This window comes from Phocoena phocoena, chromosome 12, assembly GCF_963924675.1.
Source record: "Phocoena phocoena chromosome 12, mPhoPho1.1, whole genome shotgun sequence".
Classification (NCBI taxonomy): domain Eukaryota; kingdom Metazoa; phylum Chordata; class Mammalia; order Artiodactyla; family Phocoenidae; genus Phocoena; species Phocoena phocoena.
In genome coordinates this window covers 79,173,461-79,292,941 of record NC_089230.1, presented here as the reverse complement: position 1 = coordinate 79,292,941, position 119,481 = coordinate 79,173,461, and the positions used below count along the sequence as shown (strand labels likewise).

At 41.1% G+C, this 119,481-nt stretch overlaps 1 protein-coding gene across 1 annotated transcript; it reads right to left on the bottom strand.

The window, feature by feature from the left end:
• Positions 1 to 21,950: 21,950 nt before the first annotated feature.
• Positions 21,951 to 114,986, bottom strand: FILIP1 (filamin A interacting protein 1). The gene is made up of 5 exons (XM_065888971.1): positions 114,711 to 114,986; positions 71,391 to 71,564; positions 62,891 to 63,069; positions 26,084 to 28,889; positions 21,951 to 22,770 (listed from the first exon to the last, which is right to left on the bottom strand). The coding sequence occupies exons 1-5, from the start codon at positions 114,984 to 114,986 to the stop codon at positions 22,564 to 22,566; spliced, it is 3,642 nt and encodes a 1,213-aa protein (XP_065745043.1). The 3' UTR covers positions 21,951 to 22,563.
• Positions 114,987 to 119,481: the final 4,495 nt, after the last annotated feature.

Here is a 119,481-nt window from a genome sequence, read left to right as displayed (position 1 = left end):
TAGGTTTACCAGAAGTCAAATAAGATCTTATTATTCCTGTTACAATATTTGTCAACAAGAAAAATAACTTGAATGATGAACCTTTTAAGTAAATTGAATGTAAATGAGATGACAGATTGATAGCAGACTGTAAAGTTTCTTTACCTTTTAAGTTATGTGTTGTTATAACTTTATTAGCTTTTGAAATCTTTTATTGTTACTTTGGTTAAGCGAATAAGTATTGATCCACAATGACCTATGATCTTATTTGACTAAGTGTTTTGAAACCTTTTTGATATTTTTGAAACTTCCCAAAGATCAAATTCTAATTGAAATTTGTTTGACCTCTAGCTACCTTTGATGCTTTCTAAAGGGCCCCTGGAACACCTCACGAGAATTGTTTTCTCTCCTTACCAAAGAATAATATTAAACTAATTGGACTTATTTGGTATGTTAAATTACATGACAAACATTGTCCAATGAGTGCTAATAAAACTTCTTAGGTTATATTGTATGGGTAAATGTCATTATTATGAACGTCCTAGAGATTATATGAAATTTCTAAAAGTTGACTATGTCCTAGTAAAATGTTATCAGTAATAATTCTAGTTATTATCTAAATGTTGTTTGCCTCAACAATAACCAGCTTTCTTTGTCAACTGCATCATAATCAGATCTTTGACCTTGCCTTTTTAAGTCTTCTGTCATTTATAGATAGTTATTGATGTACTCTAATGCTTTTGCAAAAGAAATGCTTTGTCTTCAAGAAGATTCATATAAAGGACTTTTTGACAAATACAGGCTTCTGATAACTTTTAGATCATACTGCTGAACTGGGTAAGAAATTAAACAATTCTAATGGAAAAGCTGATGGCTTCATAAAACTCTTAACAGAATATTAAGATCAGGGATTAGTTACATAAGACTGAGGGAGCTGATGAATATGGTTATAATTTTTTTTGTTTTTTTATCTGAAATATTACTGGTGTTTAATCTGTGTTTTCCAGATATAAGGAAACCCTTCCCCTCAAGCTATAATTATAACATAGCAATTTGGTAAATTATACCTTTATAAGTAGAATTGTAACATTTATCTTTTCTCTCTACCTGTTCTCTCCAGAAATTGGAGACTCTTAGGTTCCCAGCAGCCTTATCAGGTGGATAAGAAAGGCCACCTCCTGGCAGGTGCAGGAATCTCGAGATATTTGGGGGACCTTGAGAAGAGAGGAATACACTGGAGTTTATAGATGTTGCAGGCAGAATCTGATGGCAAGCCCTTGACATGGCTTTCCCGGCCTTGATGCCTTTTAAAAGTTTAATTTGAGATTCCTTATAAAAATTTCCAGCACAGCCAACTTAAAAGAGCCTATATGATCGATTACACTTGTGTAAATAATTAAGCCAAATTTATTGAAACCAGACTTATTTTGCAAATAAACTAGTCTTAATTTGGCTACCTTTGATAGAAATAACGATCATTTTAGAGAGAAAAAAAATTATGTTTCAGTGGACATTAAATTCTAGGTCTTTGAGGGCTTTTTATATTTACTACCAATGATGTGCTTTTTCAGATGGCTCCTTGTTTCTATGTTGCATTACTGTGAAGTTTGTTTCTGAAGCTTATCACAGTAATCCATCTTTGGATGAAGATCAGATGCCCCATGACCTACAACCAGAAGATTACGCATACTGGAAAAGACATCAGATAAAGGACTCTTTACAGCCAAGTTGGAGGAGGCCATATTAGGCCTTGTTTCCTGAATAAACTGCAATCCTATTTCTGACACCCAACTTTGACTAACTTAGACCAGCACGACCAGACCAGGACAAGATGAAGATGACATCTGAAGTAGACAGCTGACCCAAGATACTGGACCAGGACTGTATTGTGCTTATGAACCAAATGTATTTATTCCTTGGGCTCACTCATTTGCAAGTTTCAAAAAATTAATGTAGTTGCTGGGTTTGTGGCCAATTACCTACTTCCGGTACTCCTAGATTACCGTGGTAGTTTTCTCCTCTCCAAAGCTCTAATGGGATGGTCCTTAGAAATTTTATTTTAAAAGAAAGAAACCATGCAAGCTACCATTACTGCCAATATTACCAAGTGGGATCTTCTTACCTGGCCAATTTAATGACACCTCCTCTGAACCTGGCCATAAATACTCCTTTTCATTAGATATTAAATATTGGGTGGCTCCTAATGGGACCAATGGATTTGTGGAACAAGTTTATGGCCGTGGCTCTCCCCAGGTTGGTTGGGAAGATGCACAGTTGGTTTCTTTTGGGCTCAAGATCACCTGTGTGTAGCCATGGACACAGCCCCTGTAATCTGCTTTTAATGTGAGCATGCTGGGTTTCAATCAGTTTTCCAATGGTGTGACCATTTGGCCGGTGTATTCATTTCTTTACTTGGAATAGAAGATATCATTAATCACATAGTAGTTTTAACAAAATTTACTGAGCAAACTTTAAATGATAGTCATCAAGCCAATAGCTTACTCACTTCTGAAGTCTCCATAATGAGGAAAGTGGTCTTACAAAATCACATGGTCCTTGATACTCTAACTGCTTCCCAAGGGGGAACTTGTGATATAATGCATACAGAATTTTGGGGTTTTGTTTGTTTGTTTGTTTGTTTAACATCTTTATTGGAGTATAATTGCTTTACAATGGCGTGTTAGTTTCTGCTTTATAACAAAGTGAATCAGTTATACATACACATATGTTCCCATATCTCTTCCCTCTTGCGTTTTTATACCTGATCTGTCTTCTGATGTAACTCATCTTATGATACATATGAAGAATCAAGTTTCTGCTCTGAATGATCCTCTTCCCATTTTAGGGGAAGATTAGGAAAACGGTCTGATTTAGAAGGATCTTGACTTAAACATGTACGTAATGACATCATTACTTCTACTGGCAATTTTGATTACAGTTTGTGTAACTTATAAATTGGCAGCTTCTTGCCCCTTTTGTGCTGTATATTACCTACTTCTAACAAGATAATGATATCTAGACAACTTGAAACTACTGATCACATCCACGGGTCTCAATAAATTAATGAACATGCAAAACGCACATATGAGGTAAAATTGGCATAAGTCCTATTGGACAACTTGGAATTTATTATTAATTCTTGCCAGACATCTTACTAGTACAACCCCCTAAAAGGAAAGAAAGAACCAGGCTATTAAGACCCAATATCAAGGGACATGATAGACCCAGAGCATGTAAGCAACCATCCTGGCCTCAAGGGACCAAATGTTTGATCACGTAATGCCTTGCATCAAAAGATTAATGATCAAAAAGGGGAAATTGGGCTTCCCTGGTGGCGCAGTGGTTGACAGTCCGCCTGCCGATGCAGGGGACACGGGTTCGTGCCCCGGTCCGGGAGGATCCCACATGCCGCGGGGCGGCTGGGCCCGTGAGCCATGGCCGCTGGGCCTGCGCGTCCGGAGCCTGTGCTCCGCAACGGGAGAGGCCACAGCAGTGAGAGGCCCGCGTACCGCAAAAAAAAAAAAAAAAAAAAAGGGAGGGGGCAATTGATGAAATAAAATTCATATTTTATGGCATCTTAATCTTGTAAAAGGTCAGAATGATCCACTACTCCCTTTGTACGAGCAGATCTGGATTGTATAAACTGGCAATACCGTACATCATTTGACACATAACGCTTTGTCTCAAAAACTTATATGACTGTACTTTGACCTCTAACAGATGGAACAGTCCTCAGAGTTTTCTAAAAGATTGCCTCCCAGGTTATAATCCTCAGATTGACTCAAATAAAATTTACCATTTTTTTCTTAGATTGACTATTGATTAATTTTTCATCTACTGTATGATAAAGTTGATTTCTTGTATTTATTGCATCAGAGATTGATCCAGATTGATTTTAAAGTTGACCTTCTCCTGATTTTTACGTAGTGTATTTATTAAACTTCTTCAGTTAGGCATTTAAGAAAATCCTTTTGTTCTCACACTGAGATTCTCTGATTAGCCTGAGGTCATTGGTGCTGCGATGAAGATTTTGCAAGTTCACAAATAACCACAGTCAGTAATCAGAAATACAGGTCAAGCAAGATATTTTAATGGTTAATCTCATTAGAGGAAAGACAATGACACCAAAATTCCTTAGTAGACAGTCTAAGAACTTCTTTTTGGGAAGGAAATAAGGTTTCATTTCTCATAATTCCACACTTTCTTTAAATGAAAGAACATAACTCCAATGAGACCTCAGACTTCATAACTTCCACTGTATAGAACCTCAGTCAATTACATACCATGGCACATAGTTTTCCATCATTTATCTATTACGGGTGCCATCAATTATAGATAAGGTCTTCCTTTCAAATACAGTGTTGCAATGTCTTGTTTGACAGCCAACTGACACATGTGTAACAGTGAAATTATTTTTTAAAGGGGAGGGGCCGTGGAGGAAAGAGACTTTCCTTACTCCACGAGAAAGACAATTTGCCAGCAAGTAATTGAAACATAACGAGGTCAGTGCCACATAAAATGTGTGCACAGGGACTTACAGAGCGTCTGGGGAGGTACCACACCTTATCCTCTTTATGATGTCAAAAACCAAATTGTGAGGAAATTGGTCCTAAGGTCTAAGTGATATTGTGGTTCTCTACCCAGGAGAGAAGAGAATCAAAATTAAAGGGACGTAGAGAAAGTTGAATCTTATACTACACTTATTATTAATAATTTGCAAAACCGTATACCCTGGCTGATCATGTTCTTTTTCTCAAGCAAGATCTTAGCAGATTGCCATTGCCCTAGAAACAGAGATCTCTGGCTCCTTCCACTTCTGGGAGATGCCCAGTTTGTTAGCTTATGTAGTCCATTTGTCCCACTGCCTACGTGCACCAGTGCTCTATGTGGGAACCGGTGCTTAGCCTCTTTGTGAATCAAAAATGACGGACCACAACTCTCTTGTCATGATAGCACAGACCATCTGGTGATCTGATAAGATGAGGGCCCTTTGTCCTTGCAGAGAGCATATCTTCCCTTAGAATCAGTGAGTATTGAGAGTTTTCTCTTGTTAAATCAGATACTCTGCATCTGAAACCTTCAGTGGGTACAGAGGCTTCTGCAGGGGTAGAATCACCAGGCAGGTCAATTTGCTGAGGAAGATCTGGCACAGAACACCCTGCTAAAGGAGCAACCCTTTGGGATTAGGAGTCAATAATTAACTGCCTATAAAACACCCTGCCATTTTGACTATGCATATACCTTGTTCTCGAGGAGGAGAAAGAAATGGGAGTAAGAGTCAGAACAAAACTGAGTATGTGTTTATGGTCATGGAAAACTTCTGTGAAGATTAGGAGACAGAGCAGTTGGAAGAAGAGATTATATTGCCTTTTGCCAACGTTTATCCAGTATATTCTATTCACTGTGAGGAATATGCAAGTCCTGCCTCTGAGAAGCTTACAGTCAAACTAGGGAGACAGCGTTTTACACTAATGCTGGTCAATATAAGGCAGAATGGGACAAATGGACTCCTGAAGAGAAAGAAGAAAATTATTTTATCCTTAGAGATACCTATCTCTGAAAGAGATGCTGGAAATAATGCCAGGGAGAACTAAAGGACGACTGATTATCTTTAAAAAAAATAAGGATCTGGGAACTGCAGGGAACTGGGTTCCTGCCATCATCTGTGGATCGGGTTGCTGTGCCTGGGACCATGCAGTCACTAGGGTTGCCCCAGCTGAAGACAGACCTCAGTGTTTGACATTTTGCATACGTTCCTTGGGATTCATTGAATACAAATTCCAAAAGCAGACTTTAATGACATTCAGAGAAAGAAAAGAGTTTGGTGCAGTGTGCCCTATTGCCAGCAAACATGGGGCCCAGAGAAGTCACTCCGGTTTCTCTACCTGGGGGAAAAGCCTGTCCTCACTAAAAGTGACTCTAGCCCAGGACTCAAAGGCAATAATCCATTTGAACGTATATGATGGAAAGCCTGAGACCCCTTCTCCCAGGAAGTCATGAAATAACAGTGCTCTTAAACCATGTGCCCCAAAGGGCTCCCCTCCTCCAAGAAGAGAAGCCAAAGAGCTGCGATTATGGGCAAGACCCCTAACATCTGCAGCTTTCCTGTGGAAGGCATCTTTGGGTAGACATCAGCCTTGCCTGCTTTTTGGATATGTGTATCTTTAAATAATAGGAGAAACCCATTCCTCTGTCCCCAGTAAGGCAAAGATACATTCGGATTGGCTATGGCAATGGACCACCATTTCTGGCACAAGGCTGACAAATAAGAGGTCAGAGCACAACCCCACAGTCACCCCCCAGAACACTCTGCTGAAACCATTACCCAACTGCCCATGTAGAGGCTGGCTGAGGACTGCTGGAAAACCTCAGGAGCGTTCACTCTACCGAGTAATCTCCCTTTAGACGGACAGCGGAACGCAGTGGGAAATATCTGTATGTTGATGGACAAAGCACTTGGGGAGGCTAAAGGGGCGAGGGAAGCCCTGCAACCAGCTGTGTCTCTTGGTGTCTTGCAGTTTTCATCTCACTAAGGAATCAAACTATGATGTAACTCCAAGGAAAAGCGTCTCTCGTTTTGGCAGATCTGCTGTACCGCTTCTGCATATTCTCAGTGAAAAACACTGCATTTTAAAGAAAACACAAAATGCAGAAGGGAAAACTATTTTAAAGCAAACAATTTTAAGTAAAAAGAAAGTTGAATACTCATTTTAAATGATTTTAATTTGATGAATATTATGTTCCAACTCAAAAAAGAATATTGCACAATGCTTTCATATCACAATTATTGTTCTCACTCTGGTGAGATTTTGATAAACATAGTTGGCTTTGGAAATAATACAGAAAATGTCTTAGTTGGTTAAATAATTTCAATAGCCTGTGAAGAACTGAAAGTAGGATATTACATTCATAGAAAAAACAAGTACATATCCATAAATTCACTCGGCTGTAGTGAAAAATAATAAACTTCTCATGGATTTAACAAAACTTAAAGGAAACAAAATTGAGAATGCTGTGAAAATAGAATGTAGCTCCAAATTTTTTCAATGCAATCTTTTGCTTTTGAAAATCCATTAAACCTTGCAAGACTTCTAAGAATACCTGATCACATTGTAAGTCTCTTACATTGGAAGAGCTAACATCTGATATTTTTAAAGCAAAATCTAAAGAAATACAGATCTGAATTGTTAAAATAACAAAATCTGTGAATGGTGAGGTAAAATTACCCAAATAACATAAACAAACAAAAAGAAAACAACACCAGAAAATAAATGAATCATGTCATGGCACCTATAAATATTTCTGTGTAAATTTATGAATCTATGGCATTTTCCCTAAGTAACAAACACAGTTTTCATCATTTAGTTATGGAGTAAATGCTGAAAATTTAAGAAAATAAAATTTTAGTGGTCACTAAGCAAAATTAATTCCATGAAACTCTCCCAATTTTTATGAATTTGTTACAACAATTTTTGTCATTTTTCCTTTTTGCCTTCTCATTAGTATTTTTAGCAGAGGCGTAAATGTGGGCGTCCGGAGGGGCGTATAGGCCTCAGGTGCCAGATAGGCTTTTTTTTAAACTGCCATCTTGCATTTTTGTTGTTTTTAGAATTGTTGCTCATCAAATTCATGAACACACCCTACTTTTGCTATGTTTTTTATTTATTTCCAGGAAAATTCAACCACAGTGTAAATAGAAAAGGCACAAACATATTAAAGGCAGTGTCTGATACACCATTTACTCCTCGTCACTGGTTTTTAGAAGCTGTGAATTATTTCAATAGTGTTGGTGTCTCTGTTAATGTTTAAGCTAGATATTCCACACCATGATTTTTTTTCAAATGGTTGTCCTAAGATGCAGTTCATTCTGTACATTTTGTGGCCATTCCGGACATCTAATATCTGGAATATTTCCTCTACCACTAACTTCATCACACCCTAATATTTTATGACATACTTGAAAAAAAATCTTTGTAGAAGATACCCTCAAAAAACATTCTCTTCTCAAAAAGAAAAGGGCAACATAATAGATTAGTTCAATTATATGCCTTAACCTGGAAACACTGATTATGACTATACTTCAGAAAACCTAATTATTCCATTCAAAACTGATTCTCATTCATACTGATGATTGGAGATTTCCTTATAATAAAAGATATAGAAATCATGTGAGTCTGGGATGGTGCCAGGATTGCACATGGGGGGCAATGTTTTCAATTGGATGTTGATATTGGAATATGACTATTTATGATCTTGTTTGTTTATTCATTAGATAAGGATATGACTATTTGCTGTTTTCTATTTTCTGTTAATTTTTAATATTCTATTATTTTATTTCAAGACAACTTTTTTATTAATTTAGGTTAATTTTACTCATCTGTCACTCAGATTTCATTAGAGTTTAAAGAAAGGACTTAACCATAGCAGAGGCAGAAAAGAGCTCTGTATCCATCTGAATGACTTGGATCACACCATCACCCTCACTCTGCTTTGCAAGTACCAAATTTCATTATAAATGCAGGAGAAATAAAAACTTTCGATCCAAATGTATATAAATTATTTGTAATATTTTAAATTAAAGTCAAGAAGTATTTAAAGTTTTATCCTCTAGCCTGTTCACTCTTAGTGCAATAAAACTCCCACATGTTCAGAAAGTTATTTGCGTCAGACGCTAGTTTGTGATATATCGGAATATTTTTGCCGTCAGAAGTATAAGCATTGGCAAACAGGGAACCTAACTGTGAGTCAAAAAATACAACAATACTAAATAAAACCCTTTTCTCATAGAAATCGTCTTTACAGTTCAGAAACGTTTTCAGAAATCAAAAGCCATAACAATTTTTAAAATCTTCACACATACACACTCTAGTTTTCTTAATCAGTAACGAAAGGCTTGCAGGTCTGTGATGCATTCACAATCATTCATGCTAGGACAAACCTACTGTAGCATTTCTTTTACTTACAAAAATCAAAACTAATTTTACATAAAATATAGTTATTTAATTTATAATAGCTACTGAATATGATTTGCTAATTCCACAAGGTATACCTTAAAACCTAATGTTTCTGTTCCAGAGATGAAGTGTGGATTTCCCTCTTGGCCTTAGGAACCTGGATAAAGCTGTGGACTGGAGAAACGGGCCAATAGTATTACTTGTGTACTTTCTAGTTATCCTTGTGACACTCAGAAGCATTCTTTCTTTAATCTCAGTAAAGTGACATGATACATGATTTCTGCACCTAGAAAATGTGTCAACTCTTCAGTTATCTTTCAGTTATCTTTTTAAAGACCTTACTGAAAACATGTCGATATTAACAAAGTCTTTTTAAAAAAAAACCTATACTATTAGGGTTTCAAGTAGATTTCTGATGCATATTTTCACATAAACCTAAATTCAACAGCAGGTCTGACACTGAGATTTGAGTAATGTATGTTTGCTTTGAATCTTTAAAGAACGTATTCTCTAACCTATATGTGGTTAGAGATTATCCTGTCCAAATCCTAGCTATCAAGAAAAAAAAAAAGTTATCTATCTTGGGATTTCTCCTACCATATTTTAAAAAGATGCTGATAGCATCTAGGTCAGTTTTTATTTTCAGGCTTTCATTTGGGTAGATTGTGAGAAATATCCTGATATCACAGTCCTTATTATAAGTCCTGTACATATAAGTAAACAATGCAAACAGAAATATAATTGAACTGTCAGTAGACGGTGTTCCTGTAAGTCTTACTGGTTAAACTCATACAGCTCCTTCTATTAATTTCTTCCATATGAAAACCAATTCATCCAAGGTTTTGGGCACAGAGCACTAGAAAGATCAACTTTAAAAACTGGCTTAAGTATTTAAGCTCTTAAGTCAGTGTTATTTGTTAGTGTTGTATCATGGTCAGAAGCACAGCATTGTACAAACAATAATAACACCTCTTCCAGAATCTCCTGCTTTGGATTCACCTCTTGAATTTACCCCAGGAAATACGTAGAGTGTTGTACTTTCTTTCTTTTTTTTCAGAAATAACAAATTGATGAAAGAAAATAAGTATAGGTTACCATTTTGAATGCACCACTACCAATACTTTGAAGAACTGACAGTGTATTCTACAGATACATGTGCCATAGACTATGAAAAAGGAAACACTTTAGTAAAACATCACATTACAAAGTGTATTATAAAAATAAATTACACAGCATGTGCCCATGGACCTGAAAGCTTTGCAAAAGGAAGAGAAATTTATTTTGACATAAAGATTGAGTTGCTCTCATGCTACGTATTTTTATATTGTTCAGTTTTTACATTTGTATCCTCAAAAAAATACACTGGAAGTAGAAAATTATTTCCAGTCATGATCAGTAGCATAGAGGACCTTAGTGATGGTGGAGAGCTGGAGAAATACTATCCGTTCAACAGGGACTCAGAAGAAGTGCACACACCCAGTGTGTGCTCGGTTTACCATTTCATCTGGAGTTCATACGTAACTGGTGGATGATGATGCTTTCTACAAAGAGAAGAAAGACACGGCATTTTCAATTAAACTGAGACTCAAATCAGTAGTTTATGTGAGGGTCAATACCATATCATTTCACTAAAAGACCATAGGTGTTAAACAAGAAAACAAACAAAAATAGGTTCATGAGCCCAATAGCTTCTCCCGCAAATCTTTCCTATTCTTGGGTAAGTTCTTTATATTGACATAGGAGCTTTACCCCTAAATTCTTGAAGATTTTTAGAAACCATGTCTAATATTCTAACAATATTCGATTGATTTTCCCCAAGCAAAGCACTGAACACAAAGACAGTCATTACTATACACAAGCCCCATAGTGGAAACCAGACTGTTGCCTCGAATTTCTGTTCTGAACCATAGTCACATACTTTTACTTGTTTATGGGTGTAGATTTGAGTTTTAATAAGGAAATATTCATTATTCCCAAGAAGTCACTAAATACAGATGACTCATTTTTGTCTCTGACTGCTGCTTTTTGCATAATTCTGCATATGCTCTTAAATCTGAATTCATTTTTATAAAAGTGAATAAAAATAGATTCAGAAATAGCAATTAGAACAGTACCAGCCACAATGAGTAATATTTATATTTATTTGATTGATTTCACTTTTAACCTTTATGCCTTTGTGAACATTTATCATCTTTTTTTTCATTATGTCATCGAGGCCTTACTACATGCCCATCAGGGTGCTGGGCATGGAACTACTGGTGAGCAAAGTGAAGCAGGGCCCTGCCTTTGCTGAGATAAAGAGCAGAGGAAAGAAATAACTAAGCCTCAAATTGTTTCTTTGTCTGAAAAATGTATTACCTCCGGGTCAACTACTGTCAATGTTCATGAATAGCGTGAGGAAATTTCCACCTATTATGTTCATGTTGGTCTCAAATTCTTACTATTTACATTTTTTAACATGGATAATTAATATCTAAGTAAACATTAATTAAAGCTCATTATGTCATAGACCTAGAGGTTTACTTCACACTGACCACTAGGTGGAGATATTTCCATTCCTTCCCTTGACCTTTCCGAATCGAATTTGGGATAAAACAGATAAAGTAAATACATAAATGTTTTATATACTTAATAATAACTAGCTATGAAGGTTTTTAAAAGCTTTTAAGACATAGGTATGATTTTTTACTGTACCAGAAACCCATAAAAACCATTATCTCGTTTTATCTTTGGAAAATTGTTCTAGCCTCAAATTTGTTCAGGCCTAAAATTGTATCAAAACCTTCAGGTAAAAACTAAAAACACTAAATAAAATATTATGCAGGTAAAAATCAGGGTCTCACATTAAAATGTTATTTCCCACTCAACACTTTTTCTTTTTAAAAATTTCTATGGTAGGTTTCAAAGAGGGAAAAGACGTAGGTCTCAAACCTCCTTAATAGAATTAAAGTATCTTCCCCATTTGCCTCCCTTAAGAGATCATAGGAAACATATATTTAAAAGAGTGAAGTCTAGAATTGTTCTTATTGTAGACGTAATTCAGAATGCCTGTGCCTTTGTTTCCTCATTACAAAATGAGGGTATCAGAAATCATCTCTCAAATCCCTGGCAGGGCTAGGGATTTTTACTACAGTAAAAATCAGTACAGTACCTTCTTTACTACAGTACCTTCTTCTCTCCCCTTGAGTGTGCAAACCTCTAAATTCCTAGAGTTGCCTTCTCCTAATCCTAGCATTTTATAGTTTCCGTAATAATAATGGCTTTTCAAGATACATGCACCCCAATGTTCACTGCAGCTCTATTTACAATAGCCAGGACATGGAAGCAACCTAAGTGTCCATTGACAGATGAATGGATAAAGAAGATGTGGTACATATATACAATGGACTATTTATTACTCAGCCATAAAAAGGAAAATGAAGTTGTGCCATTTGCAGCAACATGGATGGACCTAGAGACTGTCATACTGAGTGAAGTAAGTCAGACAGAGAAAGACAAATATCATATGATATCACCTGTATGTGGAATCTAAAAAACTGGTACAAACAAATTTATTTACAAAACAGAAATAAAGTCACAGATGTAGAAAACAATTTTATGGTTACCAGGGGGGAAGGGGGGAGGGAGGGATAAACTGGGAGATTGGGATTGACATATACACACAACTATATATAAAATAGATAACTAATAAGAACCTACTGTATAGCACAGGGAACTCTACTCAATACTCTGTAATGACCTATATGGGAAAAGAATCTAAAAAAGAGTGGATATACATGTATGTATAACTGATTCTCTTTGCTGTACAGTAGAAAGCAACACAACATTGTAAGTCAACTATACTCCAATTTAGAAAAATAATAATAATAGCTTTACAGAATTAGTATTTGGTGAAAATACATATGGCAAGAGTACATACATAGAAACAATGTCTTGGTTGGCCCATTACATCTTATTATTATTTTTAAGGTAGCAAACTGGTAATCCCTGAATGATATATATATTAATGCTATTAATCAGATTATGTTACTAAAAAGACTATCTCAAAAATATTTGACAATGCCAAATAAGAGAGTTTATTTTATTTTATTCAACTTCAATAATAAAAGATGGGGTTTAATATTTATGTACATAAAATTTACTTAAAGTAAAACAAGCCCAAGTTATTTTATTTTATAACATAGAGACATATTTCATCTTGTTTCTAAAGACAGTGAGATAAGATCTATAGGATAGTGGCTCTAGCATTTGAAACTTATTAAGCATATTTGTTAAATCTCTGTTTGCTTATTATCTATGTTTTCCCCAAATCTGTAAACTGACTCAGATAAGAATCACCCAGCCAATACACAAACTTACGAGAAATAAAAAAGGTTGTTTTAAGGTATTAAATTTTGAGGTGACATTACACAGCAAAACTATCTGATCCATAAGGAGTTCATGGTTGCCAACAAAAATAATAATGAAATAAAAATGCTTTGGGGATTAATGCCATTATTTGTGCATTTTGTTTTTTTAAAGACAGAATTCCCAAGTCCCTTCCTTTTTTTTTTTTTATGATTTAGTACAATAAAATAATGTTATAGATTTTATTGAAGTTACAAAGTCAGCGAGCAAATCTTTTTTCCATCTACTACTCTGTCTTCATTTCATCTCAGAATAAGACCCAAATAAGTCATTAAGGACCTCTAAGGTGACATCAGATGTCATTCTGTAATCTAAATTTTACTCTTTTTACAGATACCACTTTTCTGACATTAGTAATCTATAGAATATATGAGGAAGATTGAGACCAAAGCCACACTTATTACCACCTCTATCAGCAAACTCAAAATAGCAGAGCATTTAAATTTGGGGCCCTCTGTTGTGTAGATATTTAATAACAATCTCCATTTTTCTAACTGGAAGAAGAAAAAAACCCTCTAAATCTTAATCAGCATATGTACATGGGGACACTGGATTTTTACATATATTTTTTATATTAACAGTTGACCAAAGCACTTTTTCCTCTATGTGTTTCTCTCAAGTGTTATCTTGAAGTTTTTTTTTCTTGAGAAGCTTCATGTAACACATTAAATACATTGTTTTCATAATATTATTGTGAAATGAATTCAATCTTTTATTACACTAGCTATTAGATAACTTCCATGGAAAGGAAGTTTAACGGATTATCAATTCCTAATTACACTTGATCTCTGACCTTACAAAGATGACTTATTTATCCTACTTGGGTGGTATCCCCAAAACTACTGGCCAGCCAGATGACTTGAGATCCAAAGTTGTATACGTAAGACAGGATTTGGGGAGAAATCTGGGGGAGAATGTCTCTTGAGTGCTACAGCGGGGCAACCTGGTAACACAATGGAATTCTGATTCCTCCCAGGAGAACCCCTTAGCTGTGGAGTAAGAAAGATGTATTCCCTGAAAAGTCAGTGCCTTCCTCCAGAGCAGTGCCTATGTTTATGCCCTGCCAAGTCTCAAGGGGACTCTTGAGCTCTGAATTTTAAAAATCAACTCTAGTAAATGAGACCACATCACTTTGATAGCCTCCAAATTCATATACCAAAGACAAAGCAAAGCAGAAGTTCAATTTATAGCAGGACTTTGCATCAGCAAAGGAGGGCTGCTTTATTCACAGGAAACTGTACACCAGCGTTACAGAAAACATTTCCTGTTGGATTCTGCATCAGTTTGGCCGGCATATGGCCTGTTCCCTGTTCCATGGCTCCTACCCCCAGGAGCTCTGTCTGGAGAGCAAGGCACTGGCTTAGGGCTCTGCCTTTCTTCCTCCACCAGCTACCAAACCCCAGCTTTGACCTTGCTGCCTGCTGGGGGGTTTATCCTCCTGCAAAAATGTCCGCATTCTCTACACCTTTCAGAAGTAGGAGTGCCTAGATATTGTTTACTTTTAAGGTTCATTTTAAGAAACTGCTTCAGTATTCAGTCCTGTTCCTATCACACTCAGACGTTAATCAGAGCTCTGATAAAACATCTGTTTTAAATAGGAAATCCAATAAACTTCCCCTGTTGATTTGGACTTGTATTCTTCTTTTGGATTCAGCTCGGCTAATTAAAAATACTTCCGCTAATCAGTTCTGTCATTTGCTTCAGGAAACTTTGGAATCAGATGATACAAACTCTCTTGAGGTTTCTCAACCACCTAAGAGTTTATTTGCTTCCTTGCAGAACATTTTCCACTCCATCATCAGGCCAAATCTTCCCCTCGCCTGCCCCCCCAGGTTGCAGGAGTTACCAATCATCGCAGTTATGATTGGTAGATTTTTTTTCAGGCAAGCTAATTGTTACCTCTCACACAGATTACAGTTCCCCAGATACAAGCAAACTGGAACTAGTTATCCCATAGATAACATTAATTATAAATAAAAACTAAGTGGTGGGAAAATAGCTGAGTACCTGAGCCAAACATGCTCAGGCTCTACTTTTTAGACACAGGTGTTAGATGCTAGATGCTGAGATCAGCTTAGGGTGATCTAAGTCTACGGTGGGTCACAGGATAGCATGGAATATTACATTATGTGTGAAAATTGAGAAGGGCGCTCTGTTTTCTAGATAAGGAGAATGTTCATCAAATTGCCGTTTTGAGAACTTTGACACACAGGGTTTCTATGTAGAGAGCTCAATATCTCAAATCCTTTGGCAATGTTATTTTGGCCCATTGAGCGGGTATTTTTAGTCTATGTATGAATATACACTTTGCTCACTTGAAGTGGTTTACTCGTATGAAATCCTGAATAAGGTACTGGGAGAAACTGAAGCCCTGGTTTCATCATTAATGAGACACTCTAAGCGTTGGGGGTTTTCTTGTTTTGTTTTTGTTTTCATCTTTAATAAAAGGGATAATTATCTTCTTGACCGCTAAAGTCTAGTTCATTTCTAAACAGTCCTTGGTCTTGGCTCTGCAATTCTGTCCATCACACGTACATAATATTAGCACAAGTAGAGAGGCCAAAACTACTTTTACCAGATAAGCAATTATTAGTTCTTAGGAAAAGCATTAGGGCAGACTCTTTGAAGTAGCTCACTGAACAAGAGTGAAGCGTCTCACCTTATCACGCTAAGGAGGAATGCCGGAATCATAAAGGATCATAGCTGAATGCTAAGCCATAAGCCAAGCTAAGGTGGTTTGCCAAAGGTTACACAGACTTCCTCTGATCTCCTGGTCAGTCCTACGTCAGGAATCTAGTCCGCAGTTCAGCAATCCACCTTCTCTCCATGTTCACCTTAATATCTATCCTCAATCTAAATCCTGCTTCTGGATGGTGGTGTTTGATCCCTTAAAACAGAAGCCTCTCTGATCTATTTTAGAGGGTCCTTCATGAAACTGAAGAGCATGATAAATCACCTGGAACTTTTTCTTTCCTGAAGTGCTTTCATGCTCCTCTGGGGGAGTAAGAGAGGATGAGCCATTCGTAAATAATTCAAGTACGTTTGTGCTTCACAGGAAGCTCCGAGACCCCCTTAGCTCTCCACACGTGTGATAGCTTCAGAGGCAAGAACTCCCCAGTCCGGGACTCCTGGCTGTTTTGCATCCATTACCTGCCACGGAGCCTTTGGAGGGACATAGCAGTAACTTACACCGTCTAGAATGGCAGCACCCGGATTTCCCCTAACTCTGCTCCCTCTTTCCCTCTGTGCTCTCATGCACGATGTGTCAGTACCCTCCTTATCATTCTCACAGGTTTGTATTGCAAACTAAGGAGGAAGCAGGAACACCTCTTTCTTCTCCAACTCCCAGCCGTCCTCTGTTAGTTTTCTTTCTCTACAGTATAAGTACCAAGTTTTTTACAGCATTTGCTGTAAAAATGTAAAAAATGACAGGCTTTAAACCTTGGCTTAGATTCTGAAATAATGTCTTGTCTTGTTCATGGAGGCAAAGTTCTTAAAAGAGATTTTGAACAGAGGACAGAACCACCAGAAGGAAGTGTCGGAGGAAGGGCAACCCAGGGAGAAGAAACAAGTTGAGATAGTCAAGGGAAGGTGATCTGGCCACTGTGCGGGGCATTCTGTGGGCCTGGGGGTGGGAGTCCAGGCGAGGGGAAGGGAGGGTGGGGAGGCAGGGGGCCAGATCACAGAGCCTTGAGTGCCGCACCAGGGAGCTGGCTTTGCACGCTGTGGATAACGATTGGGAGGGCTTCGAATGGAGGAGTGAGATGATCAACTTGCACTTTGAAAAACAAAATGAAAAATGAATCAGGAAATGTTGAGGCTGGAGATTATGGGATCGGTTGGGAGAGTCTTAGAGTCATCCAGATGAGAAGTAGTTAGAACCTCCACTCAGGCAGTGATGGGGAAAATGGAGATGTGGGTGCAGCTGCCTCAGGTGTCAGGGGTCTGACAGGGGTACGAGAGACTTGCTGAATGAGTCTCCTTGGTGGGCGAGGGGGAAGGAGGGGCCTGAAGTGGCTTCTGGCTTTCTTGAGTGACTGGGTAGCTCGGGACGCTCCTCCCGAGGTGGAGAATTATAGGAGAAGGAAAAAACTTGGAAGAGGGATGGAGGGGTTGTTGAGAATGGCTTTGAGACGGACTAAGTTGGAGATGTACAGTGCCACGTTGAGTGCATGGTTGGAGATAGAGGTTTGGTCGTCATCAGCACATGGGAGATAACTGAAGCCATGGGAGTGAATAAAGTAACCAGAATAAGCATGTAGTGTAGGCAAATGGTTTTTGAAAAGATAAGGAGAACAGCAACCCTCCAGATGCATGCACAAGCAACACGGATGGACCTAGAGATGCTTATACTAAGTGAAGTAAGTCAGACAGAGAGAGACAAATATCATACGATATCGCTTCTATGTGGAATCTAAAATATGATGCAAATGAACTTATTGATGAAACAGAATCATGTACACAGAGAACAGACCGGTGGTTGCCAAGGGGAGGGGAGGTGGGGGAGGGATGGATTGGGAGTGTGGGATGAGCAGATGCAAATGATTATGTATGGGATGGATAAACAACAAGGTCCTACTGTAGAGCGCAGGGAACTCTATTCAATATCCTGTGATAAACCGTACTGGAAAAGAGTATTATAAAAAGAATGTATATATGTGTGTAACTGAACCACTCTGCTGTACAGCAGTAATTAACACAACATTGTAAATCAACTCTACTTCAATAAAAAAAAAAATGTATGCATACAATAAGGAGCCAGCAAGGGAGACTGAGGCAGGGCAGTCAGAGAAGTTCAAGGAATCCAAAGGAGATTAGATGTCTCAGTCACAGAGGGAGAGGCGCATGGCCTCACTCTACTTTCACCCTTACAGAGATCCGGGGTTTATTCTCTGAAAAAACTGACCTAACAAGTTCTGGACCTAGGCACAAGAAGGGGCTGAACGCAAGGGAGTGCCTAAACTGTGAGATTCTCCACTTCATCTCCCTGATCTCTTCCCGGAATGCAGGTAGCCTGCCTCAGGAAGGTTACTGGAGGATTTTTCTCTGTAGAAACTACTGGAAGATGCGCTTCGATAGGTAGATAGATAGATAGATAGGTGATAGATAGATAGATAGACAGATAGATAGATAGACAGACAGACAAACAGGTAAGCAAAAGAAGTAGAAGATAAGAAATCCAGGAAACAGAGGATTCAATGTAGGCAATAGGACCACAGCTGAGCAGCAGACGTAAAGGACAAGCGTTCCAGACTAAGTAGGGGAGCAGAGGGTTGAACTAGTAAGGCCTCCAGGGAAAAGTATGAAACTGATGTGCTTAAGTGTTTGGAAAAATTACTCATAGGTGTTTGGTAGATCTATTGGAGCATCTGGAAAAAATACAGATAGATACATAGAAAAGCACGCAGACGAAAAATTAAAGCAACTATTCTTTTGAAGGGGGAACGTGGTAAGAGGAAGGAAACATAATCATAGTACACTAGTTGGCTCAGCAGGGAACAATATTTAAAGTTACATTGTAAACATATGAACATGAAACATGCTGGCTGCTGGCTGCTGATTTATCAAAAAATGTGTGATGCAGTCATATTGTGAGGATGGGGAAAAGGGAAGGGAGGAGACATGTAAGAGGACTAAATTCTCAAACATCAAAACAATAATGGGAAGAAAAAGATATCCAAAATGTATCAATTTAGAGTGAGAAATAATTTTCTCTAAGGAGTAGAGCTGAGTTTGGAAAGGGGGTGTGAGGTGATGAATAGCTGTTTTCATGTCTTTTAGCACTGGCTTGTATTTTAACTGTATATGAGTTACTTTCACAAAAATAAAGAATAATTAAAGAATCAATGGGAACAGTGGGAGTGGAGGCAGAAAAGGCCGAGCGTTGTGTCAGTGGCTCCACCGGGCAGGCAGGGAAGGGCTCAGGGCGGTAGCTATAGAGGGCTGCGTGGCTGAAGGAAAAACTGTGCTGAAACGGAAGAGGCCAGAGCATACTTACATCCTGTGTGGAGGTAACAGGTGAAAAGGAGAAGCTGAGAGAGCAGAGGGTGAGGAGATAACCAAGGATGAGACTGGAGGAGGAAGTATGGGGGAAACACTGACCATCGGCTGGGTTAGGGAGGTTTGGGAATAATGCATCCCTGTTTACTGGGAAGCCCTCTCTGTTCTCATCCTGTTACCTCTTCCTCTCTCTCTCTGCCCTCCTGCTGCCCACATAAACATGCCCTTCTCATCTAATATCCCTGGGGTTTTCCCAATCGGGAAAGTTTTGCTCTCTCCCCAGTATTCCAAATCTATGAAAGGCATGAAAAATTCAAATCTTTGCGCATCTCCCATTCTCGGACAGGTTTTTGTTTCCCTGAAATGATACTCTTCCCACACTGCACATCAAAGCTATGTCTTCACTTGCTTCTCCAAGACATTCAACTAAGAGATCCAGTAACACCCTACCCTTAAGGAGTACACTATAACCTCCAGACAGCCCAACTGTTCCCCGTTAACCTGTCCTCAATGAAAATATAATAAAGATGCCAGTAGAAACTGAATGACTCTGTTTAAGCAGGTGACCTAGACAGGAAAGTCATTTTCAAGAAATGATAAATACCTTTTGGGCCGTGTCCCATCTTGGAATGTCTCTGGTACCATGCATGCTACATGGCCACCCTCGTAGAATGTGGAAACAGCCAACACACAAAAATTATTCTCAGGAGGGTAAGACCGGGGCTGCCTCTGTAGCTGTGTGGATGGGGCCCTGCCTGTTCCCAGAGGGAGCCGTCACACTGAAATCTGTGGAAATGGCACCCCTCCCTCCCCAGGACGGGACCTGACAGCAGCTGTTCATAGCTGCCCTAGTGAGACCCCTGCTATTTCACTACACAGTACTGTTTCAGGACAGGGAAAAGACTCTAACTTTTTCATCCCATTCACTCTTATAAAAGCACATGAAACTGCGTCTTAAAAACATGTTATACTCACACATAGAAGCCGGAGTAGGAGTGCATTGAATCCTCCATCTCCAGTCCTTGGTGGCTTTCATTTCTAATAGGCAGTTTAAAACCAAGCTAGCCAATAAATGTGGCGTTGGTTCTAAAATTACAAAGGAAAACTGCCACGGCAGTCGCACTTTATCATTTCTGAAAAGTGAATATGTGTCGTGCCGCCAAGTTTTCTTAGCGGTTGTCCTCTGCAGGTGGCTGCATTCCAAGATCCAGATGTATAAACATCCTGTCCACTCACGGTTAAGCTCTTACAGCCTCTCCCTGCAGATGGAATGAGCTTCCGGGCAGAACCGACATAAGCATGGTGTGAGCAGGTAAAAAAGAAAACAGCCGCAGTGACACTCGATTAGGATAAGGGTCACTGAAGAATGGCAGGTAGTATAAAACAGAACACAGTGTTTCGTTCTCCTGACGCCTTCGTTTGCTCAAATACAGCATGTGCAGTAACACTGAATAGCCTAAATGCCAGGGAGGCATTTGAAAAACAGTGGAGCGTCCTTGTTTCTGAAAGGGATAATGTCCACTTTACAAAAGGGGGGAAATTCCCTTTCAAAAAGACACGAGTCAGTATTCGAAATGGCAAGATCTGTTGTTTAAACTTGTTCAAAATCGTATTTCATAAAGCCTTTTTTTCTCAGACTCCCTCTCCTTCCGCCTTGAAATTCCATTATTAGGGCATGTCTCCCGTAGTTGCTCAATATTTTAAAATACATTTGCTGAGAACTGAGCTGTAGGCAACAGTGATCTGATTAAGTAAGTGTGAATATTGTGAGGGGTCTATCTCCTTCATCCACAATTTGAGCCCAAGTTCTACAAGGGACAGGAAGAACAGTGTGGGAAGAACTCAGAGGACAGTCTCTATACCATGAAGCACGGTGACTCCCGGGGCTAAAAACCAAACATGTGTCTTTAAAAAAAAATCTACCTTTTACCAAATATCAGGACTATTCAATGATTCTGGAACCTTCACAATTTCAAGGTAGAAAATAGCAACCTGTAACTTAATACTCGTTGTGTTATTGTGAAGTTCACCCAATTGCCTCAAAGATTTCGACAAAGGTGCTGCCTACCTGAGACCTCAGATGCCAAGCTGGGGGTTATCAGCCTTGAGCTCATTTGTGGTTATTTGACTACCAAGCACCACGTCCACGTCAACATGGTTAATCTCCTCACAGACACTGGCATTCTGCATTCACACACTCTTCATGCTTATGAAATCATGCTTAAAATTAACAATGATACAAACACAGGTAATAATAATACACTTCACACCACACACACACACACACACACACACACACACACAATCATGAACTGGTTCTATACTTGCAAAGTCAAGTCCACACGTGACTGTGAAAATGTTTCAATTCAATTAAGCTATGCATGATGTCATTTTATTTCTTGGCAACAATGTATCAAAATTTACTGTCGCTATTTTCTATCCATTGCAACCTCTCTTGAGCTGTAAAGGCCGTTTGGCAGCTCTATTCAAACTGCTCCACGATTTAAATCAGTTGCACACTTAAATAGAGCGTGAGTCTGACATTAACGGTTCTAAAATTCCAAGATCTTTACAATACACACTCACACAAATAAGTAAAACTCTGTTTTTAGTATTCCATATTTCGTTTCCATTTTATTTCACATTCAAATTGTTTCCTGAAATCGTCTCAGAGGCTTTTGTTTCTGCAAAACCTTAGAGGTCCAGGCCCTGTGATAACTAGGAGATGGGTTTTGTTTGGGGGGTTTTATTTGTTTGTTTCTTTCCAGCACATGAAGCAAATATGGAATCTGATAGAGGCAAATGACAATTGTTAACCTATTTCCTGTTTCATAAAAGAGTTTTTGAAAAATCAATTATGGTGGAACAAAGCCTATTATATTTGATTTACAATTAGGAGCCGGCTTTGGCGAGGCTGTGACCCAGCCCCCATATCTTACTGATTTAACTAATGGGTCCACTTTCTAGAAGCAAAACTGGGTCTAGACGTCGGGCCCTGCCTCGGGCCCAGCACCCTCCGCAAAGCACACAGCACACGGTAGTTTTGCTGGTTAGTTCTGTTCCCCGGCATCAAAACAAATCCACAAAATAGGAAAGACACATGGCTATTAGTTGATTATTTTATGAACAAGATATTGAAAACTTAAATTAGTACATGTAGAGAGTTGGCACGAACAGAGGGCAGCAGTAGCACCTGCACGACATACCCCCTCCGCCACTGCCCTCAGCCCTTCCCCCCTCCAGGAGAGGTAGCGCTGCCGGCTGCAGATTTCTTCAGCTCTATTTTCATAGACTGAGTCTCAGCTCGAGGCTCGAATTTGGTCAGATTTCCTGCTCCTGGGGCTGCCACTACTGCCTTTCCTGCTTTCATACCTTTTGACATAGGAATGCGGGTGGGTGTAGGCCGCTGGGATGACCCGTCTTGTCCCGACTGTAAGAGAGAAAATACAGAAATGCAAGGGCAGTGTTGGTGAGTTTCCCCCGGAAATGCCGTCAGTCTGCGCATAAGCAGGGCTCTTGCCACAGAACTACCCACAGACGACCCCTCTCCAGATCAGATTATCGTTAGCAAGTTGGAGTTGGTGTCCAGTCCACTTCAGTCGCCCCCCTTCCCCTCTCCCGGAACATCTGTGCACCCTTCGTTCTCTTCTCAAGCCCCTGACCTACCTCCTCTACCCTTACTGGAGACAGCCTTCACTCCTACTTCACAGAGAAGCTGCAGGACACCCTGCGTATACTCAGCCATCTTTACTCCTACTGTCCCCCAAATCACCTCACTTGCTTTACATGAAGCAGCTCTCCTTTCCCCTCCTAAGGAGGCCAGATCTTCTCTTTTTTGTATTGTCACTGCTGACCACACCCTCTTTTTTTTTTTTTTTGCCATGCCGCATGGCATGCAGCATCTTAGTTCCTCGGCCAGGGAAGAACCCGTGCCCCCTGCAGTGAAAGCTCAGAGTCCTAACCACTGGACTGCCACAGAATTCCCCCACAGCGCCCTTCTTGAAGTGCTCCTAAAACTCTCCTGCTGTGATTTCTTACTTGGGTCTCACCCATCCCCCTCCTGTCTCTGACACTCCTTTTCACTCTGGTGCTGGCTCCAGGTTCCAGCTTGCCTGCCTTCTAAATGTGGGTGTCACCATGCTCCATCCTTGGCCCTCTTTTCATTTTTCACATTCACCCTGAGAATCGCCTCAGTTGTCACCCACATGTTGCTGAGTCCCAGGACCTCGAGTCTTCAGTGCTCTCCTTAAACGCAGATCCAGATTTCCAACCGCGTGCTAGACATTTTCAGTGTCCCTCAGGCATCTCAATTATAACAGGCCCCAAACATTACTTAACTTCTCCCCCAAACAGTAGTCACCCTGAGTTTCTCATTTTATCCACCTCTACAGCCAAGCCAGAAACCTCAGAGCTGCCCTCTGTACTCAGTTTGTCACGAAATCTTCAATTCCGTCTTCAATATATGTCTGTCCTCATTATTGCTACCACAGTTCAAGCATACACCATCTCCAGCCTACAGAATTGCAACAGTATCCCCGTCCTCGGCCTCTATTTCCTCCAATTTATCCTTTAAATGGTTTTACAGACATACCTAACACATAAATAATGTAGTTTTAAAAATCATTACCTTGTTTCTGGGTCCCTTTGTCTACTCTCTGAGATTAAATGTCAGTTTCATAAAAAGACCCACCCATCTTCAGTATCTGACCCCAGTGTGCCTCTCCTTTTCTGCTCCTGCATTTTGTCTCCAGCCCCAGCCGCTGCAGCGCAAAGGGACTGCTCACCTTCCCCAACAAGCCAGTTCCTCCCATCGCCATCGCCATCGCCATCGCCGGGCCTGTGCACACGCTGCCCTCTCTCTGCATCTGTGAAGACCTCTTCCCCCGGTGAAGCCTTCTCTGCTTGTTCCTTTGTACATACCCCTCTCACAGAACCACTAAGGAGGTTTCAATCCTGCCTCTCCCACTCAGCCAAGAACTTCGACAGGTCCTCTTTACAGTCGGCACCTAACCCCATGCCTAAAGTGCCGCTAATGGTCAATAAATGTTGAATAAATGCACAAATGAACTAACCACACTATTCGATTTCTAAGAGGGGTATTCCCAAACTTTTTGTTGCCCTTGATCTCATGGGATCTGATATACCTGAAGGACGTGAATCATCATTTAGGCCTTAGAAATTTTAGACAGTTGTTTTGAAATCCTGTTTGTGTCGGGGCTTTAGTCAGTAATCCAAAATGTTGCTGCAGGAGGGAAGCCTAGCTTGACCTGACCCATAAGATGGGAATAAGATGTTCCAGCAGAAGATCTGCTCTAAATTACAACAATTACACCTCCACTAGCTTTTATAAAAATCCAAGCTACGCTGTGGTGCTTAAATAAAAGCAGCATTGAACCATTTGAGAAGGGTGAGCAGTGCTGAATGCTATTCAGCTCCCATGGAGCCAATAACAAAAAGCTTTACTGGCAAAGCAGTTAGTAAGTAATTCACACTTTGGAGCCTGTCTTGGGTCTATGCTCGTGCACAGAGAATTAAAGTAAATTATAGTGAAGATATGGGAAAATGAGCCACAGTTTCTATACTTAAATAATAAGCTTCCTCTCCTTCTTAAGAGTTTCTAATATATGCTGCAGAATTTATTCAGAGATTGGAAATCATAACTTCTAGTCTATTAGTTTAAACTAATATCTAAGTAATGCATGCTCTTCTATAATTTCATCTACCAGTTGTCTTCAATAAATGAAGAAAATCACTGGATGTATTTTGAAAAATAGAATTTATTTTTAAGTTCTGGCCTTTATACTTCGGATGTGCTTTTTTATAACCCTTCATTTAGCCTCCCAGCAGGTATTAACCAAATATTTATCGAGCACCTGCTCTCTGCACGATACTATTAATACAATGTACTGTTTAGAAATATAAACTCACTTCTTTTTTACTTTAAAAAATGTTTTGGATATAATAATCTTTTAATCTTACTTTTCGAATAAAGTATGACTATGACCATATGTAAATGTATTTTAAATATTTTAGGTTCTAGAAATATAACCCAGGACTAGTTATTTATTTATTTATTTTTATTTTTTGGCTGCATTGGGTCTTAGTTGCTGCAGGCGGGCTTTCTCTAGTTGCGGCGAGTGGGGGCTACTCTGCCTTGCAGTGCGAGGGCTTCTCACTGTGGTGGCTTCTGTTGTTGCGAAGCACGGGCTCTAGGCACGCGGGCTTCAGTAGTTGTGGTGCTCAGGGCTCAGTAGCTGTGGCGCACGGGCTTCGTTGCTCCGCGGCATGAGGGATCTTCCCGGACCAGGGCTCGAACCCGTGTCCCCTGCATTGGCGGGTGGATTCTTAACCACTGCGCCACCAGGGAAGCCCAACCCAGTAACGGTTTTAATTATTTTCTGCATATTGACCATTTCTCCCCAGTCTCCATTTTTCAAAATACTGTAAACATAAAAACCAAATTATTCCCATATGCTGACACTGCAAGAGGCCATCTTTGCAAGGATTTTTGGAGTCTCCATAATTGATGTGAAAGAAAAATTATCCCTCATAATTGGCTCAAATTCATAAAGTACTAGGCCACTTTTTACTCCTATTTCTTGATGTAGACAGTCCCCTAGGAAACAGCTCATAGTGGGTTCGGGTGGAGCCGAGGCACGTGCTTTTGCTGTATTTTGGGCACTGCGTTGTTCACCCCTGCGCCCCCCCGCCTTGGCGTGAACTTTGGAGCCCCCTCTACTCACCACTGACTGGGTTCCTCTGGCCGATGAGGTCGTGACCGGTGTAATGGTGATGGTGCTGGTCACTTTGCTCGCGCCAGGGCGAGGCGAGACGTGGCTCCTGGGCGAGCGAAGGACTGTGCCGGTGGACACCTCCTTCTCCGCGGCCACGCTGACAGGTCGGACAGTAATCACCGGGCTTGCTCCCTCAGCCGCAGTCCCAGGGGCACGCTTAAACTGAGAACCTAAGTGAATGTGAATTTTATTGTCTTCCGTGGTTATGATATTGGCATTGGAGTTGTACTTCCGGACTGGGGCTGGCACAGTCTGCTTCTCCGGGGTGACCTTGAGGACAGTCCTTCCCACGGGCATTTCCTGGGATTCGGAAGGGACGGTGATGTCCGCCGGGGCCGCCGATGTGGACACGGTCATGATCTGAATGGGGGACGTGGGCCTATCCGCAAACGGCCCTCTTCCGCTTTCTGGTGTCTTCTCTCTGGAGAAGGTAGTAATTGTGACTGGGGACATGGCGCGCTCCGCGCTGAGAGTAGCATCTCCGCTTTTCTGTTTCTGAGACATGACATTTGGTGACGGGATAATGGTTATCCTCGGTTTCTGATTCCCTAGGGTGGGAATGACGGTGGTACTGGAAAAAAATTCTTCTGCCGTGGGGCTCGTAATCTCCAAAGTGGCAGTGCTGTTCTCATGGTCCGGCGTCACTCGAATGTGCAGGGGCTGGCCCTGCTTGGGCGAAAGAACCAGCTCTCCCGGGTGCCCCGGGCTGGAACCGGCTCGAGGCCCCTTCTCTTGAGTCACCGCGGGCCCATTCTCCCTTTTTCTCATCCATGGAATCCAAGACTTCCTCATGGTGAGCTCGTTGGCCGCGGGCGGATACCTGTCTAGGACAGAGGAACGTTCCACAGGTTTCTTCAGCCCCACCTGTCGAAGGTTACTCATGATATGGTTTTCTTCTTGAAAGGATTTGCGTATAAACACTGCTGGCGTGTCCTCCTCCGCCGCTTCGCTGCCGACAGCATCCGTCTGGACGCCGGTGGACGTCACGGGGACATCCACCATCCTCCTCCCGTTCACGCTGGGTCGGAGAGCGCGGCTGTACCGCTTGGACAGCTCCAACTCTTTGGTCAGATTGAGGACCTCCTGCCCCATGTTCTTGTTCTTGTTTTCTTCTTCCATAAATCTTTGCTGAAGGACAGAATAATCCACTTGGAGCTGAGAAAGCTGATCTTCTTTGTTCATCAATTCATGAATCTTCTCTTTAAGGGCTTGGACTTCTGCTTTTAAGTCTCGACTTTTAGCTTCTTCCAGCCGAAACCTGTGTCTCAGCTCAGCTTCCTGGCTCACCGCCTCACCTTTCTCTATTGCTTTATTCTTGGCGATTTGGTGTTTTATCTCCTCCAGCTGCTGAGAGAGGAAGTTGGCCTTATCCTGCTCGCTTCTAAACTTCTGCTCCAGCTGGCCGTACTCATCTTCCGTCTTCATCAGATCCCCTTCCACCACCTCCAGTTGCTGGAGACGTTTCTTCAGTCTCTCGATTTCAAGTGTTAGCTCCTTAATTTTGTTACCTTCTGGGCAGGTGAGCTCAGGTCCTTTTCGAGACCTTCCTCTTGTTATTTCTCTCTCCACCTCTTCTATCCCATCAAGTCTCTTCTTTAATAAGTCAACACTGCAGCTTAATTCAGAGGATTTTTCTTCTTCACTTTTCAGTTTGCCTATTAACTCATCTCTCTCTTTTGTCAAATTGTATACCTTTTCCTCCATTTCGGATTTCAGTTTTAGAAGCTTCTTACTTTCTTCGATGAGCTTTTCCGTCACATCCATAACTTTGCCTTGTTCCACCTTAAAATTTTTATTGAGTCCATCCACTTTTCTCTCTTCTTGCTTTATTTTTTCCATCATGTTTTTCCTTTCATCAACCAGCATCACGGTAAAGGACTTCAACTTTGTCAGATCGTCTTTCAGGCTTAATTCAGCCTTTTCCAATCGACTTTCAGAACATTCCAGTTCTTTAACCCGACTCTTGACTACCTCCAACTCATTGAGCAGGTCCTTGGTTAAGTTCTTTTCTTTCTCCAGATTTAAATGCAGCTGGGTGCACTCCGATTTACTCTTGCTGAATGCTTCTTCCAACTTCTCCAGTTCAGACATTCTCACCTGTAACTTCTCGACTTCAAGTCTGAGCTCTCGGCTATGGTGCTCCTCCTCCTGCAGCTTCTTCCTCAGCCCCCTGCACTGGGATTCGGTTTTCGTGATCTCCTCATCTTTACCCTCCATCTCAAGTACGCGCTTCCGAAGCTTTTCCACCTCTGCCATGAGACTGGAGTTACCACATTCCCCTTTGGCAATTTTATCTCTTAGCTCCTGAAGTTCTACTTCTGCCTTTTGAAGATTTTTGTTGGTCTCTTCCAGCTCCTCGATTCGTTGAGTCAAGCCAACCAGCCTAAGTCTGAGCTGCCTGTTGTGAGACTCCTGATTGGCCAACTTGGCGCTCATCTCTTCATGCTCCTGGGAAAACCTCGAAGCCTTGTGTTCAAAATCCACTTCCAACTTGAGCAATTTCTGCCTGTCTTCTTTGGATTTAGAAGTGATGGCTTTGAGCTTTTCTTCCTCCTCCCTCAGTTTCTGAGTCAGGTCCTGTACTTTCTGGCTTTGCAGGCCGAGTTGCTCGATATGCATCTGCCTTTCATCCACCAGCATGAGTGCGAAGGACTTGAGTTTCACAAGCTCATCTCTCAGTTTGTTGAGCCGCTTGGCATTTTCCTTTTCTTTGCGGGCTTGGTAAGCCTTTTCTTGTTCAAGGAGTTTTTTCAACCTAGAAAACAAAATATATTAAAACATTCTATTTTATTGCATTAAACTTTATGTATTATATCATACATAAATATTTCATATACATATTAAAAGATTAGCCTGCAAATAAGTTTCTCTTAGGTATTACATAAAAACAAAATAAGATGCTGTTACAATAAATCCCTTATCAATTACTGCAGGATGAAGGTTTAACAAATAGCCATTAATGAAGCTAATCAGAAGGCAGGATGCTGGCTACCGGTACTGAAGGGTAGCGACTAGAAGGGGGCATGAAGAGGGCTTTTCAGGTACTAGTTTCTGTTTCATAATTTGTGTGTGCAGGGCATTAGCGATGAATTGTGACAACTTTGCAAAAGATAACGTGGACTTTGTGACTGCTTACTAACTGGTAGGAAGGGAGAGAGAGAGAGAGAAAAAGATGACTTCAACGCTTTGGGTCTGAATAATTACAAACAGTAATACTTTTAACAGAAACAGGAAAAACAGGTGAGAAAGGGTATTGACAGAAGTTGAGAACCGAAGCAACAGCAAGTTGAAAAGTATACCAGACAATAGTTAACAATACTGTACTGTATACTTAAAATTTTTTAAAGAGGGTAGATCTCATGTTAAGTGTTCTTACCATGATTGAGACAAACAAACAAATAAATAAACGTGCCAATAATTAGAAATGTAGTGCTTTGAAAATAAGTCCTATAAATTTTACAGCTCATGTACACCTTAACCCATAGCCTTAATGCCTCCCCACTGTCTCTACTCCAGTCCAAGTACTCAGCATCGGCTGATAATTCTGCAACAGCCTCCAAACTGGTCCCCTCACAACCTCAGCTGTGCCACTTCCCAGCTGTATGATCTTGGAGAAGTTATATAACCTCTGTGTATCTCACTTTTCTCACTTATAAACTGAGCATCAAAATAGTAGCTAATTCATAAGGTTTGTCTGAGGTGCATATCAGTTAATATATGGAAAGCACGTATAACAGTGCCTGGCCCATAGTAAGTGTAGCTAAAACTACACTTTTTATTATAAATTTATAATTATATTATTATTATGTTTATGTTATCATTATTATTATTACTACTTCCTCTCACCCAAATTCTAATATAATCATGTCACTCCTGGTAAATGGAATATTTATAAATGGCATATTTCCTGCCACGTCAATAAACAAAGGGGTGTCACAGTCATCAACAACTGCAGCCCTCCAACGTGAGCCAGTGAGCCCTGAGGAAACTCAGGGCTGAAAAGAATACCTGCCATCTAGCAGCCATAAGACTGCAGCCACTCCCTGAAGTGAGCCCTGAGGAGACTCAGGATGTGCAAATACAGGATACTGGCCCTAGGTAGCTGAGGTGCCTATCAAAGGAATGATTTCAGTGAGCCCAGACTCTTGCATCTTCCCATACACAGAAAAGCGCCACATTCCTTAACTTGAGATACCTGGTTTTCTTTAATTAACAATAATCTTTTGATGTTCCGACTACCTGCCCTTTTGTTGCAAAACTCCTATATGTCCTGGCTCACCCCTCGCCTCCTTGGAGCAGTTTCTCAGTTATCTGAAACGCTGTCTCGGGGCTGTAGTCCTCATTTTACAGCCAGTAAAGCTTAATTTGCAACTCTCACGTTGTGCATTTTTTTAAGTCAACACTCCCATGGCTTCCTATTGCTTTAAGAATAGAGGCATGAAATCCATAACAAGGCCCAGACTGATGTGATTCCAGGTTGATCTCAAGCTGATCTCACCTGTTACCTAAGCTCCACACATTCCTCAAATATGCTGGACCCTCTGCTTAGAAGTACCTCCCTGCTCTTCCTTTCTCCCTGACACATACACACACACACACATGAACATATCTGGTTGACTTTTTATCCTTTGAGTCTCACTCAAATGTCACTCCCTTCAGGAAGCCTTCCCTGACCAAACTAAGCCAGAGCCTCTTAGAAACTCTCATAATACCCTGCAGTCTTCTCTTATAACACTTATCAACTTATAAGTTTTTCATGTCTGCCTACCTCTGTTCATGAAAGTTCTGTGAGAGTGGGTGCCAGGTCCTTGTTCACCCCCTATCGCAATGCCTGGCACATAGGAGGTGCTCAAGAAATATTGACTGAATGGATAAATGGAAGAAAGAACAAATAAATAAGCTTGAGCTAGAAATACAGCTCAAGCCACCTACATAGGGCTGTGCGAACTAAAGTCCTTACAATGCTGAGCCGAGGATAAATTTTTGTCGAATGTATGTCATGGTTGTTACTAGGCCAGTAATTGGATATTACTAGTGGCTATTAGACAATGAATGTGACTGATCTCATTAGCAATGCCCTCTCTTAAAGAATATGGTCATCCTAGTCATCAGCTCTGGGAGAAGAGGAGTTTCTCTTAAGTGGGAAACCTCACATGAGAGAGGGAGCCTTCTCTGTATGGACTGGAAAGATATCCTAATGGTCTGTCTATCCTTAGTTCTGGTGGGTGAACAACCTTTTCATCTACCTTTCCAGTCAATTTGGCATTCCACTTTCAGGTGTGTTTTTTCTTCTTCCCCCATATCTAGAAATCCTCTTTTTTTTACATCAAACAAGCATTCAGAAGCATTATCACATCATCGTGCAACTATTCACAAAGCGTAATGACTATCGCACAAACAATTTTCTAATAGTTACAATTTCCCTTTGTGCTTTAAACACTTAATTTACTGTACATTATGGGGCATTTCCATGTAATTATGCTATTGAAGGAGCAAAATAAGAGGATTTCGGTGTTCTGACTGTTATGGTGTACACATTTATCAAAACTCATCAAAATGTATAATTAAAATTGGTGAATTTTGTAATATATAAATTATATCTCAATTCTAAAATAGATTAAGAAAAATTATATTAAAAGCCCTGCCAAGTGTTCTAAGATGTCAGATAAAGGGAGAAAAGTTGTAAACAAATATAAAAGAGTGACTTAAAATATGATTGAAAACATAAAATAGCTTATTAATCTTAAAGCAGAAAGAGGTAAAAGCAGAAGTTGTAAAAATAAAGAGAAGACAGCTAACTTTTTCAGGTGGAATTCCGGCTGACGAGAAAACTTGTTCCAGGAAAATAATGTTTCAGGTATGAGAAAACCTTGAGTCCTAATATTATTTCAAGAGGCTCGTGAAAGCCCACTCCAAACTCAAGTATTTACTAATACTTAATTTTTTAAAAAATAAAGGATAGGAAGAAAGGTCTTTTGATAATAAAACATTTTATTTACCAACTATCTGTTACATCCTAGGCTGTGTGTTTTATTATTTCATATCATTTTCATAACAACACTTTGAGCACTTATTTTTATAAATAAAAGTGTTTTATAAAACACTTTGAACACTTATTTTTATAAATAAGGAAGTCATTTGCCCTAATCACGGGAACAGGACTAAGGGGCAGGTTGGGATTTTGGACCAGATCTGTTTGACCACAGTGTGCTTTTAACAATGCTATTGCTTGAACAGCTGAAATTCACAAGACTTTGTGTTTGTTTAGGTTAACTTCATCTTACTTGATTCACCTATCCTTCTGGAATTGTCAAGATCCTCCTTGGACTGTTTTGTCACCCAATATATCAGTTTATATGTAGCATTGTGTCAATGGTAACACAACCCCAGTGATTAATAGAAAGACAGGTCAATGTACAGAGCCCTTCAAATACAGTCAAGCCCTCCCTGCTGCTGACTTCAACCCATTCAGCAGCAGGGACGTTGTCATCAGTCACCCATGAGCCTGTGGGGCTGTTAGTCATCATCTCTCTGCGTTCCCAGCCCTCCCTTGCACCTGTTCCAACCACATCCTCCTCACGTCAGTCAACTACAACCAAATTCTTCCAGATGCTTGGGCTCCAGATCTAGAGTCATCCTTGAGTTCTGTCCTCTCTCACAAGCCCACATTCAGTTCTTCAATAAATCTTGTCAACTCTACCTTCAAAATAAATCTCGAATCCAATTACTTCTCATCCCGCTATTGCTCTTACCCTGGCCCACGCCACCGTCATCCCTTATCTGTATTATTGCAATAGCGACCTAACCTGACTCTCAACTTCCACTTTTGCTCACCCTCATCTGTCCTCTGCCCAGGAGCCAGCGTGATTTAAAAAGGATGAATCAGCTCGGTGCTTTGTGACGGCCTGGAGGGGTGGGATAGGGAGGGTGGGAGGGAGGGAGATGCAAGAGGGAAGAGATATGGGAACATATGTATATGTATAACTGATTCACTTTGTTATAGAGCAGAAACTAACACACCATTGTAAAGCAATTATACTCTAATAAAGATGTAAAAAAAATAAAAAAATAAAAAGGGTGAATCAGATCCCGTCACTCCTCAGCTCCAAGCCCAAATCATCACAATGGCCTAAAAGGCCCCACATCATTACTCTTTTCCTCCTACTTCTGTGACTTTATCTCTTAAAACTCTTTCTTTTATCCTTGAGATATTCTACTAGAGCACTGCTTCATTTCCTTCAAGTCTTTGTACAATCATCCCCTCTCAGGGAGGTCTGCTTTGCCAACCTTATTTGTCTTGTGCATTTCATGGTAGAACTTCCTATTTTCTTCTTCTGCTGTCTTTTTCTCCAGAGCACTTATTACCATCTAATACACTATACGTTTTACTTATTCTTTTTTTTTTTAATTGACTGTCATTCTTCTCTAAACTGTAAACACCTTGAAAGGAGGGTTTTTGTGTATTTTATTCACTGCTGCAGCCCCAGCACCTAGAATGTGGCCGATGGTGAGCTCTTTCCACGTTTGTTGAAGATGACCGCAAAAGGCCTTCTCAAAAGTCTTGCTGCAATTCGAATGTGCTCGGCCAAATCCTTAACTTCTTTGTGCCTCTGTTGTGAAGACTAAAGCAAACAGCCTCTGTAAAGTGCTTAGACAGTGGTCAGCCCACAGAATGTTCTCAGTAAATGCCATCCGCCAGTGCTGTTGGTCACACCTCTTCTTGTTTACTCATTTGACAATCATTTACTGAACACTTACTTTGTGCAGGGCACTCTGCTAGGCATATAAAGTTAAAAAAAGACACAGTTCTTGCCCATAAGGCATTTGCTCTCTAAAGATGAGAACAATTAAACCAATACAGAGAACAAAGACATGCAGAGGAAGCATCTACCTCTGTGGGAAACCAGAGGAAGGGCAGCTAAGTCATATCAGGGGAGTGTAGTCAGGGAGGCTTCTAGGAGGAGGTGACTCTTAACCTGAGTATTAAAAGCTAAGTAGGAGCTAAGTAAGTAAAGAAGGCAGGGAAAGGACCCTCTAGACCAGGGGTTAGCAGTATTGTCTGTGGGCCAAATCTAGATCAAGGCCAGTATCTGGACAGTCCTAGAGCTAAAAATTGTTCTTACATTTTTAAAGGCTTGTAAAACATAACGAAGAAGAAGAGGCAGACACTGTAAGTGGCCTGCAAGGCCTAAAATAGGAGTGTAGTGGAAACGGCATGTAAAAGCACAGAACTGGGAAATAGACCCCAAAGGTAACTCAACTAAAGTGAAGGGTACCTGTGGGAACAGTGGAAGGAAAGGAGGTTGGAAAGGAAGGCCAAGCAAACAAAGCCCCCAGCGGGCTAAGAGGATGATTCTGAACTTGGGATTCAGAATATGAGGAAGTTCGACAGGTGTGGAGAAGCTGGAGATCAGTTAGGAGCTCCTGAGAAAGCAGGAGTTGAGGAACGGAGTCTGAACTAAGGTTATGTCATTGAATAAAAAGAGAAGGGGGTTCACGTGGTGATATTCAGGAGACAGAAGTCATAGGGTTTGGTAACAGACTGAGTGAGGATGGAGAGGGAGAAATTTGGACAGACTCCACTGCTTCTGGACAGGGTTATTTGTTGGCTGTCAGTGCTTATCACATATAGGCTAATAGAAGAGAAACAGCCTTGGAGGGGATGACCGTGATGCTCCAAAAAAGGTACATCGGGGCTTCCCTGCTGGTGCAACTATTAAGAATCTGCCTGCCAATGCAGGGGACACGGGTTCAAGCCCTGGTCCAGGAAGATCCCACGTGCCACAGAGCAACTAAGCCTGTGCGCCGCAACTACTGAGCCTGTGCTCTAGAGCCCACGTGCCACAACTACTGAGCCCGTGTGACACAACTACTGAAGCCCGCGTGCCTAGAGCCCATGCTCCACAACAAGAGAAGCCACCGCAGTGAGAAGCCCGCACACCGCAGGGGAGAGGAGCCCCCACTCGCCGCAACTAGAGAAAGCCCGCGTGCAGCAACGAAGACTCAACGCGACCAAAAACAGAATAAAACTTTAAAAAGGCACGTTGACTTTGAGGTTGTTGGAACCTACAAGTGAAGTGCTTATTGGTACTCAGGAGTTCAGGAGATGGATCTGGGCCAAAGTTACAGACTGGGAGTGTCCAGTGACAGGTGCAATCTAAAGCCATGAGAGAGGATGAGATGAGTAAGAGGTGTGAGACATCAGAGAGAAAGAGGACCAAGGATAGAAAAAAGACACTGAGATGAGAAAACATCAAGGAACTTAATGAGAGAGGCTGAGCGGGGAGAGCCAGAGAGTCAGGAGGGAATCCACGCAATAGTGGATTTGCAGACCCCAAGAGGGCAGGAATGGGGCATGTCCATACTGCAATGCTCTGGAGGGACCAAGTGAGAGACAGGAAAATGTTCCTTGTTTTCATTTAAACTCAAATTTAAAGAAAACTTCTTCCATTTGATATGTCAACACGGATATCGACAGTACTTCACTCGAGCAGTTTTAGTGGGGTTAGGGATCAAAATACAAAATAAAGCTTAGCTGAAGAAAAATCAAAGCGAAAAAAAAAAATGGAGACAAGTACCTGAGACTAATGACTTGAGATCTTGATTGTGAAAGGAAGGAGAAACAGGGATGTGGACATAGGACACAGGTAGGGCAGGGTCAACATTTTTAACCTCATATGTATATGAGAGATATTAGCATGTTCCCACTTAACTTTAAAGCTCTTTATTTTTCTTTATAGATATAGTCCAGTTAATAAATAATGATAGAATAATAAATAAAGAAGTAATTATACAATACCACCATTTTGCAATCCCCAATAAAATAATGGGTGTGGGCAATGCTCATTAATGTCTCCCAAAAGAGAGACAGCCAGATACTGTATACATATATATAGACCTCCACCCAAGAAACTTTCTTACCAAAAAAATTGAACCTGAATCAGATCGAGCTTCTATAACCATTAGTTTACAGAAAAGACAGGGGCAAGAAACATACTAAATGACACTGTGATGATGCAATCAGAAAAGTCCAAAATGTAGGGGACTATACAGGATAAAAAACCTAGTTTCTTCAATAAATAAATTCCAAAAAAAAAGAATGGGGGAGGGGAAACTATAGATTAAAAGAAATTTAGAAGACATACCAACCAATTATAATCTGTTTGGAGTCTCATTCAAATTATTAAAAATAAGACAATTGGAAAAATTATGTTAAGGAATTATTATTAAATTTTAGGTGTGATAAAGGATTTTGACAATATCTTTAAAAGAATCCTTACATTTTAGAAATACATATTGAAATATTTATGAATGAAATGATATGTCTGGAATTTACATTACAGTAATCCAGCAGAGTTAGGATAGATGAAACCAGATTGGTCAAGAGTTGATTAATTGTTGAAGTTAAGTGCTGGGTACATAGGAGATCATTACACTATTCTTTTTATTTTGTAGATGTTTGAAATTTTCCATAATAAGATTTAACCCTCTTTTGTAATGTTTAGCTTTTCTCCACCCACGTCTCAGCTAGTTTGGAGTCTGGTCATATTTTCATTTTCCTTACTCTATGATGTGACTCTCATATTTCTAGGATTGTGGGTGACTCTTTCATTCCTTTCCACATCTATAATTAAGCTTGTTAGAGACTTCTACTTTTTCTTCCTCACTGGGATCTGTTCATTCTTACTCAAACTTATGCTAGAAAAAGCAGTTCATTCTGATCTGTTCCACAGATATTTGTTAATTTAGCTTTCCTTTTAGAGTCTAAAGATAAATTGTTTTGGAGGGGAAAGGGAAAGCGAAAGATTTTTTTAAAACCCTCTCCTGGATATCCATCTTCGAGATAAACACCTTCCCTGGAACAGTTGTCAATCCGTGCTCCTGAAGACTCGGGGCCTCACTGGACTTTTTTTCCTTGAACCATTTCTCCAAATTTCTCAGCATTAGCCCCAGAGCAGCAATCCTCTCTTTGCTTCCCTTGTCACTTGTCACCCTTTTAATCCATCAGACCCCATTTGAAACCCTGATGTCATCCTAGGTTTGTTTCTCAGCCAGACCACGCTAATTTCCCTTCTCACTGTTTCCTTCCCCTCCACTGTTTTTGTACTTCTTCAGCTCTCCCTGTGTGTATGCCTCTCTGTTAAGAGAAAAGGCAGGTTAAAACTAGCAAGGGCGTGAGAGTGATTAGAGATGAATGAACCTCAAAAGAGTTAAGCTTTCCTGCAGTTTGAAACCTTGAATCACAATGCATTTTTCCCCAACTAGAGCCTATAGTAGAGAACTAAGCAGCTTGGTAACATGATAGGACATGGTTTTACCAGATGACCCAGGAAGAAGTGTTACTCTTTCATAAATCACCTCAGTTCCTCAACATGGTGACTATTATAATCATTCTGCCGAATTAATCTAATGTCCCCAATATACTGTGCAGGGCGGGGATTAGGGTGAAGTGGAGGAGACTGGGTTTGCAGCTGCAGAGTCAGGTCCTGTTCTCATCTGAAATTTTGATATATTTGTTCATCATGGATTTTTTTGCATTCATTTTAATTTTTAAAAATAGTGCATTAAAATATTACGTATCTTGATTACTGAGTTTTTTTGGCATCCCCTTAAATTTTGCGCCCAAGGCTGAGAGTCTCATTTGCCTCACCCTAGTCCCAGCCCTGGGCACCGAGTGCTAGATAACCATATTTTACATATACAGAAATGGTGGGTCCTTTATCACAGGGCACAGACTTTTTTGAGCTTTGTCTCTGTTTTGTGTTTCTTAGTAGTGGGGTTGAGTTTACAAAGCCCTTGTGCACTTTTTTCTTTTCCCCTATTGTGAAGACCAGCAGTATTGTAGGGTACCTATCTGATCTCAAACTTGTATCACTATCCCACTGTTGTGGGATGGGGCCTAGCTCACCCGTTCTCATGAAAAAGAACTTGGTGATAAAAATTAAAAGAAAAGAAAAGAAGTAAACTTTTTGCTAGAGCCTTTTATGAACTGCTTTTATGTCGCAAGAGAAGACCCTGAACTTATACACATGATTTCATGTTATAAAACTTTACCCTATAAATGTATAAATAATCCAGTAATCTCACTACATTCAATTCAAGAGTATAATCCAAGTAATTCAAATAGCATTCAGGCACCCTCTCAAGCAGATCATTACAAATGAAGGTTCACTCTCCAGATGTTGAGGGGATTATGTATAATTCTGCTGTAGAATAGGTACCTTGAGGTCTAGTTGTGAAAAATTAGAAAGCAAGGATATGCATTATGACTCCTCTCTGGCTTAGCCCAACAACAGACGATAAACTAAGCTGATTATGAAGTTTAACTGATAATAATCTATCTTTAAAAGGCACATCTGGTAGCAACTGAAAGCCGTGAAAATCTCGCGGCTGACACTAAATTATTCTTCTTGGAGACTGTGAGATTTCCTACTACCAGGTGAGCACAGGCTCAGTGCTTGCCATGATTTGGTAACAACCGGACTCCACGGTGAGATACAAATTTAGTCTTCGAGAAAATCCAGTAACATGCTAATTTAAGTTTACAAATGCTGAATTCAGAAATAAATCACTTACTCTACTACTAGTAGATTGTTCTGTCATCGGAGAAATTAAAGTCTGGGGAATTGTTTGTTTTTCACCTAAAACCATTGAAACAACTATTTTTTCCCTGATAGTTTGCTGCCCAACAGGAGACCCTTATCTGAGAATCACTATTTGAGAACAAGCTCTCTAATCAAACGCTCTAGTATGAAGCTTCCCGACTCATACAGAATACAGCCATGATTCATTAATTCACTCACTGATTCAGCGAGGATGGGTTGAATACTCTACCACTGTTAAATAATGTACCACGTGCTTGGAATTAAAAAAAAATTGCAATCCTTTGTAAAAAGTGCCATTTATGCTTTAAATATAGGCTACTCCATCCAAGGGTGGAGATGTGATTGGAGGAAGTAATTGCTCAAAGCTTTTGTAACTGTTTTTCCCTATAATGTTCCCCCACTGTCAGGGGGTAGCCCATACGGCCCCTCTGGGAGGCCTAGATAAGGGTTGCCCTCCTCCTTAGGGAACGAGGCCCGTGCAGGGGTGCCTGGCTTGATACGCTGAAGGAAGACTGGATTTCAGCCCCAGTTCTTCCTGGTCAGGGGCTACTACCTGCACAACCACACCCCATGGTCCCAGGGGCTCTTTTTTCTCATCCTTTGGGTTTCAGTTCACATGTCTTCTCCCCAGAGAGGCATTCTCTGATTAGCCTATTGAAAACAGCTTCCCCAGCCGCACGCCATCATGGTACCGTATTTATTTCTTTTACTGCACTTTCACTGTCTGAAATGATCTGGTTCATTCATTCGTGTACTTAGGTATTGTCTGTCTTTCCACCTCTGCACAGAAGAAAAATGCCATAAGAGCAGAGTCCAGCCCTGAACACCAGCCCCGCCCCCCGCCAGCACAGTGCCTAACACACAGTAGGTGCTCAGTCAGTATTTGTTCGATGAATGAATAAGCAAAGTCATCCAGATGAAGAATGGGGAAAATGCGGTGCCACGTAAAGCGAAAAGGGTGTGCAGACGGAAGAACACAGGACACACAGAGCAGCAGTCAACCTCAGGGCACACGGTAGGAGATGGGACAATGTCAAGAGGTAAGGCTCCAGTGGAAGGTGGAGGTCAGATCGTCAAGCAATCGTTTGGGTGTCATCCCAAGCAGTCAGGCACCTCCTGAGGATTATACCGAGTTCTCGAAGGACTTTAAGAATGGCGATAATATACAATTTCAATATTAGGACAGTCTGATGACAGCATGGTATATGGACTACAGAAAGGGGAGGCTGGAGGCAGGGAGACCCGTTATGTTGAAATTTTCCCAAACCAAAAAAAAAAAAAAAAAAAAGACAAAACTAAGATCACGTTGCAACGTGAGAAAAGGAGATTATAGGAATAGTTAGGGTGTAGAATTGTCTGGTTTGGGCGAAGGTTAAGGTAGAAAGAATTAGATGGGATTATTCCTGCATTTTGATACGGGTGAGTGTGTGAATGGTAGTCTCTCCTTGACCACACTGGCTTCAGTAGCACCGCAATCTAGCCAGCTGATCTAACTGGTACCTCGGGGAATCTTAGTATGTAATGATGGACCCATTGCCCTGTTTTTTCTCAAGGCTCTACTGACTTGAGCTGAGGGCAAAACTATCTTTTTGAAAAACTCAACTGAATCAGCGTGGGCAAGACAAGTTTTTTACGACTTTTTGAAGTGTTCTCTTTTAGATCTCACTTTTCTTCAGCTTTGAAAAAAAATATATAGTTTTCTCTTATAAACTTGTAAGGGATGCAAATTAGGGCTCCAGACCTCTTGGTTAGAAAGTGTTTTTGAATAGGGACCTTGATTCACTCTATGAGATCAATGTTATATACAGCTGTAGAAAAAAAAAATTGTTATTGAAGTTACTAAAGTACCAAGCCATTAATGTGTATACTTAATAACATAAAATTCTATGCTTCTTATTATTATCCTTTGTACTAGGCATTGTAGTAACAAACTCCTTCTAGTAAATCAACTACACTCCAATAAACATATAAAAATAAAAAAATAAAAAGCAAATAGGACAAATCCAAGAAGAGAGGAGCCACAGAGAGCAGTGGTCAATAGTGGGTCAATGAAGAGTTGAGGAAAAAGAAGAATGACCGGTGATAGCACGCGTACACATTGCTAAGGATGGAGAACAGCAACAAGAATGAAAAGGAAGCTGAAGCAAGAAGCGGGAGTCACTGGGGCCAGATACGGACCAGACCCCAAGGGGTCTCATCTGTTCCTGCCCTTAGGCTGGGCAGCAGGGAAGGGACTTGCCTTGGATCCCAGCGCAACGATCTTGAAGCCTAGCTCTTTACCCTTTACAATTTTGCACTGCAGATTCTTTAGAGCTAGAAAATTTCTGGTTGATAAAGGAGAAAGACCACAGATACTGAAAACTGAACGGGAACATTCAGGAAAATAAAAAAGGATAATTCCTGATAGGGGACCAAATATGAAATCATGGGTAGTAATTTGTGTATGTAATCAATGTAACTCTACGTAACTCTGTGTAACTCAATCATGCCAATAATTTTCATTGACAGAAAATAAATGTATTTTGGGGGGCACTCGTCATTTCAAAGCTGACCCTCTGTTCAGTGTAGTAGTTCTGAGCACATGCTCTAGAGCCAGACCATCTGGTTTGAATCCAGTCCTGCCCCCTCCTAACTTGAGTAAGTTTCTTAATTTATATTTCCTCCTCAGTTTCCTCCTCTATCAAAGTGGGATAATAGTATCTGTGCGCAGGGATGTTGTCAGAATCACAGAATTATTATATGTAAAAGGATAAGTACTCAATAAATGTTAGATACTATTAGCAATAATGCTAAATTGAAATTTACTGCCAATCTGTATCTTTCCCCTCCAACAGAACGAATTCTTCAAACACAGTGGCGGGGGGAGGGTGTTGGTACATCTACTGGTGCAGTGGGAAAGACCACTTCATTCTTGAAACTTGAAACTGTTGTTTGCAGGCATGGATGAGTAGTTTCTACCCACAGTAATATACCGTTTATTGTGTTTTCATATTTCCTGAGTTGTTCAAAATACTATTCAGACACCCTCAGATTGATCAGATGAATATTTGTAAAACAGTAGAAAGAAGATATCATCCTTTCCCTTTGATGTTTACGAAGAATCAGCCAGGTGCATAAATTTGCGGAATGATTTTCAGGAGAAACAGAAAAAGCCACGAAGCAGAGAAGTTTGTCACCTAACTGTGTGGCCTTGGGCTCTTTATTCCAGCTGGCCCCCTCACCTTCCCTCACTCAATCCCAAAGACTTCTCCCATCCGCAAAGAAGGTGTCACCGAGGTGTATCACACCTAATGATGCAATGCTCCATCTAGGTAACACTGTGCATTACCACAGGAAACGCTCGCCCTCAGACAATAAGCTCAACAAAGTGATTTCCCAGGGAAGCCAGAGAGTAGGGAGGGTCTTCTGGGGCAGGTGGGTTTTGAGGGTCCCTGCGACCACAGTGTGACGGGTCCTCCCACAGGCCTGGGTAGAGGCCTCTCCTGTGTTCACTCAGAACACAGGAGGGAGGAATGGCAGCAGGAATCAGATTTCCTGAGACGATTCAAGACAATCCATAAAGGTACAAATATACCCCACTTTACTCTGTACATGTATTTATAGAGTGCTGGGCAAAAGTCACATTCTAAGCTTATAAATTATGGGAACTCATAATATAAAAACATATCCTGTTGTAAAGCCTTTTATTAAGATACGATTAATCTGTCTCTTGGGCACATCTATTTTCATAAATAAGATTTGTTTAAAATAATACAGACGTGAAATAAGCAGTGAATTAACTTAAGTACATAAATCACTGATAGCAGTGCATTCGCTTGCATTTATTTACTCAGAAAAACGACCCCCTCCCTTTTTAAAATGGCAGTAGAATTTATTGCCGTTGTATCTAAAGGTCTTTTTTTTAAAAGCTTTTAAATATAAGCATATGTGAAATTTTACTAAATACTTTAAAAATTATGTTGACGTTTATCTAATAATTACTTTATCCAGTTTTTAAATAACTTTAAAGCTAATTTTAAAAATAAAAAGTCAAAATAATAAGTAAAACTCCAAAACCCCAGACTTAATTTTGTATTGATCCTGACTATTGTTGACCAAGAGAGAAAAGAAATGTGCACACGCCCTTCTGTTGTGGAAAGGATATTTGGTTTTACAAGCAAACAGAAGTTCATCAGGTCACATGCAATTAAGAATACAGGCAGATCAATGTAGTGAACCCAAGATTTTCATCACAGTTGAACTCAAGATTTTTGTCACTTTAAACACAGAGACAAAATATTAACAATCAATGTTACACAAAATTAAATCTACACAAATGAAAACCATACCATCTGCCCTTATGTTCAAATTTCTGTACAACAGGTCATATGAATCTGAAATCACGCTATAAAAATTAGATTTTGGCCAAGTGAAGTTCTTTTGTGAAAGACTTACACTACCCTCCAGCCCTACTGAGCACTAAATACTAGTTATTTATTTTATATACTCCGCTAAATTCAGACACTGTTTTTGGCAGTTTGAAAAACTACTAAAGTTGAACCTTTTACACAATTGTTTAACACAGTCCAAATTTTAATGCCATTTACACTTTAAAATAAAACCTCCTGTCTGCTTTGTTATTCTTGTTATCACTGCCACACTGACTGTTTCAGAACAAAAACGGCTTTCTTTAGATCACTGTACAATCTAATTCATTGCCAACTTTTACAAGCCTTCTCTGCATATGCAAAGAGAGATCTGCAGAAAATCCACATAACAATAACAAAAACTTTGAAAATAATATTTTCACCTCGAATTAGTTTTTTGCTCACCAAGAAATCATAAGTTAGAAGAGACATTTACAGCACATGGAAAGGTTGTTAAAAGCCTTCAGAACATATTAGTAGGACTGATGGCAGCAAGATAAGAGATTTTTCCGTTCTTATACAAACTCCCCAAGTTTCTGTAGGATGAGATTACTGTTCCCCTCCATAGAAAAACAGGAGCACGCTTCATACCGCAAGTTGCATCTTGGCCAGTTCCAATCAAGAAGCCTGAGGTATTAAGGAAAGTCACAGTACGCTGGTCATTTTCAAGGGTTGTCACCGTCCACACTCAGTAAAACCTGTAGCCGAAAGTTGAAAGGTTGTCGAGTCCTTACAGCCCTGGTCAGATTAGTCAAGTCTCTACAAATGTCCAAACTCAGCTTCCAAGATGCTCTTTGCAGCCACACTAAGAAATGAGTTTACTGCCAAGTGAGCCTATGAACAAATGAAGTGCGCATGGACCAAAGTGACTAGCTTTGCTTAAATCAAAACAGATCTTGACTTCCTTACCTTAATACTAGGAAGCATGGTAGCTTTTGTTTTTGTTTTTGTTTTTTATAAGGGGGTACTGAAGTTTGTTCAACAGCAGCGGGCCCTGCTCAGCCCCCTACTCCACAGGGAATTAACCGTCACATTCCAGCCCTGTCATCAGAACAATGAAAGGTGAATGTTGTGCAAAACAGCTCGGGACCACTAACTGGTGATGTCATTCCTCCCTTCCACGGTTCATTATTGTGCAGATTTACTTCGGTCGGTCGGTGAAAAGGGGTGGAGCTGCCCAGGACGGGAAGAGAAGGCAGCTCTTAAGAATGGGAATTACGCCCTACACTGAGGAAAATGCGCTTGGGGAGGGGGTTGAAGTTGGGGAGAAGGGAAAAGTTAAAGAAAAGATATGCATAAAATGTCAGATGGGCCTCACTCCTGATTTCTGATTTTTCAAACTAGTTAAATTCCATACAGATCTATTCAACGCACGCTGGAATTGAACTAAACAGGGATCCCACTAGAGCCTTCTCTACGATTCGGCCAACAGGAGGAGATTCACGTTTCAAGCAAAGTGCCAGTTAATTTACATGTTATCTAAATGAAAACACTACAGCTTGGGCCAAAGAATGCCAAGTACCCATTAGTTTAAGGATCATTGTGTCTTAAAAAAAATTTTTTTTTTACCTGAATTTGTTTCTTTCCTAAAAGTGTTTTTCTCTCTTCTCTTTCTTTTATTCCCTCTTCTTTCTTTCTTTCTTTTTTCCTTGTTTCCTTTCTTTTCTTTCCTGAGTCTGTGGGTGAGTGATAATTCAGCCGAAAAACCGTTGGGTAACTTAAAAGTTCCAGTATAAGTTTTTCTAACCCACATGTATAGAATTTGTATATCATTTGTGTTAAATTCTGTTTTAATTATAGAATAAAAGCATATTACCAGGTAAATTAGTCAAATTAACTTTGAAGTTAACAGAATGAAATGTTTGCAGAGCATTTTTTAAAAAAATAATTTTATTTTTGGCTGTGTTGGGTCTTCGTTGCTGAGTGTAGGCTTTCTCTAGTCGCAGCGAGTGGGGGCTACTCTTCGTTGCAGGCTTCTCATTGTGGTGGCTTCTCTTGTTGCGGAGCACGGACTCTGGGCACGCGGGCTTCAGTAGTTGTGGCACACGGGCTTCAGTAGTTGTGGCTCGCGGGCTCTAGAGAGCAGGCTCAGTAGTTGTGGCGCACGGGCTCAGTTGCTCCGCGGCATGTGGGATCTTCCCTGACCAGGGCTCGAACCCGTGTCCCCTACATTGGCAGGCAGATTCTTAACCACTGTGCCACCAGGGAAGTCCCTGCAGAGCATTTTTAAGTCCTCAGATAACTTTTATATTATATTTAAGCTATTATGTTATGGCATACAAAAATATGAAAGAAAAATAAGTTAAAGATAATTGCTTTCTTACCTCCCTAATGTTCAATCATGCCTTTTGCTTTAAGAACATGTCTATCTTCTTAACAGCATGAAATAAGTATAATGATTAGTGCATGTTGCAGGGTCGCAGCTCTGAATAAATGTGTTTTGATTTTCGAGTTATTTTGGTAAAAGGTGCATAAAGCAACATTCATGGTTAAGGTAAAATTACAGATATTGAACCAATTAGTTGTTGTTTATGTTTATTGTTTTAAAATTTTTTGGAGGGTTTTTCCCAATTGTTTCAATATAGATGGGAAAAACTGAAATTCAAGAAGGAAGGAAGAAACTGTGGCCGTCACCTGTTGTACACAAGTTCGAGTGAGTGTTGCAGAAAGGGCCTTCTTGGCAATTGATAGCCCCAAGATTGAATCTTGGCTTGACATCTACCTACTAAGAATATGTTTTATAACTCCTCTGGCTTCCGTTTATCCAGCTGTGTAATAGAGATATGGATTCTAACTTATAGGGTTATTATGAGAATTAGATAAGACAATGTGAGTCAAGGCCACAGAACCTGGCAACAGATAATTAATAATATGCTTATGTACAGTTTATTCATTTTGAGAATAGTAGGCACTTGGCAAAAATACAAATTTGTGGTCTAAATTTGACACAGACAGTACAAATCCACGCTGCAAAAGGAAATGAAGGAGTCAAGATTGATTATATAGTCAAGTGGCATCTTGCATTCAGTCTGCTTCTAGTTATTCAAGCTTGAGTTATAATCCCAGGGAGTCATTGATTATGTTCAAAACCATATCAGATCAATATTTAGAGACAAATGATAATAGAAAAGTTTTAGCACCTTTGAATAATCATTAAAACAAATGCCATAAATGTCAATCACAGAAGTGTCTTTTTTCTTCCCTGCTTAATACCACTAAATAGTTACATTCAAAATTAATTTAAAGCCCTACTATTAAGACTCTCCTAAAATAGCTGTATTTATCATAATTAATTAAGGTTCCCTGGACAAATGACATTATTTATTGAAACCTCTTGGAACTTAGAGGAAATGTTTAAATGGGCAATAGAACCCTCTTTAGAGTCACAGTAGCTAGAAACGTCCCAGGATTGGATCCTGAAGCGCAAGGACCACATCTTTTTTTTTTTTTTAGCTTTATTTAGGTATAATTGACAAATAAAATTGTAAGATATTTAAAGTGTACATCGTGGTGATTTGATATGCATTGTGAAGAGATTCCCCCCGTCTGGTTCATTAACACATCTATCAGTTGTATCTCTCTTTTCTTGGTGAAAACATTTAAGTTTTACTTTCTTAGCAAATTTCAATTATACAATACAGTGTTGTCAAGTCACCATGTCTTACATTATATCCTCAGACATTATTCAACTTATAGCTGAAAGTTTGTACCCTTTCACTAACCTTTCCTTATTTCCCCCACCTGCTCATCCCCTGGCAACTACTTTCCTACTTTCTGTTTCTGTGAGTTGACATTTTTTTTAGATTCCACGAATAAGAGATTATCGTGCAGTATTTATCTTTGTCTGGCTTATTTCACTTAGCATAATGCTCTCAAGGTCCATCCATGTTGTCAAAAATGACACAGTTTCCTTTTTTCTCATGGCTGAATAATATTTCATTATATACATATATACATCACATCTTCTTTATCCATTCATCCTTTGATGGACACTTAGGTTGTTTCTGTGTCTTGGCTGTTGTGAATAAGGCTGCAATGAACATGGGAGTGCAGATATCTCTTTGATATCCGGTCTTCGTTTCCTTTGGATCCCAGAAATGGGATTGCTGAGTCTTATGGTAGCTCTATTTTTAAATTTTTTGAGGGAACTTCCTACTATTTTCCATAGAGGCTAAACCAATTTACATTCCCACCAACAGAGATTCCTTTTTCCCATATCCCTGCCAACAATTATCTCTTGTCTTTTTGATTATAGCAAATCTAATAGGTATGAGGTGATGTCGCATTGTGGTTTTGATCTGAGTTTCCCCAATGATTATTTCATTCACTCATTCTGAACTGGCTGCCCACTAAGGACCAGGCATTGTGTTAGGCACAAGGGATGTGGTGTGAACAGGACAGACAAGGTCCCCATCCTGGTGGAGTTCAAGCTGCAGTGATAAATGCCCTGAGGAAAGGGAGTGGGGTGTTTTCAAAGGAGGTGACAGCAGGGTAGGTGACCTGTTGTCTGAAGTCTTTCCCTAAGGCAGTGACTTTGGAGGCTAAAGGATCAGATAAAACGGCCATGCAAAAAGCAGAGGCAGGGGTTCTAGGTGCAAAGGCCCTGAAGTGGGAAGGAGTGTGGGAAGTTCCAGGCACAGAAAAAGGCCAGCGTCACCAGAGCATGAAGAGTGGAGGAAGAGAGGAACCAGGTCCGCTCAAGTGACCGGTAGAGGGACTTAACATTTGAAGTCTCCTTATCAGGAGTATGTCCTCCAGAGGCAGCTCTGATAAGATATAAGAGCTTCAATGTGCGCTAGAAGGTTTTCTAATTAGCACGAGGAAGGTTAGAAATCATTTTTTCATCAGTGAAATGAGTGATTCAAAATGTGTCACACTTTCATCCTTGTAGAAATGAGACATGAGCACCTGGTGAGCCCAGCAGAATTATGTCCCTGGAGTGTGGCTCTAGACTCAGGCCTCCATCTGGTCCTTTGTCCCCCAAGCTTAGCCTAGGATTCCATCACCTAATTGAACTAAAAAATTAGCTGATCCTGTAGCTAGAATATTCCTGCCTCTGCCTGATTAAACCTTTCAGGTGGGGAACTTGTAGGCATGTCTGCGGGATGGGGACTGAAGCTTCCCCAAGTTTAAAAGCACTGCTTCCTAATAACTATATCTGTAGCAAAATTCATTTAGAGAACGGCTTTCATCGTGACATACTGTGTGTCATTAGCTACCAAAATCTTCTAGTAAGATTTGACGATTGGAAAAACGCAAGTTCCCTTGGCCCAATTTGCCACACCATGGTAAGGAGCTGGATTTCATTCTGAGGGATCCGATTTACATGGTTAATATATAGAGACTGGTCTTGGGGGTTGGGAGGACAAGAGTGGAAACAAGATGTCTGAAGGAAGCTATTACAGCAGCCCAGACAAGCAATGCGATGGTGGCTTGGATAAGGCTTTATCTTGGATTAGGGCAGTGGCAACGGTTCTGGGAAAAAATGGACAAATTCCAGATAGAATTTGAAAGCAGAATCAATACAACTTATGGGTGTCTATATATGGAAGGCTGAGAAAAACAAGGATTAAGGATAATTGCTAGCATTTTAGTTCGAGTAATTGGATTGCAGTACCGTTGACTGAGATGGTCACAGCCAGGAGGAACAGATTTGCAGGAAGAAACCAAGAGTTCCATTTTGGACGCATTAAGTTGGAGAAACCTATTAAACATCCAAATGAACTGGTCAAGTATGAACATTCAGTCAATTATAATTTACTCAGTGAATTAGATCAACATTTTTGTTTAAAGAAGATTTGTAATTTTCTTTTCTATGAATGATATACAACCAAATGGAGGGTCTCCCTGTCTCAAACTTTTTAGCATGTATTAACTGAAATGTGTACTCAAATGTAATCTAATGCACATGTTAAGTATTATTGTGAGTACGAGTCCCCAAGTCAAGTTTTTTTTTTTTAATTTTATTTATTTTTGGCTGCGTTGGGTCCCCGTTGCTGCACATGGGCCTCCTCCAGTTGTGGCGAGCAGGGGATACTCTTCGTTGTGGTGCACAGGCTTCTCACCATGGTGGCCTCTCACACCGCGGAGCATGGGCTCTAGGTGCGTGGGCTCAGTAGTTGTGGCTCACGGGCTCTAGAGCGCAGGCTCAGCAGTTGTGGCACATGGGTCCAGCCGCTCCACAGCATGTGGGATCTCCCCGGACCAGGGCTCGAACCCGTGTCCCCTGCACTGGCAGGCGGACTGCCAACCACTGTGCCACCAGAGAAGTCCCTCAAGTCAAGTTTAAAATGTACTGTGGGTGCAGATCTTCTAAGACAATCATAACTTATTAGAACACTGGACCCTAGAAACAGAGTATGTAGGCTCCCACCTTCTTTTATTTTTTAATTTTTTTTAAGATTTTTTTTTTATATCGACCATTTTTTAAAAGTCTTTTACGGAATTTGTTACAATATTGCTTCTGTTTTATATTTTGGGGTTTTTTTTTGTTGTTTTTTGTTTGTTTGTTTGTTTTTTTGCGGTACACAGGCCTCTCACTGTTGTGGCCTCTCCCATTGCGGAGCACGGGCTCCGGACGCGCAGGCTCAGCGGCCATGGCTCACGGGCCCAGCCGCTCCGCGGCATGTGGGATCTTCCCGGACCGGGGCACGAACCCGTGTCCCCTGCATCGGCAGGTGGACTCCCAACCACTGCGCCACCAGGGAAGCCCTATATTTTGGTTTTTTTGAGCACGAGGCATGTGGAATTTTAGCTCCCTAACCAGGGATTGAACCCGTACCCGCTGCATTGGAAGATGGAGTCTTAACCACTGGACCACCAGGGAAGTCCCTCCTGCTTTCCTTTAAACATCAAGGTGGTCACTAAGCATCATGACCTGAACAAGTGGCTCTTAAAACCAGTTGCTTACAATTGTTCCTGTAATACTGTGATTTGTAATAAGAAATGTCTATTTGGTCTTCATCCTGATTCTGGCACAGAGCTCTTAAAACCCTTAGAACTTCCTAAAGGATGACAGTAATAAATGTGTCTTGTTATGTTAATGAGGTGACTTTTGGAAAGCCCCTAGGTTACCTAGGATTGGAGGGTTAGAATTTTCAGTTCCACCCCTTGGACCTTCAGGGAGGGGAAAGAGACTGAAGATTGAGTTCAATCACCAATAGCCAATGATTTAGTCAACCATGCCTATGTAATGGAGCCACCATAAAAACCCAAAAGAATGAAGCTTCTGGGTTGGTGAACACATAGTAATTTGGAGAGAGTGGCGCGCCTGGAGAGGGGCACAGAAAATCTGCACCCACCCCCCCATATTTCACCCCATACGTCTCTTCCATCTGGCTGTTCCTGAGTTGTATCCTTTTATAATAAACCAGAGATTTAGAAAATAAAATGTTTCTCTAAGTTCTGTGCAAATTAATGGAACCCAAGGAGAAGGTCACTGGAACCTCCAATCTATAGCCTCTTGGCCAGAAACACAAATGAACAGGAGATAAAGAGGACATGTTTCCTGAACATTTCTGAGAAAGATCTAGTTTAGCATATGGCAAGCGGGACGTTTCTCAGTGTGTGGGCGATCACTGGGACTGCCAGTTCAGTGTGCTTTTATCTCAAGAGACAGGTTTTGCAGCAGAGAAGGTTGTGTTCCAGAACTTTGAGAAGTGGATGCACTGGGGGGCTGGAGTGACGGGCTGGGAGAAGAAAGTCATAGGATGGGGCAGGAGAACTTTCTTCCAAGATCTCTTTCTGGAGGTTTGGTCATGGTGTATTAAGTCTGGGCAGTAGTTCTACACACATTTATCTTCTTCTTTGGGAGAAATATAATCCAAAGCTTCTCAAATATTACAGATTGCAGGAGTCAGACAAATCTGTGAGCATTGGAAAGCTGAGCAAATCAAAAGTACTGGAGGGAAGGATGGCAGGTATATATACGTGGGTAAAGTAAGAATACTTGCGTCATTAGAATACTGCAGGATTTGGTGACACTGTGACAAATGACAAAGACTAGGTGGACCAGATCATTGCCCCTTTCTAAAGCACACTGGGTGCGGAACAGTCAGAGCTCACCACCTCCAGTTTCCTTCACATTTCAGGTCAGACACAAGTGCTTCCTTAAGCATTTCAGAATAAAATAAATGCTTATTTATTTTAACTCTCAGTGAACTCCTATAGGATATTGAAAACTATACGGAAAATATAAAGCAAATCCTTAAGGTTCAGCATTTCTGAACTTAAGAGGAATGAGTTAAGATTAAGTGAAGTTGACCTGTAGTTTGCAGTTGAAGCTCACATTCAGCCCCTGAATATTATTTGAATAGTTTCTTAGCTAAGAGTTCTCATCCAAGAGCTGAATACGTTATGCATTGAGCATGAAAGCCCCAACCTTTGATTAATCTTTTCTGTTTAAACTTTTCACCGCCATGAAGTACTTTCCAAACACAAGCATTCTTGGAAAAAGAGGGTACACTTGGTCAAGAAGCCAGAAAGGAACAACCTCCAACCACTGAAAACACACCTTCCCAAATTCCAAGTCCCTCTCTGAAATCCAGGATTTGTAATGCTAATCTGAGTACCTTCCTCCATCCCGGAAAAAAAGTAAAAATTATTCATTGTAGGTGCTAAGAAACAACACATTTTCCCAGCACTTTCTTTTCTTAACTCTTTCTTGGTGTATGAATTTGTGCAAAAAAACCCTTTTGCCTGGTATTTATCATGGCTGCCAATTTAGGGCAGCATTCCTAAGACTTTTCATTCCAGAATAATCTTACGTATTACTTTTCAATACCTTATTTTATCCATGATGCTGAAATAAACTATCAGCTCAATTAAAAACTCAATTCAACTAGTTTGAAATTTGGGCACCAAAAACAGCCCATCAGTTGTTAGAAATGTTCACTTTTAACCCAGTTGCTTTTGCAACCTGGATTCCGGTGTTTTCTTTGGAACTTACATATTTCACTAATGCTTCAATTAACTAAAAAAAAAAATCTATAGGAGATTTTGTTTTTGTATTTTCTAACATACAGAATGCCTGTCAGAATTGATCAATTGCCTGGCATTACAACCGCCTGGATTACAATTGATAGTGTACTGATAGATCAGAAATCATTTTTAAAAATCTGTCACTACATTAGGAAATTCACTGTATTTTTGTCACTTGGGTAGACTCTGAGGCTGTAGTTATTTTTTTTTTAATTTTTATTTATTTATTTATTTGTTTATTTATTTGGCTGCGTGGGGTCTTTGTTGCTGCACGCGGGCGGGCTTTCTCTAGTTGCAGCAGCGGGGGCTACTCTTGGTCGCGGTGCGCGGGCTTCTCATTGCAGTGGCTTCTCTTGTTACAGAGCACGGGCTCCAGGAGCGCGGGCTTCAGTAGTTGTGGCACACGGGCTCAGCTGTTCCACGGCATGTGGGATCTTCCCGGACCTGGGCTCGAACCCGTGTCCTCTGCATTGGCAGGCGGATTCTTAACCACTGCGCCACCAGGGAAGTCTAAGGCTATAGTTACTGATTGAAAATTTGTCAATTAGAGTTCCATTCTAGCTGGGCTGTTTGTTATTTCCTAATGATTTTCATGGTGTGTTTCTTAAAACTTACCATCTGCTCTAGTTTCTGAGAGCTCTCTGATTAACTGTGAAGATAGGCATGAAATTTTATTTTCATACATACACTGTACCACTTACAATCAACTGTTTTATCCAAAAATTATAAGTCAATCTGCATTAGACTTTTTAAATAAGTGAATTTGTATCTGGACTCCATTTAATAACCCGTAATAACTTCTCTGAAAAATACATGCATTTAAATCACTCAATTTGATACACTACTAGGTACAAATCTTTAGATTAGTTGTTTTTCTCATTGTTTTATGCAGCTGTTGGGGAAAGAAAATAATTATTCCCCAGGTTATTCTAGTAAATCAGTCCAAGTTGGGCTTAAGCTTTTAATCTTTTCACTATATAAAATGTGTTGTCACTTCTTTTTAACGTATTCATTTTTTAAATATGCAAAGTTATAGAAAAATGGCTGTAAATTTACGACCTCAGCAAAGTTACTATAGCAGTTTTTCTTCCAAAGGATGCCAATAGTTACCACATATTTTACTTCTCATAAAATTTTATGCGGCTAAAAATCATAATACTGCTTTTTTTTTGTAGAAAGTAAGTCATCATTTTCTTGCTATATATTTTATTTCTCAAATATAATTTTTTATTACATGGGATCTATCTATCCTTTGGAAACTTAAAAAGTAAATGCTAAATCTTCCCTTGACATAGGTCAGGACAGAAAAAAATAGCCTTGGCTATAATATGGGCAACTCTCCCCATGTCTACAAATAAATTACCTATCCTATACATAAAAATGAATATAATAATAGCCATTCCTAAGAGACACAGCTTTTTCCAACTGATTTAGAATGCCATCTTTAACATATATTAAATTTCTATATCTACTATAATCTATTTGTAGAAATATATCAGCTCCATCGATCTGTCCATTCATATACCAGTGCCACACTGTTTTACTTACTGTGGCTTTAAAATGAGTTGTTTTTTTGTTTGTTAGTTTTCCCGATAGGAAACTTTTCTTCTCTACTACTTTTCGTTTTCAATATTTGACTATTCTTGTTTGTGTATTTTTTATATTAACTTCAGAATAACTTCATTTAGTTCTGATGCTTAAAAAAAACCCTGATGGTGTTTTTATTAGGACCACATTAAGTTTGTGGATTAATAGATGGAGATGACATCTTTACAACGTTGAGTTCTCCAGTCCTAGAATGGTAAGCCTTTCCTTTGGTCTCAATCTTTTTCAAATCTCTAGGTAGCATTAAAAACCTTTCTTCATGTAGACCTTTCACATTCTTAAGTTTATTCCTAGATAGTTAATATTTAATATAGTTTATAGTATTTTGTCTTTTGGAAATATGAAAACTATTGATTTTTGAATATTGATTCTATGTAGTTTTGTACCCTGCCACCTCACTTTATTGAATTCTCTGTTTGTAGTAGGTTTTCAGTTTTCCTGAGTCTACCTACAATCTAAATACAAAACAACTACCCCGGGACAACAGTATAGTTTACTTTTCCAATACTTTGCATTGTTCTCAGAACATCTTAGTCTGAGAAAATGTAAACTGTGATTTAGTGAAACTGTCAGAGTTTTCCTCTTAGTGTTTGATACACGGGTGAGCAGAAGAAATGATCACCTTTAGGCAGTATACGCTATACTTTGTAGAAGGGGCTTTATATTCATTATCTCATGAAGATAAACAACTCTATGAGATAGGTTATCCCCATTCTATAGATAAAGAAACCAAGAATCAGAAAGGTTAGATAACCTGTCCAAGAGTTAACTAACCCGTCTAGTAAGTGGCAGAATCAGCATTTGAATTCAAGGCTCTCTGGCTCCCAGTGAAATGCAGGAGACTGAGAAAACAACTGCCTCTAGGTTACAGATCTTGAGGGGGTCTGGTACCATGGAGCAAGAGTAACCCAGGGAAAGAGTTAACTGGCTGGAAAGGTTAGACTTAGATCAGATGATCCTCTAAATTTCACGAAACATTAGCAAGCACACCTTCAGTACTCTGGAACCAGACACAATACTACATTATTTCTCTTTAGCACACACCTGGATGATTCTACTAACGAAGGGGGTAGTAACTGCAGGCCTCAAACTCACGCGTGCAAGAAATACAATTATCTTCGTATTTCTATATCTCTAGGTTTCTTTTATGGGCTCCCATTCCATTTTATTTATTTATTTATTTATTGACTACAACAGTGGGTCTTTCCTCCTGTATCACTGAGGTAGGGTCAGGCTGAGCTCCTGAGGAAATACATCTGTAGATTCACTGAAGGATGGCTACGTCAAGGGTAGGAGTGTGTCTGGCTGGGGCAGTTACAAGCACGCAGGCCGTCGAGGCTCAGCAGCCCGCTTCCTGGCTTGGGTCATCCTTTCAGCAGTGGCGGCTCAGACCAGGCCAGGCCCAGCCACCTCACCTGCTGCCACCAACAGCGCCACTGTCATCTTACACTGGCTAGCGGTCACCACCACCACCGCCGCCTCTGCCTCGTTCTATTTTATTTTAGTTAATTCTGGGTAAACTCAGTCAAGTAAGGTTTTCCTTTGTAAATTTAAAGACTCCTCAGTCAAGTTGGGGTCTTCTGGGTTAACTCTAGGGCTTCAGGATCCCATTTCTGGAGTTGGGGCTGAGTTCTGGGGCCACCAGGGATCGGGGGGAGGTCATGTAGGCATCATCCTTCCACACTGGCATTCTCTGAGAGGCACACTGTGGTCTCTGGCCTCAGTTGCATTCCTGCTCAGATTGCTGATCCAAATGGGTCACAGTTCGGTTCTCATTCCAGCCCTGAATCAGCTATTCCTATGGTCCTTCAGAAGCACAGGGAAAATCTAGATATTCCTTTAGGGTTGCAGGATACTGAAGCTATATCAAGCTCTCTCCAACTGGACACGTCAGACACCAAGTTTTACTCTCTTTCTCTTGAGTTATTGGAGGGAGAACCACAAGTTTTGCCATGCCCTTTTCTATTTGCCCCCTCAAATTCATATATTGAAGGCCTAACGCCCATCGTGATTATGTTTGGAAATACAGCTTTTAGGAGGTAAAAAGGTTAGGTGAAGTCATAAGGGTAGGGTCCTCATCTAATAGAATTGGAGGCCTGATAAGAACCTCTCTCTCCATGAATATGCACAGAGGAAAGGCCCTGTGAGGACATAGCGAGAAGGTGGACATCTGCAAGTCAGGAAGAGAGGCCTCACCACAACCTGATCATTCTGGCAACCCTGATCTTGAACTTCCAGCATACAGAACTGGGGGAAGATAATCTTCTGTTGTTTAAGCCACCCAGTCTATTTTGTTATGACAGTCAAAGGCGACTGAGACACCCTTGGACTCTACCTAGTAATAGCTCCATTCTCAAATTCTTCACACCCATATATCTGGGGTTTATATTACTCTCCATTTTTCCTTCCCCAATGATTGGTTCAGAACTACAGAGACTCTGACAAGCTGACCACCTCCCACTACTGGGCCCTCACTCTTTAACTCTCACATTCAAATTCCAAATACCGCCCTCTAGTCTCACCTCTCCTAGGACTTTTCTAGAATAAGGGGTATCAAATACCAGGACTGAGGCATTCTTACATGCTAAAATCTTAAGCAGTGAAATACGTTTCTTGCCTGTTGTCTCGCAAGACCTCCCTTTCGACGCTATTCCTTTCTTATGGCCAATTTTCTTTGATTATTATCCCACCCCTTTGTATAATATCAGAGTCCTTCCTGGTTCAAGTTCTGTTGCTGTTGTTGTAAAAGTCCAAATATGTTGAATCTAATTAACTAAAATTCTCAGTTAGCCGGGTTAAGCCCTAAGATCCGGAAAACATCTTCACCATCCTATCAACAATAAAATACAACCATAATTGACATTTACATTTGAATATAATCTGATAGGCCCTGAGGTTGTAACATACAGAGTCACCCAGATAGCAGCAAACATGACTTAACTGGATTTTGTGGTATATTAAAATTTTTCTTAAAAAAGTAAAATGTATTTGAGAAATATCTTCCATAACAGTAAAAGTAAATTAATTCATATCATAACCTTTGATTAGTTAGAAAATCATGTTGATCAGATAACCTATCTTCCCTGGCATATCTGTTAAAAGTTATATTACTAAAACTCTGAAGAATCTTAGATCAGAGTTTGCTAACTCAATGACCTTGAGAATGAGAACACTATAAAGCTTGGGAAAAAGATTATACCCACCCAAGACTCAGCAGTTTTTGTACAGATGGGATCTGGTGAAATGCACCTCAGGGCATTTTTTTTTTTTTTTTTTTAATTTGCGGTACGCGGGCCTCTCACTGCCGTGGCCTCCCCCGTTGCAGAGCACAGGCTCCGGACGCGCAGGCTCAGCGGCCATGGCTCACGGGCCCAGCCGCTCCGCGGCATGTGGGATCTTCCCGGACCGGGGCACGAACCCATGTCCCCTGTATCGGCAGGCAGACTCTCAACCACTGCGCCACCAGGGAAGCCCACCTCAAGGGCATTTTTAATGGGCTCGTTCATACGTCATCCAGGGGGTGTCTAGTTAAGAATGAGGAGCAGGCTCCTAGTTCTACAGTGCTGATAGTAGATATGTTAATATCCTGGGTCTTTTAAGAGGCCCAACTGTCTTCCAACTCCCATCTTCCAGCTTTGGGAAGCTATCTTTTTGAGTCACCGATTGCCTGGTCCCTTTAGGTAAGATATAACATCACTTCCTTTACACTGTCCCCACCTATCCCATCCCCCAGCACAAGCACCTTAGCTATGCAAAATCAAAATCACCTCAGGCTCCTTCATTTCAATCACATTTTCCAGTAGGAAGTGGGATTTGCAAATTGCAAGGGTGAGAGCCATTGGAAGGTGGAGTTTGATCCTGGCGCTCTTTCAGAAAATCAACCGTAAAACGTATTCTTTCTGTGATTGAGTCTCTGAATTCTAATTCCTCTTCTTTCTTAGAAGCTGTCTAATCCCTGCAATTTTCTTGGTCAGCAATTTCCTTGGTCCGGATATTGATAGTAGGTGGCATATCTCAATGACAGGTAAAGGTCTGTGAAATCGAATCCTGAACCTGCAAACAGAATGGATGTGCCATACACAGAGCCAACATTTCAAGTCATCTTTTCTTCCTCCAAACGTTGGAGAAATGAAGTGTTCATTTCAATCAGAAGGTAAGAACTTGGAAGTGGAAAAGGTTTTTTTGGTTGGTTGTTTGTTTTTACTGTAGGAAGCTCAGTTCAAACACTGATTCTTCCAATTAACTGTTGGCAAGTGACCTTGGTGGAAGGAATTTAACCTGCTTTCCCATCTTCTAAATAGGGATAGTAACTGTACTTCATACAGTTTTGTAAGGATTAAACCAGATGTGTACGTGTCCAGCGTATCGGGGGGTCAATGAAATCTAGTCTAGCTAGTGAGCAGCATGTAACTGAGGGCTAAGCACAGACAAGAGGGCTCCGTTGTTTCCTGCTGATATGTTCCCCCTATTGATTACTTTCTGCGTGATCAGACTTGATCCTTTACACATCAGCGGCCATCTTTTTCTACAAAGTACTTTAGTGTGCTTCTCCACGCTACCAATGAGAAAAGTCCATTTTATTGCGATAGTTTAGAGATAAGGCATCTAAAGCTGAGAAACTTAGGGAAAATATGCCAGGGAACCAGATGTGCATCTTTTTCTAGAAAGTGTGCCAGGAATATCTCCCAGGATCCCAGGCCGCTAGAGCAACTTTTCACAAACTTGCTCTGACCGGTCATCCCCGCCACAGGCAAGTGCAATGGTGCAGCCTGTCCCACAGGCCACCAGGCCTAAAGGAACGATACCAAAATGGGGCTTGAAAGTTTCCCGTCCACCAAGCCCCTGTTGCTGCATTCTTTGCTTCACAAGTTAAGAGATTTCTCTCGAGATGCTGGTTTGTAGTTTTTAAAAAAATGACCCTATACTTGGAAGGCTTGCTGCAATATTGTCTGATGATGTAATTATTTATGTAGTCCCAGCTGAGCCTATAGAATCCAAAAGCTTTCAAATCTATATCTACAGTTATAGATTTAGACAGGCCTCCCCACATCATTTACACACACACACACACACACACATGCACGCGTACACACATCCCCCTCAAATATTTCTTTACGTTCCAAAGCACTTTTTGATGTAACTGTATTCTCTCTATCCTGACATTCTTGAAGCAGCCCTAGAGAAAGTGTAAGATTAAAATTACAAGTCTTGCAGTCATACAGAGAATAAAGCATAAACTCTGAAGGTGATCTCATGTGCTCAGAATTATGCCTTTTAAGGTCAAGTTGACTCAAAATATGGACCAAACAGAACATAGCAGTTAGTTAGAAAGGGAGCTTTCTTTATCTAATCTTAATTACTGCAACGAAGGATATTTTCATCTATATTTTAAACAATGCTAGTTAAGCCAATGCATTTTTTCATGCTAGTTCCACTTTTTAATTTGGGAATACAACTATTTGTAAAAATAAATAGCAGTAAATGATGGTAACACATTATGATGGGTCTTTTGGTTTAGCATAAAGGAAGCCCAGAACAATACTTTGTCCATTTTAGGCACTTAATTTGTGGAGTTTTTATATAGGATGAATTTAACAACTCCTGAAAAGTGAAAAATAACTTCTGCTTAGTTTTTACACTTTCAGGGTCTAGGTGAGTGGCCATAACAAGGAGGTAGCTTGGAGGGGTGCTTTATTTAGCTCCCCCATAACTACCATCAGCCTCCCATCAGAATGCAACAGAAGTAGAACACTGTTCCAACTCCGCTCCAAAACAAGTCCCCAGGCTGCTCCTTCCAGCAGATGCTGTTCCAAAGCTTCTCCAGTCTTGACAGTTGAAAGACACCAGTGGTCCAAATAGATCTGTTTATATCCTCCCAACAACCATCATAATGCCTTTTAGGATTCTGTGTCATAGTTTGGACGTAAGAGCTTGGAGGTTGGGAGCCCCGCCCCCCCCCCCCACCACACACACACGAAGAAAACATAAAACAAGACATTCTGCCCAAGGGACTCATTAGTACAACAGTGCTGGACCAGTGGCCTGCACTGTCGTCTTAGTTGAGCTACATGATTTTTCTGGGCCTCAGTTACCCAACCTGTAGGATGAGGGACTTGAAAGGGCTGAACTCAGAAGTCTTTTGCAATACTAGTCAAACCAAGGCTTGTTTTTGAAAACCAAGGACTTCTGGTTTCATCAAATATCTGAATCTGGATAGCTACTGATCCTGTCTGCCTGAGTCCCTTTTTATTACCTTTAACCATTTTCCAGAGGGCGTGAGAAACCCTTACAGAGCAGGACAAGTGTAGAGAACGGAGCCTAGATGCTCTGCATGTGTGGAGGGTCCCCTGGGTCTGCACTCCCGTCCGCCCATGGCCACCAAATCAGAAAGCTGTCTAGGTAGAGGCAGCCTGCAGAGTCACACCCCCAGTAGAAACTGGGTGATTACAGGGAACAAACAACTTGGGCTTATCTCGTCTCACTTTTTTCCTTCCTTCACTCGTGCTCACAGGAGAATTAAAGGGAAATGTTTCTGAAGGAAAGCTCTTGGCGCTCTCTCTCTCTCTCTCTTTTTTTTTTTTTTTCACAAAAGGGACTTTTCCGGAGAAAGAGGGAAGGGAGTGCAAAACAAAGAGGCAAACAAAGGACTTGGAATAGTCTATGCCAGAATTCCCACTCCGGCTCGGAAAAACCAGCTCTCTATCAGCAGTAGCCCAGCTTCCCCTGCAGGGGCTGCGGCCGAGTGGGGCGCTGGGGCCTGGCTGAGCCATGGCCCAGGTCCTGGTGGGGACCAGCCCCTGGCGACATTGCCCACGGGAAAGAAAGCCCCGGGGTCAGCAAACTGGCAGCCCCCATAAGTACATCTAATTATGACCGCTTACTTCAGAAAGAGGATTTAACCCAAAGCAGATTTAGCAGGGCCTCTTCCAAAGGGCAGCGGGAGGCCCAGGCCTGACCTTTGAGAAAATCCTAAAGGCTTCACTGCCCAGGGAACTCAGCAAAGCCAGTCACCGTGGACGCCTCAGATCAGAACGCAGAGAAATTCAGCGATGCCAGCTTCAGTTATCAGGGCCCTAGTGAGGGTGTTTAACTTAGCATAATGAGCGTCGGTCAGCATGTACCCACAGCATGTGCACTGGTGGTCAGTCAGAGGGGTGGCCTGGGCAGAAACGTTGACAGGAAAATATATAAAGCACTAAAGTATAACCTGTTGAGTCAAAACTACTGTTTCAGAATCTTAAAGCGGTTGGATATTTAGTGAGTCAAAGATTCTTATCTAAAACATGTACATCTGGTGACATATGTCAACGGTGCTGATCAAAGTATGAAAAGCTTCATGATATATATAATTTTTAACTTCTGCTTTGATTTTTAAAACCTCCTACATAGCGCTTTGCTCAGGAGAAATCGTTGTGTAACTGCCCTAGTAAAATTAAACAACTCCAAAGGAGGGGCGGGGGATTGGAATTGTTAGTCTTGAATTGGTCAACATGAAGTTAGTAAATAAGTACACTTGGGACAGGCTCATTGTATAATGAATATAAAAGTACTTTGTGAACTATAGAGCTCTCCATCAAGTGTTATTATTTCAATTATTCTCACAGTACACAAATATTAGGAAAACGAAAAAGAAAGAAAAAGAAACAGCTGGGTAAGTACAGTCTCTCCATCCACATACTTCATTTAAACCTACCACTCTGTAGGTGAATTCACCTCAGTCATTTAGCTTAGGTGGGAAATTGTAGAAAAGGCAGACCTATCTGGTTCTAGACCAAATGATTTACAAAGTGATCAGAAAATATTAATTCACACAGCTGGTTCTTTAAAATTATTTGATTTCAGATCTTTTAAAGAAATATCAAACAAGTTGCTACTCTTACCTGACCCCATTCCAACACAGGACACCTAGATATATGTAATTTACACCATCATTAAAACCTTGTTTGCAATACCTATGCTTGAGGTCGGAAAGTTCATGGAGGTTGCGGGGGTAGAGTGTATTCTCACTGTTTGGTTGCCCCAAAGTATCAAATTGGACCATCTATTTGTCCAAACAAGAAGCTGATAAGCCTGAGCTTCCAGCAGCAGAAGACAGACTTAAAGAAACCATAAGTGGAGGGTATTGTACATACACTCCAGCCATTGCTCCCTTTTCCATTTCTCCTTCCTCAAGAGATGTACCAAGTCCAATAATAAGTAAACATTACCAATAACTTAAAAATTTAACACAAACCTGTTGTTTCACGCTTTTATTTACTTTCCTATTGAGGTAACTTTTTCTGGCAAATAAACTAATCTGGGAAAACCAGATCTCCTTTTTGTAACTAGATATAGCAAAGCCGGGACTGGTGAAGCTCTTTCCCAATGGCTCTTAATTTGCAAGTCCTAAACACAGAAGCAGACACGCTTGGTAACTCAAAGCATCGGGATTCAACGTCATTGGTTTCAAAGACTGTGGAATTCACAGATGTAACCATTCAGCTGAGGGGAGGAAAAGGAGAGAATAAGCTAGAAAGAAGATGCTGAAAAACTGGAGAGTATCAAAGAGCTCATCACAAAGCGTTTCAATTTGAAGTCTCTGCTTCAAAGGTGCTAATCCCTGGTCTGAGAAAACTACCTACAGTGTTCAAGGCTCAACGCTGAATTTTTGTTCTGTTTTGTTTTACACTGAGTTTTAAGAGTTATGCAACCCTGAAAAAGTTAAGCAGGTAATTCTAGGCATTAAGTAATTCATACACAACCAAGTAGTAAGGTTTTCTATACCCGTTATAAGAATGAATAGGATTCATTTAAAATGGTGATAATTTGTCTCACTGAATAAGTGCATTTTAATCCCAAAGAGAAAAAGTATGTTATTTCTAATAGAAGGCAGTTAGTAGAGAGGCTTTTCAAACGTTGATCAAGTTAAAACAGAAGCTCCCTTAGTTTGTGGCTTTCTGGCTTTTCACATCCTAGTGGGAATGTGTTGCCGTATTTATACGAACCCCCAACATGCTCACATTAATAGTTCCAAGCAAAGTCTGTCTCACTCTCTGCAAACCGTTAGGAAATTAGGAATTAAACCCCGGGCACGTGTCCGCGGAGTCACGGGTGGAAATCTGATCCAGGGCAGGAGGGGCAGGACGAGAGAGCGGCCCTCCGGGGCGCGCGTGCGCAGTTACCTCTCCCGCTCCTGCTCTAGCAGGGTGGTGAAGTCGTCGCTCTTGTGCATGTAGTCCGTGTGCTTGTGCTTCTCGTTCTCCAGCTCGTACACCGTGCGCCGGTGACACTTCTCGGCCAGCAGTAGCTGCTCTAGCATGCGCCGGTAGGTTTCCTTCTGTTTTTCCTCAAGTCTGTCCAGCTGAGGACGCAAACATGGGAAAGAGCTTAATATTTTATTTCATTTACGGAGGACTCTAAATAATTTGTTTGCATTGGTCTAATGATTTATTACCTGTAGGGGAGGACACGGAATCTGCTCTTCTCTGCCATTTTCCCCATGCCATCATTTTCTCTAGGCCAGTTGGATTTATGAACTAGCCACAATAGGGCTGCAGTAATTTCTGGCCTCTGGCCTTTTTTCTGTGAACATATGTGTGGTTCCTAACCTTTCAGGAGAGCAAACTCACTGTTTCAATGAGACGGTGAAGCCCTATACTCAGAAAGAAAGAGAATAGCATCTGGCCTAATCTCAGAAAAATAAAGAGCTCAGCAGGTACCCAACTCCTCCCCCCGGGAGGAGGAAATTATCCTCATTGCAACCTTTTTTTTTTTTTTTTTTTTTAAGGCTTGTAGTTAAGTGCATTTCTAGGAAAAGTATATGAAGGACCCACAATCCTCTTCTTTCAAGAGGTACTAAATATAGGGAGAATCTCAGAACTTGCAGAGCACACATATCTCAAACTAAAAGAGATCTTATCAAATATTATTACAGGGCTTTTTGTGTCTGTTTCTCCAGCCAGGCTATAAGATCTTTAAGGGACCATAGGCCTTGATCATCTTTTTAGTCCCTGGTCCCTAGCACAGCACCTGGAAGAAAGTAGGTGTTCAGTACACGTTTGTTAAATTGGACCCAATCTTACAATATTGATAGTTCCCTATCCTACTCTCCTCTTCAAACCCTAGTGTGGGAGTTCTCACCCTCAGCACTACTGACATTTCTGGCCAAGTAATTCTTATTTGAGGGGCTGTCCTGTCCACTATAGGATTTTCAGCAGCATCCCTGGGCTCTGCCCGCTAGATGCTGGTACTACCATCTCCAGTTGTGACAAAACTATCCCCAGGCGTTGTCAAATGTCTCCTGGAAGGAAAAGTCCCCATGCCCCCCTCCCTGTTGAGAACCACTGCTCTAGGTGAATCAGATATATTTAGAATACATTCTTAATCCCACAGCCAACTCTGTAAGACTCAGTGGAGTAGCTCCATGGGTATCAGCTTCAGAGCTATTCCCCTGATGTTGCACGTTTGCCCTTCAGTCGTAAGGAGGATCTGAGGTTCCCTGTACAATTTTATTATATTTTCATTGTGAATGAATCATTTATGGGGCCCAAAATAAAAGAGATAATGGGCACTTAGATCCATTTCCCTTTTGGTCTTTCCAGTTTGGTCTTTAAGGCTTTATGTTTCCTCTTAAATAGATTTCTCTCTTCTTAAATTCCTTAATATTTTTCCCATTAGCTCTCTGTTGATAACAGAGCTAAAATCATTCCCTAAAACATGATCCTTTTGTCTGAATCATACTGAAATTTCTCCCCATCTCAAGTCCCTGAACTTCTTCTCCACCAACTTGATTCAGGTACACTCTTTCCTTAGTAAATTTTGGCCTTTGTTGCTACGATGATCTCATTCAATTTTCCTTCCACCTCTGTCCCCATAATCCTCAGTGCCTTCTGATTAGACCTCCACCCCCTTTGCCTAAGAACAGGTGACCAGTCAGACTGGTGAAGCCCAGGTTGGCCAGCCATACCTGAGATCATCAGGGAGGCAAATCGTACTTTTATGTGTTCTGATAAATTACTGCAGTCTTAATGGGATGGTCTATACAAGAGATTTTTTCACTGGAATAACTCCCTGTTACAAAATATTCTCCCCAAGAACTCTCCATTTTTCCACAAGTGTGATTTTCACCATATGTTATAGAATTTGTCAAGCATTGCTGGGACATCATCAGAAATGTGCAAGGAGCAGCTCTTTCCCCCTCTTTTTTTTAATTTTAATTTTTTTTGTGGTACGCGGGCCTCTCACTTCTGTGGCCCCTCCCACCGCGGAGCACAGGCTCCAGACGCGCAGGCTCAGTGGCCACGGCCCACAGGCCCAGCTGCTCCGCGGCACGCGGGACCCTCCCGGACCGGGGCACGAACCTGCGCCCCCCACATAGGCAGGCGGACTCCCAACCACTGCGCCACCAGGAAAGCCCTCTGTCCCCTTTTTGATCCTTCTTAACTTTGTCGTAAAGTAAGGCCTTCCCTCCTTTTGAGAGTATTTGCAAGAGTAGCTTCTGCCTGTTTCCTGATACCCTGACCCTCTCCTCCCTGAGGAAGGAATGGTTTTTAAAGGTTGTATTGGGACAGCGAGCTGGGCATGAACAGCCCTGCCTTTTCATTTCTTATTTTTTACTCTGTCTGCCATAAGATGGTACATTGTACTCTCCCTCAGGTGCTGTCTCCAGAGTCTAGGAGAGAGTAAGAGGAACCTGGTGGTGGTCATCTACCTATTTATGCCAATAATAAAGTTAATGTTTCAAGTCATCTGTCAGACTCCTGCAGTTATCCCTCAATCCATTCAAGGAACTCGGGAGGCAAAGATGGGGGTGTTATTAATTGGATGGTTGACTGAGATACCCAGAGAGAGAAACACTGTACGGTCATCTGGAGGAAAAACAGCATATGTTGATATTAATTGTTCCAGGGCAGCTTAGGTAGGATTGCTAGGCCCTAGCTTTAGTATGTTCTGTCCGTGTGGGCCTTTGAGATTGGCTGTTCTCAGCAGCTACCGTGCTGGGACTAGGCCCCTGGAGTAGCTGCTGTTGTCTCTGTGGGCTGTGTTCACCTCACCTACACCAGTACAGCTTGACCTCAGCACTGGTTGCATAATCAGGAAGACAGTCTTTTTGTCCTTTCATGCACCCGGAAGGATGCTGACACATTGGTGTGTGAGCTGTGTTTTTCACCCAGAACTGCAGACCAGACTTTCTTTTTTTTTTTTTAATTTATTTTTGGCTGCGTTGGGTCTTCATTGCTGTGCACGGGCTTTCTCTAGTTGTGGCGAGCAGGGGCTACTCTTCCTTGTGGTGCGCGGGCTTCTCATTGCAGTGGCTTCCCTTGTTGCAGAGCATGGGCTCTAGGAGTGTGGGCTTTGGTAGTTGTGGCACATGGGTTCAGTAGTTGTGGCTCGTGGGCTCTACAGTGCAGGCTCAGTAGTTGTGGCGCACAGGCTTAGTTGCTCTGCGGCATGTGGGATCTTCCCGGACCAGGGCTCGAACCCATGTCCCCTGCATTGGCAGGCGGATTCTTAACCACTGTGCCACCAGGGAAGCCCTGCGGACCAGATTTTAAACTGCAAAGGTAGTAAATTCCTCTTTAGCAATAAAGCATTACTGTGTGAGGATCTAGTTTTCAGTTTTAAATTCAGGATGTAAGAACTAACATAGGGAGCAACAGATCAGCTGTGCCAGACCCTGTTTCTCGTTATTTTGTTTGGAACTGCACTGAGCTCCTAGGAGAGAACTGAAGTGGGCTGACCTCTTGGATCTGTGTGGCTTGTCCAGAGACTCTGACGACCACCTCCCAGTGGATTCATTAATCATGTATACTGTGTCCCATGGCTTTGGGTTTTCAGGCTCCAAATTGTGGCTCAACCACAGAGGAATGGTAGTTCTTATTACTGAACAGTGAAAGCTAAATGGGCACCTATTACTTTGGAAATGTAGCTCCCACTTGGACAGAGGTGGAAGGAAAACTGAATGAGATCATCATAGCAACAAAGGCCAAAATTTACTAAGGAAAGAGTGTACCTGAATCAAGTTGGTGGAGAAGAAGTTCAGGGACTTGAGATGGGGAGAAATTTCAGTATGTTTCAGACAAAAGGATCATGTTTTAGGGAATGATTTTAGCTCTGTTATCAACAGAGAGCTAATGGGAAAAATATTAAGGAATTTGAGAAGAGAGAGAAATCTACTTAAGAGGAAACATGAGGCCTTAAGGACCAAACTGGAAAGACCAAAAAGGGAAATGGATCTAAGTGCCCTTAAAGATAGGGCTATTAAAAAAAAAGAGAGAGAGAGAGAGATTTTAGTCTTTGTTGAATCAGAATGGGTGACAGAGGAGGTAGAGACAGGAGAGCCTAGAGAGCAGAACAGCATGACTGCCCCACAAAGAGCGTGTCGGGATCAAGGAAACGTTTGAGGAACATGCTGTCAAATTGCAGGTGGTTCTTCATGAGATCAGTTGGGGCCCTTTCTCTTGAAGACTGCAACAGCTATTCAAAATGGTTACATAAAATATAGACATGCTGAAGAATTAAAATCTGAGATCAGGGTAGGATATGTAAAGCAATTTGGGGTGAGTTTCATGGTGTCAGCCATGGTAGATGGGCCCTGAGTGAACATGCTCAAGAAACTTGGAGATGTAGATTTCGAAGGAAAGATGAGACAAACGAAAGGGGATTCAGGCAGGACAGCAGCAGATTCAGTCTAAATACCGGTGTGCTGTGATGGGAAAAGACTCCTTAGGAGGTCATCCAACTCAAGAACATACAAGTAGGTAAGATTTGTGTTGAACAAAGGATCCTTTTGGCAGACTCATAACTCCTTGGTTTTGCTTCTCTCACTGAGGGTGACCACACACTACACAATACGGAAGGTAATATTCAGAAAACAAATGTCTGGGTCTGAAAGCATAGGGGAAGTTAGAGGCAAACAAACAAAAACTCTACGATCCCTAAAATAGTGATAGAGAAAGAAGGGGCCATTTGAAAAACTGGTCAAAAACAACAATAACAATAAAACTCAGCTGAGCCTTCCTACTGGAGGAAAGGTTGTGACAAAAGAAAACATTTTTGTTGCCTTGAGTAGGACAAGTTACCCAAGAATTAGAGAGTTCAAACACGAGGGAAGGCGAAGTTCTGAGGAACGGTCACCTGGGTAAGGTTAGGTCCCCACTAGGTCCCAAGGCAGACAGGCTTCAGAAGGTCACCTGCGGGAAGGGGTAATACCACACCGAAACAAGGGGGCAGTAAGGAAAACCACCAGTACAAGATGGGTTTCCTAGGCCTGGACATCATGGCTGAAAAAAGAAAAAGATTCACGAGATTTCACATATGCAGGTGGGGGCTTCCCTGGCGGCGCAGTGGTTAAGAATCTGCCTGCCAATGCAGGGGACACGGGTTCGAGCCCTGGTCCGGGAAGATCCCACGTGCTGGGGAGCAACTAAGCCCGTGCGCCACAACTACTGAGCCTGCACTCTAGAGCCCGCGAGCCACAACTACCGAGCCCGCATGCCACGACTACTGAAGCCTGCGAGCCTAGAGCCCGTGCTCCGCAACAAGAGGAGCCACTGCGATGAGAAGCCCACGCACAGCAACAAAGACCCAACGCAGCCAAAAATAAATAAATAAATAAAAATATGCAGGTGGAAAAGTAGAGCACCTAAAATAAGACCTAGGCATGGAGGATGTCACCACTGCAAATCCCTAAACTTTACAAAAAGACAGATAGGTTTCAAATGCCACTCACTGAGGGCAAGGATAATGCATGAAACAGATTCCTCCACCCAACCCAGGATTCGCCATTTCCCATAATTATCAGCCTCTTGATGGCGGCAGGCTCTGTCTGATGGGGACGAGTTCCCCCACGCTGACTGGCATCCTGTTGTAGCTGAAGATTTTCTCTATCCACCCTCCTTCCCTCAGACACCCTCTAAGTCTCTGCCTTGATCTTGGTGACATGAGCCTGCCTTGTGCTGGGTCCTGAGGTCAAGGAATATTATTACACTTGAGAAAAATGGACCTTGGAGCCAGGGCTTTTCTTGCATTTTTAACAATTTATGAATGTGAGGTTGGTACTATGATAACTGCACATGTCTTAATAATCTTTGGACTCTTTGAGTAAACACAGAATAAAGGACTTCAGGATGTATTAATTCAACTTTGAAAATGCCTGAGATTAAGATCCTTCTGGCTAAGGCTAAGCACGATAAGAATTTGGGAAGGAAAGAAACTGAACCCTTAATTTCTTTGCAATTTTGCTTAAGAATTATGAACTTTGATATCTCAGACTTTAGTTTACAAGGAAGTTCAGGGGGATTTAATATTTGCTGCTTAATTTCTCCCCAGATACCTGGCAAGAGAGGGGGTCCACCATATTGGGTTCACTGCATAACCTTTGGTGAGTTCTGTTGGATGACCTAGCTGGGCCTAATTTGGGATGAAAATTGGAATAAGCAGCAGTGATTTTTGGCTTGAGGTACAGCATGGCTTCTAGGAACAAGAGCTGGACTACCTTCTCATGATACCGGGAGGCTAATGGGACAGTAATATATGGGATTCTTACATCATGAACTTGGAAGCAACTCTCTTGCTCCTGAGCAACAGGAACTTGATTATTAAGCCCAAAGGATTAAGAAACCAAAAATCTGTAAATGGTGGAAGAAATCTTTTCTCCTTTCAGCATTCTGTTTCTCTCACAAAGCAGGACTTCACCATTTTGCCAGTGTTGGGAAAAGTAGCTTCTGTCCTTCCCTCTACCTCCTTATTCCTTCCTCCCCAAGGGAGGAACAACTGTTCAGATTGTTGAGTTGAGGGGAGAAAGGAACCAAGAAGCATGCCCAGCTTAAGCGAACTCCAACAGGACAACCCAAAAGAAAGGTGGGTGTTTTCTGCTCTGCTCCTCTGTCCACTTGGGTTAGGCCTACTTTCTGAAGGTAAGTTGGAAACGCCTTCCTTTATGTACTGTCCATAGAACTCAGTGGGTCAGAGGCAGTGATTCTGGATGGGTGTGATCTGCAGACCTACCTCTTCCTTGAGAGGTCATACCAAGCTCTAACTTGGGAGAAAAGAACTAAGAAGCCCAAGTGATACTATTTATCCAAGCCAAGTTCTTCAGTCCAGGTGATTATAATAATAATATAAAACTGATATTTTGGGCTTCCCTGGTGGCACAGTGGTTGAGAGTCCGCCTGCCGATGCAGGGGACACGGGTTCGTGCCCCAGTCCGGGAAGATCCCACATGCCGCGGAGTGGCTGGGCCCGTGAGCCATGGCCGCCTGCGCATCCGGAGCCTGTGCTCCGCAACAGGAGAGGCCACAGCAGTGAGAGACCTGCGTACTGCAAGAAAAACAAAACAAAACAAAACAAAAAAACCGATATTTTGACCTCTCTATGTCTTTTACTCCTCGAGTCTCTCCAGGTTTGGAGCTAAATAAGAGTGTGAGCAATTATCACCCTCAGCTCCCAGCAAATACTAATGGCTGATATTTGTTGAGTAGCTAGTATGTTCCAGACACTATGTTAAAAGTTTTACAGGCGTTGCTTCATTTAATCCTCACAACTCTATGAGACGTGCACCTGACAGAGAAGAACACTAAGGCTTAAAGAGCTGAAGTGACCTGCCCAAAGCTACAGGCAGCTAATAACTGTGGGTTATCTCAAACATGAAAGTGGATTCAGCCAGTTGACTCTATTCTATCACATATTGATAATTATCTCTTAATGCTTAAGGAAAAGATGAGAACAGAGCTCCAGTTCATCCTGGTTGCAGAAATTAGAAAATTATGGGCTGTCAATCTGTCGTGAATACCTTCGAAAGCAGGTCTTTCTGAGGTCTTTCTCGTCAGGGCTATGGGCAAATTTACTGGGTGTTTTTTGTCAAGCCGAGCTGCTGCAAAGGTTTGTCTTAAGCTAAATTACAATAAATTGCTTCTCACTTTTCATTTCTGTGTTCTTTATTCATTTATGATACTAATTTCATATCTGTGATCTTTTTTTTGACATGAATTCCGAAGAGTCAGTATGGCTAGATCCATCAACTGGTTCCCTGATTCTTCATTGAACTTCTACTATGATATGAGAGTATTTTTAACATGTAATATCATGGGTAATTAACAACAATAGTTGATAGTTCCTAATACAGTCTTGTATAAAAATGATTAAATATTGTCCTATTAGATTCCCTTTCATCTTAAAGAACTGCCCTAAGCCTTCCATTGGGATTTTGCTTCAACTTTTATGTTTTAGCCATTCGCATGAGACCATTTTAATGGTCTATGAGATATCAAAACTGAGTGGCTTTATAACCATAAATATCAATAATAAAAATCAGTTTAATTTTAGGCTACCAATTTGATAATAATCTGAAAATTCAATGCTAAAACCCATAAGCACCTCAAATTTTTACACATATCCCTTCTTAGAGAAATAAAAGAATAAGACTGAAGAGCAGGTGACTATCATAATCACATGAGAAACATATTTCGGGCTTTAAGTATATTTAAGGAAATACTTCTACAATTCTTATCAATGAAATGTATCCACAGTAATTCTGAATTATTTAATTATACTTTAATTCTATATTAGGGCATCATAAAATGCTTGCCTTTGAAAGAAAACGTTAAAGCGTGTAAAATGGAAGGACGTGGAGACATCCCTCTGAGGCTTCCTTCTCAGGGACTTGTCGGGGTATGTTTTTACCTCTGAGATGGGTTTCTCATACACATCTTCCCCTATGGACTTCTCCTGGGCCAGGATGGCATCTCGGTGCAGGACCCGCAGCACTTTCTCCGGCTCCGCAGACCCGTAATGAGCCTCCAGAACCTCAGGCTTGGTTTTCTCCGTCTTCAGCATGTGGATCACATCTTCCCTGGCCTGTGGTGGAAAGTGCAGCAAGGTCAGACGGTTGACAACATAAATCCTATGCCGGGCTCACAAAATCAACACGGAGTTTATTGAATATATTCCTGTCTCGTCAGGGCTATGGGCAAATTTACTGGGTGTTTTTTGTTCTTTTTTTTTTTTTTTTTTTACCAAAAGCAGATTGGCAAGCAGATACTCTGCTTCAGGTTGCTAGGAAGCCGGCAAGCAGAAAAAGGGTTTGTGCTAATATTAACTACATAAAAAGTGCTTGATCTAAGTAGCAGTGATTCTGAGAAGGGGGAGGACTGCTCCTGGGGACACTTAGCCCTTTTTCAGTGCACATGAGGTCAATGACAATTTAAAGTTTTCTAGTTTTCTGTTTATGCCCTCAATATACAGTATTCAAATCTGGCTTTAAAAAAACCCCTGCTCTCCCCTATTCCGGTTCTAACTCCGTGTATAATTAACAAAAACAGCCTTTATTAGTGATTTCCTGTTTCCCATCAAGTGATTCATTTTGCACGGAAACACATGGTTGGGAGCTCTCATGGTGCTGGGCTGGGCTTCTCAATCTAATGTATTCCCGCTGAAGGTGAAACTTAACTCCTGTAATATCCACACTGCCAGTCAGAGTCAGGTTGGTGGGGTCAGAGTTGTTCTTTTGGTTTATTAGCAAAACTTTAGTGTCTTGTTGAAGCTCTTGAGAAAACCACATGATTATAGGCTTTCAATCATATTGACTGTGGTTCCCATCACAATGCAAATACATCTGGATGTATTTTCTACTGATGAGGAATGGTGAACTTTGTAGTTATGACGGAACTGACTTTGACCAAACGTACTCCCATCTGGTTGTATACTTGTTTTTCCAGTAATGGTGATGAGTATGAAGTACCCTTACTTCATCCCAACTTGTACCAAAGAACACACTGGTGGCAACAGAATTTCAGTCTGTGACGATGGAATAGAGTTTTCCCCTGTGTTATGCTAACTGGGGGTTTTAAATCATAAACCCGGCTCGTTATCACGGTATTCTAAACAAGGGAGCTAACTAGTTAGCCCTGAGACAGGACCATTATAAAGTTTGTCTTTTTTGAGATTTCTCACTTTTATTGCTTTTTCGTAGTCTCCAAATTCATCTAATTCCAAATGGCTAAAGACGAATTTATTACAGAAACGTCACTGGACTGGAATTTGCAAATTTTCCCTATGTTGTCTCTGCCACATATACATGTGCTCCTTTCAAGATAAAAATGGAAAATATTAATTTTGAAGCAACCAGTGGTTTGGAATTAGCGAGAAAGTTAAAGTCAGAAAATAGTTGAATGGAAAGGCAATGTGTTTCCATGCAGGGCGAGAGGACGAAGCACAGACACAGAGTCAGGCTAGCTGTACAGTGTCTTTGTGCATATTAGAAAGAGGTGCCCGCTTCCTCCAGGAGACACAACCCTGAGTCAGAGTGCAGCCTTCCTAAGGAGCAAAGAGTGGGCTGTAGTTCACGCCTATTCAGTCCCTCTGCCAGGCACCCCTATGCAAGGCACAACTCCACATCTGTGTATGGTGACCCTGTACTGAAGGAGTCCAAGGTATGTCCATTGTTCTCAGTCTTCAGGCAGACGATGTAAACAAAGAGCTTTGCAGCTGTAAATAAGTAGCTATTTTAATTTAAAAGTTTAAGCTATCCACTTTAAAAATATGTAAATATTATTGGTATCTTTCTCTTTTTTTTTGCGGTACGCGGGCCTCTCACTGTTGTGGCCTCTCCCGTCGCGTCGCGGAGCACAGGCTCCGGACGCGCAGGCTCAGCGGCCATGGCTCAGGGGCCTAGCCGCTCCGCGTCCCGGACCGGGGCACAAACCCGTGTCCCCTGCATCGAAGGGCGGACTCTCAACCACTGCGCCACCAGGGAAGCCCGTATCTTTCTTTTTAACCAAATCTTTCTAGTTCTCTTGGAAGAAAACGGCTGATGTGAAACACCTATTTCTTTTCTCCCTAAAAAATGTGCTTATGCTTGAACTGTATTGACTGTGTTATGCTGCATATGCCAGACACTGCATTCTGAGTTCAATTACCCTAGACGCCAATTACCAAAGAAAAAGAGGCTATGGTTATGTAACACTGCATTATGTATTTAGAGTCACATTACTCTTCAGGGACTAACTAAAAGCTTTTTAATTGCTGTAATAATGATCATAGAAGGAAGACGAATGTTGCCCATAAATCACTACTATTGAGAATAGTTTACTGTAGTAAATCAAATATTCATATTGTGATATCTGTTTAATCAATGGAATAATAAAGATGTGATCACAATCAATTTTTTTCATTACTTTAAACATGTGATTCAATTTATGTAATTAAGATCCTATGTTTTGGGGATAAAACCACTTTACGCCTCTGAGAGTCTTGTTAATTTTTGTAGAAAAGACTGAAGTTCAAAATGTAAGAAAGTTCCTATCCTTGAACGTTACTATTTTCACTCGGAAGTTTTTGTTGTTGTTGTTGTTTTTGGTATTTTGTGTTTTTTTTTCTGCGGTACGTGGGCCTCTCACTGTTGTGGACTCTCCCATTGCGGAGCACAGGCTCCGGACGCGCAGGCTCAGGGGCCATGGCTCACGGGCCCAGCCGCTCCGCGGCATGTGGGATCTTCCCGGACTGGGGCACGAACCCGTGTCCCCTGCATCGGCAGGCGGACTCTCAACCACTGCGCCACCAGGGAAGGCCCCACTTGGAAGTTTTATCACAAGCAAGGAAAGTCTTAGGGTGCTGGAGAGCTGCTAAATAGGCCACTGTATTTACGTAGATGTAAAAGGACACAGAGGGAGGAATACTTTGAAGAGGGTTCTAGAAAGGGGAGAAAAGGAGGTCACAGGAAGAAGAGACAATGAAAATGTTCAACTGACTTAGTCCTGGTGATGGAGGAGAATAAATAGGAGCTTAGGGTATAGAAACAGACACAGAGGGGTCACAGCCTTCTCTTCCATCCTACCTGGATCCCCTTTGTGCCAAGGGAGACATACGGACGCCCAAAACAAAGATGTGCCTGCAGAATTGAAACTGCACCCCGTGGAGGGGTTGTCTCAATTGGCTGCATAAGGAGCTGATTCCAAACACAGGGGGGCAGCAGAGGGCCGCTGTGCAAAGCCTGGGGCCCACAGGTGAGTGTGTGATCCGTCTCACAAAGTCAAGGGTGGGTATCTGGTCTTTGCTGTGAAAGTAGGGGTGGGGCGACAGACACAGGACAGGTGGAGCCCACACAGGTGGTATAGTTCCAAAGAAGGCTGAATCCAACCATCCATTCAATAAATATTTGTGCACATTCAGTACTGGAGATATAATTGCATCCTGAGGCATTGAAGTCTAGGGAGAAATAGACAATCAGTTGAAAGTCACTTACATTATAACATGACAAACCTTGGGATGGAGGAGATACAGGGGGCTAAGAACTTGGTCCAGAAGAACACTTGACTTGAATCTGAGCTGACGGAGGAGGCTTCCTGGAGAAAGTGACCCGAAATCTCACAATAAGTACTTGAGCCAGAGAAAGAGGGGTGGAGCTAGGCTAAGAGTGTTCTTGGCCAAGGGAAACCTGTAGGCAAAGGCCAAACTGAATAGATTTAGATGCATGGGCTGGGGCCACAGGAGGCCGAAGTGATAAACAACGGGCAACTCACGAAAAGCCTCTAAACCAGGCAGTGAGTTTGCATTTTATCACAGAACAGCAAGAAGCCTTGGAATTTTTAAGCATTGGGATTGTGACACGGTCAGATGCTTGGAAAGATCATCCATCTGCTGTGTTAAACACAAATTCTGAATCAGCAGATCTGATGGTGTAACCCAGGAATTGTGATTTAAAATATCTCTGCAGGTGATTATGAAGCATAGCTGCACTTAGAAACCACTACTTTAGGCCAATTCAGCACCGAAAGCACTTAAAATGTCTGCTCTGTTCAAGGTTCCCAGCAGGCTCACCTGATTCCCGGGGACTTGCTTGCCCCAGAGGTTTCTCCTGTTCTCACTGTGTTATCAATCCCACTGATTCTTCTTCACCAAGGAATCATGGTCACTTCAGACCAGCAGCATAAACTAGGAGGGTCCCCAGAAACTGGTGAAAGTATTTGCTACCTCTGTGCAAATGGGGGTGACCAACTGTCCTGGTTTGCCTGGGACCAAGAAGAACAGAATCCCACAAAGCTGGACTTCTGCGAATCTGGACAGCTCCAGGCAAGATGGGACGAGTTGGTTATCCCAGGGCAAACACAGAGTGGTCAGGAGACTGGATATTCCAAAATGTCCCTGCATCTGGCAGGGCAGCCATGGTGGACTTAACTGTACTCAGAAACTGAATTTCACTGACAGTGTTTCCAAAACTTAGCTTTCTTTACAGGCAAAACTCCATCATTGATGATTATGCCTAGTGACAATCTTAACTATTTTTCGAACTTGTGGGTTTTTTTAATCTTTGGGAAAAACCCATAATGAGTAGGAAAGAATGCTTAGTTCTTATGCCCATGTGACATAGCTGTTCTACACTCCTAAAATGGGTACATGTCTAACTTTGGGAGGACAGAGGAATCAGAATGAGCTGTGGAACTTCAAATTAAACATGGTGCATCCTCTTGAAGCACTCAGATTACTTAAAGACTAGGGTAGATGGTAAGTAGTTTAAAACCCTTTCAGAAGATTAATACAATATTTACTTGAATGTTTAGGACAAAACACAAGACTTAAAAAACACTTGCTTGAGGTGGACAGCTTGGGACAGCTTCTTAGACGATGCCACCATGATCCCCAGACTGGCAGTCCACTCACTTAGGTTGAGAGGGAACACAGCCAGGTGGGAAGTTTGAGAAGCCTGCCCCTAACTATTGACATTGCACACCTCAAACAAGACATTCCCTGCCAAGAGCTGTTGACCTTGAATGGAGGATGCATTTTTTTTTTCTTTTTGGGCACGCCAAGCAGCATGTGGGATCTTAGTTCCCCAACCAGGGATCAAACCCGCAACCCCTGCAGTGGAAGCACGGAGTCTTAACCACTGGACACCAGGGAAGTCCCTGGAGGATGCATTTTGAGGAAAGAATAAATTTGTTTCTATGCTATGGAAGAATCAGAATGTCATGGTTTCTAAACACCACCACTTCTTCAAATTATTCAGTTAACCACATAAATATGGTCTATTGCTGCACTGAGCTAAGGAGCGCTGGAAAAGATGGTCCTGGAATACCAACATATGCCCATTCTGTAAATGCCTTCCCATTCTGGGAACTCAACCCAATGTTCCGTATCTGTTTAAATAATGTAATTTATTAGTTTACTTGCCTATTTCTTTCTTAGGCTGTGAGCTGCTTTGAGAGCAGGGACTGTGTCTGCAGTGTCTACTAAAGGGTGCCTGCCCACATGATAGGCACTCAGTAAATATTTGTGGAAATAAAAGTAAAATTAAGTGATGTGAAGTCAGAGAGGCATAAACTGACGCTGAAAATCTCAGAACAACCTTAATTATTTAGCTTTGTTTAAAAGAGTTAAACAATAACATTTTTCAACTTCTGCTCTTTCATCTGACGTTCCTGTCTACAATTTAGGAGTCACTTTGTTCTTCTTAAGTTTATTCCAAAAAGAAAATATGTAAACTGAATAAGGAAAAACAGTACATTCCACTAGAATGTTACAACAGGAAACAATCTTTAAACCTCATACAAATTGAATTATACTATTTACCTTAGTTAGGTAAAATGGAATATTATAAACGTATTGGAAGAAAAAAAGCTAAGTAATTTATGATGACATTAGCTATTATTATAGAAATTAAACCCATTTTTTTGCTCCTCAGTGTTAGAAAGCAAAGTTAACATAATTAGTGACAAAACAACATACAAGGAGAAGATTCAGCTATGGTTAGTTTAGAGGGCCATTGGGGCTAAAAATGTGTCTTTAGGTTTTTTCTGGAGAAATTTCTCTCCACAACTATATGGTTAATAATAGCCTAAAAGTCTCTATACTGCTTGTTCATTAAAGATTACTCCTTTCTAGCACTTCAGACCAAATATTATCTAAAAGAAAACTTTTATTAAAATATCACAAGCAGATGCTGTTTTTCATATTAAAACTTGCTTTTATTAATACCATGACAGCTTGAATTTTTAAAAGTAAAATTCCTAAAAATCCCAATTATGTTTTTTGCAGAAATAGAAAAATCCATTCTAAAGTGCATATAGCATTTCAAGGGACCCCGAAGAGCCAAACAGTCTTGAAAGAGAACAAAGTTGGAGGTCTCACACTTCCTGATTTCAAAACTTACAACAAAGCTACAGCAATCAAAACAGTGTGATACTGCCATAAATACAGACATTTAGACTAGTAGAATAGAATAGAGATCCCAGAAATAAAACCTCACATATATGGTCAAATGATTTTCAATCAGAATGCCAAGACCATTCAATGGAAAAGGATAGTCTTTTCAACAAATGATGCTGGGAAAACTGTATATCCACAAAGAATGAAGATGCAAAAGAATGAAGATGGACCCTTACCTTACACCACATACAAAAATTAACTCAAAACGAATCAAAGACCTGAATGGAGAACTAAAACTCTTAGAAGAAAACAGGGGGAAAACTTCATAATATTGGATTTGGCAATGATTTCTTGGATATAACACCAAAAAAGCAAGCAATAAAATAAAAAATAGATAAGTTGAACTACATCTAAATTTAAAACTTCTGTGTATCAAAGAACACAATCAATAGAGTGAAAAGCAACCCACAGAATGGGAGAAAATATTTGCAAATCATATATCTGATAAGGGGTTAATATCCAGAATATACAAAGGACTCCTATAACTGAACAACAACAACAAAAACCCTGATTTTAAAATGGGCAAAAAGACCTAAATAGATGTTTCTTTTTTAAATTTTACTGAAGCATAGTTGATATACAATATTATGTAAGTTACAGGTGTACAATATAGTGATTCACAATTTTTAAAGTTTATACTCCATTTATAGTTATTATAAAATATTGACTATATTCCCCACGTGGTACAATACATCCTTGTGGCTTACTTTATACCTAATAGTTTGTACCTCTTAATCCCCTACCCCTGTATTGCCCTTCCCCACTTCCCTCTCCCCACAGGTAACCACTAGTTTGTTCTGTATATCTGTGAGTCTGCTTCTTTTTTGTATATTCACTAGTTTGTTGTATTTTTTAGATTCTACATATAAGTGATATCATACAGTATTTGTCTTTCTCTGCCTGACTTATTTCACTTAGCTTAATGCCCTTCAAGTCCATCCACGGTGTTACAAATGGCAAAATTTTGTTCTTTTTTATGGTTAAGTAGTATTCCATTGTATGTATATATTTATGTGTGTCTGTGTGTGTATATATATATATATATATGCACACACATATACACACCTTCTTTATCCATTCATCTGTTGCTTCCATATCTTGTTAGGTTGCTTCCATATCTTGGCAGTTGTAAATAATGCTGCTATGAACATTGGGGTGCATGTATCTTTTTGAATTTGTGTTTTTGGGTTTTTTCAGATACATACCTAAATAGACATTTCTCTAAAAATATACAAATGGCCAACAAGCACATGAAAAGACACTCAATATTGCTGATCATTAGGGAAATGCAAATCAAAACCACAACGAGATCCCACTTCACACACATTAGGATGGCTATCATCAAAACAAACAAAAAAACAAAAAACAGGAAATAAGTATTGGCAAGGATGTAGAGAAATTGGAATCCTTGTACACTGTAAAATGGTTTAGGCACTATGGAAAACAGTATGGTGGTTTTTCAAAAAATTACAAATAAATTACCATATGATCCAGTAATTCTATTACTAATAAATTACCATATGATCCAGTAATTCTATTACTAATAAATTACCATATGATCCAGTAATTGAAAGCAGGAACACTTAGGTTTATAGCAGCATACTATTAGCAATCGCCAAAAGGAGGAATACAACATCTGTACTCACTGACAGATGAATGGATAAACAGATGTAGTATATACATACCCTCCAATATTGCTCAGCCTTTTGAGAAAAAGGAAATTCTGACACATGCTACAACCTGGATGAACCTTGAAGACACTTAGCCAAGTGAAATAAGCCAGTCACAAAAGGACAAATACTATTCCACTTATATGAGGTACTTAGAAAAGTCAAATTCATAGAGACAAAGGAGAGTGGTGGTTGGCAGGGACAGGAGGGAAAGGAGGATGGAGAGCTATTGTTTAATGTGTACAGAGTTCCAGGTTTGGAAGATGAAAAACATTCTAGAGATGGATGCATGGTGGTGATAGTGCACAGCAAGGTGAATGCATTTAATGCCAATGGATTGTACACTTAAAAATGGTTAAAATGTTGTTAAAATGGTAAATGTTATGTATATTTTGCCACAATTAAAAAAAAAGTACCACCTTGTTCATCCCTGAAAAGTTCAAATAAGAAAAGAAAATACAAACCATCCCCAATCCTTTATCTAGAGAATACCACTTTTTTCAAAAGGTAAAATTCCATGTAGAACATTATAAAAGTGCAGTCATGTTTTCTTGTGATTAGTTATCTGAACATGACAGTCATCCATGGATTTAAACACATTTTCTTTACTTATGTGGTTTTCTTTTTCTTTCTTTCTTTTTTTTTTTTTTGCGGTATGCGGGCCTCTCACTGTTGTGGCCTCTTCCGTTGCGGAGCACAGGCTCCGGACGCGCAGGCTCAGCGGCCATGGCTCACGGGCCCAGCCGCTCCACGGCATGTGGGATCCTCCCGGACCGGGGCACGAACCTGCGTACCCTGCATCGGCAGGCAGACTCTCAACCACTGCGCCACCAGGGAAGCCCTCTTCTATTTTCTTTTTTACCCACATAGGGATATTAATAGCAAGACACCTGCTGTGTCCCGGATTAGAAATTAGATAAGGCCACAGGTTCCCCCCTTCAGTGCTGTGGTTCTGCAGTGTATAGTTTCTTAAGTTCCAAAAGACTACAGGCTTTTGGTTCTGTGCTAATAAAGACCTTAGGCAGAGCCCTTGAACTGCCTACCCCTACATGTAATCAGGTCCAACAGACAGAGTCCAGCTTTCTGTGTGCTGGTTGAGAAGCTGAATTCCGTAAAACGTGGGAGAAGTCATTGCTGAGGCACAACTCTGTGATTGTTTTCTCACTGTAGTTGTTTACCCAGCTGCATGAATTTAACCCCATCAACATAAACCAGCTAGAGGACAGAGACCCAAGACAGATACAGCATCCGTACCAGACCTTGCACCGATAGCTGTATACAGACACCTCTGGTCCAATTCTGCTTATTTATGTAAATTTTCTTCACCTCCTTACTTTATCCTGTGATTGTCTCCTTCCCATATAGTCTCTGGAAGTATTTTTCAAGCTTGAGTGAAATCCTTCCATGTAATCTTGTCTGGAGGACTGACTGGCAGGGTGGCCCTGACACAGGGCTATTTGCATGAGGAACCCCGGCTCTTCCTGGGAAAGAGCTCATCCCAGAGGAGGAAGGGCATCATTTTGGTTGAAGGACAATGGGGCAGGGTCAGAGGGGAAGGGTGAGTCTGAGAGCAGCCCAGCGTCTGTCACTCCGACACCCTTCCAGCCCAGACGCCTCGACCCCCGCCTGAGTCCCAGGGTGAGGGACTGTCGTAAGAGAGCCCAATAAGAACTAGAAGAATTGGTAAATTAGAATTCAGAAGTCGGCAGGGAAGGCGGGAAGGGGCGGCCCTCTCTATCTGGCATCTCGCTCTCAGCGTACTCATCATTCTGAGCCGCCTCTAAGTAGACACCAACTGATGTACACGGAGGAGAAAGCCCTGGGTCTCACACAGCAGAGCTGGCTGTGGGCTGGAGGGGGGAAAAGGGCCAAGTGGCAAATGCCAAACGGTAGCCTGGAGCAGGCTGTGCAACACGTGTGGGTCACCCTCTGGGGACTCCCTGCGCATAAGGGGCCTGGCATCCCACAGAGCAGGTGAGGGCACAGGGAACGAGAGGGAGAAGGTAGTTTCTTTGATCTATTTTCATCCTCTGACTGGTGAGGGCTGGGAAATATAAGTAATACTCTTTCAAAAGAGAAGATATTTCAATCAAACAAGACTACACTGTCTAGAAAAAATTTATATGTAAGGTTTATTTGAATCACGTAACATTAAATTCCTTAGGATTTGTTGTGTTTTTTGAGGTATTCATTTCAGCCTCTGACCTAAGTGCTTTGTATATTTGTAGCATACATTTGACCAACTTAGAACAAGTAGAGTTTAATTTTTTGAACAAAAATGCAAGAAAATCTCCGCCACTATGAACCTACAGGGCATGTCACACTGAATATTTACTTTTATAAGTAATTGAAAAATATTTACTTTAAACAACAGAGTTGTTTAACTGTAGGGGTTTGGGAATAGGATGAATTCCCAAACTGAATTCATTTAGAATTCAAATGAATTATGAAGTCCCTTTCCTTTCAAAAAAGAATGTAATATACATAAGTTAATGTCTTTCTGAGAACTCGGGGTCGTCATTCTAAGTATCAGCTGTTCTGGTGTACTGAAGATGTTTATTGTAATGTGCTTCCTTAACCCACTTGCTTTTTGTCTTTCTCTTTATTTTTTTATTATTTTTATTTTTGGCTGCATCGGGTCTTAGTTGCAGCACGCAGCCTCTTCGTTGTGGCACTTGGGCTCTCTCTAGTTGAGGTGTGCAGGCTCTGTAGTTGTGACATGCAGGCTTAGTTGCCCTGTAGCATGTGGGATCTTTGTTCCCCAACCAGGGATTGAACCCACGTCCCCTGCATTGGTAGGTGGATTCTCAACCACTGGACCACCAGGGAAGTCCCTGTCTTTCTCTTTAAACAAGTTGCTGATGGAAACTGAGAGCTAGTTTTTTGCTTATTTTTACTCCTGCTCAAGAGAAGCAACGTGGTACAAACAGCATGCACTTGGGACTCTTGAGTTAGAAACATACATCAGCACTACTGCTAGTGTGACTTGAATGAGTTAGCTTCTCTGAACTCAGTTTCTTCATCTGTAAAATGGGCACAGCAGTAGTTCCCTCACAGGTTTTACATGAGCTGATGTATAAAGGTACCTGGCAAATGTTAGCTACCCTGCCCTTTGGCAGCCAAACAGACATATTGTGGCTCTGCTAACGTGACCTTCAGCCACTTAGCTCTGAACTTCATCTTCCCCATCTTGTAAGAGATTGAAATATATGTGAAGTGGTTAATATAGTGCCTGAAATACTGTGGATGCCCAATAAAAGGCAATTTCCTCTTTTTTCTTTTCTCATAGGAGTGAGTTGACTGATGTGGAACAGCTGGATCTATTGGGCAACACAGCGAAAAGCCTTTCCACAAACTGCATCAGTAAGTCAAAGGCTAAGGCAGTTCTCCTCAGCCCTGTGGCTCTCGATATCCTGTGAATCCCCGGACCACTCATAACAGTACCTGCAGTACCTGTGCCACAGGCTTCACAGACACTGGCAGCCCCTGCGAGCTTGCCCCGCGCCTCCGAGCCCCCTGCACTATTTGTTGGTGTGCTTTGAAGGAGCAGCTCCTTGCTGAATTCAAGCATTTGGACTCCACAGTTTACGCGAGAGTCTGCAGTTTCTTCATCACCCCTGTCAAAAGTTTATGTTGCAGCAGGAATGACTTAACAATTTTTCCTAAACTTTTCTGAGTATTCTATTTAAAACCTGGCATCAGTAAGAAACAATGTCAAACAGCACATCTTGTGCTAGCACTGAGGCTGGAAGCATTGCCTCTAAATGAAGGTGCAACCAAAGCCAAGCCCTCTGATTTAGGAAAAGAAAGTAAAAATAAGTACAAAAATAGAAATGTTGAGCTTCCCTGATGGCACAGTGGTTAAGAATCCACCTGCCAATGCAGAGGACACGGGTTTGAGCCCTGGTCCAGGAAGATCCCACGTGCCGCGGAGCAACTAAGCCCGTGCGTCACAACTACTGAAGCCCACGCATCACAACTACTGAAGCCCAAGTGCCTAGAGCCACAACAAAGAGAAGCCACTGCAACGAAGAGTAGCCCCCACTCGCTGCAACTAGAGAAAGCCCGCACGCAGCAACGAAGACCCAACGCAGCCAAAACTAAATAAAATAAAATAATTAAAGAAAAAAAATAGAAATGTTAATTTTTTAAAAATTACATCTTTGATGTTTAATAAAATTCTTATGAGTTCCTAGTTGGAATGCCCTTTTTTAAAGAAAGGAGCCTCCTGAAAAAGGCACAAGTTTTCTGTACTGTTTGTGATCGTTTTTTTAAAAAATAAATTTATTTATTATTTATATATTTATTATTTTTGTCTGCGTTGGGTCTTCGTTGCTGCGCATGGGCTTTCTCTAGTTGCGACGAGTGGGGGCTACTCTTCATTGCGGTGCGTGGGCTTCTCATTGCGGTGGCTTCTCTTGTTGCGGAGCACCGGCTCTAGGCACGCGGGCTTCAGTATGTGGCTCGTGGGCTCTAAAGCGTAGGCTCAGTAGTTGTGGCGCACGGGCTTAGCTGCTTCGTGGCATGTGGAATCTTCCTGGAGCAGGGCTCAAACCCGTGTCCCCTGCCTTGGCAGGCAGATTCTTAACCACTGCGCCACCAGGGAAGCCCCGGCTAACTGCTTTTATGGACAATATTTGGCATTCTGGTGCCAAATCCCAGATTGAAATGCCAAATCTACCCTTTTAAAGTGAAAATGTAGTTGATTACATCTGCTTATACAATTACCAAGCTTTTTTACTCTATTGGACCACATTCAAGAGTTTTTTATCAAGAACACCTCATGTGTGCTGTTACCTAAGTGTCAGTGTTTAGGAGCCATGTGATGCTCTGTGATTTGAGAATAGATGTAAAACGTGTAGCCCTGCCCTTTCTGTCGCCTGATACTTCCCTAATCACTGTACTTATCGCTTCGTAACCACTATTGCTCGTTTTCTCCCTTCCCACAAGACTGGCAGCCCAGGGAGGCCACAGCCTCTTGTTCTCTTGTGTCCCTGGCCCCGAGCACAGGACCCAACTCAATAAACTTTTGTTACATGTATGAGTAAAGTGTGTGTGTGTGTTGTGTGTGTGTTGTGTGCGTGTATTCTCCTTATCCAACAGCAGTGTCCTGTGTTTCCCCTTTTCTAAGCATGTCTACTTTCTCTTTTGAGGACAGAATAGCTTCTTAAAAATCTACCTTTTACCTTTCACTACACAAAGCTTAGACCCCAAAAGATACTGGCTTATTACTTCCTTTTATGTTCATGAAATTCCTGTCAAATCTCGCCATGATTCAAGGAACAAATAGAAATGAATTACAGTAGATTCTCATTATCTGCAATAGTTGTTTTCTGTAAAGTTACCACAAACAGTGAGTTAGAGAACACGGAATCCTTGCTCTGGGGGAAATGCAGTTAGGTTCCCACAAGTCTCTCATCACAATATTTTCATCATCCATCAGTATATAACCTTGTTTTATGTGTTTCTTTCTTTAAAGACAGATGAATGAATGAATAAATGAATGATGAATGAAATACATGAGTAGTTATCTGACTTTGAAGGGGGAAAACATTTTCTCTGAAATGACAAAGAAAGAGATTCTACATGTGAAAAAAAATCGTAGCCAATTAAATGGCCAAAAAACATATTTGTAACAACTATGACAGACATAAGGTAACTATCCTCAATTATAAAGAGTTCACAGATTCAGTGAAAAAAAACCCTGAGGCTCAATAGAAAGTCATAAATATACAATTTACTTATATATAAAATGTTCATTAGGAAATCGTTCAACTTAACTAACAACTAAATAAATGTAAATTAAAGCAATGGTGAGATACCATTGCTCAGCCTTAAACCAGAACACATTTTAGAACTATAATAGTCATTGTAGTGAGAGTTTGATTAATGGGCATTTTCATAGTTTTGTTGGGAAGGTTCTGGAAAACAATTTGGTAATAGATGCATACAAGAGGCCTTTTCATTGAGGAGTTTAACAAGAAGGACAGAGATTTGTGCATAAGTATGCTTATTATGATGCTACTCATAACAGTGAAAAGATTGGAATCAATGTAAATATTCAATGATAAGGAAATATTTGAGTAAAATATAATACTTCCATAAGATAAAATATTTTACAGACTTCAAATAATGTATTTCGAGGGATGCTGAATGAGGTGGGAAATGCTTATAACGTTATTCAAATTTGTGTGTACACCATGCTTGCAATTATGTAAAACAAATATATGTGAAGAAAAATACACACATATTCACAATTGTTCTTTCAGGATGTTAGAATTATGGGTGATTAATGTTTTTCTTTGTAACTTTTAAACATTTCTAAATCATTGTTTCTCAAACTTTTTTCAGTTTTGTGCTTCTAAGGAGACTTTTTAGATATTTTTTTCCTAATCTCCCCCTTAATGAAACTTTAATGTACATCTGTTAATGTACTGTGATCTTTCTGAGGTGCACAAACCGTTATGACATTTAAAATTTCTTTACCCCTCTCTAAGAACTAATTTTACCCTGTTGGGAAACTCTCATTGAGAATACATATTCTAAATGATCTACATTGAACTACTTTTACTTTGATAGTCAGATAAAATGTTTTTTAAAAGAAAGTTCCAGAATGGGTAGTATCAACTCAGAGGAATAAATCTCTAATAGTAGAATTTTTCCTACTCTGGTACCTGAAATTTTGAAACAGTTATCTTCTTATCATGTCTAAAATTGCTTATGTAAGTGAACATATATTCCAACTAATATGTCTGGCTCTATATGTGTAATATGAAACTAATATATTTTTCAGGGAAGGATAGAGTTGAATTTAATAACAACCAATATTTTAATTGCACCCTGGTGTGAACAAAATTATTGTCATGGGTATTACTTATTTCTCTTAACTCCATTCTACAGATGAAGAAAATAAGGCTCAAAGAAATTAAATAGCTTGCCCAAGGTTACATGATTTGTAAGAAACAGAGTTATCTGATTTCAAAATATTTATTCTTTCCATTACAAGTTGCTCTGGGGGTCAGTAACAGTTTTCTGTGAGAATATGATATAAACACAAAGCAAGAGAAGGCCCTGGAATGAAACTCACTGGGTAATATTTCCCATAGTAACATTCATCCACAAATGGTACCACCACCATCTGGTCCAGTTTCCCCACACGATGTAACTTGATTCGTTTGCCACGATCTTGCCAACATTTTTTGAGCACTGTCATCTTTTTAGTAACTTCCCTAAAAATGTCACATTTCTCTCTTCACGCCAGGGCATGTGAGGTCGGTGAACCCAGTCCTGCAAACTTCCTTCTCTGACTCTCCAAGACCCCTCCACTGCTGCTGGGAGACGGCCCTAGAGCATGACTTCTTGCAATGTACTTTGAAGTAGATAAAATATGCACTCATGGACATCTGTCTGTTATTTCCTGCACTCACAGCTTTGTTCTTCTTTATTGCCAGAGAATTCTATGGATGATGTCACTTTTCTCTGAAAAGAACAGGCCATCAGAGCTTTTCACTGACATAATTAATTATCTGTAGCTTGACTCTAAGCCAGAAAATTTGCAAGGCACAGCCCCCAAAGAATTAACTCTACTGTGCTTGCTATTCTTAAACTTTTAAAGAGACAGGGTACCCTATCTTTTTTTTCTCAGACCCTGATAATGGTATTTTTGTTCAGTGATATCAAGTAACAGAAAGTGAACTGGGGCAGTATTCTATGATTTCACAAGGAAGAACCTCCGGTTCAATAGGCAGCAAACTCAAAAGGTCGCTACAGATCAAGTATACAAAGCAAAGCTTTTAGGGCTTAGTCTTAAATGCTACAGGACTGCATCACAATTACTGAATAGACTGGGGGATCCTGTGACTCTGCAACCAAAAAATGAGATCTCAACCAAAGCTAACCATGTTAAATTACCCACAAGGTGAAAAGCTTCAGTTTACCAGCCGCAAAAGCCTAAAACATCACTGTATTTAAACTTTACAAGATATAAGAAGTTACCAGAATGACTCACATATTTTGAGTTTTCACCTGTGTCTTTATATAGATCTAAGGCAAATTAGCCAGTTCATCAGAAAATGTCACCATCCATTCTGCTGGGCTTGTGAGATTATGTAAATGAGCTATTACTTGTCTCTTTAAACCTGGGGCTCTGTGGGGAATGATCAACACGGCGCATGTCATAACGTGGTGGAGGGTCTGAAAGAATCAAGGCCCTGAGTTCTGGGCCTGCTCTTCACTGGCTGAGTGATAACATAAGATGCAGGAAACCTCTCAACTTTCTCAACTCTAGTAGAAAGAGCAGTATCCTGTCTAGCTCAAAGAATTATCTAAGACTGCAGATTTGAATGTGTATATAATTATGGCCTCCCCCCAAAAGGAATTGTTACTTATGGCCTCTTTTGCTGCCTTGATTCTGCATAAACCAGTTTAAATTGGGCTCTCTCTGGATGAATTTAATTTAGTAAATTATCTCTTTAGATCTACTGTCAAAATTCTTAAAGATTTAAACTTATAATGTAATAAATGTTGATTATTTTTTAAAGATCAACATTACAGAATCAACAGTAAAGAAAAAGTGAAGGTGTATGCCACTTTCTCCCAAATTCCACTCCCCAGGGCTGATTCTATTAATAATTTGAAGTTGATCTTTTCAGGATTGTTTTTCTCTACAGATACATAAATGCAGATGTCAGCACAGACACACTTTCTCTGTCTCTGTCTCTCTTTCTATTGCTCTCTGCCTAATATTATCGAGCATTTACTATATGCCAGACAATGTGTAGAGTGCTTTGCAAACATTATCTTGTTTAAACTTCACAGTAACCTTAACAAATAGGTACTATTATTATCACCATTTTGTGGACGAGGGATCTGAATTGGTACAAAGAAGTTCTGTAATTCGCCCAGCCTGTGTGGTGTCAGGATGCAAATCTAGGCAGCCTAACTCCAGAGCTGGCAATCTTAATATTATACTTTATGAATTCCCCCTACGTACCTATCAATATAGAGTCTCTCAAATATGTACCACTTTATTTTTTTATTCTAATAGAATGGAAAGCTCAAGAAGAATGAAATTCTATTGATGCTAATTCTCATTTCACCGGAGCTAACAGTTACGTCTTGCTTATTTGTTTTTCAATAACTTGATTGTCTTCTTTATTTATACATGTCCAGCTGTCAACTGAGTCTTTTCCAGTTTTCTTAATTCTTTTTGCCTGAATCTGTAACCCAAAGTTTAGATCAAACACTAATACCCACCCCCCAAAAAATTCCAAAGGAAAGACCAGATAATTGTGTTGGACTAGAATCCACTGTGTTGAATTTGTTTGAAATAAACATCTCTACTGTGATTATGCCTGCAGTAATTAAATAAAATCTTTACCAAACATCTCTTTGATTTGTCCCGTTACCTTCTCTGGATGAAAGCTGAAAGACGGGGCCACTGCTTCTGTTTCCACTAACATCAACACACACCATAGATGGAGCAGTTAATTAGCTCCTTCCTTCTTCCTTCCCTCCTTCCTTTCTTCTTTCTATTTACTGATTTATTAACTTAGCAGCTCCGTGTAAATTTATTTTGCTAGTTGTTACGATGAATCCCACATGAGGAGGACATAATCCCATTCTTGCATGACTTTATAATCCACTAGGAATGAAATTTGGGAAGGTAACTCCTATAGCTAATTATTCATCAAGCCACCTTTTGAAAGGAAGGATGGGAGGAAAGTTCTAGAGCATGGGATAGCATAGGGAAGCCATGAGAAAGGATTAACTTTAATTTCAGTTTTTTGACTAACTGAAATGGCTCCAAGTTTTAGCAGAACAGTTGATTCATAGAATTGCAGGAATTTAGAGTAGGAAAGACCTTGAACCCTTTGATTTACAACTAAGGAAACAGAGGTTCAGAGAAGCCAATGATTTGCCCAAGAGATACAACTGATTGGCTGTTGATTATATATTAGTACCCAGGTCTCTTGATTCTCAGACCAGAGAGCTCTCCACTTTACTAAATCACTAGTGAATACATGGCAACAATCTCAAGTAGGAATTAATCCATATGCTAATTAATTAGTTTTTTAAATGTGAACTGAGCAATTTTTTGGCCAGATCAATTTTTTTTTTTAGGTACGCGGGCCTGTCACTGTTGTGGCCTCTCCCGTTGCGGAGCACAGGCTCCGGACGCGCAGGCTCAGCGGCCATGGCTCACGGGCCCAGCCGCTCCGCAGCATGTGCGATCCTCCCGGACCGAGGCACGAACCCGTGTCCCCTGCATCGGCAGGCGGACTCTCAACCACTGCGCCACCAGGGAAGCCCCTGGCCAGATCAATTTTTAAAATAAACATTTGAATTCTATTGGGCACACTTGAAGGAATCTTGGCATGCTATAAAATCAATGCCCTAAAAAAGTAGTTGATATTTCTCTGAAATTTGATTATATATTCAAACATTATTTGTCCATTAGCAATAGGAATATTGATGCTGAGCTCAAAAATATTGGATTCAACATTTTTACCTTAATTTTCAGATCAGTGAGTACATGTATTTATTTATGCATTATTTACAGCATGCGTCTTCCCATGTGCAATTCCTACATCAACCAATTTTTCTATAGTCCTCTTGAGAGAAGATGTTGGAAAAACTTGATTTTGTTATGTTTATCAGCAACTACTGCCAATAACCAATCATCATTCAAAGTGGGGAGCACTCTGGTTCAGCATGTTATATATCATGTTTTCATTACTTGCAGCCCCTTAGGATTTTTTTTTCATGATAGCCTAAGCCTGAGCTTTATCTGACAGCATGACTTTGATTCTGATGTTTAAAAATCTCTGCCTTACTAGCTTGTATTATGTTCCCGGTGTATCAGCTCTTTCATAATAAATGACCAAGAACAACTGGCTAAGATTCATATTAATCGCTGGGAAGCTTCAGGGGAAAAAACTTTGATTATGATACAGTGGATAAAATGGTTCATGGTCCCCTAGTCTACTTCACACTCCTGCTGCTTATTTGTAGTTACCAAGTTGCCAAACATTGTTGTTTCAGACGATTGATATGCATTGACCTCTACTGAGTTTTCATGGTTAGGGATCTTATCTGAGTCGTCATTATCATGCTTCATCATCCAAAAGCCAGTGGTCAGATGAAAGTGTGGTGAAGATGGCTAAATAAAAGAGGCAGGTGGATGAGATCAGACAACCAGGGTTGCCAGATTGCTCAATGCTGAACTCATCATGTCACGTTCAACAGCGATTAGTCTTAAATAATATGATGGGAATATCCCAAAATTTCCTTCCAATTTCCCCATGACCTTCAAGGCCAACAAGCATGAAGTCTGAATGGCCTCTTTCTGCAGCCACTCTTCACACATGCTTAATCCCAAGAACTAATTTAGGAAGACACCACGGAGCTGCAGCAATATGGCCTCACTCTTTCCAGCTGAAGTGCTAGTAGCCATCTCACAGATGGTGTCATTTTCATGGGGATCAGTTGAAAGGCTTCCATCCCAAGATGACTTAACCAGAGCAAAACTATTTGAAGCATCTCTTCCTGACATATCTGGCGCATCTCCTAAGGACTCACCAAAGCCGTAAATAAAGAAAACAATTGTGTTCTTCTGATACTGCAGCTGCTAAAATGGAGACATTTTGTACTTTAGGTACCGCAAGTAAAACCCAGAGAAAACTCAACCCCCTCACCACTCAGACTCAAGTCTGCTTTTGGCATCTTTTATAATGTTGTATCTCACCTAATCTCCATCTCCTGAAACTCTTTCACTGTGCTCTTTGAAACACACATTCAACCACAAGCCACTTCTAAGTTCACAAAAGCTTCTGAAAATGTTCCCATCACCTCCTCGCTCTAAAAGCAGTGATTCTCAAATTTGACAGCACCCTAGAATCCTGTGAAGCTTTGAAAATATACTGATTCCTGCCTCTCACTTCCAGCGGTTGTTATTTAATCGGCCTGGGTGTGGCCTGAGCATTTGTAGCCAAGTTTGAGAATCACTTCCCTAAGAGAACCCTGGCTCTTTTCCTGAGGACACCCCTTCCCCAAGAGCCCTCAGAAGTGTATAGTTTCTCTCCCACTCTCCTTAGATTTCTTCTTCCTCCACATTAACCGCTTCCAGATCATTCTCTCTCCCTCTTCCCTAAAATGTCCTGGCTTTGAATCTCATGACAATATCATTTGTATCCTTTCTGTTTGTAATCATGTTCCATTCACACCCCCAGGGCATCCACTCCCCTTCCTTCCTTGAAGATACGGAGCTCCTGGATTGCTGTTATGCCCTCCAACACTACTTCTGTCAAGTTTCTTGGTGATTTTCAATATTCCCTTAGATGATTATTCTGGTACCCTGACCTCCCAATTCCCTGAACTTCTCTCTTCTAATAATTCTGTCCTTCACACTACTTGTGCTCATTTTCCTTCTCTTCCAGCTTCAATTTCCATTGTACACATGCTCAATTTCATACCCCTTCTCTCACTTGATTATACTCTCTTGGTCAAATCACAGCCAAATCAAATCTAACTCTTGGTCAAGTCCCATCTCTAATGCTTGTACCCACAGGCAGAAAAAAACACATCGTGCCAAGTGATCTCACTTTAAATTCATCATCACTAATTTTACCTAGGCTGTTAACACTACCAGGAAATCACACTATATTCCTCTAGTCCACTTCCATTCACTACAATTTTATAACTTCACTCTTATCAAATCTTTCACACATCTTTCCTCTTGCTACCCAGCCCACCAAGAAAATTGAAGCAATTATAGAAGAACAACCACAATCTCCCACCATCTCTGTACACCCATAGCATCTTTGTCCCTATGTATATAATCTTCTCTTCTGTTACTAGACGTGAACTGTTGGTGCTTCTAGTTAACGCCAACTTCTTGACTTATCCATTAGCTCCCATCCTCTCTTTATGACCTAGGACACGCTCCGGCCTTTGCCCACCACCAATGTTGCCCTCCGTACTAGCTGTTCTCATGAGCGTGCAAACATACTGTTATTTCTACCGTCATAATAAAACCCTCTCTCGACTCCTACAAGTCCCACTTCCTTTTTCTCCTTCTCTCTACAACAAAACTCATTGGAAGAGGTGCCCATACTTCCTGACTCCAATATTCTCTCCTACCAAACGAGCAGTAGCTCACTCATGTGAGCCCACTGCAGTCAGGCTTGTGCTCCTGTCACCCCACTGAAACGTCTCTTATCAAGGCATACCGTGACTTCCCTGTTGCTGAAATCAACGGTCAACTCTCATTTTCCTTGATCTGTTGGCAGCATCTGACACTTCTGATCTTTCTCTCCACCTTGAAAAATTCCTCACTTTGACTCCAGAACATTCTATTTTGCTAATTTCCCTCCAACCTGTCTAGGTGTTCATTCTCCTTTGCTGATTCCTCCTCCTCTTCTTCCCAACCTCTCAGTGCTAGAGTTCCCCAGGGCTCAGTCCTTGAACCTCTTATCTCTTCTATCTAAATTTACTCTCTTCCTGATTTTCACCCAGTTTCATGGCATTAACTACCATCTACATACTGGTGACTTCCAAATCGATTACTCCAGTCCAGATGTCTCCCCTGAACTCTAGACTCTTATCCAGATGCCTACTGGCTACCTCTCTGTAGTTGAATGTCTAACCGCATCTCATGCATAATGCAAAGCTACATTTCCGGTCTCCACTTGTCTACTGTGCTTCCCTACTGAGTAAACGGTAACCCCTCTTTTCCATTTGCTAGATCCAACAACCTTGCAGACAGCCTTAACTAATTGCTTTCTCACATATTCCATATTCAACCTGCCGTCTAATACTATCAGCTCTCCTACAGAATTTGTGCAGAACCGGAGCACTTGTCACCACCACTGATACCACCCTAGTCTGAGCCACCATCAGCTCTTGTCTGGATTACACAAACAGCCGTAAGATGTTCTGGAAAAACTTGAACAAGCTTTTTGGCCAACTCAATAGATAAAGAACTGCTGACAAAGGCAAAGATCTCTGCATTTCCTCTATATGCTCAACCACTGCCAATACAATAAAACTAAAACTGCTTTGGAGTTCACAGGAATGGAATAAAAAAAGACACAATGACATTTTAAATTTTCAGCTAGTTATTCTGCAAGTATTTGTTAAGTACCTCATATATAGAGGTTCTGATTACCATGAACAATGAAACCTCTCCAAAGGAAAATAAATGACTTTTTTAATAAAAAGTGTTCTGATTTTTAAATTCCTTTAAAGATCCTTTGAGTATAAAGTCACCTCTTTTAAAAGTAAATAAGAAGAGCTAGGAAAATTCAGAAGGAGTTGTAATGAGAAAGGACTGACCTATTCACATATGAAAACATAGTCCTACAATAATTAAAACAGTGTGGTACTAGAGCATGAAATAGAGAAATCTATGGACTAAACTATAACTTGGAAATAGATTTAAATATTATATTACAGGATAAAAGTGACATTTCAAATCATAGGGGAAAATTCATTGTTCAGTTAACGGGTATTTACTTATTGTCTCTCATTCGTCTTTATTCTACTCTGTGCCACTGAGTCTGGAACACTGCAAATTGCATTTCCTGACTCCTGTGCTTGCTGCTTCCTGTTCGGTTCTGCCATGGGGTCATTAGTGGGATTAGAAGGGGGGGAGCGGAGAGAGGGGAGCTCCTTTCTGCGTTGTTTTGACAGCACTGCTCCAGCAGCAGCATTAGCTCCAGCTCCAGCTTCTTCAGTCCTTCTAGACCCAGCCTCCCTCAGAGGAACCCACAGAACCTGGGCAGTGAGCCCTCCTCAGAGAGGTCCCTCCTCTGAGCTCCTGTGTTGTACTAAGTCTACCTCTTCCCTTTCTTTCTCCAGCTCTTGAGGTGGTAACTGCTTCCTGAAGTTATTATCTTTGGTTACCTCAGCATTCTCTGTCTACCTTTCAGCTTCCGATGTCTGTGTCACCAAATCTTTTTATTAACTCCTCTCTGTTGAAATATCTAGAGTGGTTTCTGTCTTCCTGACAGTAGTCATCTACAAAAAAGTGAAGCGTCTCACCTTAAACAAAGATGAATTCCAGATGGATAAAATATTTAAATGGGAACACTGGGCGGGGGGGGAGTACTAGAAGAAAATTTGAAAGAAATCTTTCATAATCTAAGAGTGAGACAGCCTTTCTAAGTTTGATCCAAATCAGAAGTCATAAAAGAAAAGACTGATGCTTGACTAATAATAGTAATAAAAAATTCTACACGGCAAGAAATGCCAAAAGCAAAGTCAAAATAAAAATAATGAGGTAGGAAAATATTTTATTTACTTTTATCACAGGTAAAGAACTAATTTCTTTACTATATAAAGAGCTCTTATTAATCAATAAAAGCCAAAAAATTCACTAGATAAACAGGCAAAGAATAGAAACAGACCAGTCACAGAAAAGAAAATACAAATACTTCTAAAAACATTGGAAAAGATGTTCAACCTCACTCATAAGAGACATGTAAATTTAAACTACAAGGACATATCCATTTCACCTATCAGATTGGCAAAGGAATTAAAATATCAGATTGGCAAAACAACTGATAATAAAGTGTGTTGTCAGAGTGTGGGAAAGCAGATCTATAAAGGGCAACTTAGCAAAATCTACCACAAATTTATATATCCTTTGACTCAACAATTTCCCATGCTGGCAATGCGACCAAGGAAAATTCTTACCTGTGTGATAATATGTATGCATAATGTATTCAAGCAGCATTGATTGTGGGTACCCCTTAAATGTCCATCCACAGGGGTCTGCACTAAGGTACACCCAACTGTCAGACACTCTGCAGCCTTTAAACAGAATGTAAAATCTCTGTATGTTCTAATAGGGAAAGATTTTCAAGGCATATTTGACATCTGAAAAAGACCAATTGCAGAATGGTATATATAATATGCTCCATTTGTGTAAAAAACAAAAAGAATGTATACATACTTGCATACATTATACCTTTTTCTAGCTTTTCAACCATATGTGTGAATTAACCATTCCAACTTTTAAATTATTTTTAAGTTACCTAGATTTACTGTGGTGATCATTTTGCAACAGACACAAATATCAAATCACTACCTCGTACACCTGAAACTAATATCATGTTTTATGTCAATTTACCTCCATAACAACAAAAAAGAAAAATAATAAAATTGTTGTTTTAAATCACACAAAAAATATTTTTAACATAAAATTTAAAAAATATAAACACTTTACGCTAGAATTGTATTTTCGTATTTGGTCTGATTTGGCGGCTCAGGTTTACTACTGAATCAGGGCGTGGCTCTATCCATACACTTGTTTTATAATTACAAGGTGATTCCTGAGGGTGTAACTACAATAAAACTCCACCTTTGAAGAGATACAGGAATGACACTCTATCAAAATATAAAAACCTCTGAACGCCTGGACAGAACAGAAGTTCTGTCCAAGGAAGTCTTTGAGGAAACGTGATCAAGTTATAACAAGTAATGGAATAAGCTTTTAAGCACAGACAAACAGTAGGTGTTTGTCTGCAGAATTGCCTCCCCTGCCTAAGGACTGTCACTGGATGTGGAAAGACGTTAAAAATGAAGTAGGACAAAATCAATGAATAGAACAAATGCAGTGCCCCCACCAGCCAACCTGAAACATGTGGAATATTAGTGCCTTTCCAATCATTTGCATAATACATAATGAAAGAGAATAGTCCTCAATAAGAAGAGGCTCTCAACAATCCTGAGGACAGGAAATGTTCAGGGGACTGCAGACAAGGCAGTGTGACAGGACCACAGATGGGGGGACACAGTGAAAGATGAACCTCAAGAGGTGAGCAGATGCCCGTGCATGAAAGCCTCTCAGCGCAGTACCTGAATTTTCAGCAGAGGAAGGAGCTGATCAATGTGGATTTTAAAAAGCTAACGCTTGCTGTGACATGGAGAACTGTGGAGGACGAGACCGCAGGAAGTAGTACCAGTTAGGCTGTTGCAGTAAACCATGAAAACAGCGGGAAGGACACCGAAGTGAGGCACTGACGGTGAAGATTATGTCTCTGCAGTTAGTTGAGGTCAGGGACCCTATGGCTTATTCCTCCCCTTCGCATTCTCCCTACTACCTAGCCGGTTCTCCACGATTGCCTGTCAATTATTCCCTTGTCAGTTGAATCAACTGTCATATGGCAGTAGATAGTCCATAGCAAGGACCAAGTTGTTTTTTGTTTTTAATTTTTAATTTGTTTATTTTTGGCTACATTGGGTCTTCGTTGCTGTGCGTGGGCTTTTCTCTAGTTGCGGTGAGCAGGGGCTACTCTTCGTTGCAGTGCGCAGGCTTCTCATTGTGGTGGCTTCTCTCGTGGTGGAGCACAGGCTCTAGGTGTGCGGGCTCAGTAGTTGTGGCATGCGGGCTCAGTAGTTGTGGCACACGGGCTCAGTAGTTGTGGCACACGGGCTTAGTTGCTCCGCAGCATGTGGGATTTTCCCGGACCAGGGATAGAACCCGTGTCCCCTGCATTGGCAGGTGGATTCTTAAGCACTGTGCCACCAAGGAAGTCCCCAGGACCAGGTTGTTGGTCCACTCTCTGCTGTAATGGACAACGGTGGGAAACTATGAAGATCGTGGCACAAGGCAGTGAGACTCAGGGGGAGACGGAATCTTACAACCACTACATCTTATCGCACAGGTGAAGAAGGAGACCCTATATCCCTCCCCACTTAAGCAATTAGAGCTCTGGAGAGGGGGAGAGGGAGGGCAATGTTTGCAGCTTCCTGCGCTCCACTCTTCAGTGACCCAGAAGTGCCTCTCGGTCAGGATGTGTAAGTTTCTTTTCAGGAGACGTCTTTGCCCAGGTCTTTTGCAGCCAGCATACCTGGCACTTCAGGCTGACATGTTAGACCTTGCAACCACCTGTAAAGTCATGTCAGATATTGCAAAGATAAATACTCTGGGCTCACACTCTGCATGCAACAGTAATCTTATCTGCACTCAAATGATTGTCCCTTGTAAACTCAAAGCCAAGAATTTCCATTCCATTTTTTTTAAAAAGGCTTGCACATTTTGATTGTTTCAGAACACAGTTCATCTTATACATTGCTTGCTTTCGGGTTTAAAAAAATGTTTGGTAATTTTCAAAAATTACATGTATATAATTTATATCACATATATATATATCACATATTAAATTTTTTTCACTATTCCAAGGTGGCAAGGGTTATAATATGCCTTAAATGGGCTGATCCACTTAAGGCTCAAAAACAGTAGCACCGCTCTTCAAGGGACGCTCAGTTTCATTGGTCCCAGTGCTGGTTTTGAGCCCATTAGACCGTTTCCTACATCTGCTTAGGGACATACAAATGTTTGGTTTATCACTGATTTTCCTCATAAATTAGCTATCCCTCACAGAGTCTTGGACTTGCAAATGTGCTTTCATTATTACTATTTTTAAAAGGCAGGGGGAGAGCAGAGTCTACTAAAATTTGTGCACATTGTTTCTTATTTCCTTTCAGGCCCTTGATCAGGAAATGTTTAACATGGGAGTAAGCACTGCCAGGGATTAGGGGCTGCTGTTTGGAAAGGTGGTAGAAGTTCTTTCCTGCCAATAAAAAAATATGTATCATCAAAGCACAAAACTGTGTCCACAGACAGGATTACATGTGAGCTGAAAAGACCCAGGTGATAACACTTTTCTTGAATCAGTCCATATTCTTTCTTTTGATCATGCATTAACATCACTGTGAAATGATTTCAACAATTCTCATCAGTGCCCTGCTTTCTCTTTTAAATACAGATGGTTTGGATAAAAATAATTCTCTGTTGACAGCTGTGTGACCTGAGTCTCTTTGAGCCCTTCATGTATTTTGAGGCTGGTCTATGACTGGTTGATGTGATGCTTATGAAGTCAGATTTCAAATCCCACCTGGGCCAGTTAGCTTTGCAAGCAGAAATAGTCCACACATTGTCTGCATTTGGAACTCCATCTGGCAAACCCTAGGATGCCACAGATCACTCAAGGTTCAGAACAAAGCCCTGAACCGTCACCACTGCACCAGGAAAGGTCCCCGAGGATCACTGGGGCTGAAACAAGGGAAGACGATGAGGAAGGAAGTGCCTAAAAAAACCGCTGTTCTTTATCTACTAAGTCTTCACCCAGTGAGTTTCAGGATATCACCAGAACGGCTCAGAAGAGAGGAGGGAATAAGAAAGAGTAACCTTGAAAGCTGGCCAGGGAATTTGTGAACAATGTCAAGCTGCTAGCAGTTGTAAGCAGTGCTGCTACAGTGACATCTCACTAACGTGGACACCATCAATTTAAATTCACCATGGTCTAGGTATGCAGCTCTACATTTTACTCTTAAAAACATTTAATAACTATAAAAATGTTAAATGAATTAGTAAACTAGAAAAATGCACCTAAAGTGAAGATTTTACTTTACTTTTCATGAAAAATGTTTCCAGTCACCAATTTGACAGTGGCATTGGCATCAGTCACAAGTGGATTCATGAGAAGTAATTTCTACTTTTCAGTATGTTATAATTCTACTGAGAAGCATGAAAAAAAGAGGAAGATGCAGGTGAGGAGATAAAGCAGCCTCCTGATGACAGGGATAGAGTAGGATTATTAGTTAGTTTAGAAATCACACTAGGGGATTTAAAAACAGAAAGAGAATTTTTTTGTCCATGCCATTCTCTCGCTTTGTCCCAGTTTACCCTTCCCCCTCCCCATATCCTCAAGTCCATGCTCTAGTAGGTCTGTGTCTTTATTCCCATCTTACCCCTAGGTACTTCATGACCTCTTTTTTTTTTCCTTAGATTCCATATATATGTGTTAGCATACAGTATTTGTTTTTCTCTTTCTGACGTACTTCACTCTGTATGACAGATGCTAGGTCCATCCACCTCACTACAAATAACTCAATTTCATTTCTTTTTATGGCTGAGTAATATTCCACTGTATATATGTGCCACGTCTTCTTTATCCATTCATCTGTTGATGGACACTTAGGTTGCTTCCATGTCCTGGCTATTGTAAATAGAGCTGCAATGAACATTTTGGTACATGACTCTTTTGGAATTATGGTTTTCTCAGGGTATATGCCCAGTAGTGGGATTGCTGGGTCGTATGGTAGTCCTATTTCTAGTTTTTTAAGGAACCTCCATACCGTTCTCCATAGTGGCTGTACCAATTTACATTCCCACCAACAGTGCAAGAGGGTTCCCTTTTCTCCACACCCTCTCCAGCATTTATTGTTTCTAGATTTTTTGATGATGGCCATTCTGACCGGTGTGAGATGATATCTCATTGTAGTTTTGATTTGCATTTCTCTAATGATTAGTGATGTTGAGGATTCTTTCATGTGTTTGTTGGCAATCTGCATATCTTCTTTGGAGAAATGTCTGTTTAGGTCTTCTGCCCATTTTTGGATTGGGTTTTTTGTTTTTTGGTTATTGAGCTGCATGGGCTGCTTGTAAATTTTGGAGATTAATCCTTTGTCAGTTGCTTCATTTGCAAATATTTTCTCCCATTCTGAGGGTTGTCTTTTGGTCTTGTTTATGGTTTCCTTTGCTGTGCAAAAGCTTTTAAGTTTCATTAGGTCCAGTTTGTTTATTTTTGTTTTTATTTCCATTTCTCTAGGAGGTGGGTCAAAAAGGATCTTGCTGTGATTTATGTTCTAGAGTGTTCTGCCTATGTTTTCCTCTAAGAGTTTGATAGTTTCTGGCCTTACATTTAGGTCTTTAATCCATTTTGAGTTTATTTTTGTGTATGGTGTTAGGGAGTGTTCCAATTTCATACTTTTACATGTACCTATCCAGTCAGAAAGGGAATTTTAAGAAAGTTTGGGAAACTGTTGTAGGCTAACGACCACTCAAGAAAAGAATCCAGTGACCTAGCAACAATCTACACTACCTTGAAGGAAGACCAGGTGCGTTCAGGCTCCTGACACACTCAAAGCCACAAACCTTGATAGTTAAAGCACAAGAAAATAGATATGGGGTCTGAATCTTGTTACATCAATCAGGGAGTTAATGGTCCTTGAAGAGTAGCATCTCTGCATGTAGCCAAGACAGGAATATAGGTGAAAAGGGAAAGGGGACATTACACAGAAACTTGAGATAAATTACCACATTTTAGTATATGTCACCACCCTTTTGCTAATATACATATAATTTAAATAGCACCATGACAGTCCTGGTTAGACCATATAGGGTCAAAGGAGGAACTAATGATGTAAGCCTTGACATCTCCCCTACTTTTCCTTGGATTATAAAAATGTAGCCCTTTGCTCTTGGGGCTGTGCTCCCTTGCCAGCCTGCTTGTACCTCTCACAGCGTCCATTGTTAATAAGCTCACTCTTTGCCTGTCACTTTGCCTCACGCTGAGTTCTTTCTGTGACAATAGAACCTGAGCTTAAGTAAGTCCTGACACCAGGTGAGCGGTTTCAATTAAAAGACAGTGGGTTTGAGTCCCTTCCTAAGCCAGGGATCATGGGTTCAAGTCCCAATGTGAGGTGCAAGTGGATTCAAGTCCCGGTCTGAGTTTTGGCAGTGTTTAATCCCACCCAAGAAGCAGTGCGGTTTCATTGAAAGGAGCCTAAACATTCATTCAAGTTGTGATTTAGAGACCCAAAAAATTATTCCAAGTTGTAAATTTTAAATTTTGTTGTTTTGTATGGAAAAAGTTCTGTTGGCAAATAATAAATGCTCTGACCCTTATCTGTGGAACAGAGTTCTCTTTTCCAGTGAGCTTGCTCTTCCGTTTGGACTACAAAAACAGCAGTGGCATATTATTTTTCTGGCACACAATAGGCACTGGCTTTAAGGTCAGAAAGGCATGGTACACCTTACTAGGTCATCCTTGGGTGAGTTTACTTAACCCGTCTAAGCCTCTATTTATTCCTCATCTAACTTTTCAGGGCTAGTGTGATTATTAAATCAAATGTGAAGTTCCTGGCGTATAGTAGGCAGCACAGGAAGGACGAATGGGCGACATAGACATTATTATCTTCTGCCATTTCATTGTCATTTATTTGTTTTTCTAATTTTGTATTATGAAAAAGTTCTAAACATACACCAAAGGTGAACAAACTAGTATAATGAACCACTCTTCACCTCCTCATACACGTTTTTGGGGACGAAAGGCTGGAGCATGTTAAAGAAAATTCCAGACTTCCTTTCACCCAGCAAGAAGGAGCTTATGATGACAGTGTTTTCAGGGCAGGTTGCCATCTGGTCCCTGGGTGACAGATGGTTCTGCAACTAATATTGGCCTAACATATCCAACAAGAAAATGCATAAAGTGATGCAGGGGTAAGGTATAGGGTTGGCCAAAAAGTTCGTTCGGGTTTTCCATACGAGCTTATGAAAAACCCTAACAAACTTTTTGGCCAACCCCACACCATGAAAGGTAGAAACCAGAATGTTCACCACCACCTGATGTTTCCTTGGTACAGCCTCACTCTTGGTCACTGTGCTGAAGGTTCTGCCAAAGCCAGTCTCTGGATTTAACATGCATTACTTTAGAAAAAAATTAAAATGGTAATCCACTTTTTGTTAAAAAAAAAAAGCCTTTATATTTACCAATTGGAACTACAAAGTAATTTTCAAAAAGCATTTATCAAGTGCTTCACAGAGTCTGTCCTCTAGGAATCTGTAATTTAAAATTGTTCTTAAAAAGAAAAACATGGACAAGTAGAAGTTTTGTTAAAAAATAGTCAAACAAGATAGAAAATGATGGAGATGAATTTACCTAGGGTGGAGTAGGGTGGAAGGAGAGAAGGGAAGTAGGCATATAGTCAGGAGAAGATTAGAAAATAAGTGACCTAAATATTCCATGTCCAGACTCCCTGGCCGATGAAGACCTTGCTGACAGACCATAATTCCATGTCTAAAGAACCCCAGGAGCTTTGATCAATCTAGCTCCCCTTATATGGAAAGTTTCCATGCCCCCAACAAGTTGGGGATAAAGACCGGGGAGAGGAGAGTGGGAGATTTGGGATGGGAGGGGAGAGGGTAAAGAGGTGTGTAAATTAGTCTGGGAAGAAAGTACGATCAAGTCAACAGAAATAACCTTGATAAAAAGGGAAACTTCTCTCTGAGTGAAGGGGAAGGGGAGAAAGGGGAGGCAAAGAATGGAGATTCGGGGGATGGAGAGAAGTTGGGAAGACCTCAATCGCCTAAGTAAGAGAGATCATCGAAGTATCTGTGAGGGATAAAGGGAGCAAGGGGAGGGGAGGGAGTTTTTCAGGAAGACATCTGTATCTAACACCTAAAAACCTGTTCAGGTGTTCCCTTCCAAAAAAGGTCAAAAACAAATAAAAAGCCTTCCCCCACCCCTACTATTCCCTCATATCCAGCCCTGCCAACTCTCTCTATCCACAAACAAGAGGAAAGCTGGCCCGAGCACTTCTGGGCACCAGCAATCTGATAACAACACTCACCATTCCTTTGAAACTGCACTTTTCAAATGCTAGCTCAATAAATGGCTGTTCTCGGTTTCCCTCCTTTGACTTTGCAGCAGCACTGACAACTCTAAATGTCTTCTTCCTGAAATTCTCTCCTCCCTGGAACCCATGACACATCGTGGTTCTGGTCTGTCATCCTTTCTCTTTAATCATGTCCTCTCTTCCTTTTTTTTTTTTTTTTTTGCGGTACGCGGGCCTTTCACTGTTGTGGCCTCTCCCGTTGCGGAGCACAGGCTCCGGATGTGCAGGCCCAGCGGCCATGGCTCACGGGCCCAGCCGCTCCACGGCATGTGGGATCCTCCCGGACCGGGGCACGAACCCGTGTCCCCTGCATCGGCAGGCGGACTCTCAAACCACTGCGCCACCAGGGAATCCCCCTCTCTTCCTTTTTGACCAGTTCCTTTCTCTCTCCTCCTCTTAACCATAGTTGTTCTCTAAGGGTCTCTTTTTGGGCTTGACTTTTTCCTTTTATTCTCTATCCCTTGGCTTCAACTACTGTCTCTTCGGATGAGTGCCCTCTTTGTTTCTCTATATCTGTGTTGTAGCCACTAGCCACATGTGGCTATTTAAATTAATTATTATTAAATAAAGTTTAAAATTCAGTTCCTCAGCCATAGTAGCCATATTTTAAATGCTCACAAGCCACATGTGGCTAGTGGCTGCCATATAGGATGGCACAGATATAAAACATTTTCTTCTTCATAGAAAGTTCTTTTGGACACCACAGGTCTGGATCTTACCTCTCGGCTGAGCGTCTGACCTGTCAGTATTCTAACTGACATCTCTCCCGGAATCACAGATCTATTATGCCCCCAATCTTACTCCATTTAACACACATTTCTCATAACAGTTATCTGTACAAAGTCTAATTTCATTTAAAAGCAGCTCCATGTAATAAGCGGACATGCCCAAATAATTGAGAAATATTTACATAGATAAGTTGGATATTTAAATGTGGTTTGTTTTACTAAAAGTAAACGAGACCATTTTCACTGAAAAAAATACAGACTCTAGTCATTTATGGGAGGACTCTGCATCTTTCACATGCTACCCCTGTATAGTATTTCCCCATGTCCAAGGTTTCATAAAATAATAAAAAGATTTATTTTGTGGGACATTTTCTTTATTAATTTTTTTACATTTCTCAATAAAATCGAGCTTCTCGCCTACAGTGCCAATGAGTACCTTATTCTCAGTGCAGAGAAGCCAACTTTCTGATTCTATTAGGAGCACTAAAAATATTCTGCCTAACAATGAAAATCAGACACCAAAACTCTCTGCCGAAATACTGACAATCCTACTGGATACATGAGATTCTGAGGCATCATATTCAACAAAGAATCAGATCTGGTCTTGATTTTAATCAGAAAGTAACATGTCTCTTTGCTGCTTCCTAAACGTAGCCAAGACCTACCGTTGTCAGCATGCTGACCATTTTGGTGGTATGAGGTTTCACTGGGCAGCCTCGCTCAGAGTGACCTCAGCCCAAGATTCTAAAGATGGAGCATAGCAAGTGCAGGTGAGTCATCAATTTCAAAAGTCATGCAGAGTAACTAAAAGCCTCATTCTTCAGAAGCACAGAGATTCCATGAGAGGCCTTACGGTGCGACAAATGGAACTCACTAAGGAAAAGGAAACCCATCCCTAAGGAAAAAAGGGATAAATGGAACTCTTGTAGGATAAACCTATCGTGCTTGGTTGCTCTAGGTAATTCCATCTGAACAGATTATTACCATTCCCAGTGGAGTTATGACATTTCTCGTTAAAGATGACAGAAAAGTAAAATCTTAGTATGGTAGTAGGAACGTGACTGTAAACATGTGGGACCATTACTGTTAAATCAATAACATTGTGTATACTATGAACTTACACTTTCTCTATATAGTTCAAAGTCTTTTGCAGACATTAAAAAATGGATTTTATGACTGTCTCATAGGGTGTACAAATATTAGGACCTTCTGAGATTAATCATCAGTTACCAGTAGACAAACAATGATGTGTCCAGCCCTTTTCTAGGTACAATGAGGTACACGAAAGAAGCGGAAGACACAACCCCTTCTCTCAAGTTGTTTCAGGCAGCAAATATAAGTAAGTACATTAAACACTTGGGGAATGTGTATGTATGGGAACTATGGTTTATATTTATACCAAAATAATGTAGGATTTCAGGACAGGAGAAAGACAAGTGTCAGGGAGCAAGTAATTAATTAGAAAATACTTCACAGAGGAGGTAAGCCTTTGGTGGTCCCTAAAAGAAATCTGTGAGAGGTTGGGAGAGGGATCAATAGGCGAGGCACAGAGGATTTTAAGAGCAGTGAAAATACCCTGTAAGGTGCTAATAACGGAATATACATGTCATAATACATTTTCCAAACCCATAGAGTATACAACACCGAAAATGAACCCTAAGGTAAACTACAGGCCTTGGGTGATTATGATGTGTCCATGTAGGTGCATCAGTTGTACCAAATGTCCCACTCTGGTGGGGGACGCTGATAGTAACAGGAGGCTATGCATGTGTTCAGAGGACATAGGGGAAAATCATTGTACCTTCTTCTCAGTTTTACTGTGATCCCCAAACTGCTATAAAAAATACCCTTTAATAAAAAAGGAAAAAAAGAAACGTTGACTAGTACATGAAGGGAGTATAGGATAGAATAAGGACAAATACATGCCCTGAATTTTCCTAAAGATCCCCAATTTCTGTCCTGTAAGTAGTCTTAAGGTGGAAGAAACGTATAAAGAAGCTTAAGGGAAAAAACACTGGGATGGTGTTAGTATTTGAGATTGTGCGTGTGGGTGTCTAGGTCAGGGCTGGGAAAGAATTTGAGACTGCCTGATTGGATAGTCAGGATCAAGTTAAGGAAAACAAAAAAAGAGAGTTAATGGCTATGGGGGGGGTGGGGGTGGGGGGGTAGGGGGGGTAGGGGTGAGTGGGTGGGGAGCCTGTTAATAAATAGTTTTTACGGACCAGTCTGATCAATCTAGATTTCAATCTGACAGGGTCTAGAGACCTCTTGTAAATTCCTAAGCACCAGCATGACATGATCAGAGAAGCATTTTTCGTTGAAATCGTCTGGTAGCAATTATCTATTGAGCTTCTGCTTCCCAGCCCTCATACTTACTAAATGATACAGACTTGCTCTCCACTCCAAATCCTGCCATCATCCTAGGAGGTGTCAACATTCACGACTTAGCCAATATCTTCACTTTACCATTCCCTGACCTCATTAATTCTAATTGCCTTCACTTCCACTCCCAGGACCGCACCCGAGACCTTCCATTAGTTAAAACCACACCACACAGAAAACGTAAGTGCAAAAAGTCCAGCTTCAGGTCCCTCCAGCCCTCTCCGGCCCACGCTCCCATGGATGTCGCTTCCTTGCTGGGCACTGTCTCACCAATACACTCCACTTTCTTTCATTTCTGTCCTTTCACTGCACCCACTGGGACAACTTCAACCCCAGATCCAGAGCTATAAAATATATCTCCCCTGTACACTCAGGCTTCTAGACAGACTGCTGCCACTGCACACACATGGTCTCTCTGCTGGCTGAGTCCTCAACTCTACTCATTAATGTTCCTATTTTTCCACGGTCTCCTTCCTTTGACATTCCCCTCGGTAGCAATACAGCATGTACATCTTTATCCTTAAGACCACTGCTTGGTCCCATCTCCTTATTTTCAGCAGAATATCACTTTGTCTTTTCCTTGCTGAGAAAGCCGAGGCTTTGGGGAGATCTCCCTCAATTGCCCACCTTCCTCTACAAACGGTATATTTATCCCCACCCATTCTTTCTCCTTCTCTCTGTCACAGAAGATGAAGGCTCTCCCTTCTTTTCAAGGGCAAAAACCAAGGTCAGCCCCCAGACTGTGAGGAGAACCACTGAACGAAACCACTCGCCCTGGTCAGGCAAGATAGGAACCACTTGCATCAGTTCTCTTACAACAGGAGGTCTTGGTAAGGAACACAGAACTAACAAGCTACGGCCAACTGGAAGAATTAGGGAAAGGTCAAAAGGAGAGAGGAGACACCAGTCCACATGTCCTACCAACCTTCCAGAATCCTTCTCGCTGGAATCCATCTTGGCTGAGTGATGTGTGCGCCACCAGGAAGGACCCTGAGTCAGGATGATTGGCCACAGAAAACCCAGAAACTAACCCAATTACCGTCAAACCCGAGACTGCGAGCCACATGGCAGAGCAGTTCTTCTGGGTTCCCTTACCCTGCTGCTCTCCGCTCAGGCTCCCCTTTCCAATAACGTCTCTTGCTTTGTCGGCACACGTGTCTCCTCGGACAATTCATTTCCGGGTGTTAGACAAGAGCCCACGCTCGGGCTCTGGAAGAGGTCCCCCTTCCTGCAACAAAACCATACCTTTGATTCCCTCCCCCTGCCTCCATCAAGACATTGCTTCATCAAAAATCCTTGCTCTTTCCCATATCTTTGACCCTGCTCATTTTTGGATCTATAACCCTTTAACACAAAAACACGTAAAGTCTCTTTCATCATTAAAAACACTCCCTTCACCTGAGTTTCCTTCTAGCTACCATCCTATTTTTCTCCTCCTTCATTATCTAAAGTTTTCCAAATAACATCTACATCGGTTGAGTGTAGTAATCACAACAGCCCCAGAAAGCAGGAAATACACAGACAGGGAGTAAACAAAGGCTCAGAGTCAACACTAATAAGGTCAACTTCCAAACCATCTGGGTTCTACAACACTTCCCTGCAGTACCTGGCATTCAAGTTATGCTGTTTTAGCCTTTTACTTTTTAATACTCCCATGTTTCACTTAAAGCCCCCAAATAGAGAAAAGCAGCATGGTGATTTCAAAGCAGGAAGTCATCAAATGTACTAAGGACATACTCTGTGCCAGACAAATGATTTACTGCTATGCTAAACAAAAGGGAAATTTAGCTTCTTCGGCTGTGTTCAAAAAAAAAAAAAAATCTGATTAACCCTTCCAGACAAAAAAAGATTTTCTAAATTCCTGGATTTTCACTAGAACATGTTACTCTAGTTCTTTTTTTTTTTGCGGTACGCGGGCGTCTCACCGCTGTGGCCTCTTCCGTTGCGGAGCACAGGATCCGGACGCGCAGGCTCAGCGGGCATGGCTCACGGGCCCAGCCGCTCCGCGGCATGTGGGATCCTCCCGGACCGGGGCACGAACCCGCGTGCCCCGCATCGGCAGGCGGACTCTCAACCACTGCGCCACCAGGGAAGCCCATTCCTCTAGTTCTTTAACTTCCCTTCACTTCCGCAACCACTGACAGCAGGCTTACACTCACTGAAACTGCCCTGGCAAATGTTCCCAGTGACCTCTGGACCCACAAACCCAACAAACACTCTTCAGTCATATTCAACTGAAACTCTGTGCTGGATGGACTGAAGCAACCTCTCTGTCCTTCTTGACAGTCTTGACTCCCTTGGATTCTGCATCCTCCACCTCTTCACACCTGCTGATGGTTGTTTTTCGGATGTCTTATTTGTGGCCTCCAAATGGAGGTGCAGTTTTCCCTCCACCGAATACTTCTCCACAGAAGGCAGACCGTTCACTGATGAACACGACCCATACTTTTCCACCCGCTCAGTGTTTGATTCTGCTCAGGGTGGTCCCAAAGCTCCTCTCTGCCTGTCCAAGACCTACCAATCCTTCAAGGTCCAATTCTTCAGTGAAACTTTCCTCCACTCCTCTCCTGAGATTTTCACAATCTTTCCCACCTTTGTACTCCCATAGTTTGCATTGCAGTTACCCTACAAAATATTCATTCCTGTACATTCTCATCTGTCCTACAGGTTGGGAGCTCTTTCTTCATGACTGCTGTGATAGCCGGTGCCGAAAACCACGCTTGACACATAGTTGGAGCTCATCAGATTTTAGCTATGAGTATTAGTATTACTCACCTTTGCATTTTTCAGACCTCCAGTTTCTTAAATATCGGAAACTCAATCAATTTTGAATTAATTAATGCCTTAAGAATGAATAGACTCTCTTGGTGAGAAAAAAGAGTGGACAGAGGACTCACCTATAGTAGGTAGTAGTGAGGTTAAAAAAGAAAAAAAACAAACTAGTGAACAATATTAAAGAAAATGGCTAGGAGCCCCAAAAGGAGAGAACAGAGGAAACTTCTAACAATCCACAGGCATATTGAAACAGAGCGGGGCCTTGTGGGGCTCCTAGGCATGGAGGCCTTTTTTGTTCCCCGTTTCTTGTAGGCAAGACTCCAGCCTCCGTGACCTTCCCTGAGCACCAAAGGGCAAATTCAAGCAGTTGCTAATCAAGGGAGGCGCAGCCACGAAGCCACCTGAGGCAAGATTAAAGGGACAAGAGAAGCTCATCAAGATTAGGAGACTGGGGACTGCCCTGGTGGCGCAGTGGTTAAGAATCCACCTACCGGGCTTCTCGGGTGGCGCAGTGGTTGAGAGTCCGCCTGCCGATGCAGGGGACACGGGTTCGTGCCCTGGTCCGGGAAGATCCCACATGCCGCGGAGCGGCTGGGCCCGTGAGCCATGGCCGCTGAGCCTGCGCGTCCGGAGCCTGTGCTCCACAACGGGAGAGGCCACAACAGTGAGAGGCCCGCGTATGGCAAAAAAAAAAGAATCCGCCTACCAATGCAGGGGACACGGGTTTGAGCCCTGGTCTGGGAAGATTCCACATGCTGTAGAGCAACTAAGCCCATGTGCCACAACTACTGAGCCTGTGCTCTGGAGCCCGTGCTCCGCAACAAGAGAAGCCACCGCAGTGAGAAGCCCGTGCACTGCAACAAAGAGTAGCCCCGCTCGCCGCAACTAAAGAAAGCCAGCATGCAGCAAGGCCCAATGCAGCCATAAATAAATAAATAAAAGATTAGGAGGCCGACCACCTGAGACCCTGCACACACCCTAATCTTGCCAACAACTCCATCCTTGGGAAGTACTGTTGTAAAACTCCTTATCAAATCCTCTTGGGTTGGGACACAACCCCTCATGGGTTTTGGAGACAGGAGACTGCTGTGTCCTCCTTTGCCTGACAAAGTAATAAAGCTCTCCTTTTCTACTTCACCCAGAACGCTGTCTCCGAGATTCGATTCGGCACTGGTGTACAGAGAAGCTGAGCTTTCAGTAACAATATTATCTGTTTCATAAATTATCTTTGAAATACAACAACTCCTTCTGCCGGTCACCCAGATGAAGGAAGATTTCTCACTGTGTAGTGACTCTGCCTCTGACTCAGCCTGGCGAACACCAAAGCCCAGTGGAATGGTAGCGCACTGTAGAGTTACTATCTTGTTTTCTCTGAGCCTCCTTACACACAGGTAGAAGAGAACTAACTATAAGGACAAAGGAAAACATGATGAAAGTCAATTTGAGGTTGGTTTTTCTAATATGTATTTGAGTGGCTATATCAAGGGAATTTACTATATAAAAGAGCTAGATATTTTTTTCATCAAGAAAATGAATCTATTAGTATCCTGCTTTTGAATTATTCTACAAGAATATCCTTCTGCCAAGTATTCTGTGTTACGGCTTTTTGATGTAAGTACCATTTCCTTTGAACTTTTGTCGTTTTTACTTCAGCCAAATTGACTGGCTTCTTGAAAGCACTATTTTTGGACAAATACAAGGGGAAATTTATCATGATGCCCAAGTGATGGTCTGGGTGTACTATTTCATTATTTTCAGTTTAGTCTAAGAAATATGTAAGCAGTTTTTCACCCAGAGAGTAAAAATGTTCCAATTTATTAGAAAGTACTTGTTACTGGAAGCAGTCAAGGACAGAAGTGTAATCATGGAAACCATCCCAGCTGCTTCTATGCAGGCAATGCCGGCCAGTAATTGTGCTGAAATGAGGAGCTTGCATCTGCTAAGGTGTGGCTTGAAAAGTCTGGAAGATGTCACTCTCCAAGACCAAGGGCATGACATAACCAGTTCCAGACAAGACTCCCTAAAATGCAAAAATCCCTGGGAGGAGCAATTCCATTTCTAATGCATGTCGTGAAGGTGAACTTCAAGAGTTCACTGGACACCTCACTGGCAAAAACAAAACAAGACAAAACAAACAAAAAACCAGCCAATTTGCAAATTTTGCAAAAAGCCAATGCTAACAATAAAGGTCAAAGGTCATTCTGTCTACAATGTTGGTTCAACAAATTCCCACAGATCACACAACAGATTCCAAAGACGGCAGAGTACTGGTACCAGAAAACACAGAGAATTGTCTATAATGTCCAAAACCCTGGCTATGGAGAATGAGTGAGATCAAAAAGAAGCCTAAGAAAAAGAAAACTGGCCTGAAGAGCCTGAGTGAACCTCCATCTTCTAGTTTCCCCCCAAGTCGCTCCCAGGGTACATCTCCTACAGGCAGACTTGATCTCGGTCTCACCTCTCCAATATTATAAGCCTTTTTCTCTGTGTGTCACCCTCCTGATTTTGACCCGTGGTTCCAGTCCCCCACAAGGCTGACCCTCATAGAACAGTGAATATGAAGCCCCAGGGCTGCGTGGTGCCCAGCCCGTGGCCATGTGACACTCCTCCCCGCCTCCCCAGTTTTCTCAAGATCCAGATCACACCAAAATGCAAGGCTCAGGTCATGGTCCACTTCCTTGATGTGAAAGAAACCTTCCTTACTTTCTCTTACATAAAAAATTCTCAGGCTTCCCTGGTGGTGCAGTGGTTGAGAGTCCGCCTGCCGATGCAGGGGACGCGGGTTCGTGCCCCAGTCCGGGAGGATCCCACATGCTGCGGAGCGACTGGGCCCATGAGCCATGGCCGCTAGGCCTGTGCGTCCGGAGCCTGTGCTCCGCAATGGGAGAGGCCACAACAGTGAGAGGCCCGTGTACCGCAAAAAAAAAAAAAAAAAATTCTCATCATTTCACAAAATGGCTTTGGCCCTGGAGTTCACAGAGTGAGTCTACTTCAAAGAAATCCTGAAGACGAAGAATAAATATAAAGGTCCTAGAGCCCACCCCTGCACATCCCCCGAGTGGAAGTGTTATAAAGGAAGGGAAACTGAACTGAGAGACACAGAATCTGGATCTGGAGCAAATGTTAACTAAATTGCTGTGTGACCTTGGGCAAGTCACATAACTTGTCTGAGTGTCAGTTTCACACTTGAAATATAAAGGAGGTGGATAGACACCTCAAAGCTGCTTGTCAGCCCTGATACTTTATAGAACCTCGGAACAGCACATGCAGAGGAAGGGTATTTGAGTCATAACACAGCTGCTCCACAAAGGGAGGTGATAGGTGGCCTTTGAGGTCCAGGAGACAACTCACTAAATGCTCGTAAATGTCAGGCTGAAGAGCATATAGGCCTGAGCCGAGGGTACCTAAACTCTCTGTCTCTCTTCTCAGTGCCAGATCTTTAGATAGACTTTTTTTTGCTTGTCTCTATTGTGGCAAACCTGGCCCATAGCTGTCACATTTTCACCAGCCCACTCACATTTGCTAATGCCGACTCCCTCCCACTCTTAGCTACAACACACACACCCCCTCCTGTGACGACGAAATGTAAATATGGGAAATATAAATATTCCTCTAAATATGGGAACAGTCTCGTTTTTAACAAATCTAGTATTGCAAAATCTACATTTACAAGTACAGATACTTACATATGTATGTGTGTGCATATAAATATATGGGGGGATGGATTATTTGCTTTACAAATGAACTCACCAAGAAATTCCTTACAATATCAGGTCCTTCATTTCTCCACTGCCTCCCCCACAGATATCTTACACTCTTTCCTTATGTATTGCTGCTCAGGAATACATCTATTTTGGAAGGTAAGGTATCCTGTATTCACAAAGATTAAGGAAGAGCAAAATGCATTTCTTTGGCGCCTTCTACTTAATTTCTTTAATGTCCCGGGTGTATGGGCTTGTAGTTTGCATGCCTAGGCTCTGGAACCATATCTGGAAACACCATGAACATAAAAGCCATGTGAATCTTAAATACGGTCCACAATCTACCATGATATGACATCCTTCTACAGAAAGTAGAGTCTAGAAGAGCCACAGGCTTCACACAAGCCACCATGCCTGGAGGAAATAAGCTGATGACAAGCGCTTTGTGAAGATTTCTTAGGTCAATGTTGTACCTTCCACTCAGGTCAATAGCTGTAGGCTGGGAGCAGCTTAAAAAATTGGACTAATATACTCTGCCTCCTTAAACAATAAATGTTAATAGAACAATAACCACATTTCTGGCAGTGGTGAAGCTATTTTTAGTAATGGTGGTGCTCTGGAAATTTTCATCTTTTGCTGTGAAATGCAAAGGTGATTTTTCTCAGCCTATAAACGGTAAGCTCAATCACACTTGTTTGTTTTTAATTTGAGTTTTGCATGTTTTCTATTTCTCTTTACCCCAGGGGTTTCCTTATCTGTAGGTACTCACAGATTAGAACAGGAACAGATCAGATCCCCCTAGTTGAGGGTAGGTTGCAAGTAATATGTCTGATGCTAACAGCACCAAACAAAGGCTTCATCTCATTCAATTTTTGGTATTCCCCTAGAGGCTTATGCAAGTTAAGAACCTAACAAAAACAAAAAGGAAAACAGCAACCTCACTCTTAAATCATCCTCTCCTCAAAAAAAAAAAAAGGTTATTGTTTCCCCACTTGGAGAAATATAACTGTCCAAGGCTCAGAAACTCAGAAGAATCCCAGCTCCCTCTTGGATCCTTAAAAACATTCTCTTAGGGCTTCCCTGGTGGCGCAGTGGTTGCGAGTCCACCTGCCGATGCAGTGGACACGGGTTCGTGCCCCAGTCCAGGAGGATCCCACATGACGCGGAGCAGCTGTGCCCGTGGGCCATGGCCGCTGGGCCTGCACGTCCGGAGCCTGTGCTCCACGATGGGAGAGGCCACAGCAGTGAGAGGCCCGTGTACCGCCAAAAAAAAAAAAAAAAAAACAAAACCAAAAAACATTCTCTTAGTGGGGGACCAGGTAGCCACAGAAGGTTGGTGGGGATTGACAGTGGAAAGTGCCCTGGACCAAGAATCAGGGGGCCTAAGATGAGATCTGGACAACCCATTAACCCTTCTGGGCCTGTCTCCTCATTATAAATTATAGATAATGATACCCACATTATTATTGAGATCGAATGAGATAATAGACTTGAAAATGCTTTGTGAAAGTATCAAGTTTTCACAATACAATGCTCTGCTGATTTGAGTGCATCTCAACTCCTATGACCTTGTAGAAAATTAAAACTGAAAGTCACAAAAAAGAGAGAAAAGAGTAAGACTGGTTTAAACAAAGTTTCCTTTTTCTCTCTGTCTCTCCCTCTACCTCTTTATCTCTCTTTTACCTTCTGGAAAAAAGCGAAAGTAGCAATTGATCTTAACTCTGCCTTCTAATAATCATGACCTTTTCACAGTTTGCAACCACAGTCAAGGGCTAAATTAGATGTTCTCATTGATTACCTACTACTAGGTGTTAAATTATTGTCAAAATTATGTCATGAAGAAATTTTCTACTTCTAGAGAAGCTTGATGTTAGAATCAGCATCTATTCATTTATTCGTTCATTCAACAAAAAACGTATTCAGTGCAAACTTGTGCCAGGCACTAGGGATGCAGGAATGAGTAAGGAAGACAGTCCTTTTCCCCATGAAGTTCATAATCCAGTGAGGTAGACTGGTTCATAATCTCTTATCTTATACCTTCAGACTAGAGACACAACAACTGAAAAAACTGGACTCTACCTGCAGCTCCCCTTCCATTATACTCAGTAGCTGGATGAGGTCTTCTTTGGATAACTCCAAGGATTTCTTATTCTTTCGTTCACTTTCTCCAGATGGTTTTAGGTGTCGTTTGACAGTTCCTGAGGCCATGACATCTTCCTCCTTTCTATTTGATTTGTTCTTCTTTTTTGTATCTTCCGAGAGACTTTTATCATCAGCATTGCTGATGATGGAGGACTTGGGGCAGGAGACATGCCCGTTGGATGAACTTTCACCACCCTGGTTTCGGGATCTCATTCCCACCTACAACACGTGAAAAAAGATAAGATGTTTTTACTACCACTGAAATTATTTTTGTCTAACTACTTAGAAACTAATAGCAGCTTTACAACATCATCAAGAAAGAAAAGCCAAAAGATCAGTCCCAAGTTAGCTTCCTTACAGCTTTAATGAACGTGTCGTTAAAAACTACAGGAAAATACTTTGACCATCTTCAGGAAAAGATGGAAATGTGATTCTAACCTCACAAACATCTCAAGCCAAGTAATCAAGGTGAACATCAGCAAGGCCAAGTCACGTTGATAGCACTGCTGATTCTATCAAGTATCTTTGATAGAATGTGATAAGAATGGCACTTTAACTTTGTGATCTTCCTTCTCCAAAACATGACCCAAGTCTAACAATGAGAAAAACATCAAGCTGATCCCAACTGAGAGACACTCTACAGAATGCCTGACCGGTAATTTTTAAAACTATCAAGGTCATCAGAACAAGGAAAATTTGAATAACTGTCACAGCCAAGAGAAGACTAAGAACACATGAGAACTAAACATAATGTGGCATCCTGGATGGGATCCTGAAACAGAAAAAAGACATTAGGGAAAAATTGAGGAACTATGAATAAAACATGGACTTTAGTCAATAATAATGTGGCAGTATTGGTTTATTAATTATAGCAAATGTACCACACTAACTAAGGTGTTAATTACAGAGGAAACTGGGGGTGGGGTGTATGGGAACCCCCAGTATTATCTTTGCAATAATTCTGTGAATCTAAAGCTTTTGTAAAATAAAAAGGTTATTTTTTTTTAAATGATTCTAAATTGTCTATCAGAAAATGCAAACCTCAAACCCTGCCAGGAACAAGTTGGAAGTCACAACGTGCAGAAAAATCCACATAGAGTGAGGGTTGGCGGGGCTTGAAGCGGAGGGAGAAAAAGGGAAAAGCCAAGGGAAGGGGGGGTAGTTTTCAGTGATATGGAATTCTATTTTTCCATAGCCTCTTTTTCAAAAGCAGGTGTTTCATTTTTGTTTTGTTTTTTAATGTCAGTCATTTACAGTAATAAGAACAAGAGTACAAAGAATTGGGAGAAAACAGATCAATTTCAAAATCAAAATTTTTAAAAATATTTTGAGGTGAAGTAAAGGAAAAAAGACAAAACAGCAGTTAATCTGTCCCATGGGGAGCACGTTTGAGTCATTCCATTTTGAATGCTTTGCAGAGTCTGTGTCAATCTCTGAGCAAAAGAACTTGACTAACAGGTATGATACAAACAAACACACTGAGCTCAAAGGCTAAGCCTCCAAGTTCAGGGAAGATAGCTCTAATATCCTGGGGACGGTACCACAAAATTCGACTAAACCCTTAAATAGAGTAGCTTAGTGCATGGGCTTATTTAAAACTCACAGTATAAATAGTCTTTCCCTTGAACAGCAGCAAGATTTTCATTACTCATTCCAGAGAAAATACAGAGACTTGTTTTCTGAAAGTAAATTTCCTTTATGAACCCAACCGTAGTTAAGAAACCAAGGAAAGCTTTTCAAAACACTAGGTTTATAATAGAAAAATAAATACAGTGTGATGTTTCCTTTTAGATAGTGAACATTCAATTCTTCTAACAAATCTTGAAATCTACATTCACGCTCCTTTTTTGAACTGAACCCTTACAACCAGACGGACCCTTTTGTGTGTGTGTGAACTTTCTATAGCACCCTAATTTTGAACACTATAAACTGAAAATGTGGTCCTTAATACTAGCGCCGTGTTTTCTGGTTTACTCAGTGATTAGTTCCTGAAATTGTAGAGCATTTTTGTGCTTTGCTGGTAAACAAATAAATGTTTCTTTGTAATGGAAGCCAGAGCACTTTAGAGCAGACCTACTGTATTTTCTCACAGCTTGTTTGTGGCAGAGTGGGCTGACTTAAATCCCAAGCCAAAAAAAAGGACGAGATGAATAGAAGGTTTTGAATGTCAGCACAATACACCACCCTGAATATGCCTCTTTGGCATATTGATTACTTTAAGCTCATTATTTTTAAGAAACAGCAGACACATGTGAAGCTCTGAAACCTGGGTAGAAATTACCCTTTTTTAAGACATATTTACATTTATAAGGGAAATCTCTGTAAGGGTGTCTCCCTTGCTGTACCAGGAACAGAAGGATGACTCTAAAATCTCTAGAAACTCTTATCAATGCAGAAGGCAATGACTTAAATCTGCACTTACGATGCTCTCCTTGTTTACTGTAGTTTCCTCATAACCTCTCATAAGTGGCTCCCCAACTCCCGACATCTTTCTTTTGTCTTTAGCTGAAGCTGGTATTTAAGGTGATGGCTTGGGCCATTTCAGAGAGTTACGTGGTTTTGCTGGCTCTCTCCCATGTATACCGGAGGTATACCTGTTATTAAACTTCTGTTTGCTTTCTCCTACTAATCTGTATTTTTATTACAGGGTTATATCAGCCAAGAATCTTAGAAGGGTAAAGGGAAAATTATTTTTCCTCCTCCCACAGTTTCAAATTTAACTCTTGACATGTTACACATCATAACTAAGACACATGGGCTTCCCAAATTGAATTGTGACTCCCTATGACTCCATGCCACATGTGAATTTCTTTGATCTGAAATAATTTTCTCTGTTAGATCTTAAGGCTCTTTGGGACGGTACATCAAATATTGATTTAACAACTTCAGTTTAGATCATGCGTTAATGGAAGTTCCAGGCAATATTTCCCGAGGCATGGGAAGTAAGATGGTAATGTCTGAAAGTCAATCATACGCAACATTTGTGTTTGACTCTAGCATGTGCTTGTGTCTTTTTTCCCTGGATTTCCTGTATCTTTTATAGGATCTATAGCATTAGGATATTTGTAAAATAGGACAAATGCGTATCTATCTATATATTACATGCACTTAAGTATATTTGCAAACACACAGAAAGTGGCATTTACCTATCTTTACCTCCACAACAAAGTCAGCCGTCAGCACCTGTTCTATCTCAGGATTGCAAAAGTACTCAGAGATAGCAAACTAGTCAAGAAATGTTTTAGAAAGGAATTGGACAACATGTAAGAAGCAGAAAAACATAATTTCTCAATAGTGTAACCAAGCCTGCCCTCAATAATATCCACTTTAAACCACTTTATTCTACTTCGTAGGAGATAGAGTCCAGACAGGAACAGACTTTCATGTACCACATTTAGTGACATTCATACTCTTCTGTATTCTAACAGCTCTCACTGTTTCTTAAGTGCTACACGGTGTGCTAAGCATTCTGTATACAACATCTCAATTAAATTAATATTCACGTCAACCCTAGTGGGTGCTATTATTCTCCGTTTTACAAATGAGGCCACTGAGGTTTAAAGAGATTAAATATCTTTTTCTGGACCACACAGCTACTCCTAGGGAACAGAAGAGCTAGGATTTGAACCCAGGTGTGACCCTAAATACGTACTCTCTATATGGCTTTTTTCTAAGTTCTTAAACACATGCAAATTGGAAGTGAAGGGGCCACCTCGGAAAGCAGATGACCCAGACAGTTTTACAAATGTTTTCTAAATTGATGTTTTTTCACTTCATACTACAGAGTTGGAGAAATTCCTTCATCTGTCTTCTTCCATAGGCACTCTTGCAAAACTCACACAGCAACTGAAATTAGGTTGCCAAGCAAAACTACTCTTCCCAAAATAATTAACCTGCTGCAGACCTTGTAAAATGATGACTCATTCAAAAATCTTTCTGAGAAGCAACAGGGCTAATTATTAAGGATACAGGTTATGAAAACAGGATGTAGTCTGAACAGGGACCATTACAGACCTAATGTGTTAAAAGTCCCAGAGTTGAACAATAGTAAATAAACATTTAGTCAGAGTTGGCCAAATTCTGTCCATTGTGCTCACAGGAGTAGCAGGCAGATAACAGAAAGGCATCTGGCACTTTGCAGGCTTTTTTTTTTTTTTTTTTTGCGGTACGCAGGCCTCTCACCGCTGTGGCCTCTCCCGTTGCGGAGCACAGGCTCCGGACGTGCAGGCTCAGCGGCCATGGCTCACGGGCCCAGCCGCTCCGCGGCATGTGGTATCTTCCCGGGCCGGGGCACGAACCCGTGTCCCCTGCATCGGCAGGCGGACTCTCAACCACTGCGCCACCAGGGAAGCCCCTGTAGGCTTCTTAATAGTTAGTTGGGGGTGGGGGCAGAATACATGACCACAAATATGCCACTTTGGCATGTGGATTGTTCTGAACTAAAGGCAATCAAAACCCAGCAGACTCAGGTAAAGCTCTTTTCCTCCCCATCAACTGCCTAAATTTACATTGGAAAGAGGGCCTATACCAGGAAGAGAGATACGTTTTACCTAAGAAACATAATCTGTAATAAGGCAACATTAGTTTTTCAAACATTTCCTCTGCCTTCCTGTGAACGGCCTTCCTCCCCCTTGTATCCCCAGACCCATACCCCTTTCCTTAGCTCAAGGTTTTATATAAGCTTCAATTACCTGGCTGCCATTCAGGT

Excerpts from the sequence above, each read along its gene's own strand:
- FILIP1 (XM_065888971.1), bottom strand. The coding sequence starts at position 114,986 with ATGAGATCCCGAAACCAGGGTGGTGAAAGTTCATCCAACGGGCATGTC. Across the intron at positions 71,565-114,710 it reads TAATGGAAGGGGAGCTGCAG|GCCAGGGAAGATGTGATCCA; the intron begins GTAGAGTCCAGT and ends TTTCCACCACAG. Across the intron at positions 22,771-26,083 it reads CCAGAGGAACCCAGTCAGTG|TCGGGACAAGACGGGTCATC; the intron begins GTGAGTAGAGGG and ends TCTCTCTTACAG.